This window comes from Chaetodon auriga, chromosome 6 (assembly GCF_051107435.1).
Source record: "Chaetodon auriga isolate fChaAug3 chromosome 6, fChaAug3.hap1, whole genome shotgun sequence".
Classification (NCBI taxonomy): domain Eukaryota; kingdom Metazoa; phylum Chordata; class Actinopteri; order Chaetodontiformes; family Chaetodontidae; genus Chaetodon; species Chaetodon auriga.
The window spans coordinates 21,794,374-21,935,787 of record NC_135079.1 but is presented as its reverse complement, the minus strand read 5'-3'; the positions used below and the strand labels follow the sequence as shown (position 1 = coordinate 21,935,787).

At 43.1% G+C, this 141,414-nt stretch overlaps 10 protein-coding genes across 18 annotated transcripts in view; 2 read left to right on the top strand and 8 right to left on the bottom strand.

The window, feature by feature from the left end:
• The window catches only part of gabarapl2 (GABA(A) receptor-associated protein like 2), a 9,347-nt gene extending 5,610 nt beyond the window's left edge, over positions 1–3,737 (top strand). Inside the window, exon 4 of the mRNA XM_076733065.1 lies at positions 969–3,737. Coding sequence (XP_076589180.1) covers positions 969–1,083 — 115 coding nt within the window. The 3' untranslated portion in view covers positions 1,084–3,737. The remainder of the gene's footprint in view (positions 1–968) is intronic.
• A 3,580-nt stretch (positions 3,738–7,317) lies between these two features.
• adat1 (adenosine deaminase tRNA specific 1) lies at positions 7,318–14,269 on the bottom strand. Of its 2 annotated transcripts, XM_076732236.1 has the most exons (9): positions 13,954–14,269; positions 13,525–13,593; positions 13,273–13,327; positions 13,056–13,186; positions 12,269–12,887; positions 10,281–10,426; positions 9,690–9,789; positions 9,140–9,226; positions 7,318–7,690 (listed from the first exon to the last, which is right to left on the bottom strand). In XM_076732236.1, exons 1-9 carry the CDS (start codon positions 14,093–14,095, stop codon positions 7,558–7,560), a joined length of 1,482 nt encoding a protein of 493 aa, XP_076588351.1. In that variant the 5' UTR covers positions 14,096–14,269; the 3' UTR covers positions 7,318–7,557. The 2 variants fall into 2 exon arrangements, with proteins under 2 accessions (XP_076588351.1, XP_076588352.1); XM_076732237.1 differs by lacking the exon at positions 9,690–9,789 and having other exon boundaries at positions 7,385–7,690; positions 13,954–14,234.
• Positions 14,270–18,759: 4,490 nt separating this feature from the next.
• Positions 18,760–70,763, bottom strand: wwp2 (WW domain containing E3 ubiquitin protein ligase 2). 5 transcript variants are annotated; one of them, XM_076734135.1, is made up of 24 exons: positions 70,703–70,763; positions 69,353–69,434; positions 64,298–64,454; positions 63,844–63,965; positions 62,161–62,298; positions 53,674–53,752; positions 50,571–50,734; positions 49,639–49,882; positions 48,057–48,146; positions 40,634–40,808; positions 33,037–33,091; positions 31,144–31,225; positions 29,572–29,700; positions 28,054–28,132; positions 27,502–27,573; positions 27,143–27,231; positions 24,703–24,862; positions 21,894–22,027; positions 21,439–21,579; positions 21,180–21,300; positions 20,282–20,386; positions 20,085–20,181; positions 19,703–19,775; positions 18,760–19,563 (listed from the first exon to the last, which is right to left on the bottom strand). In XM_076734135.1, exons 2-24 carry the CDS (start codon positions 69,420–69,422, stop codon positions 19,464–19,466), a joined length of 2,676 nt encoding a protein of 891 aa, XP_076590250.1. In that variant the 5' UTR covers positions 69,423–69,434; positions 70,703–70,763; the 3' UTR covers positions 18,760–19,463. The 5 variants fall into 5 exon arrangements, with proteins under 5 accessions (XP_076590250.1, XP_076590249.1, XP_076590252.1 ...); XM_076734134.1 differs by lacking the exon at positions 70,703–70,763 and adding an exon at positions 69,765–69,782; XM_076734137.1 differs by lacking the exon at positions 29,572–29,700.
• Positions 70,764–76,682: 5,919 nt separating this feature from the next.
• On the bottom strand, positions 76,683–87,824 carry LOC143322183 (diacylglycerol O-acyltransferase 1-like). The gene is made up of 18 exons (XM_076733185.1): positions 87,648–87,824; positions 86,439–86,634; positions 85,019–85,106; positions 84,820–84,860; positions 84,206–84,291; positions 83,975–84,027; positions 83,683–83,788; positions 83,221–83,325; positions 83,071–83,130; positions 82,859–82,962; positions 81,896–81,934; positions 81,397–81,438; positions 81,204–81,248; positions 80,814–80,923; positions 80,668–80,733; positions 80,465–80,552; positions 79,411–79,473; positions 76,683–78,744 (listed from the first exon to the last, which is right to left on the bottom strand). The coding sequence occupies exons 2-18, from the start codon at positions 86,570–86,572 to the stop codon at positions 78,532–78,534; spliced, it is 1,443 nt and encodes a 480-aa protein (XP_076589300.1). The 5' UTR covers positions 86,573–86,634; positions 87,648–87,824; the 3' UTR covers positions 76,683–78,531.
• Positions 87,825–88,772: 948 nt separating this feature from the next.
• polr2c (RNA polymerase II subunit C) lies at positions 88,773–91,506 on the bottom strand. The gene is made up of 9 exons (XM_076732021.1): positions 91,332–91,506; positions 91,027–91,076; positions 90,689–90,757; positions 90,534–90,586; positions 90,258–90,386; positions 90,124–90,175; positions 89,819–89,987; positions 89,642–89,716; positions 88,773–89,376 (listed from the first exon to the last, which is right to left on the bottom strand). Exons 1-9 carry the CDS (start codon positions 91,415–91,417, stop codon positions 89,232–89,234), a joined length of 828 nt encoding a protein of 275 aa, XP_076588136.1. The 5' UTR covers positions 91,418–91,506; the 3' UTR covers positions 88,773–89,231.
• Positions 91,507–91,714: 208 nt separating this feature from the next.
• Positions 91,715–97,612, bottom strand: coq9 (coenzyme Q9 homolog (S. cerevisiae)). The gene is made up of 9 exons (XM_076734030.1): positions 97,508–97,612; positions 95,528–95,759; positions 95,240–95,375; positions 94,218–94,360; positions 93,919–94,003; positions 93,646–93,750; positions 92,863–93,018; positions 92,444–92,497; positions 91,715–92,250 (listed from the first exon to the last, which is right to left on the bottom strand). Exons 1-9 carry the CDS (start codon positions 97,563–97,565, stop codon positions 92,215–92,217), a joined length of 1,005 nt encoding a protein of 334 aa, XP_076590145.1. The 5' UTR covers positions 97,566–97,612; the 3' UTR covers positions 91,715–92,214.
• A 1,346-nt stretch (positions 97,613–98,958) lies between these two features.
• On the top strand, positions 98,959–104,158 carry ciapin1 (cytokine induced apoptosis inhibitor 1). Of its 4 annotated transcripts, none has more exons than XM_076733399.1 (9): positions 98,959–99,014; positions 100,807–100,969; positions 101,198–101,341; positions 101,636–101,715; positions 101,879–102,047; positions 102,229–102,311; positions 102,562–102,683; positions 102,844–102,925; positions 103,374–104,158. In XM_076733399.1, the coding sequence occupies exons 2-9, from the start codon at positions 100,813–100,815 to the stop codon at positions 103,482–103,484; spliced, it is 948 nt and encodes a 315-aa protein (XP_076589514.1). In that variant the 5' UTR covers positions 98,959–99,014; positions 100,807–100,812; the 3' UTR covers positions 103,485–104,158. The 4 variants fall into 4 exon arrangements, with proteins under 4 accessions (XP_076589514.1, XP_076589513.1, XP_076589516.1 ...); XM_076733398.1 differs by having other exon boundaries at positions 98,973–99,105; XM_076733401.1 differs by having other exon boundaries at positions 98,991–99,014; positions 100,811–100,969.
• Positions 104,159–104,218: 60 nt separating this feature from the next.
• Positions 104,219–111,326, bottom strand: prmt7 (protein arginine methyltransferase 7). Its single transcript, XM_076733397.1, has 17 exons — positions 111,086–111,326; positions 110,652–110,688; positions 110,129–110,278; positions 109,752–109,860; positions 109,474–109,586; positions 109,118–109,347; positions 108,829–109,009; positions 108,622–108,749; positions 107,777–107,915; positions 107,609–107,692; positions 107,477–107,524; positions 107,263–107,352; positions 106,974–107,135; positions 105,901–105,975; positions 105,568–105,728; positions 105,048–105,144; positions 104,219–104,917 (listed from the first exon to the last, which is right to left on the bottom strand). Exons 1-17 carry the CDS (start codon positions 111,178–111,180, stop codon positions 104,759–104,761), a joined length of 2,058 nt encoding a protein of 685 aa, XP_076589512.1. The 5' UTR covers positions 111,181–111,326; the 3' UTR covers positions 104,219–104,758.
• A 211-nt stretch (positions 111,327–111,537) lies between these two features.
• On the bottom strand, positions 111,538–121,774 carry exoc3l1 (exocyst complex component 3-like 1). Its single transcript, XM_076732130.1, has 15 exons — positions 121,313–121,774; positions 118,884–119,059; positions 118,497–118,716; positions 117,966–118,178; positions 117,176–117,375; positions 116,846–117,064; positions 116,458–116,528; positions 116,097–116,214; positions 115,663–115,788; positions 115,275–115,375; positions 115,069–115,185; positions 114,404–114,674; positions 113,768–113,923; positions 113,298–113,431; positions 111,538–113,146 (listed from the first exon to the last, which is right to left on the bottom strand). Exons 1-15 carry the CDS (start codon positions 121,353–121,355, stop codon positions 112,960–112,962), a joined length of 2,352 nt encoding a protein of 783 aa, XP_076588245.1. The 5' UTR covers positions 121,356–121,774; the 3' UTR covers positions 111,538–112,959.
• A 4,840-nt stretch (positions 121,775–126,614) lies between these two features.
• anln2 (anillin, actin binding protein 2) lies at positions 126,615–141,150 on the bottom strand. Its single transcript, XM_076733712.1, has 23 exons — positions 141,108–141,150; positions 140,292–140,391; positions 140,004–140,171; positions 139,393–139,485; positions 137,810–137,994; positions 137,281–137,367; positions 135,110–135,197; positions 132,677–133,014; positions 132,459–132,553; positions 132,172–132,301; positions 131,830–131,965; positions 131,347–131,523; positions 131,098–131,224; positions 130,768–130,816; positions 129,888–129,941; positions 129,774–129,806; positions 129,663–129,684; positions 129,364–129,473; positions 128,948–129,001; positions 128,060–128,146; positions 127,694–127,801; positions 127,467–127,615; positions 126,615–126,849 (listed from the first exon to the last, which is right to left on the bottom strand). The coding sequence occupies exons 2-23, from the start codon at positions 140,383–140,385 to the stop codon at positions 126,684–126,686; spliced, it is 2,550 nt and encodes an 849-aa protein (XP_076589827.1). The 5' UTR covers positions 140,386–140,391; positions 141,108–141,150; the 3' UTR covers positions 126,615–126,683.
• Positions 141,151–141,414: the final 264 nt, after the last annotated feature.

The window sequence follows — 141,414 nt, the reverse complement described above, 5'->3', positions numbered from 1 at the left end:
CTATCTGTGTTACTGAAAAGCAGCTACATTTGACCTCTTGGTGTGGGAGTCTCCCCTGTGAGGATGAAGCCCCACCTGTGTTCTCAGTGTCAGATTTTTCTATTGATTGTATTCTCATAGCTATTGACATGCTGCTGTGTTGCAAATACAAGCAGTACATCTGAGGAATCTGACCTGCTTCCCAGAGCTTTGTATTGTATTGATGATGCTTTTCTTGTGGAAACTGGCTCACACCACCTCTTAGCGTGGTACCATAATGCCCTGATACACCACAGCCGGAGCTGGTCATAAACAGAACAGCCCAAACCCGACAACTTCCAGCTGTGATGTTTGATATGTTCAGAGGTCCATCAGACTTAAACAGTACATTTCAACCTACTGAACCTAATGCAGCTAATTTTTCCTTCTTTCCAAAGCCTATTGCAGCTTTGCCGCAATAGCCATCCTAATATCAGCTAGCTGTGCTTCACAGCGCTCCATGGAGGACTATCTATGTAATGACAACACAGTGTCTGACATTTACACTGTTAGCCAACAGCAGGCTAGCTAACAAGACGAGCAACAGTGACTACAACTGTACTGCCTATTTGAGATAATATATCATCAATAATATCTGCCATGCTGATTTATTGGATGGGCTCAAATCCATAAACATGCTGGAAAATGTGTGGAGAGACTTTGGAATAAGAAAACACATGAATGAATAATGAATTCTTCATTGTATAGATGTGCTGTTCTTCAATAATGTCTGCAACATTTCTTGAACTGGACTCCATTTTCCTAAATGTTTAGGGACGACTGTAGGTTTTAGCATTGAAATGGATTTCAAAATCCTGTCCGTCAGCACAAAATATCCACTATTGGAGGCTTCCATCTTCACAAACCCTTATTGGAGATGTAAATATAATCGATTGTACTTGACTCTGTGTGTGATCTAATCAGAGTCTGGTCTCTGCTGTGTGTTGCAGTCTGACTATGGGCCAACTGTACGACAAGGAGAAGGACGAGGACGGCTTTCTGTACGTGGCTTACAGCGGAGAGAACACCTTTGGTTGCAAGGCCTTTAATACAACACAGGGTTAAAGCTTCACTGAATTCCAGTGTTTCTCTCTCTGTCTCTCTCTCTCTCACACACACACACACACACACACACACACACACACACACACACACACACACATAGACGCAGTGGGGCCTGACAGATACAGGTGTACACTCTTTCAGACATTGGCCTTTACATGTGTTACACAAGTAATGCACCTACACACTTGCTACAGTCATTTATTCAATTTTTGATACTGAAAAACACATTTTGGGTGAAAATTAACTACACCAAAATGCTACAATGAACAATTTTTTTTTTGGCAGGCTCAGACGATCATTAGTGTCAAGAAATGTTTGACTTTAATGGTTGGTCTTTTTACTGTTTAAAGGTCAGTTGTAGAGAGAAATATCTTTAACACTGCCGTAAAATTAGAATAGCAGTCACCCACATTAAAGACACATGAGATGTCATGAATTTTCCACGTTCGACATTCGATTTAAAAAACAAAACTCCTTTAGGGTCTGGTACACACATGCCAATGATCCCACATTACCCAGTCATGCTAGTTTTTGTTTTTGTTTTTTTTTCAGTCCAAATCTGTTGTCACAGTTATTTGTATTCTGCTGAAGTGAGAAAGAAACCATATAATCATGTGACTAGAATCATTAACCACATTATGGATGTGTTTGTATGGCTCATCATATAGAAACTTCAGTCTGTAACTTTAATTCCACAGGCACTCTCAGCACTATGAGAACGACTATAAGCATATGAAAGAAGGCAGCTCATGCTGTTGAGATGTTGAAAGATGGTGCTCAGGGCTGGCACCACTCCCTGGGATGTTACTGAATGCTTCCCAGTCTGGCAGGTATGTTTTTGCACATTAAGTTGGCTGAATAGATGTCAGCACCACCCGGGATTCAGACTCATGATGCCAACAGTAAGCCATGAAACTCAGTGAACTGCTAAAGAAATACAACACTTTACTGTAGTTTATCGGTTGTGTATTCTAATATTTTAAAGTTGTCATCACAGGACAACATCTGAAAATTCCAACCATCCGAAAGGAAAACACATTTCCTTTTCTTATATTATGACTCTGTAACATTCTGTCCAAGAGATACTCAGTGATGACGTGTTGCACTTTACCCATTTTCCCTCAGCCTGTGTTGTCTAGCCTGGTTTTCTCCACTACCCAGAATGCCTTTTGACAATCTCGGACATTTTGACTTTTCAAACAGCAAATTATATGAATAATGGCTACATTCCATTTTAAGTCTGCGTTACTGGAATTAGTGTCATGGATTCAGACACACCTAAGACGTCTGAAAATTCAAATCAAAGTCAGACTCAGTTGTATTTCTGCTGATGTGATGTTACTGTCATTGTTTAAGTTCTCTGAAGAAATAGGAAAATATTGCAGTGCATAAAATAATGGTCTCCAGTTATGAGACTGTGATGCATCACAACCATGTTCTACCATAGTTTCTTGACATGGTTGCAGGTCCTGAGGTTGGTGCCCGATTAAGGCAAAAATTAACCCAAATTTAAAGCAGCACTACTGGAAATTTTTTTGTTTCACAATGGATCAGGATCAGCCCACCGAGAATTCTTACTCTGCCGTCCACTTCAGCTCCACAGAGCTTTGAAGCCAGTGTCAGTTCATTGTTTTGGTTTGCTGGTCCGCAGGCAGCTGTTTTCAATGAAAAGATCTGGTAAATTCACTGTGCAATACCTGCCTTGCAGCAAATAGCAGAAGTACAAAGTTAGTGACTATTAGTGCAGTCAAGGAGACACATATTTTTGGTAGTATTTGGTGGAGACAAAAACAGAGCCAAAAAGAGAGTGAATACTACCCACAAGGTCATCAGAACACCAATACGATTACTAATGAATCTTAATGATACTCTGGATGTGTGAATAACTTTGAACCTTTAAGTCATATTGTCCTTTTTAAAATGCATTCTGGAAAATTGGGAAATCCTGTCCTGCAGCAAAAGTAGAGGAAGCAGGTCAGACAGTAAGTCAGCATGTTCCTGGACTGACTGAGTCATGAAATACACTGTATTTGACCCTGCCCTGCACATCATATCTTGTTTAAATTTTAATGATTAAAAATACAAGACTCAGTGAAGATGTTGGTTAATAAAATCACTAAAAGTGTATTATTAGTGTGCAGAGTGCTTTCACACTTGTGAATGATTGAACACACATTCATTGTCTTTACAATGAACCATTTACAAGAACCACAATAAGAATATATCAGTGAAATTCAGGTCTCATAAACTCAAGTAAAGAGTTGCTCACATCTTTGGCTGCACAGGTTTCTGAGTCATAAAATCAAAACCACTTGTTATCTTTCCTCTTCTCACTCAGATCACTCTGAAGCTGACATTTTGGCTGCAGCTGTAGTCTTTGGTGCTGAATCAGAGTAAGACATCTGGTGAATTACCACCCTTTACTTGACCCATTCAAGTATTCATATTTGTGCACCACAAAGCTAATTCAGGCTTTTAAACATGGTATGTAGATGTGTAATATATTGATGGAATGCTATGATATTCAGTATTGTTTTATTTCATCAGTGTTGTATGATTGTTAAATATATCTTGAAGACAGAAATGAATTTTAGATATTTGAAAAAGGTAAGGTAGCTGGAAGACCTGACCAATAAAAATGAATGTAAAATGAATCAGAAGGTTGTTTTGTCTGATTTAAATGGAATATTGTTGCTGGAGCCCAGTGCTGGCAACAGACCAGCAGGTACGGTAAAACACAAGTCTTCATTTGAAACTAGCACAGATGATCAGGAAGTGGCTGGACAGAGTTGGGCAGTGGAGAGGGGGACAGGTATCCACAGGGAATTGTTTAGCAGAGAGTATGCCAGGTACTTGAGCTCACTGGCAGGTTTGGTGAGGTAGGATTGCTGGCTGGTAATGCTGAAGGGAGGGAGTGCAGGTGGAAGTCAATGGAAAATTGACACAGATTCTGATGCCAGAAAGGTGGCACATAAACAAAGCATGCTTGGCACAATGATCTGGAGGAGACTGGTTGTCGATGCTGGGTTTTTGTAGCAAAGTGGAAGACTTGATTGAAGACAGGTGTGATGATTACAGATGAGGGGCAGGTGTGCAGCAAGACAGAGACAGAGGGAAGGGCTAAACTAAAAAGACTGAAAATAACAAAAGCACACAACACAGAGGCAGACGTCACAGGCAGGTGTCACAGGTGGCATACAGATGACACAGAAAATTGGGTTTGGTGTTGCTGGTGCCTGGCCTGTAGGTTAAGGTGAAATTGGCACAGCCAAAAAACAGAGTCCACCTGGTTTGAGAAGCATTGAGACGCCTTGCAAAGGGGATGTATGCCAGGTTTGTATTGTCTGTTGAGACCAAGCGTGGCAGACCCTTCAAGTGAATGCTGCTACTCCTCCAATGCCAACTTCACTGCCAGGGGCTCACAATTACCTGCATCATAGGGAAGAAATAACGCGAGAGAAAGGCACAAGGATGAAGTTACCATTCTCCAAGGAACATTGCAAGAGGACTACCCCCACCCCATTGTCCGATGGTGTCAAATTCTATGATGTACTGGTTCAACGTGTCCGGCTGAATGAGGATAGGTGCTGAGGTGAAACAGTTCCTAAGATCCTGGAATGCTACTTAGGCCACTGGAGTCCAGTGAAACTGTTGGAAGGGTGGAAGATAGAATTGTTAGTGGGGAGATGATGCAGCTGTAGTTATGGATAAATCTGCTGTACAAATGTTGAAAGCCAAGGAAACTTTGAAGTCTCTTAGAGCTGGTTGGGCGGGGCCTCTGTAGGACTACTCTCACTTTGGCTGGGTCCATTTTCACCTGTCCTTTGGCAGTAATGTTACTAAGGAAAGAAACAGATGGGGTATGAAACTCATTCCAAGCCTTAACAAACAGACAATTCTCCAGGAGCTGCTGGAGGACTTAATGGACAAGTTGAACATCGGGGCCTCTGGTAGAGTGTGTGCTCCATGTATTGAGGCTGTCGGTCCTCTGCAGTGGCTGCAGGTTCGACTCCCCATTTCTCCCCATCTCTGCCCCATTTCCTGTCATGTCTTTAGCTGTCACATGGTCGGACAGACTTGTGAACAAAGTCAGGATATCATCCAAGTAAACAAACACCGAATGATCCAACATGTCCTGTTGGACATCGTTGACTAAATTTTTGAAGTGGTGGTGAGCCCTAATTGTTTCTTTAGATATTCAAAGTGGTGTATTAAAGGCTGTCTTCCATTCATCTTCATTCAACCAGGTGATAAGCATTGCAGAGGTCCAGCCTGATTAACACTCTGGCACCTTGGAGGCAGAGTTCAAATCAGGCAAAGGATACTGTTCCTTACCTTTATGTTGTTGAGTCCTCTGAAATCAATGCACAGGTGGAGGGTTTTGCCATTTTTATTCATGAAGACTAAAGCAGCACCAAAGGGCGATATTGAGACATGATTCCTTTGGCCAAGGAGTCCTTGGTGTATCATAGCCTCCTAATCTGCCTTGGAGAGGTTGTACAGGCATCTGCAATGGAGAGGTGTACCGGACAAGGGGTCAATGGGTCATATGGCCAGTGAGAGAGAGTTTGGCATTTGCTGAAAACTACTTGGAGCTCATGGTACTCAGGTGGAACCATGGCAGGTGGGGGATTTCAGGACTTGAAACCAGAGAAACTTAGAGACCATAGTGGAGACAGCACTATGCAGCAATCTGAAAGCCACACTGGTGTGAATGGTCAGAATTGGTGTGTGTAAACTTGATCCTGATGCGTGTAAGCTTGATCCCAAGGAGTCTGCAGTAATGGCTTACACCTGCTGAAGAAGGTGGCCTTGAGAAGAAGTGTGGTAGCTAGACTTTGCTCAGCAAGACAGGGAAAAACTTTTTTCTGTGTTTTTGTGGACTCTGGTGAAAGGCTTGTCCCTGGAAACTGGCACTATTAGTTTTTCTGGGTTTGGAAAACGCTGCATTCCAGAAGGGCTGGGGCTCCATGACGCGAGGCCACAGTGAGGGAGTTTTGGCCTGCAGCTCGTAGTTGTAAACATTCCCGCCTAAGAGGGCGCGAGCAAGTGCAGGTTGTCCTGCTGGCATTGTGATGCCCCACAGATCTGGTGCCTTCCTGATGATGCGCGGCAAGTCCTGGAAAAGTCAGTGATGACATTGATGACAAAATGACATTCCCGCCAACCTCAGCTGTGCTTTGTTGTTCAGGGCAAATTAGCAAATGTTAGCACGTTGACATACTAAACTAAGATGGTAACATTATGACTTCCAAGCATCATCACTAAGGTGTTAGCATGGCTATAGACTCTATAGTCTTCTTTAGACTTTGGAAAGCTCCCTCTTGAGCCATAGAAGACATACAGTACTACTGTTTGCTGTTGCCATTTGCCTGTCTGTGTAAATCTGTGGAGGATGCCTTTAATCCACACAAAGTAGGTTTGTTGTCATTTCCTCATATAAGGTGAAAAACATTCAATTTAACAGATATTTTTACTGAGCATCACCAGGTATTTGCAGTAAATTTATGCCTACAGACCTCTAAATCTCTGTCTACTGCAGAGGAATGAGATTAACATTAAATATGCAGTGTAAGGCTTCCTGGTCATAACCTACTACATGCTGTTCAGTATTAGCTGAGCCACGTTGAGTCATTACTTCTCAGTGGAATCTGCTGAGCAAAAGTAATAACACAACTGATCCTCAGTCCCAGCATTGATTTGGTGTCTGGGCTTCGATGAAGGGCCTAACTGTTGTCCAAAATATGCAGTTTCAACCTATTCTTTGTCTTTATGAGCGAGTTGAGTGTCCCAGAGGACTGGAATCTCATCTCACATGCACTGGAAACACCCCCGTGAAGTTTAGACATCATCACAGACTGAATGCAGATATCATGGACAATTATTACTGTGGTCAGTTTGACTTCAGCCCAGCAGAATGGCAAAGGGAGGAAACGAGATGAGACCATTCAAATTAGGACTGGGAATCCAATACAGAGCCTATTTTCCTGCATGCACTGTTTTCGGAGTGTGAACTCCAGGCAGCTGCAGTCACAACATGTAACACACATTGTCAAAATAAAACCATCACATGAGGACACTGGAGAGCGGTCATTAACCTCTTTGCACAGCATGAAAGAGCAGGGCGTCCTGCTGTTGCATCCCGGGCTATGGAAAGTCAAATATAGCCAAACAATATTCATCCAGATTGACCAGCTGACCCAACAGTCACAAGGGAATGAAGCCCGAAAATTAGTCAGGTGACCTTTTATTGATAGTGTGACATGATGAACATGATTCATTACATGTATTTCTTATTCACTAGCATGTATGGTACTGGCATCTTTTGTCTGAAATGTGAGTTTCACAGGCTCCAAGAAGCACAATACTTGCAGACCAGCAGTTATTTTGACCTGTGACCTGCTAGTTCTTTCTTCAACAAAGCCACTTTTTCATCCGTCCTGACAAGACATTTCAGCCGCAGAGAGCGGGCTTTCAGCGGAAGAGCAGGAGATCTCTGTCACTGCGTGGCCACAGAGAAAAGGCCTGGCTGCGTAGCTGCTGCCAGGCCTGCTGGTACGGCTGGGATGCCTGCTTGTAGTCCCAGTAGGTCTGCAGCTCTGTTCTCCTGAATATATACAACATACACACACACAAGGGGAGGAACCCGGTTATTGCTCATACTTTGTGTTTACACGATCATTTAAACCAATCCCTGCTGTAATTAATGAACTACTGTGTTGCATAACAAGATTGATACATTTCAAAATGATCAATAGAGCATAACTTGCACAAGGCTAAGCTTAAAATTTCCCCTATTTCCCACGTGTATTTGTTTTGGATGATCCTACTTAGAAGATCAAATTCCATCAGTGCTCTCTGAATGGACACAAGCGGCCATTATTCTAGACAGGAGAGTGTTTGTACAACAATGGAAGTCAGTTTTCATACCATCGGAACTTATCTGCATATGAAACGGTATCTTTTTACAGGGTCAGCTTATAGCTCAGCCTTTTTGTGATTTTGTGAGACTTTATTTAAGACTATACAGTCTAATCAGGTGATATTTTGTTCTTCATTTCTGTCAGCAAACCCCATAAAGACACAATCGGTTCAAAAAGTGCTGTCTGTGTATCCAAAGCCTGATGTGTCTTATGCCTCTGTGCCATTGAGCTCCATTGGTGTCGAAAACTGTCAAAAACAAATCAGTGGACTGTTTAATGACATTAGTGAGCCTCTTAAAAAAAAAAAAAAAACTAGATTCTGGACTTTTTTTGCCAACCCATTATCAGGTTCTTTGAGTCACTGCATTAAGAATAAGTGTTATGCAGATGAAGTGGACAGTTTGGATCTCAAGCGGTCGCCTGCATTTAACAATTCCCATCATCAGAGACAAACTCTGGAAATGCAGACAAATGGACACTCCCTGATACCTCAGCTGTCTGTCCTCACCAGACATACTATTGTTGTTGCATATAATGTTTTCATTGTATGCTGAGGCTGGGTGCATGAGTGTGTGTGAGTGTGTTCTGCTGATCCATATGTGGGCCTGCCGGACTGGGCCTCGGATCAGGTTATCTGCTAAAATGCTGATAAACAGAGGGACCACTGTTCTGCCTGTGGAGAGGATTCTCAGCCATCAGCACACACAAAGGATGATTGTGTAATCTCAGCAAACGATGTGACTAAAGAAAAAGAAATACCTGGGATATTGAGTTCAATTAGAAAAAATATACATAAATCATGAGTGGACGTTCTGAAATAAAAGCATGACTCTGTGTTCCAGATAGTAATGAGACTTGAGAAAAGCCTCCAAGCCATTCGTTAAATGAAACATTCGACTCTTACAGCATGAACCTCTGAACCCGTTGCACTTTGTCTCTTTATCGCTCTTACTTGTGATGACTGTGATACATACACAATTGCTTATGCCGCCGATGGTTTGCCTCACTGTCGATCGACATGCTTCAGACCGACCAGACCGTCATTTGGAGGTCTTCATTACTGTTTTGTTCAGGTTTTATTTGAGGCTGTTTAAAACCACAGAGAGATTATCAAAGAGCCCACTGTTTGTTACCTGAGAGAGTCGGGAAGTGCTGAAGGGTCAGTGGCTGATACCAGAGACAGGAAGGAATGGAAAAGCTCCACTTTACACAGAAGAGACCTGAAGACACACAGACAGAATTAGCACTAAAATTTGGTCTATGTGGATAGTCTACAGTGACGACATGCCATAAACAGTCAATTTGCATTAATATTACCATCCCCATTCCAAAGAAGTTGGGATGCTGTGTAAAAAAAATTAACAAAAACTGAATGTGATCATTTATAAACAAACGGTTTTACCATGATACTATCACCTGTTACCAATGAACCGGTTTACCTGTTGAATGTTCCAAACTGGTGTTTTTGGAGCATTCCACAACTTTTCCAGTCTTAAGTTGCTCCTGAACCAACTGTCCCAAATTCAGAATAACCAAATATTACAAAAACCAATGAAGCTAAATTAAATATATTGTCTTTGTGCAAATGATCACATTCTGCGTTACTGATGTTCTACAGAGCGTCGCAGCTCTTTAGGAATCTGGGTTGTATACTAATCTATGATTACAACATGTTGGCTCTACCTGGCTTTAGCTGTGCCGAGGGCCTTTTTGGTGACTCCATGTTTGTAGCCGTTGGCAGTGACATCTAGTGGCTGCTCAGTCACATTACACCAGCTGATGGCTGAAACACATATAAACACTCAGCGAGCTCCTCAAAATCACAATTCAAGCATTTTTATCTGTGGGTCACAAGAACCACCAAAGTTAGGCTCAGTGATGCCACGTAACAAAGAGAGCCAGGCTTAATTTAACCTGTTTTGTGGTACAGACCCCTGGTCAAGGGGGCAGCATTACAATGCCGTAACAATAAATACAAATAGCATAAACAGGCAAAGCAACTGCCACGCTCAAAAAGTGCCACCTCCTAAATCCTTAACTTAAATTCACCCACAGTGATCAGCTCTGAAAATTTCAAGCATCAATTTTCAGTTTCAAGTCCTTCTGCACAATGTTCCAGGAGAAAGGGCGAGCACATTTAAAAGCTTTAATACCCAACGTAAACCAACATCTGTAGAAGACGGTGAGAAAGCAGGCTGTGCTGGTTTTGGTCGACCTTTGACGTGAGCTCAATGGGAAAAACTTTGTGTCTGTGTGTGTAAGAGATGATCCTACCTGCCCCACAGGGGGAGATGCGTCCCTGATCCGCCTGGTGTCGGAGCTCGGTCTGGCCCTGGCTGAAGGGAAACTCCAGGCTGGACTGGAGCAACACAGGTGGACACACAGAGAAACCGGCAGGGAGGTCTGATACATAGGAGCACCTGGGCAGTACAGGAGGACTACATTCAAGAAGGTCTGTTGATTCCCTTAGACTGAAGGAAAAATACCGACAAAATCCCCCAACACTTGAAAAGTACTGCAATTAATATTGAAATTTTGAAGTTGGTGACAGTTCAGCAACTGTAAATCTGACAATTTTATACAAATGGAATTAAGTTTTTAGCCTTTAATTTTGATCTTTCCACTGTATTTACATCATCTCAGATGAAAAGAAGAAAAATACAGTAGTAGAGTATTTGGTTTGTAGTTCTCACATACACCATGATGACATCTGTTGGTCTATGTTGCTCACTTTAATGAATCTCCTTAAGCACCCTCCATGCACAATTTAACACTCACTCCTACATGATATAAAATGCTTTGCTCCAAGCACATTACACAAATACTTTCCTTAATTCTAGCTATTCTTGCAGCACACACTCTGAAGAAAAGCCACACAGACCTCTCTCCCAGAGGATAACTGACTCGTCACAACAGAAGCACAGGTGTGACTAACAACGTTAATGACGGCTCTGGCGTTACTAGCTCCATCTGTACTTAATGAGCCACAATGTTTTGCTGTGAGAAAGGTCTATAAAAAGAAGGAAGGAGCCACTCAGAAGAAAGCTGCACTAACGGTTCCTTTTATACACATAATGGTTCAAATGACTATGAAATGTTAAAGGTGTTGCTCACAACACAGAGACAAACCAGCTCTCCTCAGCGCTACAGGTATTTTTAGCATCATTAAGTGTTTTGCCTTTCCAGTCAGCACATTCTGTTTTTATCAATCTAAGTTAGTTTGTGGGGATGAGCTCACAGTGATGGAAACTGGCTAATCTCAAAAGTCATTACAGCTTGAAACTGGATGAGCTGCAAGGACAAACGCGCTTGGATAAAGTTAAAACTCTTGGGAAGAGTTTGGATGTCCAACAAGCAGCTTTCACAGACCACACAGTGTTATGCAGGCAAGTTTTGTGTTGAGCTGACTTTTGCTTAGACTCAGTTCCCTTCAAGACTGACCCAAACCAGGAAAACCAACTGCGGGCATCATCATCATCATCATCCCTACCATCTGACATCAGACATCTCGTCAAAGAGAAGCAGCTCCAGTCATCACATGACACTAAATGAACGCTGATGTTGCTCTGTGTCTGCTGAATTAACAACTGTTTGCCAGCATGTTCACCATATCACCCTTAATGTCACAATGTTGTATTTCCAGCTTGTATTGAGAAAATATTCTTGCATGGGGCTCAAAACCTGGAACAAAACCCTAAAACTTGACTGCTGTGACGACTGTTTTTACCTCTAGGGTTATGGAAAAACTACTGGCTCAATTTCCATGAAGCTTGGTGGAATCAGGGACAAGGAAGAACCCATTGGATCCGAGTCAACAGGTAGATATATGAGTTATTTTTCACTTTCGTTAAAATTAAGAGACAGGGCATTTGACTCTGGTGGAATAAATCTCATACATCACAAAATCCACCAGATGGTAGTAAAGTTCAACAGTGACAAAAGATAAGCAGTTGCTGAAATAGGAGGACTCCACATCACGATAATAAATGCTCAGATGAGGTGATGAAGCTTCAGATAAGCACAGCCACATTTTGACAAAATTCTAATAGTTTTGGATTATATGGCTGCACTTCCAGATTTGTCTTTGGCTGAGGTCTGCGCTCTCTGATCACAAATATCTAATCAAGCTGTAACATTGATCAATGGTTTGTCAGAACAGAAAAGAAAAGCTCGGTGCCGACCAAAGCTTGATTCATCTGACCAACGACGACAAACTGAAAGAAAAATAATTCATGGGCTTATTGTTTCAGCGTGCTCCTCACCTTGTCACCAAAGCTCTGCGCATAACTTCTTGACTGCACGGACACTTCCCCACCACCACAGTGCTGAAGTAGAGCGCCTCCTGTAGGTAGTGAGACAGCAGTGCACCCTGGAAGCCCAGCACCCCCCAGCGGGCCAGCTTGTCACTGCAGGAGAGGGACAGAGTCGGCTCTCCTCGCCCAGGCTTCACCCGGAGCACCCCTGTGCTGTGGTACCCCACCCCAGGCTGCAGAGGGTCAGCTGGGCCACCGGGGACGCACTTGGCCCCTGTTCTGTGAATGTCTGGGACCTGTGGACCCTCAGAGGGGCCTCTACTTTTTATCTCCGGTTGTCCTACAGTCTCCACAGGTGTTTTTGTGAAGTCATTCTGTGACGGAGCTTCACTTTCAGATGAATTTGAAAGAAAGGCTTGTTTTGGGTCTCCTCTGTCCTCTCGCTTTGTCCTTGCTGTCTCATGTCCCTCCAGACGGGGCAGTTTACTATTTTTCCTTTCACTTGCTTCCTCAGCTTTCCTTTTCAGGTCTCCTCCTCCATTACTCCACCCATGGTCCTTTATACATGTGACGGGAGGGCAGGGCTGAGCCTGGCTGTCAGTCATGGGGACGATGGAGGCGTCACCACCTGACAATCACAAGAAGTTTCAGATTTTGGCTTCCAAGTCACTACACCACAGACAAAACACACTTCAGATTTAAATCCTGTGGATCATCTCACATAAGTCGCTGGTGGTTAAACAAATTCTGTGAAAGAGACAGCCAGTTAGGAGCACTGGGAGCATACTGGACTCACAGGGAGTGTGACTGGTAAACAAGAGGAAGGAAACACCCGGCCGAAGCTTCCACTTGCCACACTGATCAGCCTGACAGAACACAGGGCTGAGCCCACCACTCACAGCCCTGCGCAGCTCCTGGATCAGGTACCTACACACACACACACACACACACACACTGCTAGCAGTTTATACTCAAAAGCTACTGAGAATAAGCAACATTGAATCAATACACACCTGATACATCCCCTTCTAGCAATGACTTCAGCATGGCTGTCATTAAGCACGTCGCCTAAATGGATGAGAGAATCAAGAAGACACTTTTCCAGTATGACGCATGAAGCGATTCAATCAGCCCTCACACTGAAATGTGCACAGACTCATGGGCTGCCAAAATAACCTCTGTGTATGGACGACAGAGAGACGAGTATTCAGCAAGAAAAGATGACCAAAAACACAAATTTCAGGAAAGAGATCACGTCCACACACCTTTGGGACTCATAGCTGTCTGTCCAACACATTTGGTCCCAGTTCCCAGAGAAACAACCTCCTTTTCCACTGTGAAAGAAAGAAAAATAAACACATTTCATTGGAATGTCATCTGTCCCATATTTTGTCTTTAGGCTTACACATTTGTCTTTGTAGTCCAAACATTTTCATATTATTTTTCATGGTTTTGTGTCTTAATTTGTTTTGGATTGTCTAGGCGATGTTATGAATAGAATCAGAAACTGATCTTCAAGTCAGAACCGACATTGCTGTAACTTCATCTACATTTAGTGTTCTAACATGCCGCTTTTATTACTACACACTAACGTTAGCTAAAGGTTAACGTTATGTTAGAGACGGTGGACGAACAATGATACCAAAATGACTGATAAACATGGTGTTGCAGCTGAGTTCATTCCGCTGTCCAACCTGTGTCAGAGTCAGCACACCGGGTGACTTGGAGCACCGCGGCCAGCAGGGTCCACTCTCTGCCCGGCTCAGGCTTCCCTCTCCGGGGAAGTTGGTTGAAACGCTCGTAGCACAACCTGGCGATTTCATCCGCGTTCACCATGTTACGCTGGACGGGGACGTGTTAGTGGAGGCTGACGGCCGCCCAAATGTGATTTAAGTTAACGGGAAATATAGTTTAAATGGTCACGGTGGTACATTAACGACATGTGCATGACACTCGACCGACTCGTCTGCTTGGAGACATCTCGAGGAAACAAACGAAGCTACTTCCGGGACGAGCCAAGGAGCGCTGTACTTTCAAAATAAAGGTCCTTCACGTGCGGAGAAGTGCCCGTAAATGGATATTAATACGGTATTAGTAATTCAGATGTAACTCATTGAAGGATAGTAGTAGTATTCGTTGCAGTAGGAGTTACATGAGTATATGCGAAGGAAGAAGTAGAATAAAGTAGATTATCACCCCGAGGTTGAGTTGTCATTTGCCAGCTTAATAAAACATACAAACATACACAGAACAACATTTAAGAAGACACCTTAAGAAACAAACACAAATAAGATGAAAACTACATTAAAAAAAACAGCAACACTACAGGATATAAATACATTATACTGTATACTTTATAATGTATCCAAACGTTATACAAATACAAGTTCTGCCTGTAGAATTTCACTAAGTAAAAGTACAGAAGTGTAAAATGTAATGGCGAAGTGTAAAATTACTCATTTGACTGTAAAATGTCTTCCTCAATGTAATATTCATCTTTAATATTTATGTTTTATATGTTTTATCTATGTGTATGTATTATCACTGTTTTACCAATATATTAAAATGTAATTATAGGATCAAACTTCCCAGCACACAACCATGTGAACTGCCATTTTATGTCGCCATGTAGAAGGGCTTTGAATTACTTGAATTAATTCACCTGAAATATCGTGAACTATGAAGCAGAATGAAAGGGAAACACTCAACTACAATACGAGTCAGCCAAAACTGATACTTGAATAAATGTGTAAAATATGGTGATATGGTGATAGTAGTTTGTTTAGTAGAATAATAGCTGTTGCATCCACAGCTACTATTTCTATTACTATCAGTTTCTGTACTTTTAATGATGCTGAGCTTCTCCCACAGACACACTGAAGATATTCTTTTTGTCAGATGCAGATCCCTTTTATTTTTTAGTTACTGTCCTATCAGATGCAGATTTCATTAAGTATTTCTAAGGTTTCTCATATAGTTTCAAAAAGTGGAGGCTAAACTGTTTCTGCACACGTGCACATTTCAAACGCTTCTACCATCTGCATAAATTAGACTACGGAAATATTAAAGCGATATTACAGTCAAACAATGCTTGAAACTATTTTTCAGCCAACAGCTGAATCAACTCAGAAATCACTTTCCGACAATCAAATCGCACAGATCAAACACTGACTGACACACACGGCTTCTGTTGGTCCAAACTGTGGCACCGTTTAGCAAACACTGCAGCGCTGCCGTCTGGCTGCAGCCGCTGCTGTGATGTCCATCAGGAGAACACTGAGGCTCTTTGTGCTCACTGGATACACTTACATCTCTTACGCAAACATGGAAACTGATTTTGCTCCAGACCCATCATTTCTTCTATGGTCAAACTGAGCCCACTCTGGACAGAGCTACATATCCCAGTGCAGTGTGCCTGAAGGAGGGACCGCTTAACCTCTCTGTCCTCCACTCACCTCAGGATCCCCTGCTGCTCTGCTTACAGCCTGCATGGCTGTGAAGGAGGTGACTTCTTAGAGAGCTGGAGACCACAGTGAGGGAGAGCACCACCTGGTCCTCCACCGGAGGTTTAGTGAACACACTGTATACACATCAATTCTTCAGCTGAACAAAGATCCACATGTTCTAATCAGCCCACTAGTCTCTGTGGATGTTAATGAGCTCCTGCACACCTGATCACATCAGCTAGAGACACGCTCTGACATTATTTTTAGACAGTTTGCTTTAATTCAAATTTGTTTCTTTCACAAATCTTTCTTGCTTGTGACACCTCACATGCTTTAATTTGTTTTTGGATGTATCATTTAGATTTTTTTTTATACCATATTTCATATTCAATTACTACTACTACTGCTACTTTGCTTGCCCTTGCATGCGCACACACTGTAATTCTTATATCTGGCACATGTTATTAATATACTGCTGTAGTCTTGTAACTGTTAGTCTGTTAATACCAACAGTTAACTCAAATCTTATGTGTCCTGTTTCATAAAGCATTTTATTTAGCTGTATGTGTTTAGATTTGCTCTTCTTATACTGGTTATTTCCCATATTACCGCACTGGTACCATACACTCTCAACATTACAGTCTTTGTACAAATCAAAAAATCAGTACATTTTCATCATTGCCCAATAGTGAAATCATTTTAATTAAATATGTAAATGTTTGACTCCTTTTCTGCTCAGACACTTTGTCAAAATAAGAACAACTGTGCATCATTTGAGAAGCACAGAAAGAGGGGATTATATTATCCCTCTGAGAAAAGGTGCTTTTACTCAGTCACTGTTCAAGCTGCACAAGAGTGGAACTCAATCCCAGCACATATTAGAGAAGTGAGCACATACTGTTTATTTAAAGAAATTGTAAATTAGCGGTCAGCTCTGTCAGCACTGAAAACCAGTTGCTCCTTGCTGTCCTGCGTCTGTCTGTGCTGGGAACTCACTCTTTGGCTGCAGGCAGTCTGGGCTGGTTGTAACATGGCGCAGCGCTCTGTGGTGTTTCTCTCTGTGTCTCCCTCCAGGTGCCATCAGTCACTCACCAGGTGCTGGAGTTAAAGGAGGGCTGAAGCTCGCATCAGGGGACCAGTGGCTGTGTTTGTGACATCATTTGATGTAGTTTTAAATTTAGTTAATAAATTCTTGATTTCGCGGCTTCTTTTTTCCAGGTTTAATCTTATTATTACTCCTCACATCCCCTGGACTTTTTCTGGGGAGTGTAGCACTCATGTACAGGGAGGCCCCTGTATGCATGTGTTTCAATGCACCAGAGTGATTTCTGTATTTTAGATACTTTTTATGTCTGTCAACTGTCTGTTTCTGCTTTGCCTGTTTCCATTAGTGCCTAATAAAGCAGCTCTGTTGTTTTATTTAGAGCATATTTTTGTTCATATTAAAATTCCTCCCTTCATTGCCTTGTATGTCTTCTATTATATGCAGCTGTGTTGCTGTGTTTTATTTTGTACTTGATGATAGTATAATGATGTCCAGTAAAAACATCCAGATATTCCGTATTTTTCTGGCAGAATGGTCAGAGGAGGCTGAGAGACCTGGTGGGACACAAGTGGGACCTACTTTATCACGTGGAGCCTTTAAATTCATTTACCTTCAGAATTAATGAGACGAGTCGCTGTCTCCAAACACATCTGGACAGTCATGCTGCCATAAAGGTTGGCCCACTTCCTCTTTCACCTTGGGTCTGATTGGTCAGAATGGAGGAATGAACAGTATCCAGGTATGAGTCTCCTCTCCAACAGCTGTACAGGATGACAGCAGGAGGGATTTTGTCCAGAGACTGTCCCTGCTCCCTCCGCAGGCCTGCAGCGATGAAACAGAGGCTGAAGCTGTAAATCAACACTTCCAGCTAAAAGACAAAGACATGCTAGAACAGAAAGTGTGTGTGTGTCACATTCAGTGAGCTCAGACTGGACTGGGATTTCAGTTTTAAAGTGTTACGGTTTAACAGTCCTGTCTGTCTCTCTGGATAGAATGATCTCAATAACTATTAAATAGATTGGATGATTGTTCTACAAAAATTCATGATCTCCAGAGGATGAACCCTAATGACTTTACCTCCAGCACTATCATGAGGTTGACACATTTGTGAAATGTCTCACCTGTCCCCTGAAATTTAGTACTCCCATGATCCCTTCAGGATGGACTGAAATAACGTTTACTTTTTCATCCAAAGGACCAAATACCTGCAAAACTGTGGACATTCCCTGTGCGCCTTAGAACATGTTGTACGTTTATTTCTTATACACTAGATGGCTAACATGGTAAACACTATACCTTCTTAACATCATGTGTCCATTATCACTGTGAGAACGTCAGCATGCTGGTGCTAGCATTTAGCTTAAAGCAAAACGGTGTCTAAGTAGAATACAAAAGAAAATGCAGAGAAGCTGCCTTCACTTTACGACCTACTTGAAGAGACCTGCACACCAAACTCCACTCCAGACATTCAGCTCATCCTTTCCTGGCGAAATGTGGGTGCAGTGTCTCTTTTGTCTCATGAGGCATGTACTGAGGTTCATTCAGTCAAATTAGACCAGATTCCTTCCACATTCATACAGAATAGCACCTGGTTTTGATAGAACACACAAGTTTTTGGTCACAACCAAAATGAGTTTCTGTCTGTAACTTTACCTTTTAAAATAATGTTTATCTGAAAAACTTTCATCCCACTTCTCTCCTACTGAATTATTAATACATGAAGGAATGGGAGTGTGATTACTGCTTACAGCACTTGATAAGCTGTGATAATATGACATTTACAATGAAGTAACACTCAATCAAATGCAGAGGGCTAAGATAGCTAATCAAATGATTTGTGAGGAAGTAATTCTTTGGCAAAGTTTCTAGGACTTGTGCTTTGTCATTTGCTGTTTTGGTGGATGAACAAAACTCGGTTTAAGGTGTTCAAACAGCACGTCGCATTGAGGTTTCTCCAAACCTTGAATATTTCTCTTGAAAAAAACAAAAAGAGGAAGCATGAATTCAGCTCAAGATTGAAATCTCATTTATTTTAGTTATGTACAGGAGAAAAACGCTGAATTTCACAGGTAAACAGAAAAATAAAAAATAAAATCACATCTCGTCTCTCGAGCCTCTGTAACAGAGGCGCACTAGTTCTTGATAACAGCTCTCTTGTCTCTCGTAGACAGACACACATGCACTCACACTCTGCCTCTCTTTCTCCCACACTCTCCGTCTCTCTCGTCACTTTAAAATGTTAAAAAAGGTATTTCTCTCTGGTAGATATGTCATACTGCATTTACGGGTAGCTGTGCTGTTGTTGTGAGTCACCGCCGACATTACAATGATCCTGTTGTCTGGTTTTGGTGCGTTTCTAAGCAGTGAGTAGAGGTGTACGTGGGGGGGGGTGGGGTGAGACTAGTCAAATATAATTCTCTGTATGTGCCATCCTGTCAAACCCACATAGACATACACACCATTTATATGCATATACACAATGGCATTAATGTGAGCAACCACGCACGCACACCCACAACTAAGCATCCACACTCTCCCTCTATGTTCTTGTCTCCCAGTTCACGAACATGATCCTCCCCCAGGTGAGGGGCTATAGATGACAGGTGATTTCTCAGCCCTGTGATTAACAAATTCAAAATAATAATATTAATAACAAAAGCAATCCCATTGAATTAAGTGTTCTCCTTGAACTGCCTCGTGTCCACTGCCTGCGTTACTCCTGTCCAAATCCCTCCGTCTCCTCGATGGCGAACAGGAGTTTCTCTCGGAGCTGCTCCAGGCTTCTGTAGGGTGGCAGGTCCAGACGATTGAAGCTGTGAGGAGGAGGCAAACGGGTCGCTGTTAGTCATTCCTCTTTGTGATCACACTGTCATCAGGCTCGGTGTCAGTGTAATTTAGTCTTTACTCTTATCCACAGTGTTCGCCATGTTCACAGATGAGGCAGCGGCTTACCATGTGTGGCTTCTCGGAAGCCAAGTCTCCTTCCCCACCTTGTCTATGCAGAACTTTTGGGGACCGTTACTTCCTGAGGGAGTAAAAATAACAACAACAACAAAACAACAAGTTATTTCAAGTTAATCATCTTAGGGAAGCACATCATTTAGAATATGTTTTACGAATTGTAACCACGAGTTTAAATTTACTTGCAACCTACAAAAACCTAGTAAAAGTACATTTCCACAGCACTAACTCCAGCAGAACAACACAGTCACGTTAGATGTTATACGTCTGATGGATGTTGTTGCTTATGTCAAAGTATGTCAAAGCTTTCTAAAGGACAGTGACACGTCATGGATGTGGTGTTGTGTGTGTTGTGTGTATTAGCGTTGTGTACCTATGAGCTCAGCGAAGCCTCCGACAGGCAGCCGACAGGTTCCCGTTACAAACTGAAGCAGACGGATTCTCTTCTCGTTGTCCATCTCTTTCACCACCTGCAGGAACACAGCTCCGTCATTCATCGTATGCATTTCATCGTAGCAGACGTGTGTGTGTGTTTAGCTTCTGCAGCTTCTAACATGAGTGTGGCTGTACCTGCCAGAACCAGTGGATCTGCTTGCTGTTCTTGGTGTAATGCCTATAGATGGTGTTCTTCTGCCAGTCAGCCAAATCGATCTCCTGCATCCCACACAGCATCAGCTGCAACAAACAAAGTGACATTTGAAATCCAGAGTGCAGCTGTGTGTCCTTTGTTCTGGATATGCGTGTTTGTGTCACTCAGACAGAGGACACAGCGAGTCACAACATGTCCAATCTCGAGTCCAGACTGATTGAAGTCCCTGTCTCTGTTAGACTGTCTGCTGGGATGTAGACTCATTTAGATGAAAGCTGCAGCAGGACTCAAGGAGAAACTGTTCATCAATCAGGATCTGCAGCGATTTACAAACTACAGCCGGGCCGGGACTCACTACAGCTTCCTCTCCATTCATCCTGCTCAGCAGCAGGTTTTCTACCATTGAAATCCTGGAAAGCATTTGTTTGTTGTAAAAGTGTAACTGACAAAAAACAGGCAGAACAGACACTCCGTATGGGCAGCACACAGTAGTATTAACGTTCACTGATGGCAGTGATGTGTTCAGTTCATACACACCCCCACGATGAATTAGTCTCCAAGTAGATCTGTGCAGCAACTTTTGAAAGAAGACTTCAAGGCAAGTTTGAAAAACAAGCTTTATCCAGAAACTTTCACTGTGTTTGACCTCATCCAGTTTTCATTTGCTATTCATTTCATTCTGAAATCTCTCATTTAAGAAATCATCTCTGCTCCGTTTTTAATGTCTCAGTTTCCTCCATCTTCTCTGAATCATATTACGCTGCATCTTCTTGGATGAAATTGGATGTATAAATAAAGTTTTGTTATTATCACTGCCTGAAAAGGACTGTCATTACATGGCAGTAAAGTGAGAATCCAAACCCTCCCACTCCTCCTCACCTCCAGCTCCTTTTCATCAAAGTAGCGCAGCCACTCCAGAGGAACCACCTCGTTGAAGCCGTCCAGGAAGGCTTTAGTCTGCTCCTCCACCCCTCGAGTGAACCTCCAGTCTGTCAGCAGGCTGAGGGAAGGAACAGTGGTTGGTTTCTACGGTTTGGTCTCCGTCACTGACATCATTTCTTCGACTTTTCGTTGATAAAGTTTTCATTCTTCTCTGTCTGTTCAGCTGTCGTGGTCATCGCGGCTCATGTTAACTCACCCGATGTATTCCTCCTTGTTCTGCTCTGTGACCAGCTCGTTCTCTCCGTCGTCTTTCAGCTGGTGAGTGGAAACCTTCCCGAGGATCTCCATGTCCTGTGCAAAATACAGCTCCACACCACATTCCTCAAGGTTGTTCTCTCTAGACAGACACACACACACACACCCACAAATTTAAGTCAACAGCCTTGGCTACATTTCTTGCAAGAAGGATAATTCTTTTAAATTGGACATTTCCTGCTACTCCGCCTTTTAGACACTGAGTTAGAGATCTGTTCACTTGTGTGGGACTGAGAAAATCAGGCTCTCACTTCTAGCTAAGCCTCATCAGTTCAGTGGTGTTTATAAAGAGGTCTGAAATGTCTTGACTGATTATTTCCCTCCACTTTCTACCCTTGTGAGCATTAAATGACAATAAGACAAACATCCAGAGGTAACCCATCCTGTGATACTTACTTGACCCACATGATGGAGTTATAAAACTCAGGGTCAATGGACTCCAGGTCTTTGAGCGTGGGTTTCTTGTCCAGCATTCGCTTGTAGAACGGCAGCGTGAAGCCGGTGTCGATGAACTTCCCATGGTACAAAGCCTGCAGGGAGGATTTGTTACATTAAAAACCACAATAAGGAATGTCACCTGGTGTTCACTGCTCAGATCCAGAAAGCGATGAAGAAAAAGTTCACTAAACCTGATGATATGGCAGGTTTGAGTCTCTGGATCTAATGAAGCAGAGAAGCGACGGGAGTGTTTTTCCTCCGCTGTAATTTGGTGGTATTACAGTGTTACTGTATGGCCATTGGTGACATATGGTTCAAATTTGCTCTTGACAAACTGCTCGTATATTCTTCTCAGCCTTTCGGTGTTCGTGCTGATGATTATCTGGGGATTGTATCATGCCCATTCAAGTGTTAGAAATAACAGCCGTCACCTTTACAGGAAACATGAATGGGCCTTTTATTTCTGGAAGTATGGCAGCCTGAATTAATTCTCCTGTCAAAATCCTTTACCCGCAAAAACTCCTCACCTGCTTATAGACATGAATTTACTGGGACAAAACCACAACTGATAATTCATATAATATCCGCCCCAAACGCTTAATCTGTGCAGCTTTCTACAACTCCAGCCGCACAAGGTGACATATGTATTTGTTTCTTAATGGTCCAGAGGGGAACTGACATTGTAACTGCAGCCATGCGCACGCCTGACTTCAAAATGACTTATTATTTACCTTTTGTCCTTATTTTCATGGTGAAAACTCCAAGATTAGATCATGATACAGAGCCAACACATTACGCTAACTGAATACATTCAGACAGATTCAGACCAAGTCATCATCTCTCCTGTGTGTGTGTGTGTGTGTGTGTGTGTGTGTGTGTGTGTGTGTGTGTGTTCACAGAGAGGTAGAGTGAGTAGATTCAGCCAGACGGAGCTGTTTAATGTTATAAAAACCACAGAGGGCTCTGAGCTGCAATGAGCCAAGAACAACACAGGCGCCCACTGACTGACTCAGTCACAGTCTGTTCTGTCCTACTGTATCCTGAATGACCATGAGTCTGTCTCACAGCCAGTGCGACACACACACACACACACACACACACACACACACACACACACACACACACACACACACACACACACACACACACAGACGGCAGGAAGATTTATAGACAGATAGACAGAGGAGAGGATGTCAGTGGAAAAGATGGGAAAATACAAAAGGTAAAGAGAGGAGAAAGAAAAGGAGGCAGTCTGAGGGGCTTGGTCGTTCAGGCCTCGTAGAGACAAGCATCTTTATAAGGCAAGTCAGCAAAGTGCATTTTAGGACTAAATATAGGCAGCTGCTGGCGGGTGTGGGTTGGGTGCGGCAGTGAGGTCATGGTGTGGGTGAGGGGTGGGGTGGCAGACTGAAGGAGGGGTGGAGGGTGTCGGTTTTTGGGGCCTACAGCTTTCTGGAGCTGGTCCCAGAGAGAGAGAGACATTATAGTGTAAACTGTAAATCATGTTAGTGAAAGTCAGAAACTATTGAATTTTACACATGGCAGCAGTAAGGACCCGTACCACATAATGTCAGCATCCATGGGATAGACAGAAAACCCTGCATGTGACGTTACGTGCTAACTCACATGCTAACTGTCTACCTCTCACCTGGGTATTGTTTACAATCACCACCTGTGGACGGCAACTACGCCTGTCTGATGATGACAAAAAGTGCTCGTCTTCACACTAAATCCCATTTCATAATATCTCATGAGTTTGTGTTTGTCTGTATTTGTGGGGTCCAAACACCAGAAACCCACTCATGGTGTGGGGTCCAACAACTTTGTGAGGACCATAATGCTGGACTCCATTACGTTCATCATTCAATTCTAGGGTTGAGGCTTAGGGTTAGTTTTCAGGAAATGAGTCTAAGTCTCTGTAATGTCCCCATACGCAATGGAAACAAATGTGTGTGAAGGAGAGAGAGTGAGAGAGAGAAATATATCGTTCCTACTGCTGCAGTAAGAGTGTTTCTCTCTTGTCAAAACAGGCCTTCATACTGAACAAGATTTCTATGTAAAAGATGCTGCTGAATATATTTATTTCAGAAGACCAAAGACAGTTCTTACATATTAAGTTCAGGAAAAACTGAAAAAATGAAAGCCTTGTCTGTGGTCCCTGCTTTCAGTCCAGCTGGGGACCCATGCTGTATGTCATACCACTGTTCACGTTTATCTATGTGTTCATAGATCATTGTCACTATCAAATAAAGGCAAAAGACCCCCCCCCCCCCCCCCATAAATAAATAAATAAATAAAATAAAAACTAAAAAAACTAAAAAAGAAACTATGCCAATGGAGCAAGTGCATAAGCATTTGGCTCAAAAAACACATTTAAAAACAGCTCATAAATATGTCAGCACACACATGGAAGCAATGTTTCTGTCTGTGCTGATTATTCAAAGGAAAAATCTCTGGCTCCAGCTGTCAAACAACATTTACATGTACATGCTCTTTACAGGAACCTCTGCTTTCACATTTCTGTTGCCATCAAATGGAGTTCAGTCGGTTTAATGTCTGACGAGTTTCTGTACAAAATTCGCCCTGAACATACTGCTGTCATGTTTACATTTGCCTTTTTAACTGAGTACAAGTTTAACGTTGCACTCCTATGACATTGCTGGAGAGTTTAAAAAAGAAAATTAAAAACTGATGCGGCCGAGCCAGAGATTTCATCTTTTCAGTATCATTTTAATAAAACTAGTCCATTCTATTAAGTCATGCTCACCATGGCGATGAAGCGTCCGATGAAGCGGAAGTATGTGAGGTGGTCGGGGTTGATGGAGGAGGCCGGGTTGATCTGCAGACAGTAGTTGTTCTTGCCGGCGTATTCAAACAGACAGTACATGGGGTTAAGCACCTCGTGGGACAGCAGGAAGAACCACTCCCTGCAGGGCAAGAGGACAGAGGACATTAATGCAGGAGAGGAACATGGGACACTTTTTAAGGTCCAAGAGGCTGACAGACGACAGCAGGGATGCACTGTTATCACGTCCAGGGTCAATGCACATGATTTTCTTTTTAAAAAGAGACGTGCAAAGTGCAGGAACAATCATTCTGATCAAAGACGGGCTCAGTAGAGCTAGTTTCATCACTGAGCAGAGACAAAGCAGTCACTGGGAGCAAAAAAAAAGACATTTTGGAGTCCAGGAACAAGAACAGAACAAGTAGAAACAATTGGAAAAACAAATACATTAGAGAAAAAGACATCTCATCACAAATACAGACAAACCATAATCACAGTACATTTAATCCACAGACAGAACGCGATCCAAAGGCACAGTTTATAGAACATAATGAAAGAAATAAACAGAAAAAAAAACAACACTGACAGTGAAACAGGCAATTGTACCACTTCAGAGGAATGACACACTATGTTTGAATAATGTAAAGATAATGGGAGGAGATGCTGCCTCTCAGTGTGTTTCAGAACATCATAACACAGTGCTGAGTCAGGTTCAGTCACATAACTACAACTCCAGAGAGCTTGGAGTTTATTTTCTGAATTCCCCTCATCTTTCACACAGCTGAGGATGGCTTTCTAATGATGACAGTTTTTCTTCTTCTCTGTATCTAATTAATCCGTATGTATCTAAGTGCTTTGAAATGACCACCTTCTAAATATGATGCGTTAGTCCCAGTAAAGCAGAGAGCATCAACACTGAGACCACTTCCAAACAAACCCCAAACAACTTTAGAAAGGTTTGCAAAGGAAGTAATTCTGAATGAATGAATGCTGAACTATATTTGGGCAAATAGATTGAATAAGCCTAGGGCTCGTCATTAAAGCACTGGTTTAGATCATTCTCATGTCAGGCGCCGCTGGTTACTTGGCAAATTTATGGTGGTGACACCACGAAGCCACTGCACCTAGTTGAGAAATACTTCTGCACACAACTCATGTAAACCCATACAGTGTTGTTTTTAAGCTTCAAATTTTCCCACCGGATTAAACAAACCTGATGTAACATGTTAATCAGTGAGCTTTAGAGGTGCTGGTGGGTGGATTTGGCTGCCTGTGGACAGAGCCAGGACAGCTGCTTCACCCGTACCTCCAGTCTTATGCCAAGCTAAGATAATCATATGCCAGCTCAAGCTTCATATTTTTAGACTATCAGCAAACGAAGGGAATAAGCATTTTTCCCAAAATTCTAACTTTGATAAAACTTTTTCTTAATCTAGGCTATTCTTCTGTGCTAGTCTTGCGCCGATCACGTTTAAAAAGTAACTACTTTGGACAGTGGTACAAGTTAGAATATGCAGTACATTAACACAATTGCACACAGAAATTATATGAAGACAAAACATACAAAGTGAAGGATAAATACACAAGGTAGAATCAAAAAAGACACAAACAGATTGTGTAAGGATGCATGTTAGAGAGAATGAGGGCCCACCAGCAGCACCACCACCAGCTGCAACACCAGCACCAAGCGCTCCCAAGGCCCCTGCCCTCCCCCTTGGGGTTTATGGGAGGGGGGTATGGACGGACGGACGGACGCAGACACCTCCCAACATCCCGTCCGTGGTTCTACCCTGTGGTAGAACAGCATGATGTCACCTACCATAGGGTAAAACCACTGACGTGACACCGGAGACAGAGACACAATGCAAAACCAAACAGAAAAAATGGGAACACCGCCAACAGAAAAATACGACATATACAGGAAGGAAGACCCGGAACACAGCAGACACAGGGGGCAGGATGGATACATGTGATGGGTGGATGGAGGGATGGGGTAAGGGAGGGAGGACAGAAATGTTGTAAGAGGGTAGGAGGTGTTGTATGGTTCAGGAGGCAACATTTAAAAGAGGCATTAAGCAATTTACAGTAGGACCTCTGCCTGCAACCAGTGAGAATATCTCCCTCACACACACAAATTTCACACAAAGCCAGCGATCCCAACACCTTGAATCATGAACCCTGTCATGCTCTGTGCCCATTGCCTCTTTATGATCTTTTAAAATTGCTTTCAATCCTGCCAGGAACTGCAGGAAACACCAACTCAGAAGCTGGTTCCAGACGAGGAGGGAGGTGGTGCAGAGAAGGAGAAGTGGCAGGAATAGGAAGAACACACCATCACCGCACCAACATTAAAAACAAATGTTAATATAACATATAACAGTCAATGTGAGGAGGAGGAGACAGGTGTGTTTGGTTCTCTCACCTGGCGATGCCGCCGTAGTCCAGCCCCTCCTCTCCTCTCATAATGATGTAGAGTCTGCGGCGAAGGTCGTATGGCTTCACATTCATGATCTGATGACAAGACATGTATATATACTATTAACAAATACATGAACCCTTCTTAACAGGCAGCAGTTGAGATGGAGAGAACACTGGTGCTCAGATACCGGAATCAGCCAATGACAAGCTTTTGTCCAGGCATCACTACTTTACGTAAACACATTCATGCATACTCTATGGTGTATGACCATTTTTTTGTATCTCAGCAATACTGTATAATGAACACAAGATGAGATTAATGTCATGACATCTGAGTGTAGACCGGGTGTGTTTGTCTCTGACCTGCTGAAAGGAGTCCTCGAACAGCGTCTGTCTGGACACTGAGATTTTTACATGGCTGGGCAAGGCATTGGACTGGAAAGAGGCAGAAGAAAGAAGAAGTTAGTTTTCGGTTTGAGTCAGTCAGACCTCCTGAAAAACATTGTGCGACATTGATGGTTGCTGGTTACAACAAGTCTTTTATTCTCACCCCTAAGTCAGGTTCAACCCTTAGTCGTAGCCAAAACGAAATGTGACATCCCATTACAAAAAACTTGTTTTCCCACTTCATGTACCTTTGAAAAATCTGCCCCCACCCAAATACAATGCTCACAGCACTGAAAAATTACATTTCTACTGAAGAAATAATCCCAAGATGGACTGTTGACAGTGTGTTCGGTAGATCAGAGTGGAGCTGTTTGTGCAAAGAGATACTCAACATGAAATTCCATTCACTTTGCCTGGCTAAATACTAGAACAGGTAAGCGTAAAAACTCCTGTAATACACACAGATCAAGGTGTGGTGTGTGGATGGGGAGAGTTATATTGTGGCTTCAAAGTCCACTTAACACTTACATGGCACAGGAAACGGAACTGGTGGTATTTCCACCTGAAGCTGCGGTCGTAAGCACCGGGTGAACCGCCCTGCCGTGACCTACACACACACACACACACACATTGAGAGAGAGAGAGAGAGAGAGAGAAGAGAGGAGCTCAGTCGATTTTACACAATTTACACAAAATCCATGGGGAATCCTCATTGAATAATTCCAGAGTTAATAATCTAAAACAAACAAACTGACGGCCTCGGTGTCTTATGTTCTCAGCTCCTCGCTTGTCAGATCAGCGGAAACGCGATGGTCTCCTTTAAGAAGCCCTGATGTTCCAGGTTGCGTGCCAGACGCTCAAAGTAAATATTAAATTCACAGCAGCTATTCTGTTCTCTTCTAAATAACGACTCGGTGCGTCTAGGTCTCAAAGACAGAGCTGAGTCCGAGCCTGCAGCTGTGTTAGTATAAGCTCCACCAACCCACTGCACACACACGCTGGATATGTGCCTCGTCAGCAACGGAGAGGCAGAGAGAAAGAAAGAACGAGAGAGTTAGACAGATAATGGGAGGAAGGAAAGAGAGAGAGTGAAATGAGGGGGGAGAGAAGACGGAGGCCTCTAATGCGTCTGGTTTGTGCTCGCGGCGCTGCCAGGCACATCGGTTCGGGTTAGAAAATGAAGACCACAGCGGCAGAGCGCCGGCTGTGGACGCACGCTCCTGCAGGATCCAGTGTAAAAACAGTGAAGACTCTCAGAAGCTCTCCACGACCAGCGGCCTAAAAATACGCTCAAATATCAGCATGAAAAGCAGCTTGCAGATGCACTCACACACACAAACACACCACGAGCTAATACAGACTTGCATGCCGAACATCACCACAAAAAAGCCCATTAACACCAGCGCGCGCACACACACACACGCGCACACACATGCCAGTGCAGTCTGAAGTGGATCTGTTGTCGCACATCTGCACATTCTCCTGACTTTTGCGTAAAGATTTGAGACTGCTTCAAGGCAAACATCCACAGGCTGGGGGGAAGGGGTGTGTGTGTGTGTGTGCGTGTGTGTGTGTGTGGGTGGGTGTGCGTGCGTGTGCAGGCATGTGTGTGTGTGCGTGCTAGCATGAACATGTAGCTGTAATAAAATATGACTTTGTTAAAATATCTGTGATGCTTAAGTTGATTCTGTTTGAAATTGGCAAAGAAATGAAAGGCAGTGGATAAACCATGGGCAGAAAAGAATGAAGCGATGCTGTAGTTTAGATTAAGATGCAGTTTTGACAATTTTTATGATCTTGTGAGGTTTTCATAAAACGAGGGGATTGCTTAAAGCGAGATTTGCAGGTCAGTTATGTCAGACTTAGGCAAAATCATTGTGCAATCGTTAAAAAATAGCTGAAGTGAAGTTGATTTAGTTCACTTTGTGTTTTTCCATGACCTGAATGACAGAGATCACTTCCTCAGAATGTCTTTGCCTCAGTCTGTGACATACTTTGATTTTCTCTACAAGCAGCTTTGGGAGGAAGGGCTGAGAGAATATTTACCCTGACTCAAACCCGGGTCGGGGGTCTTTAAAGGTGGTGGTGCGCGAGTTGTGGTCCACAAAATATCGGACTCCCTCGGCGGTGTACTTCATCTCCCAGCCCGGGGGCAGGGGGTGCTCCTTGATCATCCTGCAACAGGGAAAGGGCAGTGAGCACGGTCCCAGCCGGAGGGGCCCCGTCCTGGGGATGAAACTAACACACCTCCCCACCAACCTGTGGATCTAAAGCCCTGGACACTAAAACAAAAACCCTGCGATGGTACGAGATTCACAGCCGTGCTCAGGTGGAGTTCATCTCCTCTGAGGATCCCAAAGGCATGTTTGACTTATCCAGACTGCTGCAGCTCAAAATAAAGTCTAGAGGGCCACAGAGGGACAGGCCTGTATAAAATTGTATTTTATTATAAAGGAGTAAGACTGAGAAGTATTTTGGATGCCGCCAAGCATTCCTCCTTTCACCCTCGCCACAGCTCGCGCCTCTCATGTATTAAAAAATATAAAAAGTAAATACCCTGACGTCTCTCAGAAAACACTTACCGCTGATCTGAAGGTATTTCCAGAACTTCCAAACATCTGGATGAAAAAAATGTTCAGTCTGTTGCACATTCAGTCAGTCGTGTATTCTGTCTGTGACACATGTCCTTGCTGCAGGTCCTCATGAACATAGAAATTTCTCACCTTCATATTTAGGTCCATGTTGCTGAAATCAAGCAAAGACTGTAATTTTTCGGCTACCATTTTAGTTTACACAGCTTAAAATTCCTTTTTTATGAGTTGAGATCCTACGAGACTCTGAGGATTCTGGGAAGCGCTTCAGAACAGCAGGAAGTGTGCACTTTGTCAAAGGTTGGTACACTGGGCTCTGTGACTTGAGTATAATGTTAATAGATAAGAGGCACAGACTGGGGCTAGTAACCACATCTCCAGCAAGCCCTAATGATGGCACATAGAGGCTCTGCAGATTCAAGAGCCTGTCCATAAAACAGACCTGAAAATTCATCCCGTGTGAAATTTACTTCATCCAACCAACAGGCTGACAGAGGTTCAATCAGAATGAGCGAAGTGAGAGGAAAATAAAGGATTCAGGAAGCGTTTAAATGTCAAGAAATAGAAGATAATGCCAGGAAAATGATGAAAGAAACAGCAGACAGATCGGAGGATATCAGCCCAAAAAGTTTCCAAATTCAGCTCTGGGTGTTTCGAGTTTGAGGAGCAGTGAGATGAACCACAGTGCGACCAGGGTTCCCACACATGTAGAAGCTGCAGCTAAAATTCTTTTACCAAAACTGTTTCTGCGTTCCCGTAAACTCACTCACTGCTTCAGAAAATGTGTCAAATGTTCCTCCTACGGGAACACGCCTCTTTAAACTCCATAATACTCCAGGACATCCCTGATCAGTGGGAAACATGCACATATCATAAAGCAGATGAGTCCCTCTGTCGGCACACTGAGCGGAGCAGGATGAGGATTTTCTTCAGTACGAGCAAACACCCAAAGCGGCGTACCATCTCACATCTCACAAACACATGCACACACACACACACAGGCACATTTTCGACTTTGCGGTCTCACCCTTGGGTCCGCGGGTCGTCCCACTGCGTTGTTCGCGTGTTGTGGTTGACAAAGTACACTCTGCCATTGTCCTGACGCTTCTCTGTGGACACAGGCAGAAGAGAACGGCAGGTTGAAAAATCAGACTTTGATTGGATTTGTGGTGTTTAAAGTTGGAGGATTTTGGAAAAACTCCACAGTAAAAACAGACGGGGAATCAGAGAGATCAGGTGAGGATCTCTGACGGCAACGGCCGGGTTCACTCTCTGTTTAGGGATAAAGAGAAAAAAATATCTCACCCCCATGATAGAAAACCAGCGAGCGTGTGTGATATTTCACTGTGGCTTGTTCCAAATACCTCACCAGGGTAAACCTACGTCTGTGTGTGTGTGTGTGTGTGTGTGTGTGTGTGTGTGTGTGTGTATAAAATTAAGGCTGCGGTGGGGTGTTTGAAAGTCAAAGTGACCATGCTGTTGGAAGCAAATACAGCCAAGGTTTCATTTCAAAAAAAGGTAACAAATAGTTGAACGACTACATTGGAAGCACCTTAAACACAGCACAGAATTTGATGGAAGTGTGTAGAATGTTCTGAGTGTGTATGTGTGTGTGTTTGTGTGTGTATGGCAGGCCACTGGTCTCATGAGTAGCTGGTGCCCCATCCTCCTCCCTCCATCGCCCTGACATCTTTTTCTCATTAACAGGAGTGTGTGGAGGGCCCAGAAACAGTAGTGCTCATATTGCAACTCTTACTAGCTTTCTCCTTGACTCACTCCACCCCCACTTTACTATCCAGTTCGAACCCCCCCCTCCTCCTCCTCCTTCGAGTTTCTTTCATTCGCCACTGTCTCTTTTCCTTCTCCTCCATCGTTCCCTCTTTTCTCCCATCTTTGTCTTTCTGAATCCGAGCCTTACAAAAAAAAAAAAAAGCGAGGGAAGCGACCGCAGATGAAAAAGAGCGCGCCAGAGAAGCGAATCCGAGCCAGTGATATAATTGAGGTTTTCGTCTTGAGATACCGCAACATGTTGAAAAGGCATCATGGGCAGGGAGTGAGGCTTTTTTGGAGAGAACATGGCCGTGTGATGAAGTCTGTGAGAATGCTGGTGGGACGGGAGCTGCCAGCAGGGTTCGTTTATGAATGAATGAATGTGTGTGACATGATTCTGCATGGATCCCATTACATTGCTCATTTGGGAAAATGCTGGATGATGAAAAGAGCCATTAATAATGCAGACTTTGTAATTAGTGGACTCTGGAGTAAAGGCGGTGCGTGCAGTGATGAATCGGTATTACATGAGCAGAGTATTGAAGAAGAAAAAAAAAAACAGGAGACATTTTATCCAGATTTTCGACAATGGAAAGAAGATCAAGATCAGGAGCGGAGATGTAAATCAATCAATGAACGATCGATCATCTGACTGGAGACTGGAAGGAAGAGCTCTGTTTCTGATGCTGCATAAAAGCTTAAAATCATCAAAAATGTGCTTTGAAGAGAGAAAACCCTGCCGTGCTGCAAACATTTTGCACCATTTCCCCTAAACCTCACTCCCTCACAACCACCTGCAGAGGTGAAACACACACATTCTGAATGACTTAGCTGACTAAATCAAGAACCTGCTGTTCATATATCAACCGATTGGTCATTACTGGCAGGAGTCGTCAAAGAGACCTACATGCCGCTCGCAGGACTGACAAGGGTTTCAGGTTCTGATTGAAAACAGCTTAGACTTAAGAGTCAAGTCCTGACCGATCAGATTTACCTCAACACCAGACACCACCAGCAGGTATGGAGGCAGATCAAAGTCTAGCCTGCTGACAGAAGCCAAACCCTGAGACTATCGAAGCAGTTCAGCCCCCCTCACTGAGAGGATCTGTGCTAGGAGTGTGTGCACAAGGAGTGTGTTAGGCAAACTTACCCCATCCAGGAGGCAGCGGGCCCAGAGGATCATTTTCCACCGGAGCACCAGATGGCTGAGGGAGAAACAGACAGAGAGACAAAACAAATCCGGTTAGGACACCTTTCTGTCTCCGTCCTCTCCGCTTCCACCTCTCTGCACCGCCCTCTCCTGCTTCCTCTCAGCGTTTGTCCTCATTGCCCTGCACGGCATGAAATTCTTGTCTGTCCACTCGCTTTCTCACCGCCGCGTGAGGATGAAGAGGAGGTTGGGAAAAAACATCCCAAAAAATACAGAGAGGGAAAACCAGTGAGAGTTCAGACGAGTAAGAAAAAATAAGACATTTGAGAGCAACGCCAGTGAAACTCACTCAGTGAAGCCAAACGTGGACAATCAAGTCTTCGCCGCTTGACCTCGCTAACTCACGAAACCAAAGATGGTACCTGTGGGTAAGTCGGGCTGGCTGAAGTGTGTGCGTGTATGTGTGTGTGCAAGTGTTGAGGGCAGAAAGGGGTGGGGGTGGCTCCTCTCTGCTGCAGCGGTAAGGGGCGACTGACGGAGCTGGCCGGCTGGTGGCTCGTATGCCTTCCAAAAACTACACGCTCGGTAGGAGGATAAAACAACAACGCTGTTCCAATGAGCTCACTGGCTGGACGCAAGCCCCACCCCCCAGCTTCCCGCTCACCTCCTCAAGTACATCCCTCCTCCTCCTCCTCCTCCTCCTCCACCCTGGCACCCCTCCCTACCCCACCCCGAGGTCCTCCTCCTCCTCCTCGTTCTCTTGCTCTCTTCTAGAGCTGCTGTGAAAATAGGCAGGGAAGTGCGATGTCTGAGGGAACTGAGGGAACATTCATGCTTGTTCCAGACTGGACACCCCCCGCCCCACCCACCCCGCCTCCTCCCCGGCCGCCCCAACCCACCCCGGGCCTGACAAAAGGCACCTTTATTCAGCCTGGGCCTGGAAACCACTGTGGGGTTTACTCAGCCTGCGCTCATATACACACACACTGAAAAAAAGTGTGTGTGTGGAAAGTTTGTCTGTGGCAAACAGTCAATGTGTACGTTCTTATGTTGGAATACACACACACGGACACACACGTGCACACACACACACACACACACTTCCATGAATATATATTAGCCTGAGTGGAAAAGTAGCTGAAAAGACGCTTGTTAGGAATTAGTGGCCGCTGATGGGTTTTTCTGCTGAAAGATGTTTATCAAACCGGTCAGGTTATATGTGTCGCAAACAGCTTCAGAATCATTAAGTGTACCACCGAGCAGAGTACGGGCCCCTCTAATCACAACATGTTACACTGGTTAATGGTGCAGTGGTGCTGGAAATAAAAAGGTGGGTACACGACGATTTGGTGATTTTAAGATGCCAAACAACTCTGCATATAGACAAAAAATCTATTATGCATTCAGAGTATCATCAAAAGCTGTGGGAAAATGCCGTTTCGGTGGCTTCTCCATCTATTAAATGGCTGGTTTTGGCAGCGCAGGTAGCGCTTGTCGTCCTTTATTGGCTATACTGAGGTGAAAAAACCCAAAACCACCGTTTTCCAAATGAAAACTGGTGGACCTTCAAAGGGTTTTTTTTTTCACTGAGACATGTCGCACCACAAAAGTGATGATTATTTTCTGAGAAGCCATAAAGTAGAGCATTATCCATCGAATGTCAACGTCACTTTACGCAGCATTTCCCAAAAAGAAATGTGACTGTGCCCATTTAAAACGGCTCTGTCATGGAAACTCTGAGGGAGTCGGGATGGAAAGGACGAGGCCTGCTGGAGGAGCGAGAGTGGGCACATAACAGGGTTAAAGGGTGTGTGTGTGCGTGTGTGTGTGTATGTGTGTGTGTGTGTCGCTCCCATCGACAGCCAATCTATGCCCCGGCGCCCCACCCTTATGGGCTTTCTGTGACTAAAAAAGGTAAAAGGAGAATATAATGATATAAAGACATGATGACTTCATCCTGGCTCTGACCATTCAGCTCCTCAGCAGCTTCCAGACAGAGCGAGGCTGGAGGGAGGAAAAGAAAGAGGGACTGAGAAAACAAGGGAGGGAGAGGAAGAGAGGGAAAAGCAGCATGTTGGCAGAAACGTGTGAAATAATGGCTGGGTGTTATGGATCTGGAAGGAATACGCCATAAAGGTCCGTTTCAAGGCCAGGCACCACAGGTGAAAACAGCCATTTGAGCTGGTCGCCTTTAACATGTTAGAACACCAGTGTGGCTTCAGAAGATATACTACAAAGCTATTAGGAAAACTCTTAACTTTTCATTCATACGCCTGTAAAAACTTTCAGCACATTTCTCCTGCAAAGACAACTCGCCACTTGTTTTCCACACGCGCAGAGAGCAAATCTGTGCGCAGCAGGAGGCAAAGTGACGAACAGGAATCCGGTAAACTTGAGGTCAGTGAGTTCATCGGCCATTCAAGCACTCTGAAAACATGTTTATGTCGTCTCTCAACTCATACGAAGCGATGTCACTCGCCCAGTGTTCGTACCGCAGTGCGTATTTAGAACGGCTATAGTTAATTATGCAGAAAGAAAATATTTTTGCTGGTGAATATTTGCATCTTTCTACTTCACTCTCTGGTTTCATTTGACATTGAGGTTTATAGTCCAAACAGTGGGGGTTTAAGATGGAGACCCACACACTAAATCTGACCCGACGCTTCTTCAGTATGACTGCTGGTAACAGACAGAGCTGTTTTGGAGATGCTTTTATAATTGAGCAACACAATACATCAGCGAAGAGGTTTTCCAGAGCGTCTCACCGCATTTCATGGCCTTAGGTCTCGTAATGACACTGTGAAATGCGGTCGGGCTGCAATTTAACATTATTTTCACCATCACTTCATCCGCACATTATTTTCTTGATTGTTTTTTCTTTTGCTTTACAAAATGTCAAAGGTGGAATTTTTCACCAATCCCAATTTCAAAATCCAGAGGCGATGTCTTCAAATCACTTCAAACCAAAACATACTGACATCGCTGTCACTAAAGACAAAGACGAGCACCAAAACCTCATGAAGGACAAGCGAGAATATTTGACATTTTCGCTTAAAAACAATTAACAGTTAAACTAGTTGCTCATGGATTTTTCAACTAATTGATAAAGCAAGCAAAAAGGACGGATGCATGTTATCTGAAAAACAACTGGAAGTTAGTTATTGTAGTTTTTTGGAAGCTCATTAACAGTCAGCAGTTGAGGCAGCAGCTGTGACACACAGGACAATATAAATGTACGGATTCAAAATATAAGATTATAACGATCAGAGGAAAATGATCTGCCCACACAGACTGAAAAACAGGTCGAAACACACAGTAATTCACACTCACAGACCTTCTTCTTTTCTTCATAAAATAACGTCAACAAAACCAGCATCAGTATAGGTTCAATACCTTCTGTTCATTGTCCTTTCATGGTATAAACTGAACCGCTTAATGGAAACATGAGCACTGACGGGCTGTGTGTAAATACGGCTGAATGTGGATGTGTGTGAGTTTTCTGTTCGCTGGTGTAAGTGAAAAAAATGATTCAGGTGCTGCTGTTAAGAGTCCTTGTTCCAGCGAGAATGGACTGAAAGTTGGAGAGAGAGAGAGAGAGAGAGAGAGAGAGAGGAAGAAGGAGGCAAATGAGGGAAGGTGAGGGGAGCAAAAGACCAGTGAGAGGGTAGAGGGTGCACAATGGAGGAGGAGGAGGCTATCTGAAATAAGCAGAGATGGAAATACAAAGATTTTAGCACGATGAAGAAAAGGGGGATTTTGAGAGGGAAAGTGAGATTGTGGGGATTTTGGAGACAGAAAGATGGGGTGGTGGGGTGGGTGGGGTCAAAGGAAATGACAGAGGTAAAGTAAAGGAAGACTGGAAGGAGTGAAAAGAGGGAGGGAGAGGGAGGGGAGGGCCGGAAATGGCAGTTAATGACTCTGAGGCTGTTCTCTCTGGGGTTCCTAACGAGCTGCAATCACTCTGCAAACACACACACACACATACACAGACACACATACACAGACACACACAGACATATACACCCATTGCGGACCAGCAAAAAAACAAGTGTATATCTGCAAGCACCGTCTGTGACTACAAACTCTCAATGCATGCACGCTTTGTTGCTACTGTTTATGAGTTTGCACAGACACAGTTTTAACCTGTGTGTGTATGCATATGTGTGTGTGTGTGTGTGTGTGTGTGTGTGTGTGTGTGCAGGCACTCGTTACAGCGCCATGGTCCATTTAAGAGGACGACCGGCCCCTTGACCCTCTTCGGTTGTCATGTGCAGCAGAAAAGAAATGTGGCACCTGACCTCAACATTACAGCCCTGTGAACAAATCTGCTCAAACACACACACACACACACACACACACACACACACACACACACACACACACACACACACACACACACACACAGAGACACACACAGAAACAGAGTGAAAGTCACAGTAAAGGAAACTGATGCCCTGATTTTTAACAGTAAGAGAGGAGTTTTTCAGTCATCGTGTTGGAGTTGTTCTTTTTTTACAGCGCGTCCCCACACAGTGAGCGTGTCAGTCGGGCAGTAGAACATGTGGCTGTGTTCACAGTTAAACTATGAGCTCTTTTGTGTGTGTTTCCTTGTTCACACACACTGGGGCCATAAATAGTCGCAGCTATCAGCAGTGTGGGCATTCCAAGACAGAGCAGTGTGCTATCTACATGGAGGGCAGACCTGCCCACTGGCTTTTCTCACACACACGGAGGGAGAGGAGGGAGAGGAGGAAGGCCACAGGAGAAAAAAGGAAGGAGGCAAAGTTTCCAGCCCACACCGAACCCGAACATTTCTGTCCCATCGTGGACAGAGTGTGCGCCTGTGTGTGGCGTCACCTTCGAGCGCATGAATTAATCCTGACACTGCGATGACTGTTTCAATCATGACATCACATGACATCTGACATCACTGGAAACATTCACATGCGGGATAACCTGGTCATTAAATTAAATACTTATTTCTGCTATGAACCATAATCAAAATGGATCACAGCACTGTGCACTGAGTGAGTCAGAGAGATGCTGAGGACGACAGTAAGCCAAAGATCTTATCTAATCTTATCTATTTCCTGCAGAACACTTTGTAGAGTAAGCCTCGGCTTTGAGGTGTTCAGAGGCCTTTAAGGCAGAAAAGAATAGGGTTTTGACCGACGGACTGCAGCAACCAGGAGCTCCCTTTAACCTGAAGTTTAAGGGAAATTGTGAGGCTTTGGTCCAAGGCTTTATTTTTTTTCCCCTTCACTATTTGTCCATCTGTTGCACTGGAGGATCCGCACACATGTGCTTGGCCCTTTCTTTTTTTAAGTATTGGTTGGGGTCGTTACAGATGCAGTCATAAAATGGTAGCTGCTGCTGTTGTCTTTGTTACGATGTGAGAGCACATCCGCTCCACCAGACCTGAAAGTATCTACAACCTGCATTTAAGATCTCTTTCCTGAGCAGCAGCATAATTTAGATCCAGGGACTCCTCCACAAAGCCGGGAGAGAACACCAGCTTCACGTTAAGTTAAGTTCATACAGTGGAAAATGGGGTTAACGATACTAAATGAAGCTTTTTTTTTAAGGCATTTTTATACCTTTTAATATGTACTCTAACAAAGCAGAGAAAAATTCTCAAACACAGAGTTTAATTTAAAACAAATACAAGAAATTTAAGTCTAAAAAATACCTGATCAAAGAATAAGAAACATGACTAAGAATCCCACAAAGCATTTCACGCCAGCTTTGGTTTGTTCAATAACACTCTGGACACATTTCGCTTGGTATTGAGGTTTGATTCTCAGCCCTCGAAGAGAAGAAATTCCATCGTAGTCTTATTGATACTGTCATGTTCACATGATTAGAGGCTTGCATGAAGATGTGAGCCGTACTTTCCCAGCTAAAGGGCAGCATGGACAGAAGGCTATTTCAGTTACAGTAATAACACTGGTCACACTTACAATCAATAAAGTAAACAGAGTAATACTCTTACCAGGGTCCAAAATGATCGACTGCCAAGACCTACTGTAAATGCCAGTGGACAATAAATCAGAACAGGCCAGCGGCTCCACCACCTGCTCACACTTTGTGTTTAACTTCTCACAAAGGAGTTCTGTTTCTCTGCTGCTTGTGTGTGTAACTCCCCAGATGTTTGATGACGGTTTATGTTCGAAGGTCAATTACTCTCACTGAAATAGCATGTGGCCGGGCGCTTAACGATTTCAAACCTTTGTTCACAACTTCAACGCTGACCACAGCAGGCGTAGGCAGACACAGATACTGTGTGATGACGGGATCGGGAGTACGGGTGTGAGACTGTCGATGTGTGGGGCAGGACGATGGTGTGTGGATGAGCAGATAGATGATGAGAGGTTTAGAGGGATGGATGGAGTGAAACACGGTGATTTTAAAGAGCGATGCATAGAAAGACTAATTGTAGACTCGGACAAATGCACAGACAACTTTCATTAGAGCTGGAACCTTAGAACACACGCAAACACACACACAGTGCAGGGTGGGGTGTTTATATAGGAGCCTATAAGAGTTTTAAGGTTGTTTTAATAATGGTCCATTGAGAAAGCTCTGTTGTTTTAGTCCCGTAAATCTTTACTGTCTGGTTGCAGTCTGACCTTGGCTGCTTCTCTGAGAGGACGGTGACTGCCGGAGACATGGTCGAACCTCGACTGACTGCGCTGGAAAAATACTATAAACAAGTCTCAAATAACATCTTTAATTTCTATAGAAACCGACGTCCTGTGACGTGTCGCATACAGCATGGACTTTAATCAAAGCAGAAAGACACCAACATCAGTGAGCTAAGGGGAATGTTAACTATTCAGCTGCACTAATCGATATTTTGACCATTAACAATGGTTCAAATGACAATGTGTACCATGAAAAGTCACTGTTTTGGTTCATCCTCACTTTGCTATAATGTGCATATGTGGTCTCACACCTATGTACATTGAAACTGATGTAAGATGTAAGCCTATGTGGACATGTGTCTATTGATGCCAGACACTGATATCAGAATACAGACGCCCCAGCTGAGAGGGCTTTTGTTGTTGGACATAATTTGGTTGATCTAAAGGTTAACATATTTTAGTTGTACATATTACGATGTACTTTAAGATTTATCAGCAGTCAGGTAAAAGAAATAAAATCTGCAGGGAAGTCTAGTTGAGGTTGCAGAGTGCCACAAGTGAGTCTTAAGTGTATCTTTGGGTATTGATGATCACAAAAAATAATCACAGATTCAGGATTTTGTAATAAGGAAGGAAGACGAGGCTGCAATTTTAAGGATTTTAACAAGACGATAGAACTTTTTTGTGGGAAAAAAAACACTTGATCATTCAGAGTACAGTGATTTCTATACATCTTAAAATATGTCCGGAGGTGATCTTTAAAGTATGTGTGTATGTTGAATATCTAACAGACCCAGAGTCAATGCCCTGTAGTCACAGCAGTGAATGCTGCACCCATCAGAACTATTTTAGAGGCCTTCCTGGGGGAAAACCTGCCTCAGTGAGACATCATTGTTTCCTATATACCGGTATACTGTGTGCATGTAAACGTGGCCGGAGAGGGCCTGCAGTACCTGGTAGAGGAAGCGCTGGCTGAACTGGTGCATGGCGCCCTGCAGCTGGCTGCGCTGACTCTGCCACTGCTGGTAGTTGCGCACAGACTCGGCCGTGGGCCTCTGCCATGTGGTGGTTCTAGTGTTGTGGTCCACATAGTAGTACCGGCCCCGCTGGTCCACTCGCTTCTCCCAGCTGGAGGGGGACACAGATGGGGGTGAGAGGGGCTGCGGCTTTCAACAATATCTTTATAAAGCACATCAAGAGTGGGTGGTTGTATCAAAAAGCAGTGCTGCTGATAGTAAGAGGACTGATTTATATAGAGAAGGAAAAAGAAACAAAGGCAAGACAAGGAAAGCAAACAGTAACAGGCAGGAGACAGAGAGGGGGAGGGAGGAAGAGGAGCTGGGGATGAAGCAGGAAAGTCTTGTTCTACATCTCCTGAAAAGGATAGCAACAGGGGCAGAATAAAACTGATGGATATTCACATGGCAGGTCCCCAGATTTCTTTTTCTTTTTCTTTTTTGTGGCGTCATTACTGGTTTAGCTCAGCCTCAGACATCATCAACAACAATTTATTCGCTTTAAAGACAACGCCAGCACTTAATTACGATGATTAGGGAAAACAATGGGCGACGCCAGATTTCTGAGTGACAATAACCATGTGTCGTAGTGTGTGTCTGTGCGTCAGTGCCTGCCAGTGGCATGACTCAGAGGTCGATGTCACTGGTTCCCAACCTGGGAGTCCCGACCTCCACTAGAGGTCGCAAGGCCTGTCGATTTTAAGGGGTGTGAGAACACCCCTTAAGGTATAAATTAAAAAGAATCTCACAGGATATGGACACAGTGAAGGCCTGAACACAAGCTGCATTCACAGAACCCTCACTCTCTGCTAAACAGCTTCATCCTGCATGAGAAGAGTTAAATCAACCGGAGCGATAATGGAACAAGGCGTCAGGGAGAAGAAAACACTCAATGTGTCTAAAAAAGAAGCCTGTTACGTGTATGATTGTTAGAAATTAAAAATATATATGATTCAGAGAAGTGTATGACTCATCTCTGATGCAACATTAACAGGAAATAATCTGCTCAAAATTCACCCAAATTGCTCATTTTACACAAATGTCCTGCACTTATTCTGTTCACTATTTGGGTTAAATACTGTTATTGTTATGCATTGGATAGAATATAAAATATCCATACAACAAGTTACTAAGTCAGGATTCGTCCATCTATTCAATAATAGAAAAACTGTCTGTTCAGGAAGAAGGTTGGAAACCAGTGATCTCTGTATATCCTGCTCTTCCCCTGAGATGGGAGTTCTGGACATGGGCTGAGATACAGAAGGTCCACTGAAACACACACACACACACACACACCTACACACACATCAGTTCCCTGGGCTCAGCAGGACCGACTGCTGTTCCGCTGCTATTCTCATATCTCTGACTTCAGCGCTACAGAATTTGGAAGAGAAAACAGCGTCGACTTCCGTATGCTAACAAAAACACGCTGTGCAGAAACCAACAGGCTTGAGAACGCGCAGACGCACACACTCATGCAAAAAGGAATAAACACTCATGTCGACCATGACATCGCTTCCACCGTAGCAATGTTAAAACTCCATGGTGTTTTTCTCAGCCTTTCATAACGAGCTGGAGAACTGTGTCTCTGTGGCCTTCCACCTCTCTGCTTTTGTTCAGTGTTTTTCTAAAGCGGTCTGACAACCTGGTTCGCCCTGTAGTCCGGATATAAAAGACTGGTTGCTGCAGTGAATGTGTGAGACAAGCTGTAAAATAATTCTGCTCTGCTCCTCTACAGTGAACATTCATTCATTGAACTCTTACATATTCAAAATGCCCTGATGTTACCTGTTTGGAATACGCTTCTCAAACTCTACGCTATTGGACGACACACAGAACATGAGATTAACACCAAAAGTGCAAACACACAAAACCTCATTCACACGCTAATATAATCAGTTTGACTGTGAAGCCACCAGCGTTTCGTTTGCTGGGTCCTCCCAGTGGTCCAAGACCTCTACATAGATTCACTTTTGTTGCGCCTAAACCAAACTCAAACACACATCCAGTGTGTGTTCAGTGAGCAGGAGGAGAGCTGAATGACAGATTAACGACAGCACATGAAGCAGAGTATTATGGTGAGAGCGTACGTGCTCAGTCAACATTCTACGGATGAATACACGTTTATCTAAAGTTAGAGGATTTTCATCACGTCACACCCAATTCATGAAGCATTTTGGGCACATTTTATGCTTTTGTTGACAGAAGAGAGAGAACAGAAAATGAGACGGGAACGACCTACAACACAGGTCCACAGTCAGATTCAAAGTCAAGGGCCTAACCCCGAGGCCATCAGGGCGCCCCATCCCATTTCTGATGCCTTTTATGGCCAACATTTGCCCAGCAATAGCACGTCAACGTATTTACATCCTGTAACTGACCCTCCATGTCGTAGTTTTCATTGTTATTGGTACAGTCCGCCTTTCCCGTGTGAGATTTACATTGTGCACCCATACACAGGGGATTCACAGGAAACAACGCGTGTGTTCAAGTGCCCCACTGTTACTGTTCATCAAGTGTCTCTGTTTACTGACAGCTCTCCTTCAGCCGGAGCGAATCCAAACTGAACATCTCCTGCTGCTGCTTCTCATTAAAAGGGTCCAACTGGCGAAACACAGGATACATTTTACTGAGAGGCAGTCACAGGTAACACGATGTGTTTGTCACTTACATTATTACAACTGTATTCTTAAATTAGTCTTAGTTTTAGTCAACAACATAGACAATTCAGCACTTTTTACCAGTGGATGAGTAAATCTCGCAGGGAAGAACAGCGACAGTGAGCTGTGAGATGATAACCTGCAAACATCAGGCTCTTACTGCGGTGAGTGAAACCCAATACATCTCCAACATGCAATCAAGGTAAACAACTTTTACTTTGTCCGGCCGCTGTGTGGAAAACCACCTGTGCTGTTTTTGCGGTTCCCTGTAGTTCTTAGAAAATATTACTCAAAGAGGAGAACGCAGTGCATGTGTTGGGACTATTTTCAGCAGCAGGACAGTGTATGTGGGACTGAGTCAAAATAAGCAAAAACATGTGTGTTAATGGTCAAGGAGGCCAGTGGAACAGTGTGATGCAATACACACACAGACACACACACAGTACTTGTTAGTAGGACCAATTCCTTGTTGGTTGGGGACTATTCATATTTGCTGACAAGAAGAAAAATACAGACTATGACCACACTTATTGTTTAAAACAAACTTGCTGCTCCCACCAGTGAACACAGGTTTCTCTAAACCAACTAAGAGTGAATTTTTGAGCGTTACGAGCCGTCACGTAAACTGACGCTGTGCACCATTTTTAGCCAAGTTAAGTGACCTAACTCAATCAGCCCTAAAAACAGCTCTTCATGCAAAGTGACTCCTCTAGCACAACAAATGTTTATTGAATCTAAACTGGAGTAAGATGGCAGCTGTGAGCTATTTCTCTCAGCGAGCAGCAGAGAAAATAAAACACACCAAAAACAACAAACCGCTCTTTTTCTGACTGTGACAAAACTGATGACACCTGACTTCAGTTTTCCCTCAAGGAAGTTTGAGCAACACTTTCATAAGCCACGGAAGCAGTCCTATCCTTGATAAGTGTACGTGTATATACGCACTGTAAATGGTATTTCTTTGCCGAGGACCTTCAAGCATGGCACTCACACACTCAGCATTGTGTCTCCAGTGAGCACAGAGCCCACATTAGCTGACGTAAGGAGCGGAATAATAAAGGTACTTTGTTGTCTTCTGAATGGAAAATCTCTTGTCTCTTGTGGTCAGAAGTCAGGCTCAGCTACACGACTGCACCCCAGGAGCTGGCAGGTTTCAATATCTTGCTCAAGGACACATCAGCAGTGTGGATGATTGCAAACAGGGAGTAATTTGGTTGAGGGATAGTCTCTCTGACCACCATGCCTCTGAGCTTCCTTTGAAAGGCAGGACAACACTATTCCCTCTCTGATATTAGCACTAGCTAGTTATTTACTGGAGCCAGGGAAAATCCCTGAGCCCGCAGTGGCTCGTCTGAGAGTCTCTACTTATTTCTGCTATCTGACTTTAACTCATACTCAGTGTATTTCTTTGAACCAGACGTGTACAGCTTCCTCACCATGAACGGTCCAAATTGAGATTACACAGTGCATCTTTTGAACAGCCCTCTCATTCATGATGGCTGACAGCAATCACTATGAGCTCTGATCTACTGTCTCCATCCCACTTTCTGTTGGAATGGATCTTGACATGTGTTGACCAAATGAAACTGAGCAAGTGGTGAACCTCTCTCCATCCTCACTTGTGATCGACTGAGCCTTTCAAGGATGCCACTTTCATATCCAATCATGATACTATCACCTGTTAACAATCAACCTGTTTACCTGTGGAATGTTCCAAACAGGTGTTTCTGGAGCATTCCACATCTTTCTCAGTTTTTAGTTGCTCCTAATCCAACTTGTTTTAAATGTGTTGCTGCATCAGTTTCAGAATAAGCAGATATTTACGAATATCGATGAAGCTGATGAGGTCAAACATGAAATATATTGTCTTTGTGCTGTTTTCAATTGAGTGTATGTCAACGTTGATTAACACGTTATCACATCTTCCTTTAGTTGTGTTTTACGCAGCGTTCCACCTTTGTTTGGAATCACGGTCGTGGCATCATAATGAACAATGCTTGCCATGCTGGAGATGGAAACTATATGTAGTGCCTCAACAGAAGATTTTACGACTCTGACAGCCATCCAGTCAGAAACAAGTATTTTCCATGGTCGTGGTAATCATGATACAATCTTTTGTAATACGTTTTCTAAAAAGCGGCATCATATTTCACTGTTTATAATAACCGCCCATTTGTCGTATTTAGGTTCTGTTAAAATGTGAAAGATATTTCCACCATGAAACATTTCTGGTCTGTGGCAGTTCAGCATTGGCCAGTTTGTGGCTCAGACTCCAGACACCATGTTACCCAATATTTCATGTTAACTCTCAATAAAACTCTGTCAAAATGAAAGTACTTCATAGTGTACTGCAATAAATAAACTCAGTGAACGACTGTTTATGCTTTGTGTTCTTTTTGCGCTGTTTTTGAGGCATCTTGATATTCTTTGGTGGTTTCAGGCTCAACTGCTTTGTGATTGCTCTAATTAGGAAAACTGGGGTTTATTTAGCATCTCAGCGTCAGTATGAAACACATCTGACTGTCGCTCAGTTTCCACAGTCACATTAACACACGCTGCCAGGTAGAAAACCACCACCGCTGGACGGGCTGGGAGCAACTGCAGTCTTGACTGAAGTACTGATCACAGCTTTCATGAAGTTGTGTATGAGCAAGAGCTTCAGTTAGTGTTACATTTAGGTTTGGTACAGCTGTTCCCGTTCTATGCTTGGACTGTGGGAATGCAGTATTGAACATAAACACAAAATGCTGCTTTAAAGTCTAGTTTCTGTTGTTTAACTTTGCCTAAACAACATAAATCATGAAAAGGAATTGTAACATTGTGGTTGACAGACATCATGCGATGCTGACAAGTATGGCTTTACGTACCATAAACACAGTTTCAGTTTTAATTAAAGCGTGTTATGACGTCCTGCATCTTGAACTAGTGATGCATCACTCGCTGCAAGCTCCACAGGATATTTGATGAAGAGCAGTGTGACTCAGAAGCTCTCCTCAGCCCGGCTTTGGATGGCTTTCATTATTTCTGCTTCCAAACCTCGATTGCTTAACTCATCCCACCCTGCCCCCCTCCAGCATCTAAACAGTTCCTGGTGTGTACATCTGGAGCACAAACCCAGTGTTAGTTTGCTAATTGATCCTCTGAAGGGCCACGGCGGCCAGCAGCCAACACAGTGGTGGATGGAAGTACATGTGGCGCTAAGAAAGGACTTTTGTTCTCCGGGCCCCCGCGCTCTCGTTCCTTGTATGGAAAAACTGAGATGGGGGGTGGGGGTTTGGGCAGAAGGGGGGTTGACCTTTTCCTAAAAGCAGCCTCTCTTTCTCTCTGTCACCCAGTCACACACTGAAAAGCAACAAATAATTGGTGCAAAGTAAAAATGTCATAAAGAGGCTGGGCTCTGCCCGGGGTACTGCGCTCTGCTGCGCACAGAGAGAGGGAGAAAACTGTGTCCTCATTATGACGGCTCAGCACACAAACACGAAAATCAACTGGGTGATTTAGAACCAATTACAGCGCGTGCCGTTAGAACTGAAAACATTCTTAAAACAAACTGGAACAGAAACATTCCTCTGGACGCGTTTCTATCATTTACCGGCACGTCTGATAAAGTGTTTACCTACAGGTCACACCAGGTCAAACACGAACCGGCATGACTGACCACAAAGCGTCACAACAGCTCTGACCCTTGAGGCAACTGAAAGTCAGACAGTCCAACATGGAGGACGCTATCAAAGCTTGTTAGCTGTGTTGCACATCCGTGTCTATTTAACTTTCTGTCAGAGCATAAACTCAACACAAGAGAAGAGGTTAGCAACAGGTTAGGTTAGTTTCCTGTGCAGTGACTATAAACTGGATGTTGACCAGCCTTCTAACATTCATGCTATCATTTACAAAATGAACCAGAACACATTCATGCTGTCCAAACATCACAAACTGCCCTCAGAGGGCTTTAAAATCTGTACAGAGCAGAATATAGTTCATCAATGCTGAAGTTCACTGTTTGTTTGTTTGTTTGTTTGTTTGTTTGTTTGTTTGTTTGTTGCACGATACTGTGAAATTAAAATCCCATGCTGGAGATTAAAAAGAAAAAGTTAATGAACTTTTCGCTAACATGAGCCTCTGAAACCAAATATGAGCACTTCAGTTCAGTCGTGGTTGACAGATGTTTCAGAAGTATTCTACCAAAAAAAAGGAAGATTCAAAAATAGCTTCTGAAACAGCACTGAATTAATCACTAAACTCCCTACTGAAACGAGATAATGACTTTTTGCAGTAACAGCCAGCAGCTGCTAAGGCAGTCACCCCTCACACAGATTTTCTAGCTGGTAACCATTACAACATTTAAATCCACTGACCTTATTCGCCCGTTGAAAGGAAAAAAGGAGCATTTGAAAACCTCAGCAATGAAAGAGTTTCACACAGGCAGCCAGTTTATCAGAGCATGGATCAGTTGCTGTAATAAGCTGTTCATCCCATGAAGATTAGTCTGGAACTTGTATTTGTGAGCATGTTTGTTCCCTGTATCTGTGGTCACGCAATGGTTTCCATAATATCCGAGGTGGAAGACATGACTAGCTGATGTGTGACTTTTAAAGGCCAATGTGGACCCAACTTATCAGTTAGTCTTCCCTTGCCTAACACTGTGTGCCAAGAAATCAATGCACCAACACAGAAAACACTGAAAAATGGAGCAGGCATACCCCGGTGGCAGTGGTCTTTCCCAGGTTGTGGTTTTGGTGTTGTGGTCGACATAGTACACTCTGCCATGAGGCAACACCCTCTGCTCCCAGCTACAGAGAGAGAGAGAGGGGGAGAGGGGGAGAGAGGGAAGAGATGCATTTGATTCACATTACAAAAATACTAGAAGCATCTATTTTCTAAGATTTCATGATTAATGTAATTACTTTAACACCTTCCCAACACAAAACTTGGATTATTTTGAGCAGTCAAGGAGTGTCCCACACATCACATCTATCTGTGGAACGGCGTATCCTTGTGTTTTGCTTTGCCAACAGACACTGCTGTATCTCATGTCAATGAAGCTCATCTGACCTGAACTAACAGAGTGCGACTGAGAGGAGAGGAGCAGGAAGCAACAACAAATCAGTGGGTGAGCTTTAGAGCAACTTTGCTCCCGTTAACCATTCTGCACATTCACAACTACTATTGTTAATTCAATATGGTATTAAAGTACTCCCATCGCATACTTTAACATTAACACAGAGGGTAACAACTATGCATTTCAATCTCACCCATTCTCATCATCTCACACTGAGCTCGCTCAGTCGTTTTCACAACATTTTGACTTTTCATTGCAGATAAAGCACATGTGCCTTTAATTAAGTCATTAACGGCTGTGTTAAAGGGCCTCCCGTTGTGCGTGCTGGCTCATCAGCACGGTGCAGTGAGACTAGACATGGAAAAAAGCTTTCAGAGTGCAGAGTTACATGACAAAGCAATGTTGTTAGTTCCCCTTGTGCTATTCCTGCGATGACAAGTCAAAAAGTCTGCTGTCTGTAGTCAATAGTCACCATCTCTGAGGGAAATATTCACACTATTTTGACTGAAACTGGATATTAACACTATCTAAGATCTTGATTATTGATTGCTTTTATTCTGACTTTCAAAATTAAATATGATGACCATTGTTTTGGAATCAGAAGCACTCAGTGAAGTCATTTATAGCTGTAAGCAGCAGGCTCCATTTATTACTGTATGTAGTCGCGCAAAGGAAATTAGAAGTTGAAATAAGGGTGTATTCTCATATTTCTCACAGTAAAAGCAAAACAATAATGACATATTTACTGACTGACTGTGTATCTTATGAAGGTATGTGTCTACTTCAGCCCACATGCTTGTCAAGGGTCCAAAGCTGCAGCATGTGCTGCACAACAGACTGTAATGACATAATGTTTCATTATCATGAAAACCCACAATTTAGTGAGCACCATTCTGAATGAGACTGGAGCTTTCTGCAAAGTTTGGTAAATTAAATAGCAGTTGCAAAAAACACCCTATGATTTATCCCAAAACTGGAAATGACCAGAAAACATGTTTTTAAAGAAATGTTTTGAAAGGCTCTGTTTGTCAAATTACCAAATACTGCAGGGTCTCTTAGAGCATGTGTTAGTGGAGGCACTCTGCCTATGAAATACAACATTAGGTTTATGAAGCTTCAAGGACAACAACAAATACTAATGAAATCAAACTGCACTGCTTCCATTTGTGGGCTGAGTGTGAGATGTCCTGATCCACTTCATCTTTGCATGCACTGACTCTCACCCTGCCGGAAGTGAGTCTGTTGTGGATTCTGTGGTGCTGTTGCTGGTCTGTTCGGTGGCGGAGGTGGCGTTGGGGCCGGGCTCCGACGGTGCGGCCAGACCCAGGGCGTCTTGACCTGGAGAGGGGCTGCCGCTGCTGCTGCTGGCGGCCGGGGATCGGCCCGACGGAGAGGACGGAGGAGGCGTGTGACGGGCAACGCCCCAACGACTATTCTCCAGCCCGTTAGACGTCAACTCAACTTTGTCTGAGAGAAGACACAGCAAGGAGAGGGGAAGGATGAAAAGTCACATACTGATATTTGTTCGAGTAGAAAAGCAGGTGTTAGCGGCACACTCTGCCTCAATTGATATTACACAGTTTGCTTGAATACAGTCTGCATGAATTTAGGTTTTATAATCAGGAGTAATAACTGGGTTCTGATTGTCAGAACTGTTTTGGATCTGCTTCCTATCAGGAAAAACACACAGATCCCCTGTGCTCACAGGTGAATGAATCTTTTTCAGGTAACAGGCGCAGATTAGTTCAGCATGTGTTAGTGCTGACCATCGCTTTCACGGGTTAAATGACAAATATCATTGGTGGCAGATTATATAAAATGTCATTAATTTACTCAGGCGAGGCAGTATTCATAACTGATCAATATCTCCTTTGTTGTCTGTGTGAAGATCTTAACTTCAGCTGATTCTGATGACAGCTTAGACTGTACGTAAGCCTGAAGTAACTGCTGCCCACCCTGAAGTGACATAATATGTTTATTTTTTACTGGTTGTCGGTCAGATCATCTGTTGGTGCAGCTTTAAAGATGCAGAATATCAGCAGCTTCTGTTCATTTTAACATCAAAGTTTAATCAGTGTACATACACAAATGTAAAGTCCTGTTAAAGCCAAGTCTGTGTGTCCCATGATATTAAGGTTAGCAGACTTTTTCATACCTGCGCTGCTTGCGGGGCTGGCGTGACTCTTGGAGGACTGACGGTGACCAGACGGGCTCGATCCGGGGACCTGCTCCTCATTCAGCTCCCCGTTCGTCAGAGAGGCCCCTCTGGAGCACCCTGGAGAGCTGCCCTGCGAACCCCCCACTGAGTGCCTGTTATTCCTGAGAAACAGAGGGACACACACAGAGAGAAAGGATGAGATGTGGAGCAGATGAGGGGAGAAAGTGAAAGAAAAGGAGATGAGGGGGAAAGAGGGGAGAGGAGGGCGAGAGGGAGGGAGGGAGAGATGACAGAGAGACATCAACGCTCGCTGTATGGAAAGAAATGTGTACGATTGCTCTGTCTTACTCGTTCTTTGACAGTCTTTCATGTCCGCTTCCTGTGAATCAACCCACAGCTTTGTTATGACAACTTATAATTAGAGCTATTGTTTTTCCTGACTCGAGGGAACAGACCTGGCACACGTGCGAGCCTGTACACAGGCAAACCAAGCACACCGAAAACACAAACAGAGGTGTTGGTGTCGGCTACTTTTCCTCTCTGAACACCCTCATATTTTCCTAACACTAAATATAACTTTGCTTTTCCGACAAGAACTTTCATACAAAGAAAAATATGTTGGCTTTCCCTCCCCAGGACTGAGGAATGCTGAGGCCGAGCTTGGACGGGCATCAACAGAAGACCGGATTCGGGGCTGCGCTCGCTTGTTTATTGGCTGCAGCAAGGCAAAGAAGCAGCAGAGGAAGGAAGCATCAACACTTGGCGTGCGTGTACATATTTACTGTATGGACTTATGAATGTGTTTGTGTATGGGCATCGAGCTCCTCGTCATGGGAGACCGAAAACACCGCTCCTCTTCTTTCTCTCTCTGCGGCGTCCGTCCTTACACAACTCGATAGAGATGTTGACTGCCTCTCCATGACAGCGGTGGTTTGGGCTCTTGGCTGAACTGTGTTTAATGCCCCCCTGCAATGTTTGGAGGGAAATACCATCTGACCCCACGCACCCCCGCCGCAAAGCTTTGAAATAAATGCAGTCTGCTCCACTATTTATTATCCCACCACCATTCTAGCCGGTGAGAGCAGCATCTGAAACCACATTACGGGGGGAATAACATGCTGGCACTCTGCATAAGTGCTTTAGTCGACCATACTGGAACAGGGCTCCATCACTGGATCCTTTTTTCTTTCTTCCATTTATTTTGGTTACAATTATGCCGAGTTTATGATTTTCATTTAAGTGCTCAGCAAACAGTGTTTTAGAAAAAGGTTATGCAAGTTTATTAGTGCTCTTCTATTCTTATTATTATAGCACTACTTCTGCAGAGATTTGAGGCCATCTGTGTAATGAACGATGCTGGATTGAGAAGCCTAAAAAGCTGATTTTCTGTGTGTGTCTGTGTCAGTGTGTGTGCATCAGTGTCAGACAATAAACAGGACTTTCTATTTTATGCCACATTCCACCTCTTCCTGTATAACTTTTACAACTTTTGTTGTACACTTTGCTGCTCTACACCAGCGGTTTCTGAGGTGTGAGCCTGCTGTATTTGTGACACTTTGCACATGCAGGGTGGACCGTAAACATGTGAATAACGCTAACAGTCGGCTGCACAGACCGCCATCTCTTCTCTCCTCTGTTCAATGGATTTATAAATACATCACACAGTATCAGAAGTGAAGTCAACATGGTATGTTTATCCGGACAAGAGTTTGAGGAATGGCCAGATTGGGAACAACGTTTTTCAATGTAGTAGGTCACAATAAAGCTAAACAAAGAGCCTGCTGAAGTCCAGTGGAGCTGATGTACCCTATGGGCCCAGAGGCCAAACAAGTGTAGAAATCATTCACCTTGGAGGACAAAGAAGGGGCTAAAGATTACAACCATGTACTGGGACTGTTTGATGGGCACTTCACGCTGAAACAGAGCATATTTTTGAGCGGCCACAATTCCACTCACAGTCCCAAGAGGCAGATGAGACCGTCACTGTGACATAATTGCTCCCAACCCATGAAGACGTGGTGGGTAGTCCCCGTCTGCATTCCAGGCTCCTCTGAGTTTTTTCTCGCACATGCCCGCCTGACAGGGACTTTTCTTTTTCCCTTGCTCCACATAATTATCACAAATCAAATGTATGAGATGACTGCTCAATCAATCATTGTCACACGCTGAGGTGAATTACACAGATCCTGATGCACAGTAGAGTAGAGGGTCAATAGAGTGAACAGATGATGGTGATGGCAGCTGCTCCATTAAGTCTGTTCTTTCCTGTGTAATATAATGCCTTTGCTCTAACTCCCTGATGGTCAGCACTTCATAAAAATGCAATTATTCTATTATTAGTGAGGGTGGTCTTCATTTCAGAGAGGGTGCTACATATTTCTTAAATATTTTCTGTGAATGTGGACCGCTTTTAAAATAAACACCAAGATATGCACAAAAGGCATGCTGTGAGTCTACAACATAAGGAATCGCAATAAGAAGATGCAGCAAGAAAAGGAGACGGATCCTCGTGAGTAAGGAAAGCTCCTATGAAGGAAAGCTGCTGTCATAAAACCCAAACTATCAGCACTGCCTTTGTTAGATGGAAAAACAGCATGATGTACGGAGATGATGAGGTGTGATGTATATGTGGCTTTTTCTTTTAAACTACAGGGCTATTATTTCTTAGACTTGTTCTACACGATGAGCCACTTTTCCACTGTGCCTGACCTCTACAGGCTTAAAATATCGAACTTCTTTCATCAAAAAAGGTCACTGGATAATGGCAGCAGCACACAGTCAATAGGGTATAAAAGATAACAACAGAAACTGCTGCAGGACTGAGTGTGGAACCTGAACGTTGAATTGTCAGTGCTGAAAACTACTAACACTGAGAGGTTTATTAATCCTCTGATCAGACGTGCCTTGATGTCAGAGGCCAAGGCCACTTCCTTTTTAGGCAATTGGTAGGAAAATGTTATTAATTCTTCCACATTCAATCTCAGTTTTCTAATTCGCAGCATCAAGGAGATTGCATTTGAATTTCAAACAGTGCTTTGTGTGTGTGTGTGTGTGTGTGTGTGTGTGTGTGTGTGTGTGCTTTGTGCGTGTGTGTCCTGACCTGCTATGCGATCCCGCTGTACTGGGTGTCTCCTCGCTCTGTGTCCTCCTCAGGTTGGGTCTGTCTGACTGCAGTATCTCTGCAAGGACACAGAACATCATCACTGTACATCACTGTACTGTCCAGCTCACATTCAAATATTAACAACTTGCACTTTGGTACATTTTTTCCAGCATCAGGAGAAAAATGCATCTGAATGTGAAGATGCAGAAATGCTGCTGTTAAGCTTAAAGGTACTATGTGAATGAATTTCATCACTTTGTACTGCCAATGGATGAACAGGTTGTAACATGATTTGAAATACGAGACCTTCCCTGTCTTTCTCAGTTGCTCCTAACAGCCCGTGGACTGGTTTCTGTTCAAAATACTTGGGATGGTTTTGACAGGAAAATCCAATGGATTTGACGTTTATGTGCTCCCCTGAGTACTTTGCCTCTCTTCAGCTCTGCTTCAGCACCAATAGTGGTGTTGTGCAAGTTCACACTTCACTAGAGGCAGGTCAAAGCTCAGTTGACACAGAATAAAATTATTAGGGTAAGAATATCAGATTAAGCCAATCAGAGGCAGAGTGGGGCAGGTAATGCCTTCGCCATCCAGCATCACAGGTGCCATAGAACAGTGTGTGAGCGTTAACAACACTCATGTTCATTAGCTGCAAATTGATATGTTGACTTCACAGTTCATCAAAAACATGAGCGGGTTCAATGATTACGCTCTTTTAGCACGTTCATGTCCAACACATGTTTTCATGGCCTTCCCTATTCGATGAGCTTGACCTCTGCCTGAACTGCAACTTGTTGGATGTTTCCAATGTGGCCTCATTTGCTTAATGACACAAGTAAGAAAATAAAATCATTCAAAACACAAACTACATGTTGTCACTGCCACACTAATTACAACCTATGAAAGCGGTCCCCAACCACCGGTCCGCAGACCGGTACCAGGCCGCACAGAGAGGCTGAACAAACAATTGTAGAAGAAGAGCCTTCAACTTCCAAGAAAAAGAAAGCTGCATTTAAGAGACAATATCAGCAGTCCTACTTAAAATACAGGTGATTCAAGTGATTCTCACACAGCAAGCTCGCTCTGCGTAATATGTGGCGACAGGCTCGCTAATGGGGCAATAAGGCCTTCTCCTTCAAGGGAAACAATCGCAGGGCTCCCACTAATTACAACAACTACATTCAGTGTAATGGTGAGTTGTATTTTTAAAAATTTGTTTTTATTTGTTCCTATGCCAGTCCGTCAAAATATTGCTTTACGTGAAACTGGTCCGTGGCACAAAAATGGTTGGGGGCTGCTGACCTACGACATCTTTGGTATCGCCTACTACTACTTACCTAGATGTTTGGCTGACTGTCGTGTAACATTCCCAACAAGATGAGACTATTGATAAAGTCAGTCTAACATTTAGCCAGTTATAGTTGACTAATGTATGTAAAATTGCCACTGTTGGAACAGTGATTATTAGCCTATATAACCTTCAGGCTCATGCAGACTGCATGACAGAGAACAGGTCTAAGATGGCATCCATTCAGGTCTCCCTGTGAACAGGCTGTTCTAAGGTAAGCCAACTGTGACACACTGCATGTGTTTCACACCAGTAGCATCAGATACTACTGTCAGGGAGGAGGTCTAGAGTAACACATTGCTGACTGGAAGTACTTAAAAACTCTTTCACCCCCACTTTAACAAAGATCGTAAATAGCATGATGAAGAATGAAATTGATATGGAAGCCAAAAGAGCATTGTTTTTTACTCAATGATGATTGACCATTTTCCAATTGTAGCTGTTTGTTGTTCCCTGTACCTGTCTCGCCCTTGTCTTTTCTGTATGTGGAATGTTTTATTTGGATGCAGTCCGATCCAAATTTCCTATTATGTGGGACAATAAAGTAAATCTCAAATCTTAACAGGCCATTAACTTTTACAGTATGACGAACAACTGTTCAATAACATTTATTAATCTCACAGTCTGAAACACTCGGCCAAGAAAAGGAAAAAGAAAAACTTTTTTTTTTTTTTTTACAATGCTGTCTCTACCTGCTGCACTGAGTGAACCTTTAAAAGAAGTCAACACGAGAGTGCATTCAGGAACAACACCAGCACGAGTTCCAGTCTCTTCTTAGAGGTTCTATCATCAAATCACTGCCACACTGTGAACATTACGGAGGTAACCGTCTCTCTGAAGAGCTGTGTAGAAATGATAGACTTCTCATAGTGAGGCTTAGTCCACTTTGTGTTCATAAAACTCCTAAGTAATCAAATCCATACAGACTCAAAACATGTGGCAATGGAAGTACAGTTAGTGGTTTAATAGAAACCATTCATCCTTGTGTGTGTGTGTGTGTGTCTGTGTGTAGTGGTATGCGGTCTTGGTGGTGTGAGGGAATGTGCGACTATATGTTCAGTCCCGACTGTGACTGAAAACCACACGTCTATAGCATGCTTTTCATTAGCACTCACTTTCTCCTTTACACACACAAACACAGCACCTTCCTATGTGTGAGACACTCATGCCAGATGCATGACAGCCTCAAACAGTGTCTGTATTTACACACACATTTCCTGCTATCTACAGTCATGCACGCAGGTAATCTCTCACTGACTCACTCAGTCTCTCTCTCTCTCTCTCTCACACACACACACACACACACACACACAAACACACACACACACAGAGTACTGTTTTGTAGCTATGAAAGGGCTTCTTGTGAGCAGGCCGATGGACATACAGAAAAATAAACAGTGGTCTTGAGGAGAAGCCATTGTGTCACAGCCTGTTCACGGAGTTCATCACCCCCTCCCTCTAAAAGGCAAAAGTCTAATTACTGGTCTGGCGTGTGTGTCTGTGAATGGGTACATGAGTGATTGTGCATGTAGGTGTGTAAAACAGAATTTCCAGTCGGCAACCATCTCAAGACACAGAAACATCTCAACGGCCTCTGCTTCTGTGGGATGGGAAGGTGTGTACATGTGGAGTGAGTCTGTAAGCATCTATCCTTTACAGTGTGAGTCAATGGTAGCAACCTCTCTGCTCTGGCTTCTGTTTCTCTCCATCTTTCTATACAAAGGTTTGTTTATGAAGCCTGCTGTGTGTGTGCATGTGTGTGCGTGTGTGTGTGTGTGTGTGTGTGTGTGTGAGTGTGCATGTGTGTGTATGTGTCAGAAAAGCTGCCAGGGGAAATGAGTAAAAGCTCCAAACTAACAGAGGTGCGTTCAGAGCGAGAACACAGAGCGCCTTAACACAACCAGAAGGCAACACACTTCCACCTTTATACACTTAACATTCGGGCAGGCCATATATGCCTGCACACACACAAACACACTGCAGAATGTAAAACATATGTACATGCACACCTACAAATACACACACAAGCTGAAAAACACACGCCTGCATCTGCGCCCATGAAGTCAAAGACAAGTGCCGCAATTTGAAAGCCAGGTTTTAAAGGGCACACTTCAGCCTTCTGTTCAGTAACCTTTGCTCCCCCAGAAAACACACATACACACACACGCGACCTCTGCCCCTAAGAGCTCCCTTCCCCCTGCTACCATGCACACTGCTTCGCGATGACAGGAGGTGATTGTGCTGCCGAGCTGCAAGCAATGAGACTCAATTACACCATTCTCAAAAACAAATTAGAAAAAGCACTCTTGGTATCTATGATTGTGTGTGTGTGTGTGTGTGTGTGTGTGTGTGTGTGTGTGCATGACTGTTCACAGAGTTTGAAGAGAACTCTAAACAACAGGCCATATAGAGAAAATTGAGGGTGCAGGGCTCTATTCATTTTATGCTAAACTTTGACCTTCACACACATTTAAATTACAGACCTCAGCTCGTTCAACTGCATTATGATGATCTCTCATTTACCATATTCATTCCCCTATGTCATGACCCTTACCTACATTTAAAGATGTAGTCCCACATTTCAAGAAATATGCTCATTTGCTTTCTTCCTGAAAGTTATAAAGGCTCGATCCATAGAGTTGGGGTCAGCAGCTGGTTAGCTGGGTTTAGCATCAAGCAACAGGGCCAATCAGCTAACCTGGCTCTGTCCAAAGGAAGCAAAATGGGCCTACCAGCACCTCTAAAGTTCACTAACTAGCAGGTTACATCTTGTACTTCCTTTAAGAAAAAGGATGAACTCATCAATGGCTTTCTGATAGTTAGCATCATGATATAAAAACGATAGTTATGCTAGAGTGCTAGTATGCAGTAATGTGGGGAAAAAGCCAATCACAGACAGAGATTAAAATCATTGGCCTATCAAAATGTGTCTTACCAAAACCTCAATCGAAATCGAAATCCTAAACTAGCCTCATCCATAAAGGGAGGATTTGCAAAAAACGTTCAGCCTTTAGAGTTTTTCTCATCTTGCTGTCCTTGTGAAGACACGTGGTACAACAGCATGCACACAAACACAAGCACCTATAACACACCTCCTCTTAACCTCTCCTCACATCTAAACAGTCACAAAGAGACACATTTATACAGCCGGTGCTGAGGCAGGCCTTGGCCTTTACTGCTGGCCCTGTGTTCATTCAGCAGAATACACTGTGGGCTCTGTGTGGCGCTCTATGAAAGCCTTGTGTGTGTGTGTGTGTGTGTGTGTGTGTGTGTGTTACAGAGAGGAGATGGATGCATAGACATGGCTATGGATTAAAAAGCAGCTTAATAACTGTGCATGTTTCTTAAAAAGACACCTAGTATTTGCCTTCAAACCATAAAGGAAAGTAAAATGTTAGCATAGAGCCTGGAAGCGGGAAATACTGTTGACTGAGAGTCAATAAGCCTGTGGAGGGTTTGAAATCCTTCCTCTAAGGGCTATGAAATGGTTTTATATTGGTTTGGGAACAGTAACGTATGTACATGGGGATCCGGTGTTCCCTAACGTCCGTTTTAAAGTTCAGTGAATGCAAGTTGGTGAAGGTTGATACAGTGTGGTAGCAATAGTGCAGCTGTACATAGTCAATATTTTGCCCTGGTGTTAAGTTACTTCAAATTTAACAATATTCTTGACATGTTATTTTTGGCAGGACAGAAAACCTTCTGGCACATTACATAAACATTGTCCGAGCTCTCCACTGAAACCCAGGGTTTGCTGAAATAAATAAATACACAAAAAGGCTCCCTCTTACCCTTATGTAAACTGGCTTCTTATTGGTGTCAGGTTAGACACAAAGCAGTAAAGAAGTGGAGGCTACAGACCAAACAACTGAAGGCAAACAGGTTCAATTTCATTCAAACACTTAAGGACTGTTATCTTCCGCTATTCCACTCCACTAAAAGTCAGTCAGTTTGCAAAGTTAAATAATTAAGATAACCTAACAGTCATAAATGAAATCAGTCCAGAATAAGGTTAACATGTGATATTCAAAACAGCAGCTAAAACATCAAAGTCCCATAGAGAAAAAATGGGACATCTTTAAAAGCCACTGCTTTGCTGAGCTAACATTTTAACGAACTGTATTGCACTGTCTGCGGCTTAAAATAGCAAAAGTGCAATCAGACTTTAATTGAGTCTGCTCCGTGAAACATCAAACTTCTCCTGACGAGAGGAGCCCTGAGGCATGAGGCCGTTGCAGCACAGATCAGACATTCACTGCAGTGGGAGAACACGTAGGGCTGCTGCCAGGGGTGAGCTGACATGGGGCCAGTAAAGGGAAATGTGTTTAAGATTGACACGATCCAAGCTGACACTTCCTGGATCACTTACAGATTGGAAAAGGTTCTACAGCTGATGCCACAACACAAAGAGGTATAGTGGTTCTGTCCAGATAACAACACATGAATGACTTTTGATGAAGTAAACAACAGGATTGTATTCTGAACAGATTCAGGTTCGTTCTTCACATGTAAAGGTTAAAAGGTTATGAAAGTAACCCTGGTTCTCTGATAGAAGGGGCTCTGTATTACAGCCTGACGTCTGAGGCCAACACCAGAATCAATGTTAGAGTGAAACTACGATTACCACCATGTGATTGTCTGCCTCCAACTACCATTCAAGTTGCAGTTCACATCCCTGTCTGTCCAGACTCAAGTAATACATGTAGTGAAGACTTTGAAGGAATTCAATAAAAGGTGAAATGGAAGTGATCACTGTATTGACATGTATGATTCCAGTGAGTCATTTCCAGTGAGAAACATGCTGTCTGTACTGAGAGACTATTTTGGATGACAATACTTCAAACATGGATGTTGCTGCAAAGAAGCTACAAACTATAAAATGTTGATGCTTCAAACACATTTTCAACCTGACAGCACAGAAGATCTTTACAATCAAGATTAGCGTCATCAATTTAGTATCCGACCAAATGTGAAATATGGTCACAATCTCCCCTTCAGTTGTTCAATAATGGCCAGAAAAGTGTTTTTGCTGAACATCATGATGTCACAGTGAAACTGACCTTTGACCTTTTGGATAGAAAATGTCATCACTTCATGATTTTATCCTGTGAGACACGTGTGTGTGAAATCTGGTCATAATTAGAACATAAATTCTTGAGTTATGGTCAAAAATGTGTTACGTGAGGTTATAGTGACCTTTGACCTCTGACCACCAAAATCGAATCAGTTCATCTTTTAGTCCACGTGGACGTTAGTGGCAAAGTTGAAGAAATTCCCTCGAGGCGTTCCTGAGATTATGAGAATCGGACAGACGAAGGACAGCCTGAAAAGCACTGGTCGGCCATGACACTAAGCTCATCCAACAGCTCACCACCATCTGAAGCTACACTGTAGCTTTAATGCTGAAGTATAAATCTACCTAAAAGGTCATCTAGTTATTAGGCTTCAGCAGTGGACTGTGGGCATCTTCTACAATACCAGAAGAAGAACTGCATACCAGGTGTTAAGATCACCTCTCATATCTGAAGAATAGTGTGTGCACTGTTCAGTATTTTCTCTTACGTGTTATTGAACAGCATTCAGACTCAGAGACTATTAATCTCAAGATAATATAAAAAGTTATGTGGCTCAACAGTTATATCAACCTCATCTACACATCAAATCCTAGCGATTTGTTTACTTTAACATAAAGATTAGAAACAAAATAAAATTCATCTTTAAGTGATGAAATAATATTGTGTTATACAAGTGCACATTTATACAATGCCGTCACCACATAAACAAGACGCTGAATCTTCATTTCACCATAACAAGGACCGAACGCGATTAATTCCCCGCCATGCGGGTGAGAAGTGACTTTGGAGAGCTGCCATGTACACAGTGTCAAACATCTGGCTTTTTCCAAGTGGGGAAAACACTCATTACCAGGGTGGAGAGACACACAAGCATCCTACTGTACAAACAAACGCATGTGCATGTGTGTGTATGTGTTTATGAGGTTGCTGGCAATGTTAATGGACATTTAAGAGAGACAGGAAGGGAAAGAGTCAGAGGAGGAGAAATGGTTTAATATTGTGGTGTATTCTGTACTAATAAGCTGTCTGGATTTCTGTGGGAAAACTGTGTGTGCTCGCTAATACGTCTTCACTGAGGACTGAAAAGCTTGGATTTCCAAACTGCTCTTAGCAGTTAGCTTTGTCGTGTATATTTCTGTTCATCCACAAAGTTGATAATGTTTGTAATAAGCTCACTGGTTGTAGAATATTGTAAGAGCTGTTTTTTCAGCCATTTCTTGTGCTTGTGTTGAAATTGCGGCTGATGTAACGTATTAACACGCCCAATTGCAATATTTTTGGTCTATCTGTATCTGTGCCTTTTTTCCCCACAGGTGGAATTTCACTTTTATCTTTTGTTGCTTCTTTAAGGGTTTTTTTTCTGTAAAATGCAAAAAGCACCGCTCTGGAGTGGCCGATACGTATGTGCACATGGCCTAAGTATGAGCGTATGTCCCACGTCTCTTAAATTGCATCCACAATTCTCTCACCACGTCACCACTGTGAGGAAAAAATCAAGTTTTTGCTTTTAGAGAAATGAGCCTTTCTTTCCTCTGAAGCGTCGCGTGAAGTCACATCCATGCGCGCTGTGCTAATACTAGCAAAGGCACACCGCCAGAGCAGCAGTGTTTTCTCTGCCCTTTACCTGTTCAACAAACACCTGCACATGAATAACAACCTGCGAACTGCGTCCTGCTCAGAGGCACAGGAACCGCTTGATTATGGTGTCTTCTGAACACTGGAAATTATTTATTAAGCTAAATGTTTGAGGGAAAAATGTAATTATGTAACCAAATCAAATTGAATGGAAATGACATTAAATGACTGCTTCTCCCTGACTTTAATTTTATCCACAATAAAAGTTCATGGGGGGAATAATGATCCTGAAAAAAATAATCTTTCTTCTCAATGAAGAAAGTTGTTTGTGGTCTTTTTATCGTTCAGATCTAAAAAACCTCTGGATCAAGTGAGGATCAAGGAAACATCTAATAAGAGACTTGGGATGTACCCTTCTGTGTTATTACCTTCACTTCTCTGTGAGTGTGTGTGTTTGTGTGTGTGTGTGGTAAAGGCGGGACTCACTGTCTGCTGCCGTGCTGCCATTGGGCAGCGAGCCCAGATCAACAACCATGCCGTCCAGACAGACGTTGAGCTCGCCTCCCGCTACAACCGAGCCTTTGTTCTCCGTCTGCAGCACCAGACTCAGCTGGACGTTCTCCACTAGAGGGGGAGGTAGAGCGAGAGAGAGAGAGAGAGAGAGAGAGACAGAGAGAGAGAGAGAGAGAGAGAGAGAGAGAGAGAGAGAGAGAGAGATGATGATGATGCGTGGTTGAGAAGGTGGAGGACAAATGTGGTGGGGGTTGGAGGGAAGGGTGAGGGTGAGGAGAGATGGATGGGAGGAAATCATACATCCTCTGTTATTGCTCTGAGATGAGAAAACAGCGTGAGCCCACAGTGTATCAGCTTCCACAGTGGAGGGCCGCCCTGCTGAGACGCCTGTGACCAAAAGAGGCCTGAGATGAGCAAAAACTACACATCAGAGCCGACTAACATTTCACTGGTTCGCAGCGGTTTCAGAGGCAGATGTGTCATTTCTGTGTCAAGAGGTGAAAACTGTCCTGCTGACGAAGGGCGAGCACCAAGTACACAAGACCGTCAGGGGCTGAAAGATGGCTGCTCGGCTCGATTCAACCTATTCTATAATCAGACTGCTAGATTAAAATATTAACTCTTTTATTCGAGTTAATTATAGTTTCAGTATCAGTTCTGAACATGTTACAGTGGCTGAATTTATCTGAATATCCAGTGATGCACATCTTTTAAGGTGGGTTATGATGGGAAATCCAATCTAGTCAGCATTTTGAAGGAAACTTTAGAATTCCAGACAAAGACTTGAGTGAGTCAGATAAATGTCGTGAAGCTCGGGACTATGGAGGAAATTCTCCTGAAGAACAGTGTCAGCTGTTTCATTACTCCAGAGATCAAACATCGACTTGTCCAAAAAATCAGCCTTACTGGTTATCAGCAGGAACGCAGAAAGTTACTCAGTTCATAGACTGACTAGTTCCAGACAATGTATTTACTGCAGATAATAACCTGATTAAGTTTAAAGCTCCCACCAAAAGATTCTGCGCAAGTTTGCAGAAGAGATTTTCAAGACTGACTTTCACTTTAACTCTGAAACTGAACGAACCTAATCAGCCTCATCAGACTCTGAATGTGGGTGAGACATGAAGTCTTCTTTTATCTCAGTTTGGAAGACATCCTGTGGATGAGTATCCCATAATTCCACATGATCATTAATATCTCTGCCCTCTTCGGCCTGCACACACACAGAGCAGAGCGGAGAACAGACGGGTGAGGTGAAGATAATGTTGTTGTACAGGTCACAAACCGGCTCAGTAGTGAACAACATGCTGACGTATTCTGTATTTTGGGGTTTCTAGTTGAGCAAGACCAGAGAATATTGAGTTAAATAGATCACTGATGCTGTTTTGCCCTCATTGTTCTCTGTGACGTTTGCTGGAAGTGATGTAATGTAGGCCTGGGGCGCTTCATGTGGACCAAGCACTGGGGAGACTTAGCCTCCTCTCCTCTATTCTTCTTTTCCTCTATCTCAAATTTACATTTGTCTATTGTTCTCCTGTGTTAATACACTGCTTATAAGTTAGATTTGACCTTGTTAAACACTGTGGAGAAAAGCCATTTTCTCCATTTGTTTCTGTGTGTGTGTGTGTGTGTGTGTGTGTGTGTGTGTGCCCTTACTCTTGCCATCGTGTGTGCGCAGTGTGTCCAGCAGGTCTATGGTGGCGCTGCCCAGTAGCTCTTTTCTCAGGGTGTGGCAGCTCCACAGCTTCAGATCCAGACGACTCTGAGGCGTCACATTGCTGGGAGACAGAAGGCAACATGAACACACGTGAACACACATCACCAACTGGACCCTGTTGCCATACCAACACACATCATTCCAAATGAACAAATACTGCACGTCAGTGCATTAACCTAATCAGGTCTACAGGAATAAGAGCACGAAAAAGACACCAGCTACGAGCTAACAGGGTCACTTTGCTTTGCTATATGCTATAATAACAATGGATTTAAATGAATTTTGCTTTACTTTTAATAAACTAGGCTAAATTTTTACAGCAGAAGCAGCTGAAATACAATAAGGACTGTATAAAAGTGTGTGTGTGTGTGTGTGTGTGTGTCTAACTCTCACAGGGTGAGGTCTTCATTCCACTGCAGCTCAAGGTGTCCGCTGCGTTTGCCTGTTTTTTTGGTTTCACTGGTCAGGCCGTCAGCAGTCACCTCGACAAAGGAGCTGAGCCGAGAGTGACGGTTTGGCAGCTTGGGAGACTGGGGCTTCGCTGAAACCACTGCGCACCCACACAAACACACACACACAGGTGGGCATGCACACACACAGATTTAAGGAGGAATTCATTAGAATGAACAGGGAGTGAAAGGGTGCTCTTTTTGTAAAACTGCTTCATCTGTAGGAACAAACAAAAACATAGAGCTTGATTTCACAACAGTGTCACATTGAAGAAAGCGGAATACAACAGACGAGGCTCCACGCTGTGAGACTGCGGCCGCAGTCTAACCACAAAAAGGCAACCGATTTCTGTGTGTTTCCTGTGTGTTAAAGGTCAGAGGTTTAGCTTTCACATCAACAACACCTCATCCACAATTTCTTTTAAATAACATGCTGTCCACCTCTGTGACAACCAGAGTGATGAGGCCCCCTAAAACGAAGTCATCTGCAGATAGAAGGCCTGCAATCTGAGTATCGATCAGAGGACACAGCAGCCAGCATCCTCGTGTGTACAAGCAAAGACAAACGTTACTGCAGTACTTCACAGTGACATACAAATTCAGTTTTGAAACTCTACACGTTGTCTTTGCTCACTGACTACAGTCCAGTCAGACCTCTCAGGTTATCAGGCGGGAGTCGTCTAATTGTACCTACAAAAAGATTCTTGTCTTCAGAAACAGCCAATTTACACCTGGTATTAAAATGACATCTGGAGTTATCTGGATAATGAAAGATCCGATCTTGTCTTTGTGTTTACACAAATATCTGTATCATCGTTTCGCTGTGTACGGATTCCAGCGCGGTGTACAGATTCATTTACATCCACCTAAGATCCAAACACAATGCGAGCCAGACCACCTCCAGATGCGGTCAGGTCGATCCGATCACATTCCCATCACGAAGCATTTGCGTATGTGTGTTGATGTCTGTAGGGTACATGTGGACTCCTTAATGTCTTTGGATGGGTGCGTGCACATGCATTTTAATGTAAAGCTGATGAAGTTTGCTTGTAATGCAATGTAGTGCACAAACTAAATGATCTTGTCTGTCTAAACGTTCCAGTTTTGAACAGTTAAACAGGGTTTGGGTAATACAGCAGCCTTGTTTTCTAGTTTTGTTTTGGAGGGAAGTACCCTGTTCCCATTTTTAGAGAACATGTTATGGTTTTAAACACGGCCTGAGTATCCACCACAATACTGCTTTCACAAAAAAGTCAAAGAGTCAAAAAATGTGTGAAATCTGCAGGGGGGGAAAACTGATATTTTGTTGGATATGTCTGTGCCAATCATCTGCCTCTGATGTGTCAGCTTCAGTGCTGACAAAGAGAAGCTACGTGACACATCATAACTTACTGTTATGGCAACCTCATACACCAGCAGCACAGTGAAAGCAGAAAGCTCTCCAGCATCGAGACTTTATTTTTTTATTAACTGTACGCTTCATCACATAATGTTAAAATTAGCATATTTTTCAAATATAATTTCCATAAGTCTATTTACCACGTCTAATCTCCTAACAGGCTTGTACTTCAGGTGATTCAGATTCACTGCAGCAGTCTCACAGAGTGCTTCACTTTGATACGGTTCACAGAGAGGATGCCGGCCCAAAGCCATTTGTTGGAGATACTGCTGTCTGGGTCTAGAAGCATCACATCAGTATACAGTATTTGCAGTTTGTAGTAAAGATTTCAACATACTGTGCTTCACTGTTTTATGCTAACAGGAAATTATATAACACTTCTGCTGTCGGCCATCATTCGAACCGTAACTTTAAAAGCGTTTTGCTTTTTTGCTCTTCAGGAGCCGTTTCACCACCATTCACAGTTTGCTTTATTTTTTTTCCAGCTGTGTGTCCATTTCCTTTGTGCATTGCCATCAACAGTTTGGGGTGTTTCAGCATGCGAGCTGCCTGTTTTCAGTATTCTTCAGTTTGTCACTTATCCCACGTGAACACACTACATAAGCTGTACGGATTTGGGACCCAACTTGTGTGTTGGTGGCAGGGCAAGCTAACAGACAAATATAAACATCGCCCTCCAGTGGAAGAAAGGAAAACATCAGCGGTGCAGACAGAGGTTTGGGAAAATCGTGTAACAGTCCCAACAGAGTCTCAATGTCAAAAAATACCAGCAACCAGTGCGTGGACTCTGCAGGGAAGGGAAGTGTTCGCACTGCAGACGACTTTTCAAGGACTTTCAATCCCTACGTTAGAATGCTTCTAAAAATGCTTTCGCTTTCAGGTTTATTCATGCTGTGACTCAGTTTCCTCACCAGCTGGACTATAACAACCTCATGATATGAATGATTGAAATGAACTGAGAACTGATGAAACTCTGACCCTCCCTGAATACGCCGCTCTGCGTTTCATGACATTTCACTGAATCTCAGCACTACTGGAAGCCCTGCAACTGTGGTAAAAGTCTACAGCTGGGCTTAGACAGGCTTAGCGGCTTTGAATTCTGGTAGGCCTGCTGAGAATCTTGTTACAGCATGTGTCAGTCATACGAGAGATGATTTGTTCATCCTGAAACATCTCTGGATTGCAGACTGAAGAGCACACAGCCTGGAAGTGTTTCTCAGGCTGCATCCGATCAGGGCGAGTGGCTGGATGAATAAATGATGACAGAGAAAAAGGCTTCTGTCTGAACTACCTCCTATCACAGACAAGACATTAGCAGGTTTGCGCCAGCTGACACAGGTTGACCATCTCTGAGCTCATACACATCTGGCAAAAAAAATGTGACTCATCCACATTTGTCTGAGGAGGAGAAGGAAATGACACAGAGAGGTGGAAGAGTGCCAGAAATGGCAGAATCAAAAGTAGGTTTCCACAGTGTGAGAGGGGGTGGGAGGGGTGGAGAAAAGGTAGATGGCGTTTAAGAGCAGATCAATAGAGAAGTAGAAGAGGAGGTGAGTCAGAGCTCAGACGATCAGCAGTGAATGACACTCAGGGGTTCTGATTGAACTGTGACTGAGGGGAAATAAGAGCAGGGTTTGTCTAGAAGAGAGAAGAAAGCTAAACCTTGGTCACATTGTAGTTTGGCCTGTTTATAGGAAAACAAGGCTTTGGGGAGGCATAACACAAAAACCATCAATGTGTCTCTAGGGCTTCATGCTAAGACTAAAGTATACATTGACCAGAATATATTATACCACTGAATGATTTACAATGTTGTTTCTTAGATTTGGCTTAGATTTCAAGCCATTATACAAAACGATAACACAATACAAAGCATTGTAGTCATAAGTGTGTGGAGGATGGCGTCGGGAATCTACTACTCAGAACACCCAAGAGAAGAGAAAAAGCTCTAAAAACACGCCGCACACTAACTAACCCTGCTCAGCACCAAACGACAGACACAGTTAGAGACAAGCTGGTGAACACAGTGGAACATTTTGCTGCTGAGCAGCCAAATATTTCCCTCAGGAGTGGGTAGAGACCAAAAGCAGAGCTAAAAGAGAATGCATGTTTTATTTTCATTCATCAGGAACCCATAAACACAACTCCAAATGATGAGCTGCTCCATCACTGCAGGATGTGTAAAGAAGCAACTTCTTCACCCGATCAACTATCAGCACATGCTTATATTACATGGACTTCGCCAAAATGTGAAATGTAGATTATTTTTTTTTTTTTTTGTCCATTTGGGGACAGCAGAAACAAGCAATGAATGCAACACTGTAAACATGGTACCAAAAAGTGTTACACATCCATCAGGTATGGAGTACTATCAGCACTCATTTCAAGTCATGTTTTGGCCACCTGATGAATTGAAGTCTCGCTTCTTTTAGTTCTGTTTTGCCCTCGTCCACCTCCAGAGAATCTGACTCTTTATCCATTAAATGTTGCTAATGTTGTCTGCTGTATGGTGCAAAACCACACATTGAAATGATACTTTTTAGTTGCATACTATTATCAGTCAACACCAACATGGGCATGGCCACCCTACATTCATATTCAATACATTCACACTGCAGGTGAAAATCTGCATTTTCCCTTCGTACTGCAAGTGTTGTTTTAAAGACACTTGGAAAAAAGAAAACCTAACTGAATCTGATATTTTACTTGGCTGGCTCACTTGTGCGTTCCTAAAGCTGATCTGCGGCGATGAAAATTTCTCAGAAATCATGTGAATTTTACATAAATCCCATACAACATTTGTCATTCCTCTGTGTAGGAGACAGCTGCGATGGAGGTGTTCGGCTGCTGGGCAGAGAGGTGTCAGGTGGCATAATGATCTGGAATGTTGTTTCAATACAAGCAAAACTTAAATGAAAGCATTAAAAAATGGAAAGAAAGACAGACAGGAAAAAGTCTGATCTGAGCAGGTCACCGATCTCAATCATCAAGCCTTCCTGTGTGAATGTAAGATGACCAATAATTGGCCATAAATCTACCGTACTGTGTTACACTGATCGGCAGAGTTTACAGCACAACACAGTGGTTGCCACAAGCATAGAGCATACACGAATAAATATCAGTTAGACACTATCTGATTTGTCCTAATGTCTTTACCATTGTAGAAATGCTGTGAAACTGCTGCACTGTGCAAGGTCTGAACAGCAGGTGGGCTGTGTAAACAAAGGGAGAGAGGCTACAAAAAATGGCCTTCAGAAAGTGAGTAAGTGCAAAACTGACCAGAGGAATATGGTCTGTGAGGTATCAGGTTGAACATCACATTCAAATGGGAAGTAACCACATTTGAAAAAGAGAGGTTTCAGAATTTCATGCGTCACACAGAAAGGAGATGTTAATGTTGTGATGGACATCATACTGCCTCGGGTGCACCATGAACACACACACGAATAAATGAAAAAGAGTCAACAGAAAGCTGCTTTTACCCAATCTGAGATGGATCACATACATTTTTTTTTGCAGTATAGGAAGTTCTTCACCATTATATTTCATCAGTATGTCCCAGTTAGTCAGTGACAAGACAAAAAAAAAAAAGATCATTACCTTTCAAGATCAGCTGAGACTTTTCAGTGGTCTGGGTACTGCCAGGTCTGCTCACGCTGGCAGCTGCCATGACTTCACAGCTCTGCAACACAACCACACAAACAATATTACTACATACACTATCGTCAATTCATCACAGCACGAGAACAACAGTTACAAAATTCAGCACATACTGTCCGTATATTTAGCAGCCTCAATAAATGCAGAGACTTGTTCCCCCCATCAGACATAGTGAGTGCCAAGACTTTCATTAGACCCTGTGAACATCACCTTGAGCAAAGTCAGAGATGCTTGCTGGACTGAACACAATGGGAACTGCGTATGCAAGGACAGTGCGCAGTAAAACTACACTCTAGACTGAAGCCATTGTTCATATTGATTGGTACTTTGTATATCAGGAAAGGATCCTAACCATGAAACTGGTCTGTGAAGGGGATCCTCATCAGGTTATCAGTGTAACGTCACTTGCTGCAGCACCAAGGTGACTGCTGTTGGCTGTTGGCTGAGACCACACAAAACTAAGTGATGCATGGGCAGATATGACCTGGTCATCATAAAAGCGAACTATTAAGTGCTGCATAAAGCAAATAACCACCTGAGGTCTGGCTCCGGGATGCAGACAAACGGATCACAGCAATCACAACAAAAGCGCACAGCATCTTCCGTCAACCTTGTGAAACCAGCTGGCCGGCTACGCAGGCTTAGCTAAACCCGCGACACACTGGATCCTGACTAAACTTAATGTAGACTAATGAAGATTTGACTGCCTCTGCTGAACAGATATCATTGCCCTCGTATTTAAATACCCTTGGCTGCTGCGCACAAAACACAAACACGGAAGATGATCAAGGAATTTCTATGCATCACGGTGAAGCGCGGCTAAGAAAACGTTCACTTCCGGTCACTTTTTCCAAACTAAATCTCAACTGGAAAACACATCTATTTTGCAACATGTTACGGCTGATAAAACGTAAATACAGACTACATAACTACATTAAGAAGTATTTTTTTTAACTAAAAGAAAATAAAAAAACGAAGCTCTCCATATTATTCTATTGAACTCAATCCATGTTTTCTACCACCGTGGTCGTTCTTTCACATTTGTTTTGAAGGGGACGTAGAGACATGTCCGGTCCGGTGTGGCCAATTCTGGCGAACTTGATCTATGAGAAGCTAACTGTTAGCGAGCAAGCTTCGTAGGGAGATTTAATAAAAGGACACACCGATAAAATCTGTTCTTATCACCTGACAACATGTAAAGCAGCATTGTTAGTAACGTGGTGCATGTCAGAACACGCTACAGCTACTGAAACACTAATAAATTAGGCTTAAATGTAATCTTTCCCGTACCTTTTTCAGCTGTGCTCCGCTGCTGTCGCTAGTTAACTTTCATTTCCGCCTCAGTGACAATACCACGTGACCGAGGGTATGTCTTTTTCACTGCACAAAGGATTGTGGGTCATAAATAATTTTAAACATCAATCATTTATTTGAAATAAAAGTTATGCTTTACTTTACATACAGATAAAATAGAATATACAGCAAAAGCAATTGCAGTATTATTACGCAAGAGTTATGGTAAGAAACCTAAAATAAAGACGCATCAAAACAGGAAAGTAAATGTAATAATAACATTACCAAGACACAAAAGCAAATATAGTTCCAAAGATCAGTCCAAAGAGTAAACGCCATGATTAGCTAAACCCAAATGTGTGCTTCATGTCTATCACAATTTTAACATTAAAGCTGTATTAATTTATTTTCAATTTCATTTCTGGCTGCTGCTCCGCCCTGGGTCCCTGCATTACTCAGTTTCCTCAGACTTTAGTCTAGACCTGCTTCCCCGCCCTTAACTGCCCTTGCACCAGCCTCAGGTCCTGGCTCTCAGCTACAATCTTACACTTCCACTAAAACCTGCAGCCTGTCTTCCCCGTGCTCTGCAATAATGATCTTTTTACCTTATTCTTGTCTCCTTGTCGGTGTCTGCATCTGGGCTGACTTCTCCTGTAGCCCACATAACAGTACAATCTGGCCACAAACATGAACCCAGTAGATGCACATCCCTGCCACCAAGCCCACGCCTGTTAAGATGCCCTGCTTGGACAACACAACCAAGTCCTGAAACTCTGTTAATTAATGGAGTTGTTGCAGACCTTGTCGAACCTGCAACATCAACTCACAGTCCAGAGCACACAGCCAGCACCCAGTCCGTTGCTGCCAGACCACAGTCCCTCTCCTCTGTCCCGTGAGCCCTTTGTCCCTGCTCCTGTCCTTTATGATGGTGACCTCGGAGCTTGCAGAACTTTTTGGTTCAGTGTCCTGGAATTTGCCAATTTCTACAGATGATTGCTCTGCAGCTATAGTCCTCTGGCAGCACCTCTCACCACCTTAACCTCCACTCTGTTCTGTTGGACCTCTGAGACAGGAACTCAAATGCTGTTGCACTTCATCTCCAGTCCTCCTTCATCCAGACCTTGAGGTCTAGTTCATCATGGAGGTGTATGACTCTGGTAACAGGGTTGGTGCTGTTATTTCACGATATTCGCCCTCTGATCAGAAGCTTCACCCATGTGCATTCTTTTCTTGGGAGATTTCATCTGCAGAAAGAGATTATGACATAGGTAACCAAGAATTCCTGGCAGTCAAGATGGCCCTTGAGGAATGGCGTCACTGATTGGAGGGTTCTGTACATTCCTTCGTCATGTGGACTGACAGCAAAAACTTATCCTACATCCAGACCAGCAAGCGTTTTAACTCCCTGCAAGCCAGGTGGACCTTGTTGTTTTGGCAGATTTCATTTCACACTCACTTATCGCCCTGGTTCTACGAATGTCAAGCCTGACACCCTCTCCTGTCAGTTCACTGCTGACCACTCTGCTTCAGAGTCAGATTCCTGTACCTGTTTTGCCTACTAGATGTATTGGCACAAGTTTGTACGTATATTCGTGGTTCCCAGAGGTATCCTCTGACTTTTAATATTGGTGCCGCCATGGAGTTGGAGTGAGATGTCTTGACAGCTGCTGGATGAATTACCATGATGAAAACTAACGACATTGCCATCAGTACAACAGTGCCATCGGTACTTTAAATTGTACTTAGGTTTCCAACTACTAGGTCGTAACAGAACAGACTAGTGTTAATCCCTGCATTCAGTTTGCCAGACAGGTTCATTTTACAAGACTGATGCTTAAACAAACTGTCCTGAGCCACGACACAACAAGCAGTAGCCACCTTTAACCCTGCCTATGTTTCCATAGGACAGTATTGTTTCAATTGCTATCAAGGCGCAACACCACCACGGAATTTTCTAGGAAAGAATACCTGCATAGGTTGCATACCTGTTTCACGCAGACACAATAAAACTTCCACCTCCCCGTCCCTTATGAGTCACAGTCCACGAACATATATTAATCTGATAAATTCAACTTTGAAATCCAATAATTCCCACTGTTGCCTCGTCACGTTCTGTTCTCTGTTTCACACTGCATCCTAACTTTTTTGACTCAGACTTGATACCCTCTGTTTGCCATGTATATGCTTACTATACGCAGCTGCATTCATGTACATTCATGTTCCAGTCACTCCCTTTAACCCCTGGCAATATTCCTCTCTCTCTGTATATTATTGTAAGCACATTCTGAAATCATATTGATGTACTTAATTGGTGTATTACTGTGATTATGGTAGGGAAACTGTGTTCCAGACTTATTGGGTAAATGCCCTTGTAACAATATCTCTCACACTCAGATGTGTCTGAATGCTCCCTTACATTTATGCTGCACCTTATTGCATTTTCGTAACCGCATGGCTTATGTTAAGGTTTGACTATGTGTACATTGATGACACATACCATTGGGCAATATTCTGATGCATAAAGCCTTTGCTCATCATTTTGTGACTGTTTGTGAAAGTTCTGGATCTAAGTAACCTGGTTATTTTATTGTTAGATTTTGTTGGATTACACTAGTGTGGTGTGCAATTTTATTTCAAGCCATGAGCTACTCTTCTGGGAACTGTGAATCTTCTTATGTTCTGTGTTTTATCTTTGTATAGATTACTCAATCTCCTTGACCCACCTTTTTTTTTTTTTTTTGTAGTCTTACAGTCAAAGTCCTGACTTAACTCCGTCTCGCTATGCTCACATCTCCCACAGAATTCTTCTCAGATCTCCCTAAATGCTACTTCATTGTATTTTGGTGTTGAAGATGTGATGCATGCTGGTATACCATGTTACAACACAAGCTGAGTGCTAAGGCCTGGTTGCAAAGATTTGATATATGTTTTAATAAAATAAAAATGTTTTGAATGTAGACATTGCATTTGTAATTTTTTTTACATTAGATGGGAAGTTATTGGTCCGAGCTGATATATTTGACCTACCTGCATTGTGCTATTTTATGTTACTGTAACATATCTCAATTAAATTAACTCAACTCAGCTGAACAAACTCAAAAGCAAAACAAAAAAGGTTATGTTTAATTGCCTCTAACTTGTACGGTAATTTTGCTGAACTTTGTTGCCTTAAAATTTTGTGGTCTCCTTCTCTGTGATTACTATCATACTCATCACAACACTGTCATTCAACATTATTTCATGGGACCCTTTTGAGTTTATACATTCCTCAAGTGAAGTACTGGTATCCTCTCCTGGCAGGAACCAATGAGCAGTCCTTCACTTGCTAGACAAGCTTGCCTGCACAAGGCATTCTTCATGGATTTTCTCGTTGATCCATCAGTCAAAAAGGGGGAAATTGTGGGAGAAAATGCATTTTGTGTACACTGTGTACACTTGCTGTACTATATATGTAACTTCTTGGTGTGACATTGTGACCTTGTTTTCCACAGTTATCAGTCTGGTGTATGTGTGTGTGTGCATCACCCTGAAGCTATAAAACTGTTACCTCCTCCTTGGAGACTATTGTCTATTTGCTTGCTGCATGATACTCAACCAAGCACTACACAATAAAGCTTCAAGTGACAACTGAGGACAGCTGAGTAGAGCTTTTATTTTATTCATCAAGGAAACACGAGAGGAGAGAAAGGGGAGGACAGGAGTGAAGAAGGGGAGGGAAGTGGGAGAACTGTCCTCCAAGGGATTCTTTACTTCTTCTTGGACTGAGCAAGGAGCAAAGCAGTCTCCTCCAACATAACACCTGTGCCATGTGGTGTCCTTCTATACCTGAAGCAATTCTTTCTTTCTTTTTACAGGCAAGTCCCTGAAAACTCACAAAAATATATTTAATTTTTCTTCTCAGACTGATTTTGAATCTAAAACTAAGAATCCAACAAGCTGTTGAAAGAATAAGCCCAACATTTTAGGGAAATATGCTTGTTTGTCATCAAACCCAGAGAGGTTGAGATGATGAGATTGTCCTGCCCAGTAAAACAGCAGCAAAGGCCATTTGTTCAAATGCCAAAACAACCTGTTTGTGGTTTAGTTTGGAGAATTTACTGGACAAGATCAATTTCAGTTTTTGTGCATTCAGTGCAGTGGTAGTTCCAAAATGCGTTTAACCATAGATTAGCACAAAAAGTGTCACTGGTCTTTTGTCTCCATTCGTCTTCTTTATGGAATCACATCTCTCTCCATCTCTTGTACTCTGCCAGCTCTCCTCTGTTTCAGTCAGCTCCCTCCTGTAGCTCTCTTCCAGACTGTTACATTTGCTTTCCCCTCTCTTCTAGCTCTGGCGGATCACTGACTGGTTCTTCATCAAAAGAGTCATTGTGTCTCTGTAGTCCCAGATGACAGCTACCATTTTGTCAATCAAGACCAAGCTTTTCTTTTCCCTCAGGTCCTCCTTTAGCTGGCTCACTCACAGCTCCTCCAGAGCGTCAGGGGAGCATCAGCCTGGCATTCTCCTGCCTCAGGCTGACATTCTCAAAAGTCAGCTTCTTGATTGTATCCTTAGCTGAGAAGAGAGCTTGATGAAGGGGGTTCATGAGTGATTTGTGGGACTTTGTGAGGTGTTCTGCCTTGTTGTGACTGTGCAACATTTTTGCACCGTCCTTGCTGGCTGCAGGTGGAAATAATGATGCATGCCACAAGCCAAAAACAGGCTGAGAACACTAGCTCTGGAAAGGCTGCAGTTTGGGAACCTAAAAAAATATAATCAGTATGATTGTAATCTGGGGCGGCACGGTGGCGCAGCAGGTAGTGCGCGTGCTGAGAAGAGAGCTTGATGAACCCGGGGTCGGGCAGGGCCTTTCTGTGTGAAGTTTGCATGTTCTTCCCGTGCATGCGTGGGTTCTCTCCGGCACTCCGGCTTCCTCCCACAGACCAAAAACATGCTCATTAGGTTAATTGGTCTCTAAATTGTCCGTAGGTGTGAGTGTGAGTGTGTGAGTTGTCTGTCTGTGTGTCTGTGTATGTTGCCCTGCTATCGGCTGGCGACTGGTTCAGGGTGTACCCCGCCTCTCGCCCATTGCTAGCTGGGATAGGCTCCAGCCCCCCGCAACCCCGAAATGGGATGCGCGGGTAAAGAAGATGAATGAATGATTGTAATCTACTGTAGAAGAGAGTGTCCTCCCAGATGACACACCTAATTAATGATGAATAAATTATTATGTGTGCGGTGTTGAGCTAAAACACGGGCCCAACGTGAATCTACGTGAATCTACTACATGTTTGAAAATGCAGGACATCAGTACCTCTTCATTTGAAGGTACCCAAGTGGTTCCTAAAGTGACTGCTGTGACACCCTGAGGTGTCTTGAGGGTGAGCCAAGGGTAACACCAGATTTATTTGTTCACTGTACATATTTATAATAACATTTCATCACACAAATATATCAAAACAGAAGAATAAACATCTAATTTACTGCTTTATAAGCACTTTCGAATATGCAGCTATGTTTCATGTTCAGCTATGTTGCAGTTGACAATGCATCTTCACACAAATAAACACTTGTCCAGAGGCTTGGTGCTGAATAAAAAGTCTGAAACCAAAATTCTTACCCTTTGCATTTTTCTGTCGCTTCTTTTCCTGTCTGCTCAAACATAATGATATGTTGGATCTGTTAAAGTTTTACTTGTGCTGTGTACTTGTGCAGTATAGTCTGTCTCTTTGTCCCTCTTTGTTTGAGGGTGTGGTTGAATGGGTGAGACTCTGTTGTATGATACAACCCCATTTCCAAAAAAGTTGGGACACTGTGTATAATGTAAATAGAAACAGATTGTGATGATAAGCAAAACATTGAAACTCCACATTGAATTGAAAATAGCACAAAGAAAACATATTGAATGTTGAAAATGAGAAATGTCGTCATTTTTGAAAATCATTTCCTCATTTTGAAGTTGATACCAGCAACACGTTTCAAAGTTGGGACATCTCAACAGCACAATAGGTGTTTATTTTTGTTCCATGGCGCACCATCACATCTCAGTTTTGGCCCTCCAAGGGAAAAAGTCCAACACCCCCAGACTAGATCTTTAATGCCAATTTATAAACAGCAGAAAATCTTATTTTTTCTGATCTCCACTGTTTTAACTTCTCACCTTGCTGCAGTGATGGAGAGGTATTGTCCTGGGTGTGTCGTCACTGTTGGGTGTGGTTACAGACAGACACTGCTGGGTGATCGGTGATGAGAGTTGCAACAGCAGCTGTTTAAAACTTTCAACCTGAGAGCGCAGTGAACAAAGCTTTTCCATCCAGTGGCAAGTTATTCTTTAATGTCTGAGAGGCAGCATTTGGTTTACACACAACAGTTATGAACCTTAACCCTATGAATAGCAAAAGTAGCAACAATAAATGTTCAATAAATAAAAGACACATAATGCACAATACACCTTTTTTCAACATCATTACTGTTTACATGATCATTGAGAGAAATCACTGAAAACCTGGCAACAATCTGCAGGTGACGGCCAAATTACCACTAACCAATGTTTAAACTTTGCTGATAAATTCGGCTCCAGGCCTTCGGCAGTCTCGTTGTTGCTCTGTTCACATTTATATAATGACGCATAATCACTCCTGGAAGCAGCCCAGCACAACTACTGCTACCCACAGACCTGCTCTGCAAGAGAAGCTCAGTACTTTGCCAATGGGAACAACTTTGAGTTCATATGGTAGTTTGTTATCTCGGAACATTTTCAACTCTGCGTACATCTGTGGTGTCCCTGAGCACATACAGTCAAGTGTCGACATCACACAAACACACCCCAGTGAATGTGCACATCAAGCTAAGCTAGCTACGTGGCCAAAGCTGACATCAAGGAGAAAAGTGACATCATTTACCGCATGGCAGGGGGTCTTCAGTGTTTTTCAGGCCAACTACCCCGTATGGAATCTATGGTCCAGGAAAGTTCTACTTGTCTATAAATGATCATGCTTCTGGCAGCCCCATTAATGTGTCATGTAGGCATCATGTATGTGCTCCCTTCCCAAAGGCCACATAAAGAACTGTTTTGACTATATCTCTTACCACTGACATGCCAACAATATGCAGTTATATCTCTCTATTGGCGAGATAAGAGAATGACTGTCTCAACATTAGCTTGTAGCTGTATGCTATCATGTTCATGCATAAGTGGAAGGCCTATAATTTACTATATGCTATAAAATAAAAAGAATTACGAGAACAAGCCTGAGCATTTCTAACTGTCATCAAGGCCTGTACAAACTTTACTTAAATCACTCCACACTTGGACCTCACTGAACCATGACGAGGAACAGTCATTCCCTGTACTTCCTGATTGGACCATGTCCATGAAACTTACAGTAAGCTTGGATTAACCAGGGCCCCTTAACCACATGTTGACAGAGCAGTCTGTAAGCAGCAATCTTATCGTCTGTGCTGCTGACTCACATCGCAATAACAGAAGTGATCAGTAGCTGAGATTGCTGCAGCCTCGCCATGTTGCAGTTCATTTAACGGTCATGAGCCTCACATGTGAAAATTAAGACTAAAAAATACTACACTGGTTGTTTATTGCATGAACAGTTGTCCGATGTGGAAGCACGGTAGTATAATTTGCAAGTCAGTGTAATAGGTCCATTAATGAGTCTACACGATATATAGATACAGTTCACAGTATGCTGCTGGAGTGGGTTGAGATCTTTGTAACTCCAAAAGGTTTTTCAGACATCAGAATGGATCCTTGAACAGACATGAGCAGCCTACACTGAGCTTTGGATCACAGCCCTATACAATACAACAGGATAGAATTTCTTCTCCTTGATCAGTGAGGCTGCAGTAAAACTGTGCTGGGAAGACGGTGGCCAGTTGTCAGTGGTGAGGATGATGACTGATGTTGATGATGAGGGAAGCTGATGTAGTGGTCGTGGAAGTAGGTGGTCACAGCCAGAGGAGGGCCCAGCAGCAGACACAGCCACACTAAACCATTGCCATAGTTTCCCTGGAAGTAGTCTCCAAGAAACACTGCAACCAGAAGCTGGAAGAAATACGCCAGATTTAATAAAAACACAGGTCTCCTCTTGCCCAACCCAGAGTGCCTATTAAGTGTGGAGGGTCAGAAAAGATTAAGATAATTTATCTTTTCCCTTCATGTGACAAGGGTTGTTTGTCATGATCAGTCTAAATGTAAAATGACACCGTAATGTTCTGCTACCATTTACCACTTATGGCCACATACTGTAAATCCTCCTGTCAGTCCAAGCGCATTAGCTGCTTACTTCATGGTTGTTGCTACTTAGCATTGCAAGCAATATAGATCAGTGCAGACCTTGGGTCTGATGGAGTGTCTTTGCAAATGATTCACTACTTCTCGTAAAATGGAAACGTGACTAGCATGTCATGTTTGGTGTGATCATATCATAAAATAAAGGCTAACACAGAAGCAATCAGTTCACTGCCTAATCCTGCTCTCAAGCCTCGATAAATCACTGAAAACGAGGATGCTTCTGAGACAGATTAAGTATGGAGTGTGTTTGCTTTTCTGATTCAACGGGTGAATAAATGTGACATTTTTCTAAAGTTGGAGTCAAAGTTTAGTGCACCAAGCGAGACAACACTGTTAGTGGAATGAGCAGAAGGCCTCAGTGCTTATAGGCCCGTCGAGGTTAATGATCACCAGCCACCATTGGTGTGATATCCTCACCTCAAACACCATCATGAGGAAGATCCACAGACGACAGCTATGCAGGGGCAGAGCAATCATACACTGTGGAGAAGAGGGGACAAAATCATCACAGCAGCTTATTATTGCATTGCTTGTCCGGGCCCTCTAATCTCAATAATGTAAGATCCATGGGACAAAGTAGAGTTCAGAGATTACCATTGTCCCTCTGAAGATCTGCAAGCCTACCTCATTATCGAATTAGTGTGGGGAATTAACAAATGCTCACTAGCTTGACACTGATTTTACAAGGCAGTATTATTAGATCCTAAACTCTCCTCTGTAGAACATATTAACAATATTTCAAAGACTGTGCCTTTCCACTCAGGAAACACAGTGGGTTTGTTCCATTCTCTCCATGGATGATGCTGAAACACTTCATGCATTTGTCTCATCCAGGCTTGACTGCCGTCATACACTTTTCTCTGGCTTACAAAGCTAGAACATTTTATCATATTACCCCTGTTCTTATTCCATCACACTGGCTCCCTGTACATGCCAGAGCTGACCTCAAGAATTGACTTTTAACTTCTAAAATACAACAGGGACTTGCACCATCCTGTTTATTACACCTAGTCACTCCTCATATACCTGTTAGGGCTCTACGAAGTGCACTTCTCCCGACTATTCCCAAAATAAATAAAACATCAGGACCTTCTCATACCAAGGCCCATCTTCTTATCCATGTTCATGAGGAGAGCTCAGTCGACTCACTCAAAAGTCAACTCAAAATATATTTGCCCTAAATCCTAGACTGAGACAAATGTGTTTTTGTATATGTGTAGTTGCAAATGCTGCTTAGCACTGTTTTATTGTATATATTATTTTGTATGTGTCAAATATTCTGTTTGTAACAGTTTGTATGAACCTCACTTCTTCTTTGTGTGTTTTGTTAATGTTGCTCGTTGCTGTTTTTAATTTATGTACAGTCATGCTTTGCACACATGCTTTGTAAAATTGGGATAAAATAAACTTTGACTTGACTCTGCTACCAACAAATCAGGATGAGTTTGCTTCATGCAATATCAGACTGTACCTCACATAGAGCAGCGGACATGAGGAAGACCAGTAACTCAGCTCGTGATGGGGGCACATCCTTTTCCACCAGCCGTGTGTACACATGTCTTCATGCGAGAGAAGACAAAGAGCAAAGACATAAGAATAAAAGGGAAATGATTTGATACTCATGTCATCTGAGTGAAGAATGAGGCCTGTTTTAGCTCTGTCAGACTAAAATACCTGTGACACCACTTCTGACAGGGAATATTCCAGTTCTTCCAGAAAGTGATCAGCGTTGTAGCGTTCCTGTAAATCAAATGAACCACAATGAGCCAGTGATGAATGCGCAACAACCCAATGTGAGGAAATTGTTTTGTGCAACTGACCACCAGTCTCCATAAAAATGACGATCACCAAAGCACAGCAGCTCCGCGCAGAAATTCAGATAGGAGTGACTCAAGAAGAGGAAGAGGAGCCAGAGGAAATGGGTTGGTGCCTGGCAAGAAAATATGCGATAGCAATACAAACACACCATTTAACAGCAATCTCTGCTATCTCTTATATTCTTTCATGTATGTGACTGTACAAACTTTTGTTTCTAATTATCATGACCAAACATACCCCCACCCATCCTCATCATCACCACCATCTGGGACCACTTTCTTCACAGAGGTTACATCTGCTTACAAGACCCCAGACTGACATAATTCTGGGATATCCAAACTATCAAAAGTCACCAGAATGTAATGTTACAATACCATTCAAAAATCACTCACCACCAGTCCCACCAGGTGCTCCACTCTCATGGTGATGTCCATATTCTATGGAAAAGAATGGAAATGACAAATCCACAGATGTGGAAGCTGTGTTTGTTCTAATATTCACAATGAAAAGTGATTATTATTATTATTATTATTATTATTATTATTATTATTATTATTATTATTATTATTATTATTATTCACTCACAGAGAAGGAATTTTCTGATCTCTGAAAGATGGGCTCGATCCACTGAGAGAGAGAGAGAGAGAGAGAGAGAGAGAGAGAGAGAGAAAAGACTCATAGTGCAGTAATAGCATTCAGTGTAAAATGACAATGCATATTTAACACATTCAGAAACAAGACTAACAGTCTACCGCTATGCTAGAGGCTCTGTGAGACTGTACTTCTGCACAGCAGCATGTTAACATAACTGAATGACAAATATAGCATAATACAGCATAACAAAAGTACACTACAGCGGAGCTAAGTCTCCCTCCTCCTTTATGGTTCCTTCTCTTACACTAGCTTCTGCAACCCAGTTTCTCTCATCATCCTATCTGAAAAGCCAAAACATGATACTGGGTTTTTCTATTATATTGATACTACACTAAAGTATGATAGAGTTAGTTAGAGATACTAGGTTCCCAGGTAAGTAAACACTAACATATTGTACAATACAGGTAATAACTTCAACCAGCTGCTGTACCTGCTGCACAATTCCAACCATGATCTGGATAACGACCACCTGAAAAGAGAAAACGCCACAATTATCAATCTGCAGTGTTTCCATCCATAAGACCAACAGAGTATCTCGACATCAGCTGTTTCTGGAATCCAGTGCATCAGTAAAAGGTTATGCAGAAACTGCTTCTCCAAATTAATAGAAGTTATTTAAACTTGTTCGTTATTCATGGTTTACACAGAGACATCAATCATATCATCATCATCATCATCAAAATACAATACAGCTTGTTATCAGGATGTCCTTTTCATTTATGCATTAACTGCCATAACTGAATGTAAAACACATGTTAAAAGGACAATTATTTAGCTTTAAGACTAAATAATTAATCTAAATCAATTGTCTCTCATTGTGACATGAATTTCCAATGCCACATTAAAATCAAATAACAATAGAGAAAAGTGAGGGGGTGCATTGCATTTCAGTGTTCAGTGTCCAGCAGAGAGCAGACCTGAAGCCGATCTGACAACAATGAAGACAGAAAGCACCGTCGTTCATTTTTAATGCGTTGGTGCAGGTGAGCTTTTTCTTTTGTGAGGTGGGGATGCACTCGTTTGCCAAAATGAAAAACAATCAACTGTCAATCACAGCTTCAGAGCGTTTTCACTGGCTTTTCATTTAATTATGACACAGCAAATGCATACATCGAATGGAAGTACAGCAACAGCAGTGCACCGTGTTTCACTTCATCTATTTCTTTGTCTGATTTGCTTCTATTTAGGCATTTTAAGTCTCACAGCCTCTTTGGCAAAACTACAACTATTTGTGACTGCTCCAATTATGATCATACTAGCCACACTGCTGTAATATGGGGACAACGTCCAAAAAATGTCTGTGTCTCTCGCATTGCTGGAGCTAATATTGTTCTATTCTACAATTAAAAGTGCATCAAACCCTCAGTGATAATGGTGCCACTGGCCAGCTCACCATTTCCAGCAGCCTGTGCAGCAGCTTATTGATGCGGACCTTAGGAGTACGTGGGAAGTCTCTCTGGTAGCACAGAGTAGGGGCAAGGAGGAAATAATACAGATCTGAGGTATCAAAGACAGTCACAGAGGACAAAATGTGTCATCAGATGTTAATGCAAAAAAAAAAAAAAAAAAGTCAAGCTTCATCTTATGAATGACAAACGGTTTCACCTCGGAAAGTAAGATGCTCACTGTGGACTTTTTGAGCATCAGAGATGTTCTCGCCTGTCGCTGAAATCACACAGATATAAAAAGTTGTTGGATTAGTTTAAGTTTGCGTTCTGGAATGAAATCAGCAACATCTGGTGTTGGAAAAAATACCTGCATCAGTTAAATGAGCCTGTCGGTACCAGCGATTAGTTTCTTGGTATGAATAAAGCTTCATCCCCAGACCGGTGTAGAACCACAGAGAGAGGAATGCTCCACCTGGTGGACAAAAAAACAGAGACACCCCAGCAATGATCCGGCATCGTTTAGAGCGCAATGATGTAAACATTCTGAAAAAATTTGGCGTTTCAAACTACACTTGATGAGCAGAACGTAAGGGCTGTGAAACAACCGTGCCTGTAGGCTGGAAAGGTCAGTGTCTCTCTAACTCCTCAGTCCATCATTACAAGCTGCTGCAAACATCAATCAAACATGCAGAACTTTATTCTGAAGTGCGCCCATAATGTATCTACAATATTCCATTTGACACTGTACTACATCTTCAGTCACTGCATCATATATGTACAGTAAATATGATGGAATGATGATGCACAATCAAACAGTTACCCCTCTTACCTGTTGACATTGTTGGCTCATGTACAATGACTGCAGCAGGAAAGAGCAGCAGCAGCCCCAGATTTGTGAGATGTAAACGATGAGTGTTGGTGGGGGACAGCACAGCCTGACGGAAAGAAAGTGTTTCACTGACAATCATTTTGAGTTCATACGAGTACGAGTCATATGTCTTCAGATGGTTTTCAAACTTGATTTGGTGTGAATTTAAATCATGGCATGGTGTTGATGCGTTTTCTAAATCAGAACAAACCTGATCAGAATTACAGAGAAAATGAAATTGCACCAGTCTCACCTTTTCCTGAGACCTCTCGAGGAGCAAAGCTGCAATGGCAAACATGTTGGCAGCTGGAGGAAATCAAGACACTTTGTTCATTCATTGCCCATTGAGAGTAAGACAAGGTTGCAGGGGTGCAATGCTAAATCAGTGCAGGATGTTTAACTGAAGGTTGATCTAATGAAATGTTCTTGCTTTCCTATGGCTGGTGGTATTTTTGCTGCAGTTCTATCTAAATGAGTTTCTCACCCAGTATGAGGTTGACAGATGGCCAGTTGCAGTTGTCCTCAATGAGATGCTCCAAGACCTTTTTGACATCTATCAAGAAGCCATGTCTGTTCAGAGGAGGAAAGCAAAGGACAAAAGACAAATAAAAATCATATGCATTAAAAAATCTCAGTCTTCATGAGAACACGGATTGTAAAACTTATTATATGCAACGATATTTGCTGATAACGATGTGAAATGTGGCTGAAAGCTATTTTTTAACTATTGTTTTAAGCTGCAGTTTCAAAGACAAAGGCTGAACTTTCTGTGGAGATCTGCCGTCTCCTTTTTCCCCTTTTGTGCTCCTGTGCTTTCCCCATCTTGTGTCACCAGTCTGTCTCTCCTCTGTTTGTCGAGTCTGAGTCTGTCTCACTGCAGGCCGACAGGTTGGGTCCAGCCTCCTCTCCTCCTGAGCACAGCTGCACTCAATCAACCAATCAAGACTCAGCTGCTGTCACAGTCAGAGTCCAGAGGTCAAAAGGATTCATCCTGTGGGGACCAGGCCTAGAGCCAGGCTGAACTGAAGACTGACAATATATTGGGCAAACTTTTTAATTTTAGTTACAGTTATGATTTGATACAGTATTTATACTCACTGTATGAAATTCTCCAAGAACAAGTGAGCATGAGTCAGGACCTGAAAATCAGACACATACACACACAGACAGTGAAACATCAGTCAGTTAATGAGTCAGAAATCAGAGATAATCCTAAACTGAAAGCATATGTTTGGTAATTCAATAAAAAAAATAGATATGCCTATAAAAACTGAAGGGAAGAGATGAGGAAGCTGACCAGGAGAATGATGATCCAGTTGAGGATGCCTCTGTATCCAGTGAAGCTGCTGTTGGAGCTCAGCAACGAGTCTTGGACACGATGACAGCTGGACAAACAGACTTGTTTTAGTCGTCATGATGTATTTTTCACCTGTGCTTGAGTAACTGACATCCTACCAATTCTGGTGTGGCTTCATCTTTAATCACCTTTGATGAAACATCCCCCCTGTGGATGGATGTGTGGATGTCAGCCAATCACCTGCAGCAGATACTATTCTCTCAGCGTTAATATCTATACTGGTGTTATCAACATATTCTCACACTTGGAGTTGCAAAAAACCTCACATCCACCCTCCTCCTCCTCCTCTTCCTCCTTCTGTTAGCGCTGAAGTGTAGTGTTGTTGCAATGTGCACAGAATGTAATGAAGCTGTGGTCAAAGGTTTCAGACAGAGTTGGACGATTTTACATTTATTCTGTTCTTCAGCTTCAGTGAGTCCTGGTGTCATAGAATTTTTGTCATTAAAAGAAAAGCAAAACCGACAGAAAAGTGCATCTAGAGCAGAATACACGCCAGTTAGCAAGCAGCACAAACATTTCCTCTAAGCTGATAGCAAGGCTGTGTTGGGGAGTAAGATATCATGCTCTGATATCTGGCAGGCGGAATCCAAGCAGATCAAGTTCATGGTCCAAGTTATGTATGATGTCCTAGGTAGCCCTGCAAATCTCTATGTCTGGGGCTCGAGCCAGCATGTCCTCTATGCCCTGTAGAAGCTTCATTCAGACACATCCTTAGCACTTAGGCAACCTGAGCAACATCACCTTTGCCAGGGCAGGTGCGCAGCCTCAGTCATAGCCCAAATCAGCAGCGGGTCTGCACAACTGTGCGTGTGGGGGGTGGAGACTTTGCCTGCCGCTTGGGATCACTGGGGCTACAAAAAGGAAAGTCCATCAGAGTCTACCTTGGAGGTTACAGACAGGGCTGCCAGATGGCTTTGGATTAGGAGGAGTGATCCACAGCCAGTGCTGCTGGGACACAAGCCAGGTCTGATCAACTCAGGCTGGGTCGCCTGAGCAAGAATGGGTGAATTCACTAAATTTTGCGAAAATGGGTATGGACCAGAAATCCTTCGGTGCATTGGAATAGATTAAACTAAACTTGGAATAACACAAACTTTCTACCTTTTAGGATTCAGACACAAAGAATGAATTTAAGTGTGAGCAGTATCCACTGAACCCACCATCATGTTAGATAAAGTAGAAGTTATCGCTTGCTGCTACTTTTTAAATGTATGTAGTGACTTTAATGCAGGACTTTTATTTTTAATAGAGTATTTGACAGTGTCGGATTGCTATTTTTACTTGAGTAAAGGATCGGAACACTTCTTCCACTACTGAAATCTCATCCTGTCAATTGATGGAGGCAGCAGAGAAAGCTTACCAGAGCAGAGATGCATATGGATGTTCTTCTTCACTGCAGGGATCAGTGGCAGAAATGGGAGCGCTGTCATAGAGGCTTGCACTGCCTTCCTCAGGTGAAGAAGAGGAGCAGACGGAGAAGAACCTTTTTCTCATCACAGCCACGTCTGAGCGTGAGGGCTCGTCCTCAGGAGTCAGTTCAGAGATGGTTCAATTCACTTTAGGAGAAACAGAAACGGGATTATTGCATATGTTACTCTGAAATATCCCAGCATATGCAAAATGATCAGAATTGTTATTTGTTTTTCAGTTAATACATCCGATTCCAAACAGTAGAAATTCCCATCATGATGCTTTTTTGGGCAAGGGGCAAAAGTTTGATTGTATTTAATCACGTAAGCCACAAATACATGACGAGATTGTGAAGGATAAGATGTTGTCTCATCCAAACATTTCATAATTTAGCAGCTGATTAACCCTGGATATGTCCCTGTAGAGAGCTGGGGGTTATATTTGATCACATTTCCTGTAACTGTTCATTTCGTATGTGATGTGTAAACCTTATCTTTCTTGAACAGTGACTATGGTGTCTAGGACTGAAAGCAGAGCACCACATTATTTGCATGCAAGCTGTATCTTTATAAGCCCAGATACTTTAAACCTCCCGTCCTCTTACACGGAAAGACACCGTAACCAAAATATTTCAGTAAATTGTCAGTTTAATGTTGTCTGGCTTATCTGCAGATGCACACATCTCATAAAACATGATTTCCGACTTGACCTGAGCGTCACGTGCCATTGGATAAATTCTACACGCTATTTGTTCATTCATTGCCCATTTCAAGTAAGACAAGGCTGCAGGGGTGCAATGCTAAATCAGTGCAGGATGTTTAACTGAAGGTTGATTCAATGAAATAGATCAAACAAAACATCACTCTTTCGTTTTTGTCTATCAGCTTATCCCACCGACCTTCTTCCCACAGACACACCAAGGTGGGTGGTGCAATTCTAATAAAAGTTGGGTTATTTATTGATTTTCTTAATGATTTTTATTGCTGCATGGTAGGAAACGTGTGTGCCGAATTCAATATCGGTTTCAACTAATTCAGGATATATAATGTGTGGTTTTGGTATTTCATGTCACATTCGCTGCTCATAAATTCAACTTTAAATTGCCGGAAATCTGAATGCGGCTCGGCGTGACCTTCTCGAACGCTTGAAAACGGCGTACCTTGACATCCCCCGCAGACACACAGCATCCTCTGTGGGTCGGCCCACATGAAATCTACATGCTACAGCTGACCAGCCTGCTGTCCGGACACATCTGAACACACAGAGATGATCTGACATCTGATTCCATCTGGGGATGCGATGTGGTCATTGTAGCGCTTGAAGCCCACTGGAATACAAATTTCCCCTCCTCATAATATTCAAAATAAAAGCCTCCTCGAAGGAAATTAATCTTCTTTTGTGCAAAACCAAAATAGATACTATATAATTTTTTTATTTTTATTTATATATTTTCAACCATTTGTTTATATGCACGTATAATTCAATCCTGCTTTGGCGTTTAATGATGAGCAAATGTATGTAGTCTTTACATTTATTTCATCTTAATGTGATGTGAGTGACACAATGTTAACACAATAGATTACTTGACAAATTCATTACTGCAGAAGAATACAAAATAAGCTAAAAAAAATGTTCATATTGGCTCTATGGCTCTATAGATTCAGTTAATTGGGATCTTCTATGGCTTTCTTAATAAGAGAGTGTAAAGATAAAGTAAAAACTCCCTGTTCGTTGTCTAATAATTTATCATAAGGACAAAACAGCAAGATCTTGAAAGTAATTCATTGTTCCATGGTTTTAAAGGTTCAAGACATCTCAGCAGTTTCAGCTACAGACTCTGCTGAACCCACAGCTGTGCATTGCTGTTAGTGTGTATGCTTTTACTTTGAAGTCACATTACCTGGCTTCTGCTCCGCTCGGGCTTTCTTTGCCTGGCTTGACAAAACCCTCAGAGGGTATAAAGATGCAAATACCTTGGATGTACCTTGCATCAAACCTGAAGCCTGGCACTGTGCTGTTATAACAGATCTATGGTAATAAGCATAAAGAAACAGTTTGTAGTGACGGCTCATTTCCTGTAAATGTGTAGAATTAGGCCTGTGAAATCCACAGGCCTAATTCTACACCTTATACTTAGTGGTTTGTCCTGCCTGCATTTTTTTGTTATTGCAAGGGAATTTTTATGATTCTCTGAGTTTGTTTTGTAGAGCTAGCCAGTATTTTTTTTTTTCCATTTTCCATGTATTTAAGCTTTTGTAAACACTTGAAATACTAGAACACCAAGTGCCTCATAACAGATTTATTTTTTTTAAAAAAAATCACATTTAACAAACTAAGTGTTACACTGCTGACAACAAAACTACATGTGCATCATTCTGACACAAACTTTGCATTGGACGCTTTAGCAAACACAGTTTATGTTACAGTCACTGCTGATGTTAAAATACATCTCCAGATGAGGGACAATCAGTTTCCCATCATTGTAATTTTGTACATCGGGGTCTCAGAGTAATGTGTGATGATTTTTAATGAAGAAACCTTTAACATTTTACTATCTCAACCCAAAAGAGTATTCTTATTGGCTCAAATTTCAAAAAGCTCCAAGCATCACTGTACACAGATCCAAAGCCAGTACCCAGAGAGGATACACCTGTGCCATGTGACCTGAACACTGATCCTCAATCAGCCCTCTGGTCATCAAATGCTGTGTAAATGCAGGTCCTGCTCCATGAGGGAGTCGCCCTCAGTTGATGGTGAGCACGTCGCTCTGGATCTCGTGGCTCAGCTGAGTCTGCAGGTCGCTCAGCTTCTTCTTGAGGACAGCCAGTGCTGACATGACGATGGTCTCTGGTCGCAGAGAGCCGCATGACTCCACGTTGTAATAGAACCTGTGCAGGGAAAATGTCACAGATGAGCTGCTGGACTTGTGACACCTGCATTCTGCTGTACACTAATTCAAACAGAGACATGTTTGTCTTCCAAGAAATGTTCTGACAAAAAAAACACTTTTATTTGGCACCATATTATTTGACTATATTCAACCCCCTGATTATGTTTATGCAGTGTATTATAATAGAGTACTGACTACAGATTTACTACACGTTGGTCCAACATCACAACACAGGTACAACATGTGGAGGACTCTTTCCTCACCTTTCTGGCTTTCCATTGGGGTCATATGGAGCCTGAACCTCATCCTCCTCAATCTCTGAGTATTCACTCTTTGGCCTGTGAACCACAGTGACACAGCGTGCCAATTCATCATTCAGTTCAATATTAGAGATTTAACATTCATCCTTTATGGTGAGTCATATCAAAATGAAAACATACCACTCCTCAGGCCGTGGGTAGACAGTGTGCCTCAGTGCGTTGTCTGGGTCGTACTCGAAGGACACCCCCGCCGTCGGGTTCCACTTGGCGTGCTCCTTACCGAAGCCTTTCTTGGCGTACGCCCTGAGCCGCAGTTCCTGACCTTTGCGAAGCTTCACCAGTAAAATGTCTGCATTGCGTCAGATGACAGATGAGGAAGTGGAGAGAGTAAGGAAGAGGTAAATGTTTAAAATGTGGGATAGAACGATGGAAAGACAGGCGCCCGACAATAATATGACAGGGACCTTAGACAGCTCTAAGCTTACCATCTTGTTCAACGTAGTCATTGGGATCATTGTCTCGACTCCTGGATGTCACCTGGAAAAGCCCAATGACAAGACTGTCAGCTTTTTCCTCTGCTTACCGTCGAATGACTCCAACAAACGGAGAAAAGACTCACCGGGATGACTCTGGGGTTGTTGGACAGAAGGTCTCGGGAGGTGACATGACGCGTCTGGTCTTCAGTACACCGAACGTCCAGCGTCAGCTCAACAGAGCACTCTGGACAAAAATCATCACAGGTACAGTCCTGCAGGAGGAGCAGATGCAGACATTTTCTACAAACAGACTTAGTCTTAACTAGTATTTCTGCACTAGCGGTAGTCCATTATTAATGGTGCTGCATTTAAGGGTCACTGGGCTACATCACTGATGACTGATATGACAGTATGCGTACCCTTGAATACTGCATTTTGTCCACGATGTCATCACTTGTAAGAGGTATGAGACCTGACGACACAAGAACCATCAGCAGCTTTTACAAGTATCACACTTCCCTGGTGATACTGCAACAATACGTCAACTTATTATGATGAACACTGTGATACACACCAACTCTGTGAGCAACGAACTCATCATGCAGTACTGATGAATTGGCATCAATCTGGATCCAGTCAATGGCTGCAGGAAAATGAGTGCAAGCTCAAGTTAGTCATTCAGAGTGTTTGTGGCATGTTTCTGAAAGTATTACGGACTACATTTTCCAAGGCTGCAATGTTATTGACGCAGGCATCGTTAATGTTATTATTAACAGCAGTGCTTCTGCTGCTGCTTGCTAACTTACATCAATCTGGACTGTAAATACATCAAAATACTTTTTCATAAGAGCAGACTGAGTGAGTTCAAATGACTGCACCACAAATTTGTAGTCAAACAAAAAGTGACTGTACCTATAGTAGCAACTTCTGACATGAAGACACGGCGGATGGAGTTTGCAACCCTGAAAAGAAGAGGTGACCAATACAAGAAATTACATTTAGCAAACCGTTAATGTTGCTGAGCAAGAAACATCACTGACCCCGCGTCCACCTCTTACGGTTGCGAGATTTATCTTCCACATAAACACAGTAGCTTCATTATTCTAGTGCGCAGTACCCGAGTGTAGCTACTTCACAACAGTTTGGTGCTGAGAAGAATAATGGCTGCTCTCAGCCTCACACACTGTCTTTGAACGGACAAATAAATGAATACTCACGCCAAATCAGTGTTTTCAATGACAAACTTGACATTTTCGTCTGTCAGTTCTGTGATCTTTACCGTCGGTTGGTTAGCATACGGCATTTCTGGAGTTAAAGAAGCCTAAATTTAACGTTGTAAAATCGTACACACACACTTCCACTGCTACTCCGGCTTGAAGGCCTCCCGGAATTATTTACCACGCGCTGATTGGACAGAAGATGTTATTTCGATTGATGATTGGGCTCAATGAGGCGCGGGGGCGGGCTTTTATTTAATATCCGGGTCAGAAACGGTGAGAAATAGCTTTTCAAAATAAAAGTGGCCACTTTATTTCAGAATAATGTATAAATGATCCTGACTGCACTTTTGTTTGTAGAAAAATGACACAATCCCAGTAAAATGAAGTAGTTTATGCTTTATTGCCACAGAATGCTTTTCAGCACTAAATCAAACATTTGGCATAATGATATCTTTAAACTGCAGAACTCTACCCACTAGAGTTGTTTGCCTGCGTTCATCAGCTGTAGTGGATGACTTGACTGATCAGATAATGAAAAAACAAGCAAACATGTTCAATATACAACAATAACTACTTTATTGGAATCCAACAACAACATTATAGATCTCTGTGTCCTTTTATACAAAGGGAAATAATAATCTGAGGAGAGTGAAATTTTGGACAGTGAAACAAAACAAGACAAAGTCACTGGTCCTGCAGGTGCACACAAAGGGAGACCTATGGCTTGGGATAAATTGCTATCTCTTGCTGAGCAAAAGCCATAGCCCAATGCTTCCAAACTCATAAAGTTAATCAGAAATAAGAGCAACATGAAAATTGATCTTCAGTTCATGAAACAGGCCAGACGGTCAGGATCAGTGTGAGTGAGAGACGTTTTACATCATCGCCTCTGGTTCATTCCTGTCAGGTTCTTCAGCTGCAAAACACAAGACAAACACCAGCCACATTTCTATCAATACATTGAAGTGTCTTGTTTGAACAATCCAATTGCTTCATCATCACCAGGAAAAGCTTCAAATTACAGGCACAGGTTATTGACGTATATATTTGAAAAGGGAGGGAGGGTAAGAAGAGTGCACATAAATGATGAACATGACGCAAAGACTTACTGTTACAGCAGCTCCCATGAGGCCCTGCACTACTGCTTCACCAGTCGACTGCACCTACAGAACAAAGTGGAACAAACAACTTAGAACATATAATGAAGGAATTAGGCCAAAGGTCAACTAACTACAGGATAACACCTGAGTCTACCATGTTTCACTTCCTTCATTATACTGAACTTGTGTTGATGCATCAAAGCATCCTCATCTTTTAGTCTTAAGTTATCTTTTGCACATGGCCCCATGTTCAATACAGGTTGTGTCATGAGAGGACAAAGACATTTTCTTAGGACACTCGATATGAAGTCAGCTATGCAGTTATTCCACTGAAGTAGGTGTTCCTACAGAAGTATCAAAAGCGAATCCTGACTCCTTTCATCTGTCCACCCGTTTGTTAAACTCTTTAATGCTGCGGTGCACTCTACCTGTTTGGCAGTGGTGCCCATCTTGACTACATCCTGAATGCGGTTGTCAAGGAAGTTCCAGGTATCCTGGAAGTCTGGAGAGGAATCCTGAACCATCACCAGCTCTGTGGTGTTATAGATGCCCGTCAGTGCTGCCCGTTTGGTGTACCAGTTCATCTACAAAAGAACGCAAGGCACGCAAAATTCATATGTTCGACTTTAGGTGATGTTATTTCAACCTCAGTGTCTTACTTTAAAATGCATAGCAATAAGTTAAAATACACCAAAAAAGCAACAAAAATAAAAAATAAAAAATAGACATATTACATGTCAAAGCAAACAGGTTAGCCTACTACTTTGATTATATTATTACTTGGTATCAGTTGGAAATGTCAGCATTCTTATAATCATGTTTCTTGTGTTTATTAAACCATGGCATCTTACCAAGTAAGGAAGTATGTAGTTTAACCCCGAGTAGCTTAAAATCATGACTATTTTGCCCTGGTTACTTGCAGCCTAACATAAGCAGAGTAAGGATTTAGAGTAAACATTTAGATTAAGACATGACTAAACCTTTGACTGGAGCTATGATGAGACATACATACATTTTTAAGGGCACCTGCCAGCTTATCAGTAAGAAGTCCTTTCTAAAGCCATGGTGTAAGCAGGTCACATTCAGGTGTTGGTAGGGGGAGTAACCTGGGAGGTGGCAGGCCTGATATTGTGGGGGTGGTGATGAAAGGGGGACAGGAAGGTATGATCAGGAGCGGAAGGAGGGGATCGAGGGTGATAGGATCCACTCACGTCTGTGGATCGGTCTCCGGCGTAGTACCACATGTCGTCCACCAGGGTGGAGAGGTGCTTCAGACTGTCTGGGATGTTGTGAGGAAGGAGGAGGATGCTCATCGCCTGTGAACACATGAACACACACACACACACACACACACACACACACACACACACACACACACACACACACACACAAAATGTAGTTCCTGCTTCCATCAAGAGAATAAACAGATAAAAGGAGACACAGGGGTCGACTGTTCCATGCGCTCATGATGCACACTTGTGTACCTGTGGCCATGATTCAATGTAGGGTATGTGCATCCTCAGTCTGGTCTCTACAGCATCTCTCAGAAAGTCAGCAGTCTTCTTTCGTCTGCAACACAGACGTCAAAACAAAAAGCTGAAACCTGCTACTGTTCATTTGGAGCTCTAACAGAGATTGTACAGCTCTTCAAAACAGGAGACTGTAAATGACCAACTTCAGCTATTTGTAAGTGAAAAGGTAAATGCTTATGAAACACCTACAAAAAGTTAAGTGAATTTGCATTTTAACAGTACAATTAGACTGCAGGCGTGTGTATACGTACTCGGCCTGGCCCAGCTGGACCTGCTTGTGTTGTTCAGCCAGGATTTCTACCAGCTGTGAGTTGCACTGAGCAATGAAGTGTAGGACCAAGTCTCCAGCTCCATTATTGAACATACCAGCGGAAGCAGAGGAGAGGCCCAGTGTCTGGTACCAACACACCAACAATAACAACAAAACAAACAGGCAATGCAACATTAGCCATTCTCAAATTAGCTACTCACTTAGTTTCTATTCTTAGTTGACTTTTAGTTGAAGTACTATTGGCTATTTGTATGTCTTTATCAGAGACTGGACAATAGAAAGCTGACATAATATGAGGATAGAGAGATGTGGGATGACTTGTACCGAAAGGTCCCCACCTGGAATCAAGCTGGGCACTTTGCAGTTCATGGCTGCGTCTGAAGCCTTTGGCCACCAGGGTGCCGTGCATGCTTCAACTGTAATCATTTTCATACACATTGCTTCTAATATGCTGCATCTACGTCACAGAGGATGTGAAAGAACATGATAACATCTAACTGTTACATCTCTGAAGTGGTCATGTATTGATTCTCATTATCCTTGACTACTGATATTGGTGATTTTACTGAGGTTTGTTCAAGGATTAACATCGTTGTAGCCGTGCTTCTGTTGAATATTAAAGCAATACTACATAGCTGTTGCTGAGCAGCATCCACTGTCATCACAAGTTACATTGTGTAAAAATGGTCATTTTGTGTAACAGTAGAACAAGAGAGGAGTAATATCTGTTGATACAGCAATATGTATCTCACATTAACACACCAGCCTCCATCAGCCACCATAAGCTACTGGTCATACCAGACCGAGTAAGGTTGGAGCAGCAAAAGCCCTGAGTGTGTTTAATTGACCAAGAGTGTGTTTAATTATTCATGAATTGAACCTTTCAGGCACCTATACATAATAAAAGTGTGATAAAAAGAATCTGACTAGTTCACTACTTGTCACACTGCTTGAGTTAATAAAATCCTTTACTTAAAACCTTTCATTTCAACAGCAGCTCACCTCAGCACCAGATGCAATGGCTTCCATCGACCAGCCGTGCTGTGGGACGAACTCTAGAGCAGCGGTCAGGATTCGAGCTTGAAGTTGCTCCTCTGTTTCGTATTCCTCGCCCTGCTCTCCGCCCTGGTCCTGGTAACTTTCCTCAGACACACAAAAAGTCATGTTTCAGCGTCGATGAAGCACAGACAGATAATGACATGAGACGAGGTGAAGAATAGCTCTCTTGCATCAGGGGGTAACTGTGAACTTCAGTACGTAGAAATCCTGTGAGGTGGGGTCTTGACTGACCTGGTGTTTGGCCTGGAAGCCTCGTCAGCAGGGTCAGACGCTGAGTCTTCCTGGGAAGCTGCTGCTGTGCCCTGTTTGGCAGAGTGAGCCTGGTAGTGCTCATGGTAGGTTGTGGATGAGGAGGAGGGGGGTTTGTCAGATTTGCCGTCATCTTGAAGCCTCGCTGCTGCACACTGGAAGCCTCGTCTCAGGCTGCTGCACTGTGAGTTTGTTGCTGTTGGTGCAGCCACCACTGTAGGGAGAAATATATTCAAGAATTTGGTTGGGGGGTAAGGTGACCAAAATACATAATGACATCTCCACATTTATATTAATCTTTTAGTTCAACAACACATCACATGAGATCTTGCACTTTGTTTCAAGTAACTCACAAATGACTCGACAATCCTTAATTTAACTTCCAATATTATAACAACATACACCTCCCTGTTGTCAGTTTGCACCAGTCTCGACTTGAATTACTAGAAGCTTTCAGGTCTTTGTCCTGCTGAAAGACCCACGATCTTCTACAGAGACCCCAAAATGGTCGACATGTGCTCAAAAATGCCTAACCAAAATCCACGATGCCATTTCATCTGCCTGTCTGACCATATTTATTTTTTGATTTTCTTCCTTTCTGTAAAAAGAAATGTGTTTTACCAAAAACTTTTAATGCATCCTTCCAAAAAGACCCTTCAGTTCTGACAAAATTCAACAGCTTTTTTTTTTTCATCTGTTTGTTTATGTAAGTTTGAACTGTTGCACCCTGTGTGAGCCTGTCTGGCTGTTGCTTCAGGCTCTTTCTCCACCACTTGCACAATCCTTCACTGTCATCTTTCATCAGCTTTCCTCTTGCAGCAACATGCCTCAAATTCTTGATTACTTTCTGTGGATTTGATGCAGTGACACTAATGAAAAGGACTTTTAGCCTTGACGCTTTTTAATACAACCTTTGTGTGAATTTCAGAGTGCGATTCAGTCCTTCTCTTTATAAAATGGTTGAATGATTTTGTACATCACACACACCGTGTACAAAAGAGAACATCTGCATACTACAACTTGCACCCCAGACCTTTTCAGCCATGCAAGACAAAACTGTCTTAAAGCTTGTGAATATATTAATATAGAGTTTGCAGGTTCTAGTGTGCTGATGTTCTTTTTTAGTTAAGCTTAACAGTGTTGCTAGAGGACCCAACATAACTTCTCAGTCAGGTGAGCAGTGGACGCTAAAAACCTGCACAGTGTCACATGATGTGAGTAAACGTTGCAGTGCCTGATATCCAGTTACTTCTTACAGCTTCTTAGGGTGACAGTAATACTGTGCTGTACATTGGTATGATTTCTGTGTGATGTGAGATCAGATTAAGATTCTTCCATCAGCTGTTTTGTTCCGCTACAAGCCAAATGAATATGGTCAATGGTTATAAAGAGCTTTTCTAGTCTTTCTGACCACATTTTACAGCATGAGCCAGCGTGGAGGTTGGTAGAACTGTGGGGATGTTGTTCGGTTAACACTGACATTTAGAGGGGTATGATTTATGGCGGATTACACTGTCTGTGCCCCTGATTCAAGATAGCTTCTTCTGATTCAGCGCAAGAAACAACACTTTCTGTTAATTCAAACAAGAACCTGGAAGCTATATATAGCCGGTTTAAGTGATACAGAAAGTACAGCTTGCATAACCAGACAGAAGACGCCCCCCAGCTGCAGGAACTTGTTTACCATGCAAAGCAAATTTAACTACTGAGGTCTAGAAAACCACAATAACATGTCAACCAACAATTAGTTATTTGCGTTCGTAGCTACAGCCGACATAATGTTGTCCCAGCTCTGCCCTCCGTGGTCACCTTCTGCGCCAAGTGACTTTGGCACGTTAGCTAACGTCAACACTGACTCGTGACCACTTCAGGCGACAAATAACCGAAATAAAGGACAGTGTAGGAATAATTTACCAGGCTGTCCATTATTAACACGAGACAACAACAACACAGCTGTCTTACCGCTGCCCAGCCCCCGGAGTGCCCTTCCAGCCCGCAGACCTCTCAGCAGCGCCGCCATGTTCAGCTGCACGGGAGGCGGTTTTAGACACAGCTACGTCACTTTAGTGCGACTCGACTGTGACACTCAAGCTAACCAAGCTAACTAAATTGAGACCAGAAAATCCAACAGTTGATAAGTCCGAAAAGCATGAAACTTCCTCTCTGTAGGAGTAAATGGAAAAAACAACAACAACAAATGGATTTATGTAGGGTTTTTGTGTGTTTTATCCCTAAAATACTTGGCCTACTACATTGCAGTGTGAATGGCTAAAATTGCTCTTAGACTGGGATATGTAAGTGGTAGAGCAGACAGAGTGGACAGAAATGTACATGTGCAACATTCATCACATCAGGAATACAGTATCAAAGGAAATGTATTAAAATAGACATTGAAGGATGTTGAAGTATGGAGTTCTGAGGAGAAAGTTTATGGGTTAATATATATAATCGCCACCAGTCCTTGGCTTGAGGTGGAGCTGCTATAAGAAATAATTGGAAACGTCAGTTTCCCAGTATTGTGGGTGGAGGATTTTAACAATTACAATGCACTATGGGGAAGTAGGGGTATTTTTTATATTCTAAGCTTGATCAGAGGGAAGACTGGGGGATCCAGTGAAGGTCATAGAGTATCAGAAGGATTTGTGGGGCTCCTGCTTTCACATTTACACTGATGGTTTGAAAGATCAAACTATTGGCAAAGTAGAATTTGGGGTTTATTTCTTGGATCGTCAAATAGGACAAGGGTGGAGGCTTCCTGATCAGCTTTCAGTATACACAGCGGAGCCTTTGGCAATCCTGTGGGCCCTTTGGTGGATAGAGCAGGCTAAGACAGAGTCAGTGGTAATTTGTAGTGATTCTCTTGCAGAATTAGAGGCAATACATGATGGAAAGTCCAAGGCCAAACCAGATGTGATTACAGAAATAAGGATGTCAGTGTACAGAATACAAAAAGCTGGGTGCAGTGTGGGATTCATGTGGGTGTGAGGAAAAAAAAACAGCAGGTATATACTGTTCATGTATAGGATTGCTTTAACCTCTCGGGGAGTAAAAGCAGATCAAGTTCAGTTATTGAGACAGAGGTTGGGTCACTATGGCCTTAAGAGTGCCAGTAAGGCTACAGTGAGATAGTAAAACATGTTCTTCTACAGTGCGCAATTTTTTTGTTCTGTTCAAAGGAAGAAACTATACAGAGACTGTGCGGAACTGAGGGGAATAAAAGAAAAAAAAGAAAAGAAAAATAAAAGAAAATTAAAAAAATGAATAAAATAAAAATATAAATAAATAATGAAAAAAATAACTGCTAGAGTGCCTCCACACCACTGATTAGTACCAGTGTGGATACATTTGTACCAATGACATTACCCAGACTGAAGGGGGCAGCAACACTGACTTTAGACTGCCAAACCAAAGAAGAAGACGGAGAGGCAGACAAGAAGAAGAAGCAGAAGCCCGGCGGACAGGCAGACAGGTACCTCTACAGTTCAACTACTGGCAACTATTGTCTTATTGCAGTAGCTAGTTTAACCAACGAAAGCCTTTAAGAAAAATCATAGAAAAACGTGAGTATGTTTTTATTCGTGGTTAGCCGTGTACCGGACTCTCCCGGTTTTAACAACGTGCTTATGAACTTGATAAGCACCGTTGTTTTCTGCGTCACGCTATTTGCTTTATGTAACGCTCACCTATGCTTTTCACCTGTGTCAACAAACAAGCTAATCCGCTAACTAGTAGTTAGTCAGGTTAACCCCCCCTGATAGTTTCAAACTAAAGCTGAAATAAATAGTCGCATTTGTTGATTATGTATTATCGTAATAGAGGGATGACTTGGGCTAGAAGGAGTAGAGAGAAGCTTCTAGACCAGTCTGCCGTTTTCACATGTAAATATCATTCTTTCTTTAAAAAAAACAAAGATGTTTAAACATTACTTATTATTACAATATGATAACTGTAAGCTGCACACGACTAGCTGTGCTGTTGTTATGACAGCAAAGTAATAGTCTCAAGGTCATATATTTTTTTTTCTATGTGACTGACTTCTGGTTTTATGGAGACATATTTAGCCAAAACGGTCAATCATAATCCTGACCGTGTTAAGAGAGCTTCATATTCTTATGATAACTTTAATCCACAGACAGACACTGAGGCCGCTTTTTAAGTACGACCCCGTTTCCAGAAAAGTAGGGACACTGTAAAACGTGGATAAAAACAGAATGGGATGATTTGCAAAACACTGCAATGTCGTATGTAATTGTAAATAGCACAGAGACAACATATCAAATGTTGAAACGGAGAAATGTCATTGTTTATGAAAATTATATCCTCATTTGGAATTTGATGGCAGCAACACCTTTCTAAAAAAGTCGGGCCAGGAGTTTGCCACTCTGTTGCGTCATCTCTACTTTTTCACAAAACTCGGAAACTGAGGAGACCAACTGCAGTCATTTAGAAAGTGGAATGTTTTCTCATTCCTGCCTGATGTATAAATTGCCTGATTGTCATATTTTACATTTCATAATGCCACAGTTTCATTGGGTGAACAGTTGGGACTGCAGGCAGGCCAGACTATTATGCTACTCAAGCCGTGCTGTTGTAATACATGCAGAGGGTGGTTTAGCATTGTCTTGCTGAAATAAGCAAGGTCATCTTCTTGGCAGCATATGTTGCTCCAAAACCTGTATATGTTGTTCAGCACTCAGGACCAGAGAGGGTGGCAGCATTTCTGGATCTGGTTTATGTCTTTGCACGATTTTCAGTTTACATTTGTAGATGCAGCGATGAACTGTGTTCACAGACGATGGTTTCTGGAAGTGTTCCTGAGCTCATGCAGTGATGTCCACTAATGATAGTGTCTGTTTTCAGTGCAGTGTCATCTTAGGGCCTGAAGATCACAGCTGTCCAGTGGATAGCTGTGTGCACCCCTCCCCAGCTTTACTTCAGAGAGACTCGGCCTCTCTGAGAGGCTCTTTTTATACCCAATCATGTCACAAACCTGCTGCCAGTTAACCTAAGTCACTGTGAGATGTTACACCAGGTGTTTTCTTTCAGTGTTTTGCAGCTTTTCTCATCTTTTTTGAAACTTGTTGCTGCAATTAAACTCTGAATGAGGATATGGTTTAAAAAAACTATGTCTCACTGTCGACGTTTGATATGTTGTCTTTGCGCTATTGTTAATGAAATATGGGGTTTCAATGTTTTGCAAATCATCACATTCAGTTCCTGTTTACATTTAACACAGCAATAACAACTTCATTTTTCTCCAGAAAGCCATGACAGACCTTGGAATCAAAGCAGGGGACAAGGTGCTGTTGGTTTGGGCTCAGCCTTCAGCACCAGCAGCCCTGAAACAGTATGCAGAGGAACTGGGTGCCATTGTTGGTGCAGACGGAAAAGTATCGGTGGAGAACATGGAGAGATTATTGCTATGTGAGTGACATTCACCTGATTTTAAGTTACACTAGGCAAGACCTCAATGTACAAAATGCTTGCTTTATTAGACTGAATCACAAAGTATGGCTGAGAGGTGTGTTTATCACCATGGTAGAAGTGACAAGTGAGTTCTGCATCATTATCTGTGACAATCGTAATACAAAAGAAGGAATGAATCGAATGTCAGGAGTGACTTGATCCTCTGCCCTCCTCCCCTCTTCTCAGCCTCCCATTCAGCGTCCACCTTCGACTGCGTGCTCTCTTGCCTTCTGGCTGACAACTCCTCCGTCCACAGTTTGGAGACTCTTGCAGAATTAGTCAGAGTGCTCAAACCTGGCGGGAAGCTAGTTCTGGATGAAGCGGTTACAGGTGAGAGAGAAAAGTTTTGGTCTAAACTATTTTACATGAATGTTAGAAGGCTGAAAATGATGTCTTTTATGGTACAATGATATGCGCTTTTATTTTGGATTTTGAAGTGATAAAAGGAAAGATTTTTGAACCTTATGTCTTTGTTTAATACAGACAAAATCCTCTTGAATCCTCTTCTGAATCTTTATATCATTTATTTCATTTGTCTTTATCCACTAGCTCACTGTGCTGCAGTGATAAGGTTGGCGCACTGATTGTGTTACAGTGTGTGACGTGTTTGTTTCGGTGTTCCAGGAACTGAGACGCAGAGTGTGAGGACTGCTGAGAAGCTGATGTCGGCTCTGAAGATGTCGGGTTTCGTGTCAGTGACCGAGGTGAGTGGACATGAGAAACCTAAGACAAGCCTGTGTGGAAGGATATGAGAAACATAATCGCGTGGTCAGCCACATCCATTAAATCTTATTTGAATATGGGTAAACGTCTGCACCAGTTAAATCCTTTTTGGCTCTTTGGCCCTCTTGCTTCCTCCCCATCCAGGTCAATAAATCGGAACTGAGCCCCGAGGCATTGAGCTGCCTCAGGACTGCTACTGGTTACCAAGGAAACACTCTGTCTCGAGTCCGCATATCCGCATCCAAACCCAACTTTGAGGTGGGATCATCCACCCAGATTAAACTGTCATTCGGGAAAAAGACGCCCAAGCCAGGTAAGTTTCCAAAAGCAGTTTTCTTTTCTTTTTGTCCTCAGCCGTTCGTCTGTCACATAAACAGCACAAAACAAACAGTCATATTTCGCACCTTTTTGGATGCAAGTTAGATGAAATGCTGTTGAATCATCTAGTTTGTTGTCAAAGGTTATGCAAAGCTAATATTTGCAAACATCTGTAGCTTCAGCAGAGAAACCTGCTCTCGATCCCAACACTGTCAAAATGTGGATGCTGTCGGCCAACGACATGGATGATGATGATGTGGTGAGTTCTGGATTTTGTATCTTTTTCTGTCCTAATGTAGAGACTCATTAAACACAGTGTGGGCAGCTTGGGAAGGAGGAACACATGTACCTTTGACCCGCAGCGTAACACCTGACATACAGTATTGCAGTCATACATATTAAGAGCCACGCAGAAGTCTTGCTTTAGGAAATTCGAACTGTCATGCACGTGTCTCTCTTTGCTCTGTTTACTGTGTCTCTCTTGTCCCATCTTTTCTGCTGCTCTCAAGGATCTAGTGGACTCTGATGCTCTGCTTGATGAAGATGACTTGAAGAGACCTGACCCAGCTTCTCTTAAAGCGCCCACCTGTGGAGAGGGAGCCGGCAAGAAGAAGAAAGCCTGCAAGAACTGGTGAGGCCATCACACAAATGTTTTTAAACCATAGACCATAGCATAGCACGTCATGGGCTCTTTGGACTGCAGCTGTAACAGAAGGAGCTGGGCTGTACTTATTGTACATATTTCTGTTATATCATTTAAACGTGATTCAATATGTTGTATGTTTGTGTAGCACGTGTGGTCTTGCTGAGGAGTTGGAGCAGGAGAGTAAAGGAAATCAAAAGACTGACCTTCCGAAATCTGCCTGCGGAAGTGTGAGTATATTTTGATTGTTGTAAACTACCAGCATCCATATTTGAAGCATTGTAGTCCATCACAAGCTCATTGGTTCTGCTCATATTGAGCTTCAGGTGATTGTCGTTGCTCCATGTGATGAAGCTCTCTATCAGTCCTCTGTGCTCCTCTGTAGAAATAGTCTCTAAGTAAAGACAGCATGTTTCTACCTGGAAACGATTCACTGCAGTCATACGTGTCAGTATAATGATCACTTACATTTCACCAACACTTGACACTTGACATATTTTTTACCTTAATACCTTCATCACAAGTCAGACAGACAGACATGGAGGTGAACTGAAACTTGACTGCCTGGTGGAGGCGTACAACCACGAGGCTGTAATTCTAGCTTCTCTCCTATCATCGTAACATGATAACACTTTGAAGGAGTAATGATTTAATGATTTTCATTTCTATTTCTGGCAGTGTTACCTTGGTGATGCGTTCCGATGCGCCAGCTGCCCGTACATGGGGATGCCAGCGTTCAAACCAGGAGAGAAGATTGTGCTGGACAACAAGACGCTTACAGATGCTTGAAATACTAGATTTCATACATCCTACTGCTCATGATTCAAAAGATTACATTCCTTGTTTTCCATCCACAGAGACATGATCCCCTCTGCCCAAGCACTGCATTGAAAACTGCTTTTTCACCAGCGTGATTGCAGATATGATGGGGAGTTCTGCCTGCCTACTCAGTAACATGGCTTCTGTTTGATGGGTTCTATAGTTTAATCACACATCGCACATCATCTCGTTTCTGATGTCATGATTGTGTCGCCCTCGTGTAGCAGAAAAAGCAAGTCATGTTGACTCGAGAGTTTGTTAATTTGAGTTTTACAATGCAGGTTTGACAGTGAGCAAGAGTGAAATTTGAATGAAGTTTAAAAAAGTGCACTGTCACTGTTACCTTACTTCTGCTGTCAATTGTGCAAATGACTGTGTGAGAATTACCTTGAGGGTTTCAAGGAAATATTAATTAAGTGAAGTGCATGTGTTTGTTCTTTTCATTTGAAGTTCTAGTTACACCTCACCACTGACATGTTAAACTACATAAGGTTCACCAGTACAATTTAGGCATAGAGGTCCATACACATGGTGCATAAACTGTCCAATTCAAGCTTATTTATGTATATACAGGCAAACAATTTGCAAATGAAACATGTTTTTTTCTGTTTTATTTTAATACAACAAACTAAAGCCACACCTGTTATAGCTTCCCATTTATTTCACTGTATATATCAGCACGTTACTCCATCACTGTTGGGATATCAGGACCACAAATGACAATGAGCAGTTCTCAGTGAACACAAAACGCGTCCAACGTTAAGTCTTTGAAATAATCTGAGATAGGAAGAGCTCAGCAGTGATGTCACCGCCCCGCTCGTCCCTGCAGCCTGTTCTGCAAACTGATCTTCCTTCATGGAAACTTGATGAGAAAGATACCGAACACTGGACGACCAATATAAAACTTTAGAAAACATTTCTGTAACAACACATTTGGCTTTGGTAGAGGCTGACCTGTTAATAATTCACAAAAGCTGTTGGTCACCTCTGGTACACAATAGACTTCAGATTCTTTGCTGTGGTGACCCCGAGAGGTTACTTAAAAACATACCATTTTGCATCCCTAATTGCACTGAACAAACAGTCAGTCAGTCGCATCCACTTTTAATGTGATTATTTGTAGAATTTCTGAATAGTTATAAGGTAATTGCTTCACAAAAAGTTAAATATGCATCCAAAATGGCCAAAATGCAAATAATGACGAGGTAAAAGCATCAAAAGTCTGTTCTTCAGATTGCTCCACATCACTGAGACTCGACGCTGAAGTCCATCTTAATGTCTCCTGAACTGGGATCAAAGGTGAAGCTGTAAGCCACGGCGGCTCTGCCGTCACCTGAGCTCTCCCACGGTGATCTGAGAAAATACACTCCCTGCTTCCTGTGTCGACTCCACTCACACTCCCCCTGTAAGAAAGGCACGGCAAATCTCACCAACAGTCCACACAAAACTGATCAGCAGCTATTTAACGTTTGTTGGTTGCTGCTGTTCAAAGATGTACAAAGATGATCAATATGTTCAGGAGAGGCTACAGACCTGCTCACTGATGGGTCCAATCAGACCTGCACTGACAGTGATGTCTTCAGTTAGATGATATTCCATCCACAATGCGACACCGTGGCAACGACCAATCCTGAAACAGACATTTAAACAGACCGTTAACAACACGGCAAGGAGAATATATGAAGGAGGAGTTCAGTCCAAACCCATCAAACACCGAGCCAGCTGCCGATCAGTCTCTGACATTTTTCACAATGGAAGGGAATAAGGTCTGACTGTTCAGATTCAAACTCTCATGAGTGAACTTGTCACACAATCAACCAGCTACACTTTCATTCAAAGCACGACTTCATAGAGTCGTTCTTCACTTTGTTTCTACATACTGAAACAGCGCAGTGATCTGACTGTTTAAAACTCATCTGTGGGTCGAGGAGGTCTGGGCTATCTGAAAGTTAACTGTAAGTACTGTATACCTCAGAAGAATAAACTAGATTTTCTATGTTGGTAGATGGTTCTCTGATCTCATACTGACAGAAGAATAAAGAAAAAAGAAAACCTTATGAGAGGCAGCGAGCCTTGACTGCTGATTGGCTTCTGAGGGAGACACTGTGTGAAGTCAAAGGTCATGACAGCCGTGGACTGGGTCAGAGCACGGCATGGGTACTCCCAGAGAGGGTGGGGCTCCGCCTCACGCGACTCCTGGAAGTCCAGAGATCTCTGAACGAAAGATGTAGTGACATTAAAAAAAAAAAAAGTATTAAATAAAGATACATGAGTTTGGAAACATTAGAAAGTCTCAGTCTTCATCTTCTGTTAGGAATTTCTTTTATGGAAACATGATTCAGTTCCCTGGAGATGAAACTAGAAGTAAAAGCTGATCAAGTCTCACCTGGACCATTTCATCCATGGGTGTGACATCAAAGCCCTCACATGTTCCACACGGGGCTCGAATCCTCCACAAATCCTGACAAACAAGGAAAAGAGAAATTCAACAGGGACTTACCTTTAATAATTATTACTCTATTATACTGTTACAAAATGTAACTATTGAGAACTTTGCATTAAGGATGTTAAAATGATACCCTGAATGAAATACACTGCTCAAAAAAAATGAAGGAAACACTCAAATCACACATCAGATCACGATGAACGAATCATCTGTCAGTGCCAATTCTGGTGTTCTCTGGCGAATGCCAATCGAGCTGCACGGTGCTGGGCTGTGAGCACAGGCCCCACTAGAGGATATTGGGCCCACATGGAGTCTGTGTCTGACAGTTTGGCCTGGAGGTCATTTTGTAGGGCTCTGGCATTGCTCCTCCTGTTCCTCCTCGCTCAGAGGAGCAGATACCGGTCCTGCTGGGTTGACGCCCTTCTATGGCCTGGGCGAGCTCTCCTTGTGTAACGAGCGGTCTCCTGGTATCTCCTCTATGCTCTTTAGACTGTGCTGGGAGGCCCAGCAAACCTTCTTGCACCCGCACGTAGGGATATGTCATCTTGGAGGAGCTGGATGATCTCTGCAGCCTGACTGGGCTGCAGGTACGACCTCACGCTACCAGTAGTGACAAGGACGCCAACAGAAGTCAAAACTAGAGAAGAATCAGTCAGGAAGGAAAAGGAGAGAACAACTGTCTGTGGCCACCACATGCAGAAACATCCTCTTCGTGGGGGTTGTGTTGCTGTTGCCTCTCTGTTGCACCTGTTGTCACTTTGATTTGCACCACAGCAGGTGGAACTGAGTCGCAATCATTTGTGCTTCCTAAATGGACAGATTGATATCCCTGAAGTTTAACTGACTTGGTGTTATAATGTGATGATTAAGTGTTCCCTTCATTGTTTTGAGCAGGGTATGTTTGAAATACAGCAAAAAATCAACACTGTATGCTCCTCAACGCTTTCTTTTTAAATGTTCGAGGTAATTGAAACACACATGCACATGTATGAAAACATTCCCATCTGTCTCACCTGGAACTCTACAGCCACCATGTGAAGCCTGGCAGAGCAGGGCAGGATGGTGGCGTTGGGCTGGAGAAGGCCTGCCAGGGCGGTCCGACAGTACCAGAAGAACAGGGAGTGCCAGGGCAACAGGCTGGTGCTGAAGTACGGTTCACTCATCAGCACTGAGATCTGTACAACGTTAAAGCAGTATTAGCGGATTTTAGGCCAGTTGGGGGAAGGAGAACAGCTTGTAAACACAGGGTGGGGCAGGGTGGCAGACAGCAGTGCACATCACTGACGTCTTGGTCAAAAGTACCTGTTCCCCTCCGAGATCATTAGTGGTCAGCTGCTCAGGCCTGATCTCCAGCAGCTCAACAGCTCCTTTCATCGAGTTGGCTTCCAGCATCTGCAGAGGAAAATGTGTAGCATCAAAACTCCTTAAACTGTTGTTTGGATAAACCTAAAACTGTGAAAATATCAAAGATCATCGGACATTTCTCAAACATACATTTAATAGTTCTCTAATTTACCTGCTCAATAACCTGTTTGGACATTCTGGAGGTTTCCAAACTGCAGACCTGAGCAGAGGCCAAGAGAATAAAAAGACAAGTCAGTAACAGTGTGATGGCGCTTGGTTTGGACACAAGGTCAAAGCAGATTACCTTTTTTGCTCCAAGCATGTGAGCAAACACAGGAAGCAGACTTCCATCACTGACGTCGAGACACACGCTGTCCTCCCTCAGAACCTGAAGTCAACACAGCCAGTGATCAGATTACAGTCACATGCGTTCATTCGCTGACAGGTCAGAGGCCGGCTGGCCGTCACTCACACTGCGTAGTGCGCTGACGTAGCTCTCTGTACGCCGCCTGTCGTTGAGCTCACCGAAGCGAGGCCGAGTCCAGACCAGGTGAGCCTGGCACGTACAGCACGGCCGAGAGAGACGAGCGTCAGCCTGTGGGTCCTGTTGGCTGAGGACATCAACGCACAAGAGTGAGAACATTTATGCTTTGTGGTGCTGCAATGACACACTGACACCAGAACTGCCTGTGTTTGTAGCATTAACACTGATCTTTATTCAGCTCAGATCAGTGTACTTTTATGTTCCAAGGAAGATTTCCTTTTCCTCCTCAGGTTGGACTTCCATACTTATCAAGAGTTTTGTGATTTGATAAGTGTTTTCAGGAAAAAAAAAAAGGCAAACATGTTCTTTCCACCAGTCTAAACACACTTTGAGAACAGCGAAACGTTCAGAGTGCTGTTCTTTCTGTCAGAAACATGCTAGTGTTCAGATGGACTGAATCACTGCAAAGGCCATTTAACACCATAGCTTAATGCCAGGATCAAACACTGTACTTTCCTCTCTTGAGATAGTCACTGCGACAGATGAGGTGATCACAGAGTCACACACTCTTGCCATGACTTGGCAGACAGACACAGTAGACCACACGTCGGACCTGACAGCACTCATTTTCATTCCTGATGCCCCTCCTCTGCAGAGTCATGCCATCACTGGGTCTATATTACCATATGTAGCCTGATCCCATATCCCAAATGTCAATGCAATGGCAGGTGGAAGGAAGAATATGTGATACAAGGGCTTGGAGAGCTTGTCTCACTGGATTTCCAAAACCTGTATTGCAGTTTCTGTAAATATAGAGTACACTGAGCGGTTACCTGTGAGACCGCAGCCTGTACCACAGACTGTAGTCATCATGGCAGACAGTGAGACTCAGCTCCTCTCCTTCTGTCACCTGCCTCTCCACAGACAGGAAGTAGACACTCTGCATCCAGTGGTCCCGCCACTGAAACACACCACAGAGATCAGCAGGGGCTGATGGGAGCCGAACACAGACCATCATAACATCGTGTCCTGTAACTCACTGGAGCCATCTTTGGCTGCGGGTACATCCAGCTGGGAGCCATGGTGCACACGATGCTTCCACTGGGGTCCATGTCGAGGTCCCACCACGACAGGACGACCTGGGCTCGACCTCCAGACTGAGCCACAAACTGGGAGGAGTGGGACTGGAACGCGCTGCTTACTGGCTTACTGAAATCCACACTGAGAGGGAAGGAGGGAGTGCAGAGGGAGGGTGAGCAAGAATGTGCAAAACTGATAACTGATGTTGAGAGAAAACAACGCAGGAGAACGTGTTCCTCACTTTCATACCTGAACATGGTGCAGAGAGGACCCAGCGGGGTGAAGCTCAGAGGAGACACCTGGCTCAGCTGGATGTCACACACCGAATGAGCTCCAGCACAGCGGCTCACGTCGGGCGGCGGGACCAGACGGGCCCCCTCCACCTCCACCGGCTGCAGCTGAGCCCAGCTCCACAGCAGCTCCGACTCCACCAGCTGGGCGTAGACGGTGGCCCGGTGAGGAACCGCCTCGCAGCCCTCCTACAGCATGGGGGGACACGAGGAGACGGATCAGACCACCAGCTGGGATTATATAGATTACATATTCATGCTGCATGCAAACAGGGTCATGTATAAATACACACACACACACACACACACACACACCTGGACCAGATTCTGGTGAGCATGTTCATAGCTGGGCAGGGCTCCTTCACCTATCAGCTCTGTGTCAAACAGTTCTGTGATCAGAACATTGGCCTTCATTTGCATATCTCCATCTGTATTCAACAACAAACACAACACACAATCTCATCAGCACAGACACACAAATGAACATCACACTCTTCTCTCAGCGGACACCTAAATCATACACTGCAGCTGTGTGTGTGTGTGTGTGTGTGTGTGTGTGTGTGTGTGTGTGTGTGTGTGGGACTCTCTCTGACCTGGCCCCACAGTGACATCAGTGGAGTGTCTGTTAATAATCTTGATCTTTTCAGAGAAGCCGTTCTTCTTCACAATGCACTGTGCTGCCTCGGCCATGGGCTTAAAAACCTGTGGACACATGAAACCGAGACGACGCCTGAAGCTGCATCACTTCTGTGGTTTGAGATTGACGGGCGTTTACAGTGACAAGACAGAAAAGTCCTCCAGCGAAAGCAATGTTAGTGCTGAAACGATTAGCTGATTTGATGATTTAATCCAAAACAATTCTGATAATTTAACTAATTTATCAAGCAAAAATGCAGCTCTAATGTCCAATCATGTCACAGCGAACATCCAACAGACTAAAAATATGAATGGAATTTGTGAGCATCTCTACCTCCACAGCATAGCAGAAGTCAGCTCCGGCAGTGACGGCCATCATGGACAGGAGGCCTGTTCCCGTCCCGATGTCCAGGACGATGACCTTCTCGCCACGAGCCTTTACTCTGGCCACGGCTGCCCGGATGCCCTGATAGTACTTCACATTCTGGAGGTAGAAAGCACATCAGCGGTGTCAGTGCTGGGGAAGAGCGAGGACGCTCCACTGAGACATTCAACAAAGTCAGTTTGCTGTCTAATCAGTGATGTTTTCTCCCTTAATCACTTCACATTGTGTTTTTTAGGTATTCATCATGATGAGAGGTGCACAGCCTTTTATTTTAACTCAGTAATGCCTCAAACCAAATGAAACGACAGATTTTTTATGCATGTGCAGATTTTTGATGAATATTTCATATTTCATCAGATTTTTTTTTCTTTTACACAACCACATCACCACAGAAAACGAAGCTGCGTTAGACACACAGGTCACATCAGACTGTTTAGGAGGTGTTTCAGCCGAGGTGGATGTCCACACTCACCCTGTCATGGTCATGAAGCATATCTGCATAACAGGACCTGAAAGATAAACATGATCACAGGACAACAGATTCAGATGGACGAATGGTGGAGTCCCTCTGAAATGTTTGTTCATGTCAAAAAGATGACAAGAGACTTTTAAAACTCCAAAACATTCACACATGTACAGCGGCATACTAGTTTGAATGATCTTCTTAGGACACAGCGTGGCACACATAAAAATATCAAAATAAAGTTGGCTTGCTTGTTGACAAACATACACACCCTGTGGAAAATAAAGTAATATTTTTTTATGGATTTGTAACCACAACTCTTCCCTTCGGCATACATGACATGACAACTTAAAGACGACAACAGCAGCAACAACAACAACAACAAGGCAACGTGAAACCGAGTGCAGCCTCTACCCATGCTGCGATGCTAGGCTCGGAGCTACCTGGCTATCTCCTGGTGGTAGTCGTACTCCTCACTCTCCTCCACCCAGTCTATGGCTCCCGTGCTCGGGTTGGCTCTTCCACAGAAGGTCTTCATCTCTGCCACCACTGCTTCAATACCCCGCTAACTACAAGCTGTTTTTACTGGAATATTCCACACAAGTCTAACAGTAAACCTGGTTATAGAAGCAGCGTTGCCTCTATGGAAGCGGCCATCTTTGCCGGCGACGTCACCAATTCCTTGGATCACGTGACAAGCATTTTTTTACTCTTACTGATTTTTTTTGCCTTTATTAAACAGAAAGAAAGTGAACAGAACCCAGTGCACTTATTTTTTTAAGCTTTTTTTTTTTTCAATTACAATAGTAACAGTATGAATGTCATGAACTATAGATGCTTTTTGACTTTATATGAATCTAAAAATATGAAAAGTATGACAGTAATAATAAAAGATGAAAGTTGAAGCATTTATTGAAGCATTTATGTGACAGAGCTTACGCTGTGCTTTAGAGGTTGGCAGTAAGCCAGAGCAAGGAAACTATCCTTTGAAATAACAACAGGAAGCACTGTTCCAAAGGAAACTGAAAAGTAATACATAAATACAATAAATACATTAAAAAAAAACATGAAAAACACCCAATATCAACAAAAATACATGATACAATTGGACAAAATGACAAACACATGAAGAAAAGTTAATGAAGAAGTGATTATAAAGGAATGAATTAGCAGCCTCAGTTCCTCAGGTAGGATACTTTACAGTGCTGGAACCCTCACTGAAAACCATGTTTTGTCTTTAAAGACCACACTGTAATGTGATGATGCTTTAATAAGACTCTGTTTATATTCTAAAAGCCATATACTGTATGTTGCAATTAATAAATCTACTTTCATACTGCAAAACAACCATTCAGATGCTTCATCTTTTTAGTTTTTCATGTTGTGACCACTATTTTATTGTTGATTTTATTTTGACTCTGAGGCAGTACGCATTCCATCATATCTACTTATTGACTGGCCAATTCAAAATCCCACAGTTAATATGTAGCCATACAAATCCTTTTGGTTGTGTGCGCTGAGGTTTTGAGATATCTGTCTCAAAAATGCTGCCACCCAAATACGGTGAGGGTGAAAGGAATTTCACCGCTTGATTCAAAGCACTTATTCAGTAGAAAGTGATGTCAATGAAATCTGTTTTTAGTTAAAAGTGAGCTGACCCTTTAAAGCTGCATTGTCCATTTGATAGCATCATGCACCAGCAAAGCTGGCACACAGAGAGGGCCGTGTGTAGTTTACTGACATCATGTTAAAGGCTTTCTGAATGAAATAGAAAACGTTCAAAACAGTCAAGCTTGTTCCAAGTCTCATAAATCACTGAGAGACATGATAACAAGCTGTGACGGGATAAAGGATATGATTTTACCACTCATAACCAATTTGGCCACAGTGGCTCATAGATTCAGGATTTTACCAAACAAATGAGTCTCAGCTGAAGTTAGACCTGAACCAGCAAGTCACCAACTCAATCCCTGGCAAATTTCTAGGCGAAGGAAATTAAAATGTCCCATTGTTAATCCCATCCCAACAGATCCCACCTTTTCCTTTCTTCTGTGGAGAGCAAACGAAGACAGCGATGGTGGCACTGGGCAGCTCCCAGTATGAATCATATGTGTAACATGAGTATGAAGCAAGCTGGCACTAAGGAAAAAACAAGGAGCTCAGTTGTTGCTCCCTAGATGAATAACGAATGGCAGAATTGAACACAGGTTGAAACAACTCAGTGGGAGCAGATTCACCAACAGTCGCCTGATTGGTCCTGCATATTTTCCTGTTAAAAATGTTAAAGTCTGTGTTCAAGATGCAGTTTCAGTCCCTGTCATGCACACTTGGCAGTGGGCAGACAGAAGGCCATGGTGGAAGGAGGCACCAGGATGTCAGTGAAGATGGGCCGGTATCCTGCGGGCAGAGGGGGGGCGCTCTGCTCCAGCAAGTCCAGTACAGCCCCTCTGACGTCCCTGGACACATCACCACGGATGTCCAGCAGTACAGAGACATGCTCTTCACTGAGGGAACAGGAAAACATGAAGGTACAATGCCTTGGTGGGTCATTAAATATTCATGGTTGGCACTAGTGTTAGCATAAGACTCTTAGAAATAACCGTTTTGTGAACAAAGCTGTTGGTAAAATAATGAATTATATATAGGTCAAACTACCTGATATCGGGGTATTTGGCTGCAAGTCCAGAAACTTCCAGAGTGAGCATACCAGGGTCTTTCAGTCGGATAAAGTCAGCCAGGACGGGTAGTAAAGCCAAAGGATTCACTTCAGGTACTGAGCCCTCACCCTCCTACAGACACACGAGTTTGACTGACTTTGAATGCAGACAGACAGCAGTACATTTGACTGAAGCCCTTATTGGTAAAATGTTTGTGGAAAAGTTTTCATTTCTAACATTTCATTATTGATTATCATTATTGATTCAAATGGCTTTTAAACCATGATGATAGGACACTAAAATACCGTAACTAAACTACAGGATGCTAGTACTACTAGCTATGACTACTCATACTACTATGACTATGACTACTATGACTTCTCATATTATAGTGGCAGTACTGCAAAGTGTTCAGGTGCATTAATGAACTTTTCTGAGGCATGACAGCAAAAGTCAGGTCCTCCTCACCAGGCCGTGGAAGATGTCTCTAAACTGCTGGTCGTCCTGAACCATCTGCTGGCTGAGCTGCCTTCTATCCTCGGCGCTGCGACACACCAGCCTCTTCTGCATCAGAGCCCGGACGTACTCCACCACCATCAGCCACTGGGCCTCCTCCTGCAGACGCTGTGTACACGAAATAAGATTCAGCAGCAAAGTTGAGCACACGGACAAAGTCAGAGCGATGAGAGGACAAGGAGGCATGCAGCTGTAGTGTAGATGTGCCACTGTAGAGAGAGATAAGACCCAGGGTGCTACTGTACATGACAGCGTGTTTAATGTATTTCAGTGTAGAGACTGAGTCTGAATAATAACCTTTATTGTATCACTTTGGCCGGTGACCCAGTATTCTCTGAGTTTAATATCTACACAACATCTAATGAAGACAATAGATCAATGAAAGTGAGAGAGCTGTGCCAAAGAATACAAATCAAACTAATGATCAGTGTCATTTTAGGGATATGACAGATGCTGGCTGACTATACGTTTCCTGTAAATTTTACCTAAACTCAAATGTCTGGAAATGAGATTGAAGACAAGTACAAATATTACACTTCATCCTACCATCTGCACAACAGGGACAGAGAAAGAGAGCAAAGCTGTGACCTGTCGGCAGGGTGGTCGAACCCGGCTGTACAGCTCCAGGTGACGCTCCAGGACGCTGCAGAGCTTGGGGGTGGGGTCTCCCTGGACCAGCCAGGGTCGGGTCAGCAGACCAGGGAGGAAAGGCTGAAGGTCCAGCAGGAGCTGATCCATCACCAGGCGACAGGCCCGTCTCACTGCCCGGTCCAGAGCTGCCAGAGGGTTGGGAGGAGTCCGAGAGAACTGCCCTGCCGAGCGTGATGACTGCTGCTGCTGCAGGCTCTCTGTGGACTTTCTGCATCAAACACAATGTGCATGCTAAAAGCTACGGCTCCCATTCATTTGTGAGAGGCACAATATGATTGTACATGTTTATAAGTGTGGGATGATAAATTGGAAAATTAAAAAAGAATATCAGGTGTCTCTGTAATTAGCCTCTGTTGATGAAAAGCTTTTGTCCAACTATTCAGATCTTCGTTTTTTCTAGGTCTCCCTTATTAACAGTATGAATTGGCTCTTTGTGAGCAGAGCACAGCTGCCACATCATTGCCACAATACTTGCCATGCTTGCAAACATGACATTAACCTACTCTGAGTCCCTGAAGTGACCAGAAAGTCCAAACATTTGTGTGATAAAGCACTCAAGGCTTTGCCAGCGGTCATTCACCACCACTCTGCCAGTATCTCACTTGAGGATGATGCAGTTGCTGATGGAGGCCAGCAGATAGTGGAGGTAGAACTTGTTTTTGTTGTTGCTCAGATCCCTGCGGTGCTCCTTCCCAAATTCCACCAGAGCTTCTCGAAACCTGTGATGTGAAGGAATGGAGGTGAAGGTGAACGCTGACAGCAAAATGCCTGACAGGCAGCTGGAAGCGCAAATTGCACAGATACATACCTGTTCAGGAGGTTCTCCATCTCATACAGTCCCATCTGTATAGTCTGATCTCGAAGAGATACTCCAATCATAAGAGCCACCCGGGCATTCTCCTCCAGCATCTACCACAGTCCCACAAACAAAGAAAGACATCCACACAAAACACATGGATGATACGACACACCACCACTGCACCAGTGTTTAGGTGTCAGGATGGTGAAAAAATGATTAAAGTGCTTCAAGTACTTGTAAAAGGAGAAGTAAATTGAATTCTATTTGAAGCACATTATGTCATTACAAACAGTATCTCCAGGGAGTGGAGCCATCTTGGTCACTGCCCACAGCCTGTGACCAGAGATAAATCCAAAGCACTCAAACACATGGCTGCATATCTGTATGGCTTGTTTACCTGCGTGATAATCGTGGGCAGGCTGGTCTGGTAGAAACCTTCATGGTCTGTATCTGGCTCCTGGTCTCTCTGCCAGTCTTGCAGCTCCACCTGTAGAGCTTTGTGCATCCACTCCGATACACTCTTCTGTAACAGCAATAACACAGACACACACGTTGAATGTACCACACTGCTCCTCCACATGTCAAAGCCCTCTTTACCGGGTTCCTTCACATTCAGCTTTAACATTCCCAACATTTACAGCCATGAACTGAAATTTCAATAGGTAGCCAACATGTCTCTATTCTGCTTAAACAAAATAATAGATATTCATCGACAAGATGTTGGAACATGTTACATGATGGGTGACTAACAGAAAATATTTGGTTCTATGTAACTGGACACGATAATGCATTTTTAATTCAGTTTCCAAAACAATTTTGGGGTCGACTCACTCGAACACTCTGCACATATTTGTTCTGCAGCTGCTCCAGTCCCTCGCTGGAGATGAGAGGTCCTAGTTCTTCTTTCTCCATCTCAGCCACCAGCTCTGGATGACCCATCATGTCTGGGCTGCCAAACCAAGACTGTCAGACTCTGAGCTTTTAGTAGTTAACAATTTCCAACACAGTCCTATCCTGCTGAGCCAAAGTGATGTTCAGATTCATGATTTGAGTTACCTCAAATCCAAAGTTAGATGATCCTGAATGTAAATTTAGCTACACATTACATAAACTACCCTGAAGCACAAAGAGCCACTCGCAGACAGACGGATGAAGGATAACATACAGAGTCTGTGCAGGTCATGGAGCTCACCTGTTGTAGATGTGTAGCACCCAGTTGAGCACAGCAAAGATTTCACCACTCTCCAGGTCCCAGCTGCTAACCTAGGCCACAAATTTCACTTACATGTGCACAGTGAGGTTGACACCAGTTTGAAAACTGTTGATTCGATTCATTTATGATGAATCTTCAAACTTCAGTTGGTGATTGCCATAGAGAAAATAAATGCTGATTAAAGGTACAAGTATTTATTTATTTATTTAGTACAGACCCTTAAAAAGATTGCATTTAAGTCTCATGGTCATGTAAGGCAGAAAATAAAAGTCCCTGTAATAGTCTCTGATTTGTGGTCTGCATAGTGAGGAGTTATATAAAAGGTAAACACGGTGCAGCATTGGTCCATTCCTCTCACATCACTGACCTGTGCCAGGTGAGCATGTAAACAGTGGTGGCTGGCCCTCAGGTAGGCTCCTGTCAGCCGGTAGTGTGGCGGGACACAGTGCTCCAGCAGGTGGCGTACAGTGGCCAGGTCAGCCATGATACCATGCTGGAGAGCAGAGAGGTGGCCTGCCAGACCCGGGCCACGTGTGTGCAGGTAAGAAACGCTGCGAAAGCGTGCAGAAACCGCCTCCTCTAGTACCTGAAAGAAAGTTAATGTGAGAGAGGACAGACATTAACACACAGTTAGACATTTAAAAAGGAGAAACTTGGTAAAAGGTGACGTGCTTTGTTTGTGTCAGCTGGTGCTGACCTGGAAGAAGCATGTTCTCCAGCAGCGAGGTCGTCCTGGGGGCAGGGGCCTGGCGTTACCTCTCGTCCCCCCTCTCTCCTCCAGTAAAGCTCGGTCCAGGGCCTCCTCCCGCTCCACTATTCTCACCGCTGACACAAACGGTGTGGGGTTTTGGCGGGCCAGGGCCAGAGCACTGCTCACCACAGCCCACAGCTCTTTACCTGAGTGAAGTGATCATCAGTCGACAGACAACGTCAGCAACCACTGTAGCTGGAGAACATCGAGGAACATTCAGCAGCTGAAGAGATGTTAGAGATATTCTCCTCAGGAGCTGGTGAATGACTGAAACCATGAGTCCACATGGATGCTAATGTTACGGATGTGTGTCTTGGATGGATGTGGAAACAGATAACATTTTGAAATTTGGTCTGCTGCCCCCAAGTGGTCAGAAGAAAAAAAATCAACTAATACAGCTTTAACTTGAAGTTCATTGAGCTCTCCATATTGGAGCAGAGGACGAGTCTGAATTTGATCTAATTATTCCGATTTGACTGAGAAGATTATCACCATAATAATCTAATTAACAGCAACATCACAGATACATGCAGAACGAATTTCCCCTCCAAGCCGAGAAACTGATGACTTCATTCAGTTTGCTACTCCTCTGCTGTGTCCTCTCTCAATACCTTATATTTAAGAAATAAAAGTATTTTCTTTATACCTGTAACCGACTTAGATAAATTTCATTAAACTGACATTACTGTTGTAAACTGTGAAGCTTTCTACCCCTGTATCTGTAAGATGTCCTCACCAAGGGCGTCTACCAGTTTCCCAACACCAGAGAAATACTTGGTCACCAGCTCCTGGTCTTCTGTGCTGAGTGCACTTCCTGCTGTCCCAGCAGCCCCATGGAGCTGCCAGAGGATGTCGTCCTGCCAGTGCTCCAGATCCATCAGCCGGGCGTGGGCCTCCAGGAGCCGTCGGGACTCCACCAGACGCTCAGTCTCCAAGACCATGCTTCGCACTGCAAAGGCCAAGGAAGGGAGGAGGAGGGGAGGTTATTTATACCATAACCTTTTGATGCCACTCGGTCTGTTCAAGGCTGAAGTTGTGTATCTTAGTTTCCAGCAAAACATGTGCCCTTTAGCTCCTGATCATGATAAGACATGGCCTACACTGTTAGAGACAAAAATCAATTATAGTCTCAAAAAAGCATTGAAACATTTTCATCTGTATACAAGAAACTTGAAAATGAAAACTCATTTTTTTTAATCAAAAATTAAGCTGAATTCATTATGAATGAATGATTTCAGGCCTGTATGTCTGCAAAGCGGCATCGCACCTGAGTAAAGTCTTGGCAGGTTGCTGACGGCGGCGAGGAGCTGACAGTGGTTGACTGACACCTCTCTCAGCCTCTCCAGAGACTTCACTCCCTCCGTGCTTCCAGTGGAGTCCAGCCCTGCTTTCTTCAAAGCGTGCGACACCTCCTTCAGCTCGGCCCTGGCCTCCCGGAGCTGCTCCAGGCCCCAGCCTACCCCCTCCAGGTACGACTGGACCATGGACTGTGAGGAGAGCAGCAGTAACATGCGGCAGCACAGAGGTTACTATTGATTCCCACTGATGACTAAGAGCAACAATGTCTGCTTAAGTGCACGGCTGCAACCATTTAGGAGACCATTCAGTAAACTGAGGTCATGTTGGATCATGCGTGTGTGTTTTGATGGGTCACCTTGAGTCTGGTGTGTATGGAGGTGGTCCTCTGACTCTCTCTCTTCCTGTACTGGCTCAGGCGCTCCAGATGCTCAGGTCGACAGAAAACACCTGACGCCCACTTCAGGGCAGCACCGCGGGCCAAACGCTCGGCCCTCTCCACCTCCGGCCATACCTCCGCCACTGGCACCGTCTCTGATGGAGAAACAGACAGAACAAGAGGAAGGAGTAACATGATGAAGCAGTTCTGTGGGGTTTCCAAAAATGATGAGGAATTTCATTGTTTGAAAATATGTCAGTGCACCACCACTCAGGATTTAGTTTGGCTGGAGGCCTGACACATTATGTTCTTCTTCTGTTTGTTGTAAACACACACAGCAGACACATTTTGGAAAAAGCAGTGCAGCTGCATCACATTATCAGTTTGAAAGAGAACCAGAGATCACACTCAGGCTTGTGTAGATTGAACAGCCTGATCATACAAACAAGTACAATATATGCAGCAGTGTGGGCTCAGCTCTCATTAAGACACTTCAGGATCTGGGTGGTTTACCACCTCAGCTGAACAGTTTTCTCAAGCAGTGCAACTGGAGGAGGAGGAAACTGCCTTTTGAAACCAAGGCACATCCTTCTCTTTGACAGAAAACTGGCCCAATTATCTGCCAAATGAGGTTTAACTTACTCACCAGTGTCATTATCTCTGTCTCCACACCAGCTCTGTCTCCAAGAAATGTTTATTTTCCATTATGTATTGCATTATTTAATGTTTTGAAAAATCTGTTTCCCATTTTCCAGCTCAAGAAAAGTACATCCTGATTTTGTTACAGCTCCCAATCAAGATAGTATCCCATAATGTCCTCCCAGCTCTGTCATGCTTTCACCATTCACTGATGAGCTACCAAACATGTCATCCATGAAAAGAGACAATCTCGAGCACGCTGAGCAGCAGAAGTATTGATGTTTGGGACTGGGATAAGCTGCACGGTCTGAGCCAAACATTTCTTTGCACCATAATGGAGAGCATCTTTTTACAGCACAGAGAAGTGAAGCTCAGTTGTCAGCCGAGCAGTCAGGTGAGCAGGATATCATTTCTCATCTGTTAGTTAGTTAGCTGGATGTGCAGCTGTGCAGGAACAAGAGTCATGTGACAATGCTTCCATTTGAATCGCACATCTTAATTGGTCTTAATAGAATAATGTGCTGGTTAGTGACTCAGCAGAGAGTAATGTGCTGTGCGTGCTCACCAGCATTGAGCCTCTCTGTGACTGTAGGGTTGAAAGTTCAGTTGATTGTGTTCAGATAATGACATTCTAACAGCAAAGGATGAAGCATGTGTCACTGAAAGTTCAGGTTTTGTCAGTGAGAGGTCCTGGGAAGTATAGTCATACCCTGTATGTGTGCGTGTTTGGATGTCTCAATTACACAAACAGGGCTGTCTCTGTCTCAGAGGAGGTCATGGGACACTCTGCTTTCTCCAACCGAGACTAAATCTGAGCACTGAAACATCATCATCAGCAACTCTGCCAGACAATAAACCATAGAGCTAATGCTCAGGAAAGTGGTGAGTGTCATGTAAGCCGCTGCTGCTGCAACAGCACACTCAAAAGCACAACTGCACAGAGGACAATACTGCAGTTACTCCCGATTACCGCACTATAATGCTGCTGTAGTGGTGGTGGGTTGGTATGGAAACCAGCAGACTCTCTGGTCATGATGGTGCATGGTGGAGAATTACTGATGGCAACACAACAAACAGACCGACTCCTGACAGCTTTTCTATATTCAGTGTCTTTAAAGGGCATTCCACTGTTTTTACATTTATGTTTGTCAGTGTACTATTCACAGGGAACACAAAAGATGCCACTGAGTTGCAATATGGGAAGTGTGGGATCTATGTTTTATGGCGTTTGACCCAGAGACTAAGAGTCAGCATACCTCAGGCTCTGCTGCACCACTCTTTTGTTAATCTGTCACTCCCAAATCCAACTTTATGGACGTGCAATACTAAACTGCTAGACTGTCCCTTCAAATTACACCATTTTCTTTTCAAAGATCATGATAGAAAATATGAGCAGTTTTCCTCATTCTTTGTTTGGGTCATAATGTATTTGAAATTGCTGACACTCAAAGTTCATTCTTCATCTTGTAGCCCAGCAGTTGAGAAAATCTCACCACCAGGTTCATTCAGTAGCTGCTCTGAAACTCTGCTGATGAAGATAATATGATATGGATGAAAGCTCCAGAACAGCTACTAAATGGACTTTACCCTGATCTGACTGGCCTATTCTGACCTTACTTGAGTGGTTCAATTTGAAGAGTTCATTCATTTATTTCATAGACAAGCAACACCATGCACGGCTTTATTTGGGTGTTGGCCTTTCAGCAATGTTGTCAACAGGCAAACAGTGTGTGTCTGCATGTGTGTCCAGCGTGTGTGTGTCCTGTTACCTTCTGGTTTGTCACCACCATTCTTCTGATCCCCTGCTGACATTGAAGTTCAGTTTTCAGCCACCCGTCCACCCGACGAGTCTCCTTTTCCCCGAGGGCAGGCAGTGAGGGGGCCCAGGGTGCAGCGCTGGCAGAGGAGGGTGAAGAAAGACAGAGATGGGACAAAGGAGAAAAAGAAGAAGAAGGAGAAGAAAGGGTGGAGGAGAGAGGGCACATATCCATTCTACTGACGGCTTTCCTCTTTTCCCTCACACACACTCTCCCTCCCTGACACATCCTCTGCTGAGAGGCCGGCAGGAAAGGGAGGGAGCTGGGGGGGAGGAGAGGGAAGAGAATAATGCTGGAGGGGAGGAGGGAGGGCGAGGGGAGAAAGGGGCAGGGATAGCAAGGGTATAGGGAGATATGCTGCATTCAGGGGCCTGTTGAGAAGATGGAATAAACACTATTAGAGAATGTTATTTACCTCAGCTCTCTGTTTCCAAAGCTCTGAGCCACGCTGTCTTCATCAGACAAAAAACATACATGGATGAAACCTGAACAGCTACTGAACTCACATGTCAACACCTCTGTCTCCATGACAACTGCACAAATTTCACCCACTCATGAAGGCAATGTGATGCAGCAGAAAGCTCAAAAAAAAAAAAAAAAAAAAGCCTTTCAGTGGACCTTGATTTGGGATTGTTTTATTCCATTCATCCTGGACGTACTTGTGTAATCCTTATCTGCACAGGAACTTTTTTTTAAAGGTATAGTGCAGCATTTTGGAAATACACTTATTCAGTTTTATTGCTGACATGAGAAAAGTAAGGTAGCTTAGCTCAAACACTGAAAACATGGGGCAACAACAAGGGTCAAAATGTGCCTACCACCAGCTCACTAATTAACACATTATACCTCATACAAGTGTAAAAACAAGATTTACATGTCGCTGTGTGTTACAGTGATCTAGAGTCATGGTTTCTTCACAGTGATATGTAATTGGTTGTCATGTTCACATAATAATGCCTTTTTTTTTGTCCCACAGGACTTTAAACACAGCACGGAACAGAGATGGTGAGGGGAGGGGATCAGGAAAACAATCCAGATGGTGGCAGAAGGGCTGAGGGATGGGGGGAGTAGGGGGTAAGTGGACCTGGTGTTCCACAAAGCCTCTTGGGGGTCCGAGAGTCTCCTTGACTCATAAAGGGAAGCCAATTATACACACAGTTACAGGAAGAAACAATGTATAATGCATAAGTCATTAGCCTACAATGCACCGTCTAAGAAGGAGCTCAAAGGAGCCAAGACCTAATGGAGTCCATGACTATTATCCTTTCGTTGGAGGGCAGTCTCCAGGTGTCAGAATATCATTTAAGCCAGACATCACTCATGATTCTCATAACTTCATTAGGGAGTCATTAACCTTCTTTCAACGGCAAGTAAACAGCTCTATTGTTGATGCTGAACAAAATGTGTTGAATTTTTCCACTGAAACAAAAACAGACTGTGTCACTGACCCTCTGTGATCCTCTGCAGCTGTTTGACCAGCGCCAGCTACTACCACTGAGGGAAGTTTGTTTATTAAGTCCTCTGACCTCGCCGCCCTGTTTACGCCTCCAAGCTTCCCGGACCTCTTCAAAACACAGCACGAAGCGTGCCAAGCGGCCCTGTGGCTGGAGCCAGCACAAACACGCTATCTGAAGGGAACATGGGACCATCATCCTTCAGCGCTGCACTTCAAATTTCCTCATGCAATTTGAAGATTTGTGTGTGGGTGCTCTGTGCATGTCTTTGAATAACAAATTGAATCTGAACAAAGGACAAAATTGTGAAAGAGCTGACTTTGAGAACGCCTGCAGAGGATGTGGCTGATATGGGTTACTGAATGTTATGGACTGTACAGACATGATTTTGGTGTGGAGGGAACACCCTGAGATAGATTGGACTCTCCCCTTGACTTATTCCCAGTATTTCAAAATGACAAAGCATGAAGAATTTAAAAGCGTGTACACCACTGACATATCATCACCTTAAAAGATAAGGCAACTATCTTGGCACACACATAAAGCAGATACAGAACAACATTAGCATCTATTAGACATCACGTGTCTGGCCACCTGATGGATGTAGGTCCAAAATCCAGCCCACCTTTAGCTTTGTTTTGGTCTCCATCGACGCCTGAGAAAGCTATCTGGCTGTTTGGCTGCTAATTGCTACACAATGTTCACCAGCTAGCTGCTTATTTTGTCTGCTGTTTGGTGCTGAACATGTAGGTTACAGTGGGTATTTATCACTTATTGCTGGTAACAGCCACCTGCTGGTGGAAACAACACTATGAGAGCAGAGAGAGTAAATCAAAACTGTAAAGTTCATGGGCTGTAAAACCAAAACAATGAGCTCAAAGACACTAAATGGAGGAAAATCCAGACTTGAGTGAGGATTCTCTGGGACTTTGACTAGGTGTGACACATTTCACATTACACAGTCATTTAACCAAACTGACCATAGCTGCTTCAAAGAAAAAGTGAAACACAGTGATAATTTCATGCAGTCCCTTATTCTCTTGATTGTATATCAGACCACAGGACGAAGAACGTCTTTGATGAACAAAGGGATCAGATCAAACTGCTCACACTGGTATTGTATCTATCAAACCCTCATTCTGTCAGGGTGGTCGCCTCTTTGTTAGTCACACTGACAAGGCCACCCTCCTCAGTGTCACTGCTCATATCTTTGCCACACAGGAACAGTTTCCTCCAGGGCCATGTAAGGAATAGAGCAGAGGTTGACACATCAGGATGTTGTGCAGAATGTATTCCTGTCAGGGTGGGACCACATCACTAAGGACAACAAGGCCGCTGACCTGCTGTTCTTTAGTCTTGTCACACTGACAGCGAGGCTCACTGTGGTTTCTTCCCCTTTCAGTGTTTGTGGCTGCTTTCTGCTGCAGATCTAACAACAATCTGATATGCATTCAGAGCCATCATGCAGGATGAAATCACAGATAAAGATGAAGACTAGTGTCCAGATAACGGCCATTAATGTTGTAAGATAAACATTTAACAATGTATACAAATTCTACTGACAAAAACAAATCACATTTTGATGAGTTTGAAATGGCCAGATCTGTATATCAGGTGGGGAAAATATGTTTCCAAGCTTCCATTTTTATTAACCTTGTGCACTGAACTTAAGTCTTAAGTTACTGCTCCAAAATCTGTCAACGCTCTGGAAGGTGACAAACCCGTAGAAGTTCAGTGTACCGACCACCGCCCAGCACCCAGAGTATAAGCATACTTAAACAGCCAGCTGTACACTGCCAAATGTGTCGTGAAAGCAGAACCAAGTGCTCCCCTCCCCTCCTTGTTGTCATCACCTTGAGCTCCAGAACACCCAGCAGCGCCTCCACCCAGAGGAGCTATGGGACGAACAGGAAGTCTAATTCTAGACCACTTCCTGGATGACATTCCTGACCTGAGATGCCTTCCTGCTAGACTCACTCAGATCTATGGGTCCACCAGTGAATGTAAATGTATATACAGGAGAAGAGTGTGGTGAGATTAAAGGGATGGGAAGCATTTAAACCTATTAAATCTATTTGTCTGGGACATCTATTTGAAATTACATTGTACACTAACATGGGGGACAATTGAAATACTGAAGTCCTCATATATAATGTTGATGAGTGACTTAGGTTAGATATATTTTCATACTGCCAATCCACCCCTCTGGATTGGTCAAATCCACCAATCTGACCTACTTTTGTTGTACCTTCAGTTACAAATGAAAGTTCACATGAATAGCATTTAGCGACAGACTGATTGCTGGAAACACATGGAAAAGAACAGGACAGAATAGGGTCAGTGTGGTGCTTATCTGTTCAATTTTCCATATTGAATTGGCTTTTCTAAATTTGTATTTTTGCTCAGATCAAAATACAATTGTTTCTTTAGAGTAGTTCCTCCGGCCTCCTATTTGTGGAAAGTTGGACAGAACCAAGGAAAACTGGAAAGTAGGAAGTCGGAAGGTTTTGTTTCTATTTGTGTGCTTCCTGAGAGGGCGGGATCTAAGCGCCCGACTCAGCTTGCGTCTGGTTGGCTGGCCGGGGCCGTCCGTCTCGCCAATCCTTAAGCCTGCAGACAGTGACAACATCCTGTCATGGCCGCGCACACATATCGCTTTTGTAGGTGCGTTTCCTCGGTTGTTATCGCTCAGTGCACTCTTGCCAGAGGTGCTAACTCACCACGGAGACTCTGTGTTGATGTAGACATACAGCACGAAGCTCGAGAGCCATAAACGGTGATTGTCCCGTAGCACCAGTATGAAAAAGCTCGATAGGCTAGCATATGTAGCTAACGTTAGCCTTGATATGCAGCGTGTCCAGATTAAAATAAAAATCCCCTGCAGTGATGCTGCTGTGGTCCTCCTGCTCCCTGACTGTTTAGCTGCCCCTGCAGATCCTCTCATCTCAGCTCCTTCAGCACTCCTCTACAACGAACACTCAGCATTTCCAAATGTCTGTGTCAGCACGTTTCAGAGCAGGTTTGTACATCATTCAGCTGGTAACCACTGTGTTGTAGTTACATATAGCTGCAAAGTGGCCCATCCTTTCTCCTCTACACTTCTTTTAATGAGGTGTCTTACAGTTGCTAAAGCCTCTGTAACACGCTTCAGTCCCAATGTTACATTTTTTTCTCAGGGGAAACTACATTGATTTTTGCCAAATAAATGAAAAATGGAAGGAGCCTCCAGTCTCACGCCTTGTCTTTCATCCTGTTCTGAGCCTGGTTTGCTTTCCAATATACATTTGCTATCGTGTCTGTTATTATATGTTCATATTAATTTGTTACAGTTTAAGTTGGTTTTCTTAAGGAAACAAAAGCATGCAATAAAAAAAGATTTCCTTCTCCTTCAATATTTATTAGTGTATCTTTACAGATTTGCTTATCCTTCAAGGTTAATTGATACAAAAATACAATATGAATCTAAATATATGTGTAAATTATTTCAAAAATATATAAACTACAAGAGAAGTTTCACCTTAGCGACTGAAAGTGACCAAATAATATTGCCAACGAAGGCTCAAGCAGCTCATTGCCACAGAAAAACAAGTCAAAATAAAACCTGATTTCCACAAAACCATGAAAAAGAAAAACTAAAATGATTCAAAAGGCAACTGTATCTTAGCAAAAAGGGAAACCAACAATAATGATTGGATTCAGATTAAAAAAAAAAATAAACAGTATGAAAAACACAGATATATCTCCCAAAGACTTGCTATATTTTTTATAATTTGGAAGTTTCATTTCAGTGAAGCTGACCCTATAAAGGAAGAAGCTTATCTCCTGCAGCTCTGAGATGAAGAATCTGAACCCTGGCATCAGGGATGCAGTTACAGTATGCTCTCCCTCAAGTTCCCACTGCTGGACACGTTTGACTGCTGACTTTCTGTTTGGGTTGCTGGTGTTCGGTTCCATGTGTGATAGTCCAAAAGAGCCTGGTTGAGTTTCTCGATCCAGTCCAGTCTTTCCTGTTTGGTGTCGGCTGAAAACCAACACCTGAACAGCAACAACATCCATCAGTTTATGCACTGTTAGAGAAGTCAGACCTGTCTGTAAATAGGTGCTACTGAGCCTGTTGACATCTAGGAGTGAAAGTGATTTTTCTTCTTTGGTAAACTTTTCTACTTTCACCTCCAAATTAAGACACGGTTTAAAAGAGAGGAAAGGCTGTAAAAGGAAATCTTTTTCTTAAAGGTAATTATGCTGTTTCAAAACAAATTTCTAGACATAATACAATCACTGATGTCACAGAAGGCGTTTCCCTTCAGCTGTCAAAATTAAAACACCCTCTGTGACATCACTAGCTGGCTGCAGCCAGAAGAGCAATGTGCTTCATTCTGACTGTAAAGAAGAATATTCAAACAGTTTTTCACAATAAATTAAGATTGTTCCTCTATATTAGCAAAAATGTGCAACCTCAAAGTCGATCAATAGCTGTCAAACAATTTGGTCCTTAAAAACAGGAGGTCTGGGATTCGCACATGGAAGGCAGGCTGATTTGAATCCATGAACACGAGCAACAAAAATCTGGTTTGAAGCTATTATAACTAAAAGGAATTTGCTGTATTTATACTTTGCTAACTCCCAAAGATCTCATTTTACTGCAATCTTACTTTGCCAAAGCATCCCGGCTGTCGTCCTGCTGCGGCTGTGGGATGCTGCTCACCAGCTCAAAGGTGAAAGGTCGCGCACACGAGTCTCTCTTCACCGGTCTGACAGACTGTCTGTGGGAGCTGGACAGACAAATGCTGCCCTCTGCTTCCTGAGAGGTTAAAGCAGAATTAATTGACTAAAAGTAACTTGGTGTCTTAGTTTGCAAGTCTGTCTGGTCTGTCCATACCTTAGTTTCTTTGTCATTGGGGTGGTTCCAGTAGTACATGTTGCATCTCTCCAGAACAAAGTATCGGCGATGCCACACCCCAAATCCACTGATCATTTCAAACATTGTCTGGTGACAGAACCACAGACACGGAAGAGTGAAACTGCAGTTTAAAACTGTTTAACATTCAAGGAAACCATCGCTTCTGATTTGTGGAAGTCGAGTTTAGCACAGACAGGAGCTGCAGTCCCACCTGAGTGTGTAAATCTGCCTCTTCTCAGAGTGGTTTTAAAGTCCTGACACTTGTTTAACAGTTATGACAAAATGGAGTTCTCATTTACTTTGTGAATCTTGTTGTGGAAAAACACAAAACGTCACATTACTGACCAGGAAGCCTTGGTGCTGCACATTAGAGTGACTTTCGCTGTTCAGTTGCAGGTAGATGTTGCCCTCTAGAGGAGAGAGAAAAGGCACCTACCGTTGAGAGAGGAAAAGGGAGGAGACAAGAGGTTAAACTGGTGTGATGTGGACGACACAAACAAGAGACAAGAAACAGAATATTTTGAAGAATTTCATTCCAACATGTGCTTCATCCATTTTTGTGTAGAAAAACTGCCTGAAATTCAACTGTTCTGGTCAAACTGATCAGATGTGATCGCAACCTGTGACTTTAAGAGATGTCATGAATACCTGTCAGATACACTAAGTGTCATTATGAGAAGGTGTCACCATGGTGCTACTGCACTTTGGAGTGAAATTCTTCTTGTCTGTTTACAAAAACACATGCGCGCACACGCACGCACGCACGCACGCACGCACGCACGCACGCACGCACGCACACACACAGGCCTTCTACTGGAAAAAACTCAAATGGTGAAATGACACACTGCTTTGATTAAAAGTGTACTTTCATGCTGCCATTCTCCACCCCATAATGTCATGACGTCATGTAATTCAAAATTAAATGACGCAAGAATATAGCTGAGACTTGTAACAACATGCATACAAATACACATCCAGGGTTTGTGTACCAGCCAGTAACTATCTCATTTATTTTGCCCCTCAGCACCATGTCATTTCACATCAAATCTACTGAATGGATGTTTTCATTGGTTTAAGAGATCAGATGGAAAAGGGCTTGAACAGACAAACTTCATTCACCACAAACAAACACTATAGAAACTGAGGCGGCGGTTAATTAGTATGACTGAGATCATGAGTTAGAGGTTAGGTTAGCAGAGAGAGGTGAACAGCTGACAGCGTGAGGAGTGACACCTTTTCCTGAAATTCATCTCCCAGCAGCCTCCTGATTTTGCCTTCAAGTTTCATCTAAATGAAGGAAGCAAGACAGAGAGGGGGAGGGAGGTCGACAGGGAGGGGCAGACATGTTACATCACCAGTGAGCCCACCCATGTGTAGAAACTGCTAACAGAATAATAAAAAGACCAAAGGGATGTGTGGTAGTGCTGTAGCATTGTGCTTCTTCTCTGGTTGGTCAGTGCTGGAGGTGCAAAACAAGGTGACAGTCGATCGCCTCTCCATTCTGAATGCTATCATTCAATTCATAATTACCAAAAACAGTATTTACATGTCTGCATCCATCAAACTGTTCCCTATACATTGTATTTGATGCCAAGCTGCCAAACACAGTGCGAACGGCCCTTCCTAACAATATCATGACAGATCATTACCTTATCCAGGGGAAACTTGCTGTGTCCCAGTGAGGCCAAGGTAATCTTATGGGAGCCCACCAAACAAAAGTTACTGGAGCGACGAGTGTTGAGAGCAGGAAGAGCAGCAGCTGAAGGACAAAGAGGCACTGAATGAAAACCCATAACAAACATGAAATGGTCAGTCAGCAATGGACAAGACCATCATTTCTAAACTTTTATGAGAGTCCCATTCTGGAGTTACTGCTGAGTTGAGTAAAACAGGGAAAAGAATGAAGCCTCTTTGTACTGTAACACATAGTGACCAGTAGAAAACTTACATGTCAGACTGTTACTGGATCTCTGTTGAAAATAAAAGAAAAGGTTTAGGTTATGTGACAAAAACAACAGAAACTATAAGAGTAGAGCATGAAACAAAAATTGATACTCACTGTGATAGTGTTCAGAAGCTTTCTTGGCGTGACCTGAACATGTAAATACACCATAAATGAATTAGACTGCCATTGATAAATACACACGGCTCATTATTTGACCCACCCACCTACCCGTGACTTGGTGGTGGTCCGGTCCATGCTGCTGTTACTACCTGAAGTGTGAGACTGGAGAGGCACAAAAGTAGGAGCATTAAAAGTCTGAACATCACATCTAAATTATACATGTGTATGTGCGTTTGTGTGTGTACGTGTGCATGAAAACAATCACATAGATTAACAAAGTACAGGACGAAAGACAGGAGGACAGGTCTCACTGCACAAGGTTGCCACCAGACAAATGTGTTTGGTCATCAGCCTGGTATCAATCACTCCAGCAAAGAGCAGATACTTGTCCTGGCCTTATATATGCATTATATCTGCTTGGGCTAGGCTACATGAGCTGACCCCATTGGCTTGATAGAAAGTTTCATCCGAACGTCATTGTCTGCTCAGTAGTGTGGCCATCATTCCTACTGAGCTCCACCAATGACCTACCACATTTGAGGCATCCTTGAATCCCATTCTCACCCAAGCAAAGAGAAAATACTTGGCAGCATGACACAGCTTCATAGCAACATTATAGCTACTTAGGCTAAAGTACAATGGCTGACTCAAGAAGGCTTGATAGGCAACTTCATCTACATTCCATGGCCCCCTAAGCCGTCATCACTGTATAACTGGTTCCACTAGACATAACAACAGCCACTAGTTAGTAACCTGTCTGGCATGAGAAACCTTTCCTGAATGTTCCAGTGTCCCAGAACCACCCACATACTCAACGCAGCCTTCCAAAGCAATGTACACTTCAAGCCTCATTCAAGCAGCCAACACACCATGCACTGTATATATAAGCACAAGCTATAGCCAACTTATGAATAGCAATGGTAAACTAGTGAATGTGAATTGACAATGGGGAAAAATACATCTGTGACCTGCGGCCACAACCACTCACCAGGCTGTAGACTTCCACATCAATTTCAAAGGATGGACGAATATCCTTCCTGACATATCAAGGAAACAAAGCAAGCAATGCATTAATCTATATACCACTAACATGTTTACACTGATACAGTCACAAGACATAATGCAAAAAGATTTAAGTGGCAAAGGCTGCCTGGATGTGACATTCATTAATCATTTGTTCACAAAATAAAATGGATTTCATGTGTTCATGAGGAAACACATGCTGTCAATTCAGAAAAACAAAAAGAAAAATGGAGCTGCAGCAAATTAGTGCTAGAAGCAGAGTGTATGCTAACGGAGCTAATGAACTGCAGCTCACAGAGTGACAGAAGTAGCGAAAGAGATGGTGTCTCCATTCTGAGCGTTGGCAGCTGTGGCCAGCGGGGTGGCGACGATGTTGCAGGGCCCGTAGCGGATCAGGACGAAGAAGTAGTGACTTGGCCGACCTAAACAAGCACATAAACAAATCAGTCCTTTCAAAGCGGCTGCCGACCTCTACATTTGCGTTAACAAAGCCCCGATCTTTGAAATACAAATGAAATGCAGTAACGTTAAATCGCTGTGCTACCTGTTCGGTTGTGCGAGGAGCAGACAAATTCAACCTTGAGAGGCAGCTGGATGTTTGTGATGCTGACAGTTCCTCTGCAGGGCTGCTGGGAAACATAGTCCCTGTCCTCCCCTGACTCTGAGCTCCTCTCCTCCCTCAGTCTGGCTACCTCTGCCAGCAGGGCTGAGCGTTTCTCACCTGAAACATACGTAGATCAGTAGATGACAGTGACGACAGGCAGCACAGAAGAAAAATTCTTATTATTTGGAACAAGATGTGTAGATGTGATTAACATTAAATAAAAAGATACATGTATGTATGTGTTTTTTGTTATTAATACTGTTGCTGTCCTGTTTCTAATATTTTAATCAACTGTATGTAAAATGTAAAAGTACTAAAAGAATGGGTCTGTTGGGACGACATTTTCTATAAAAACAGTAGTGTGAACTTGGCGTCATATCTACACAGAGGGGGGACCATTAAGATAAAGATATTGATGAGTACAGGAGACAAGCAGCAGTTTCTCAGCTTCAGCCTCCTCCAGTGAGCCTCGTCCATGCTCCTCATCAGTACAGCAGCTCAGAGCCTGCAGGGTCTGGTTGATCACAGTCTGCAGTTTCCCTGCTTCTTCATTAAGTGCCTGAACAAACACAGGACAGAAGGCAAGATTTGTACTGGATTTAATTCAGTCAAAGCAACTGTGGTGCATTTTAGATTTACAGTTGACTGAAATAAAAGATGTATGTACTTAGATCTCATCCTGAACACGGAATGACCTACTGTGAAATTAGCTGATCAACAGTTAACAGGTTACAATTCAAAATAGTTGAAAACAGTGCTACACACCGTGATTTTCTCCTTGGTGTTGACAGAGGGTTGAGGTTGGGACTTCACTGGAGCTCGTCTCTGAACCCCAGGAGTGACGCTCTGAATGGTGGGCTGCTTACTCTGTCTTTGTGTACGGTAGGCATCAATACTGTCAATCACAGAACAAAATCAAGTTACAGTCATACACAACACTGGGCCTGTGATCTCTTAAATGTGTGTGGCAAAAGACAACACTGATGATTCAAGACTGAGAGTTCAACTGGAGTTCATTCCAAACAGATTTTGTACAAATGGCTGTGTTTTACCTGTACAGAGGAGCAGATTCAGCAGGAGGGGTGGAGGTCTCTTCTGGAGTCAGGAGCAGAGACGGAGGATTGGACTCCTCGCTCACTGTCAGTCGCTGTTGGGGGGACATGAATGAAATGAAATATTCTTCTGGGTTCTGGATCTATCAGCTTTCCCACCAAGCACTCAATCCAGCAAGCTCCCCAAATGACAGCTCAGAGTTATGAATGAATCTTACCAGAGGGGTGACCACGGCCTCTACAGACTTGCTGAGTGGAGAGAGGATGCCGCTGGGAGGGAAAGTCAGCAGCTCGTCTCCGTTGTTTTCAAGCTTCTTGCTGTCATCGCATGCTTCTTCCTTGGCCTCCTCCTTTTCTTCACTCTTCTCCCTCTCGGACTCTGTGTCTACTGTGTCTTTGACTCCAGTGCAAGCACCGATGCCACTGTCGCGGTCCTCAGTGTCTTCATCATCCACCCCCTCTTCCTCCATCCTTTCAGCATATTCCAGCACCTCCTCAAACATCTGGTCGATTATTTCAGCAGTGTTGGTCTCATCATGAGAGCTCAGTTCAGCATCTGTGGAAACAAGCGTGTACAAATGTGTCATTTTCTGAAGCAACAGTAGTAGATGGTTGGTGAGGTCCCAGACGAGTGTTACAACTGAAGAAAACCCACAACAGATGGGCACCATCCATCTTTTCACATGTGCAATGCCAAATGTGTGTTTGTTGCCCATATTGATCCCCACTTATTGCTTTTGTGAAGATTAAAAAAAACATTGGCTGAAAAATTAGAGTTCTGCAAAAATAAATATAAATATTTGTTTAATTTCAAGTAAAAAAAATATAATAAAATATTTAGTGTCCCCTTTAGCCACCCTGTGATACAGAAAACATGCTGCTCTGAATATAAAGCCAAAATATTCAGTTTACCAAGGACGAGTGATCTCTGCCTTAAAAATAAATGACTTCACCCATGTGTTCCATTCTCCTGAGGTGTGCTCAGGCAGCCCAGGTGCTCACACCTACATCTTCTTAGTGTTCACACCTGACACACTTGCTCTGGACTCCATGGAGGTATTGGTCTCAGACAGGGTGGAGTCATTGATTAGCTGGGGCTCCAGGATAAAGGTGACTTTCTTTGAGCTTTCTCCTTCTTCTGCCCTTTGGGTTTCTTCTCTGAGCCCATCTACAACACCCTGCCTTTCATCTACTGCATCTTGCTCCATTTCCCCTGTCTCCAAAAGGTGACCGGACACCTGCACCTCTGTCAAACACTGAGCTCCATCACTGTCAGATGATTCAGCCTGAGTCTCCACCTTATGTTTTGCTACATCTTCAAGGTTTGTTTCAAGCTGTGGATACTCAGTCTGTGTTTCTTTCTGGGCCTGAGTTTCATCTGCAAAAGGAAATGCCTCTGTGTCTTTCACTATGCTATTTGGGCCTCTACTGTCTGACTCTAGATCCAGGTCCTCCTCTTTGATATTGACTGTCAGGATCTCCTTTGACTGTTGACATATACCATCCTTATGAGTACATCCCTCGATCTCTTTTTGGTGTTGTTTTATTGTAAAGAAATCCACATCTCCTGTGACTGCTCCCTCACAGCATCCTTCACAGGACTCTATGTTCCCTTCGTCTCTGGTTACAGCAGACTCTAACTTGTCCTCCTCAGGTCTAGGTTTCTTATCGCCTGCAATTGCAGCACAAACATTACGTAAATAACATTCACCATCGTGGCTGTCAGAGGGTTCACTGCTATCTGTAATGCTATCTCCTTCCACATTTTCCAGTGTGGATAAATTTAACTCCCCTTTCTCCTCTTCAGCACACACATCTTCCTCCTGTTCTTCAGCTATGATAGACTCTTCCTTCTTGCACACCCTGTCTGGAGGATATATCCACAACCTTAACTCCTCATCTGTCGAAAGCTCAATATCATCTTCACTGTATGAATGACCATCAACTTTTCCAACTTCGTCAAGTGAAAACACCTCAGACCTCTCTTGTTCAGCTACTTTGGAAACCTCAGCTGTTTCCTCCTCTGGATGAGCTGATTCTAGCAAGCTCTGCTCATCACCTGCAGGTGACTCTGACACATTGTGATTGTCACTGAAGGGTGCTCTGGAGAAACTCTGATCCTCTCCGAAAGACAGTTTCAATACAGTCTGGCTCTGTGATTGTGGTGCCCCTTGTGGCTTTTCTTCATTTTCAACAGAAGCCTTGTGCTCTTCCCTGACCTCTCCACCCTGATGAGTATTTTGCTCCATCCATTCCATTTGCAGCTTCCCTTCATTTGAGTTTTCAAGCTCTACAGACGGTGCTGGGGTCTCAGAATCACAGGGTGACATTTCACCTGTTGAAAAAGTGGTCTCACATTTTAACACTATGCTACCTGAGCTTCATACTTGATATATTTTATAGCAGGTACTGAGTATTCATACAGTCATTATATCAAGAAGGTTTTAGAGTAACAAATATTAATACCAATTAACAAAGGAAACACTTGTGGTGGGGACACAATACAGGCCTTGCAGATCAGCTTAGGACATTCCTACTTCTGCCACTACAGCCTTTGTCCTGGTATGTATTGACTTGACTCTCTAAACTATTGAAAACAAAGTGTGTGTTCATTTCATTCAATTCAGTCAATTTGATGTCAAAGGTCTTACCTGTCCCATTTGAAGATTTCTTCCCTGCATCTGATGTAAGAGCTTCAGTGAAGCTGCCATCTTTCATGTCAGTATCACCATCAGCCTGCTGAATGCAAAAATATTAGCACCAGGAAGCAAATAAGAGGTAGAAATGCTGAGCAGGTTTATTTTGAGTTTATCATTGCAAGCAAATAAACAACTAAAGGAAAATGAAATATTGCATCCTGCAGTTATAATTTAGGCCTTTTACTCAACAACCACAGAAGCAGTACCAGGAAAGGAAAAAACCTAAAAGGCACAGGAGACCTTTAGCAAACATGCAAATAAAACAAAGCATTAAAACTCAAATAAATCTCAAACCATGGAAGCCTAAAAACACAAAACAACTAGTGTGACCAGTGGAGCAGGGCAATTAGTGACAAGGTGGAGTTATGCTGATGCTGAATAGTCAAAATATATATTGACAAACCCCTCCAAGGTGACTCCATGTACAGTGTATTACAGGGATATTGCATAATTTCAATAACATGTTTGAAATAAAAAGTGAATTTGTGACATTCATCTGTGTTTATGTCATGTGAGGTGAAAAGATAAGCCTTTGTGTGAACATCCCAGTTTCCCAAAATCACATCAAACTTATGTGCACCGTTTCAGAAGTGAACTTCCCTCCACTACAAGACAAAAAAACTGGAGCCATGTGAATGGGTAATTGTGCCAACCAATAGCAATATGCTTGCATGCCATCCTCTCAATTCAATTTCTATCACTGCTAAATCAGTACTGCCCATTCTGGTGACTTCAATTATTGCGCATGTGTCAAAGCACAAAAGTGACCCAAGAGTGAAGAGTTATTTGGTCACCGACTCACATCCCAGGGCTGCATGGGAGGCCAATGAACCCTCCTTCTAGATCTAGGAACCCACGAGGGAGATGAGGAGCCAGGAGGGGTCCTTCCCTGCTAATGTTTACATAAGCTGGTGTTAAGGCTGTGTGATATGACCAAAATCTCATATCCTGATATGAGTCATTTCATATCTAGAAAACCATACGCACATATCACAATATAGCGCATTTTCAGCAAATTCAGTGAATTCTAGTCTACGTAAGAGACCACTTGGAAAGGCCTATATCTTACTACATTTTGAATTATATACTTGACAAAGAAATGGTACTCTCTCATATTTGAACCTGAAATTTTCAATTAAGCATGTAACAAAAATATTAATGTATAAAATATGAAAAGGTAAATAGCATGTGAAGGTGATAAAAGAGGATAGTCGAGTTTCTGCCTCATGTGGGGACCGGTCTACAGTATAATTAGGAGTACGGTTTCCTGGTCTGTGTGACACTTTTCATGCCTTAAACCATGTCCATGCATGCCTGTTCTTTTATGTAAAAGCTCCTTGTTTTGTTTTGGCTGGTCGGAGTCCTTCCCCTGTTCACATTGACCCTGTTCTGTGTCACATTCACTCTGCTCCAGGTTTGTTTGGTTACCTGCTGCAAATGTGCATTGGGGAAACAAAGCAACCACTTCACAAGAGCATGGCACAACACAGGAGAGCCAACACCTCAGGTCAAGACTCAGCTGTCCACCTACATCTCAAGGACAAGGGACATTCATTTGAGGACAATAATGTACATATTTTTGGCAGGGAAGACCGATGGTTTAAAAGAAGAGTGAAAGAAGCCGTCCATGTCAAACTGGAAAGACCATCACTGAACAGAGGAGGTGGTTTAAGACACCACTTATAATGCGGTCCTGAGATCTCTCCACAGCCAGCTCAACAGCCATTCACACCAGGACTCATGTGACCCTATTGAGTCACATGATGGGCAGGTAGGTCAATGACCCACCCATTCTCTCCCATCAACACCATGACTCATGTGACCCTAAAAAACTTGCGTGATAGCTGGACGGAGCTATGATCCTGCAAGATGACAAATGCCTTGGATTTCCCACCAGTCAGAACTGAAGAAGCCTTTTTGAGGTGAAACCACAAGCAAATCCAGTTGCCTTTGGAAGCACTTAGAGGTAAGAACACTTTGAGTTTGTTCTGGTCAATCTGTGCTTTATGAGCCAAACCACATCTACTTCAATATAACACAAAAGTAATTATCACAAGACGGACAGCTGTGACTAAAATGTCCTTGAATGTTTGACAGGCAAAATATCATGATCACAAACCCACCTGAGTAAATGAAGGGTCAGAGTTGCTCCTTTTCAGCCAGGCATTCTCCCTGATTGGTTGCAACAGACTCAGCTCCTGCTTCCGTTCCTGAGCAGTGAAACCATGTTAGATGTCAGAAATAAACTCTACAGGTACTCCAACAACAACAATGTATTATTTGAGTAATAAACAGCACAAGGAGAAACCAGGTCATTTGTTCTTAAGTTCATATAATTAAAGGGTATTGCAGCTGCTAGTAGCATTAGTTTGGAACAATTTTAACAGACATTGTTGAGCTCTTGGCCAACGCTGTGACCTGGCCATGGATAGGTGGCAGAAAATGGATGGATGGAGATTTTAACATTCAAAGATTCACAGACACCATTCAAGAATACTGATATATTACAAATGAATGTGTGTAAATTATTGATTTCAGCAGATGTTTGATATTTGCCCATCGAGTAGAAGACCTAGAGAGTAAGAATGGGGTCAATCCCAGTAATGTAGGTAATACTAATATACTCCAAGAAATAAAAGCCCCTGAACCAACCTCACGTATGCGGGAAGCCTGCTTTGAGCTGGGTGTTGTAGTGCCTTGGAGTTTCTGCTGAATGCCCGATACAAAGTTGGAGCAGGTCCGAGGACCGGACATGGCAGGGCTCTGTGTGGGGGCAGGGCTGGCCTCGAAGACTGGCACTTTAAACCGCTCCATTCGCTGACTAAACTCTCCCTCATCTGGAGAAAAAGCATTCAGTGATGACTTTTCAAACATAACTAGAGAATAATTAAAATTAAAATTTCAAATTTTGGCAACAATATCCTGGTGAGGTTTTCTTGCCACAATCTAAGGAATTTAATATTGAGTATCTGCCGGTACCAAATTCCAATCTAGTATTTATATTTTCTTTCACAACGCGCGGCTACCCAACAACACTGAATGTCCCTTTCTCCCAGGTGCTAAAATATGCTTGCTGGAGGTTTGGCAGGTCCAACTCCAAGCATGGCTCTAATACTAATCCGAAGCATCCACAGTATCACCTAAACATAAACATTTCACTGGGGAATACTGTCAAAATAACAACAGGACGCCATACATGCCAGTTACTGTTCTCTACGGCTGCATCTAACAATTATTTTCATTGTTGATTATTTTCTCAATTAATCAATTAATTTTTTGGTCTAGAAAATGTCAGAAAAAGTTGAAGAATTGTTTCCCAAAGCCCAAGACATCCTCAAATGTCTAGTTTTGTCCACAACCCAAAGACTTTTAGTTTACTGACATAAAGGAGTGAAGAAACCAGAAAATATCTACATTTAAGAGGCTGGAATCAGAGAATTTAGATTTTTTTCACTTAAAATGATTAACCATTTATAAAAAATACTTGGCAATTCATTTAATAGCTGACGACTAACCCAGTAACCCAATGTTTCAGTGATTCTCTCTTGAAATGAATTAATCGCCTCACTGACATTTCAATTTGTGAAGCTTTGTTTGTTTTTGTGGCAGAAATGCCAATAAAGTATCTTTGGCTCTTGTGGAAAAGGGATGTCACATTTATCAAAATAGTTTTGTTTATCAATTTGTATGCCTACAAATCATGTATGACAAAAGGATCAAAATCACATAACATTCCTTTCAATAAATGAATATACATTAAGTACATATTCATGTAGATGTAAAGCAACGCACAAAAAAAATCTAGTTCTCTCTTCTTTATAACACAATTCCACATTTTTTTCAACCATCCTTTGCCATTGACAGTTAAGACCTTGCCAGTCATAGTACTGATGTAACTAAACTCTTGTCACAATCACATGAACCAGATTTTAGACTTTCTGCACTAGTTGTTGGCCCTCTGGCCACTGTCACATTTAAGATGAAGACCAACGACCACTTAAGTCAATGCCTTAGATTATTGTATTACCTTCCATCTATTATTGCTCTACATGTTTGACCTTTGGACCTTATTTTGTATCTTGTTGTTTGCTTCACTGCTGCTGAATGTTTCATCATTCATTTATCAGGAGAAACACTTTCTTTCCTCTATGTACTGCACTGCACTGAAAAGCAACTCTGTATTCAGCAGTGACAGTGACGTTTTTGAACATGTATGTGTTCATATGCATTCTCACCGAGGAGATGCTCCTTGAAGGCCTTTTCGTGGATAATGACGGATGGGCTGTCAGCCCCAGGATCAGACAGGCACCGCTGGGCCAGAGGAGCTCCTCCCAAAACAAGAAAAACTTGTTGTCACAAACGTGCAGTATTAATCGAACTCCTACACTGTCAGAGCGGCTTCGCACAGATTGCTAAACAGGTTGATAAACGTTTTTATCTTGCATGCCGATAATCCACCTTGACTGTTAACCTTTGCTACCATGACATGTCGACATCTTGAGCACTACCATTACCCCTCCAAAAATAAACTCTAATACTCATGGATGTGCAGATATACACACTTATACTTTCAACTGCCAGTTTATTAGGTCCACCTAGCTAAAACTAATGCACTGTAATATAAAAGTCCTGTAATAAATCCTCCCTTCATTGAGGCTTTTGTTGAATCTGTTGAGGGGGGTTTGATGTAACTTTACCAACATTTTTGTTGACTTATATTGTCTATTGAATTATATTGTCTATTGTATTATACTGTCTTATACTGAAACATGTTTCTACTATCATTGATAAAACTTGGGAGGACAAAATGTTAGCATGTCTGCCTCAACATTAAAGGTAGGCTTACCATCTCGTCTCTGGGTGAGTTGCTGGATTCGGGACTGGACTGAGGGAACCATCGGGGTGTCTGGCTTTGTCTCTAATTCAGCTTCGCGCAAAGAGGAGGAAGGTTTAGGGCTGCGGTTCTCCTGACCAGCTGCCCCAAGACGCCGCCGCTTCTGACCATCGTTCACCTCTGAGGCATCGGATAGAAACACAAAGACTATAAAGACTGCTGTGAATATGTAGACATACTATATTTATAGAGAAATACACATGATCCTTCATATTCCTGTCAATACAGGCACAAACAGACCTGATGGTGAGAGGACATTGTCTTCAGAATCTGACAGAGGTGCTCTCTGTCTCTTCAAGCTGATGTTGCCACTATTTTCCTCACCAGCTTCCATACTGAGCTGCAAACACAGTGACATTACAGCCCACATATGAATTTTAAGATGTCAGATGTTATTGGACAGAAACTTTTAAGGACAACAGCATTAGTACAACAAACAGTCAAGCCACCCAGTTTCTATAGTAGTTAGTCCTTTCTCAAAACACCTGCTTGCTATTAAATAAACCAGATAAAAAGGAGATTTCTTAATAGCGAAGGCACTGTACGTCAGTATAATGGGAAGTTAATACATGTTAAAACCTAACAATGACATGAAACATACTGTATTTGGTTAATATGACTAAAGCTAGCTTTTATCAAGCTTTTATTAAATGAACACCACCAGACAGTATTAAACGTGACAACGCCCAGAGTTTCAATTTCAACTCGGGTCGGTTTTATAATGAAACACACATTCATAGAAAGTTTTGCTAGCTAGTCAGCTAGCCAAATACAGAGCGTTATCTTGTTATCACTGCCAACACAGCAATAGTCTAAGTAGCATTAACATGAGTTTTTACTTTTTGACAGTCAGTTGACAATAAAGGTGGTACAACAGTGAGCTAATCTTAGCAACACAGTCCTTTGAGTCAAAGAAGTAGCTCACTTCAAGCTAACGTTAACTCATCTACAGTTGCACAGCACGTCGTTAGCATCGCTTACAATGACAGGCTAACTTTAGCAGGTACAAATTGTCTTGTCAACGTGGTAACAGAGTAAGCAGAGTGAACCCCTTACCTGAAAAGATGTCTGTTTGGAACTACAGTCTGTATGAAACAGGTCAACGCCAACTGACAGAAAACAAGAAACAACCTTCTAGTTGTTTTAAGCTTTCTGTCTCCTCCTCCAACTTTGAATTTCAGCGGGTCTTCTGACGTTTGCGGCACGCACAACCGGAGTCCCGTAAATACTCTCGCAGAGCGCCGAGAGAACCGGACCAAATACCGCAGGCCTGTGTTGCGCAGCGGATTCCACGGCTGTTCCGTACCTACTCATTAATTCAAAGGAAGGCTGTTTTACCGTATTAAACAGAGTAAACACGCAA

Excerpts from the sequence above, each read along its gene's own strand:
- adat1 (XM_076732236.1), bottom strand. The coding sequence starts at position 14,095 with ATGGTGAACGCGGATGAAATCGCCAGGTTGTGCTACGAGCGTTTCAAC. Across the intron at positions 12,888-13,055 it reads GTTTACCAGTCACACTCCCT|GTGGTGACGCCTCCATCGTC; the intron begins GTGAGTCCAGTA and ends TGTGATTGTCAG. Across the intron at positions 7,691-9,139 it reads GCACTTCCCGACTCTCTCAG|GAGAACAGAGCTGCAGACCT; the intron begins GTAACAAACAGT and ends GTATATATTCAG.
- wwp2 (XM_076734134.1), bottom strand. Across the intron at positions 27,232-27,501 it reads TCGAGGACTCCTTTCAGCAG|ATCATGAATGTGAAGCCATA; the intron begins GTCAGAGACAAA and ends TCTTGTCATCAG. Across the intron at positions 19,564-19,702 it reads CTTCCGAGAAGCCACACATG|CTTCAATCGTCTGGACCTGC; the intron begins GTAAGCCGCTGC and ends TCCTCCTCACAG.
- LOC143322183 (XM_076733185.1), bottom strand. The coding sequence starts at position 86,572 with ATGAGAAAAAGGTTCTTCTCCGTCTGCTCCTCTTCTTCACCTGAGGAA. Across the intron at positions 84,861-85,018 it reads ACTGGATCATCATTCTCCTG|GTCCTGACTCATGCTCACTT; the intron begins GTCAGCTTCCTC and ends TCTGATTTTCAG. Across the intron at positions 83,326-83,682 it reads TGAGCCAACAATGTCAACAG|GTGGAGCATTCCTCTCTCTG; the intron begins GTAAGAGGGGTA and ends TTTGTCCACCAG.
- polr2c (XM_076732021.1), bottom strand. The coding sequence starts at position 91,417 with ATGCCGTATGCTAACCAACCGACGGTAAAGATCACAGAACTGACAGAC. Across the intron at positions 90,587-90,688 it reads GTTCGTTGCTCACAGAGTTG|GTCTCATACCTCTTACAAGT; the intron begins GTGTGTATCACA and ends TTGTGTCGTCAG. Across the intron at positions 89,377-89,641 it reads CCCAATGGAAAGCCAGAAAG|GTTCTATTACAACGTGGAGT; the intron begins GTGAGGAAAGAG and ends TTCCCTGCACAG.
- coq9 (XM_076734030.1), bottom strand. The coding sequence starts at position 97,565 with ATGGCGGCGCTGCTGAGAGGTCTGCGGGCTGGAAGGGCACTCCGGGGG. Across the intron at positions 95,376-95,527 it reads GCTTCCAGGCCAAACACCAG|TTACCAGGACCAGGGCGGAG; the intron begins GTCAGTCAAGAC and ends GTCTGAGGAAAG. Across the intron at positions 93,019-93,645 it reads CCGGAGACCGATCCACAGAC|ATGAACTGGTACACCAAACG; the intron begins GTGAGTGGATCC and ends GTTCTTTTGTAG.
- ciapin1 (XM_076733399.1), top strand. The coding sequence starts at position 100,813 with ATGACAGACCTTGGAATCAAAGCAGGGGACAAGGTGCTGTTGGTTTGG. Across the intron at positions 102,048-102,228 it reads GAAAAAGACGCCCAAGCCAG|CTTCAGCAGAGAAACCTGCT; the intron begins GTAAGTTTCCAA and ends AAACATCTGTAG. Across the intron at positions 102,312-102,561 it reads ACATGGATGATGATGATGTG|GATCTAGTGGACTCTGATGC; the intron begins GTGAGTTCTGGA and ends GCTGCTCTCAAG.
- prmt7 (XM_076733397.1), bottom strand. The coding sequence starts at position 111,180 with ATGAAGACCTTCTGTGGAAGAGCCAACCCGAGCACGGGAGCCATAGAC. Across the intron at positions 107,353-107,476 it reads CCAAACAGGTTATTGAGCAG|ATGCTGGAAGCCAACTCGAT; the intron begins GTAAATTAGAGA and ends TTTCCTCTGCAG. Across the intron at positions 105,729-105,900 it reads CCATGGATGAAATGGTCCAG|AGATCTCTGGACTTCCAGGA; the intron begins GTGAGACTTGAT and ends TCTTTCGTTCAG.
- exoc3l1 (XM_076732130.1), bottom strand. The coding sequence starts at position 121,355 with ATGTCAGCAGGGGATCAGAAGAATGGTGGTGACAAACCAGAAG. Across the intron at positions 118,717-118,883 it reads CCATACACACCAGACTCAAG|TCCATGGTCCAGTCGTACCT; the intron begins GTGACCCATCAA and ends CTCTCCTCACAG. Across the intron at positions 115,789-116,096 it reads AATATGTGCAGAGTGTTCGA|AAGAGTGTATCGGAGTGGAT; the intron begins GTGAGTCGACCC and ends TTGCTGTTACAG.
- anln2 (XM_076733712.1), bottom strand. The coding sequence starts at position 140,385 with ATGGAAGCTGGTGAGGAAAATAGTGGCAACATCAGCTTGAAGAGACAG. Across the intron at positions 140,172-140,291 it reads CAATGTCCTCTCACCATCAG|AGGTGAACGATGGTCAGAAG; the intron begins GTCTGTTTGTGC and ends CCGATGCCTCAG. Across the intron at positions 129,685-129,773 it reads AGCTTCTGAACACTATCACA|AGATCCAGTAACAGTCTGAC; the intron begins GTGAGTATCAAT and ends TATTTTCAACAG.